Here is a 144,179-nt window from a genome sequence, read left to right as displayed (position 1 = left end):
AGATGATCTAAGCTCATGAGTCATTTATAAGTAATATTATTTTAGAATCAATGGCTATATATCACTACTTTAAAAGTCCATAAAATGAATGTACTATGGCCACTGCAGAATGCCCCTTTAAGACCAATCATACATTTATGGTTCTGTAGAAGTCTTTATGGTTCTCTGAAATGAATGTACTATGGCCACTGCAGAATGCCCCTTTAAGACCAATCATACATTTATGGTTCTGTAGAAGTCTTTATGGTTCTCTGAAATGCATTGTCCCAGAATATTTTAGAGTCTTAGTTTCTTCTCCCTCCTTGGTTTTAGTGGCGCATGCATCCTTGTTGGTTCAGAACATTTCAGTGACGGTGTGTAGCATTGTGCTGATGTTGGTCTTCTTATATAAACAGTGGATTGAGAGCATTTGGGATGGCTGGTTAACTGTGAGTATATTTTTCATTTTCTCTCCCATACTGTCTAAACTCTCATGAGGTGAACCGACAGTATGTTTTGGATTCAGATATGGATTGAAATAGTATTTGTATCCTTTCAAAGACTTTATCTGCACTTGATTGATTTTGCCCGGTGCAATGGAACCAATGGAATAGTCCTAAAATGACAAACCCCACCCATCCAGTGCTCCAGGCATGCTCCATCAAACGCTCAATGTATTTGAAAGAAAATGAATACTATTTAAACCCAGGTCTGTTGAGAATCAGGCTAGATATATTATTGCAAACTGCTGTGACGGTTGCTGTTTCACCTGCACTGTTCTGTGTCCATGTTGTTGTTGCTGCTGCTGTTCTGAGCCTCCTGCTGCTCTGTGCTGTCATGTGTAGTAACGTGTTGCATCACCAAACTTACACAAGGTGGTTTGTTATACGGTGGTGATCGTCCTGGCAGATGTGGCTAACCTAGCAAGCACAGCGCTGACCATCGCCATCCAGAGGGACTGGATTGTGGTTATCACTGGATACAACCGGGGGCACCTCGCCGGTGAGACTGGCAGACCTGCCACACGCTATTACATCACGAGGGATTGTTGTTTCTGTTTCGGCTGCTGGTTAAAGCACTTCAAGGTTATCAGACACTCTATGTATTTAGTTTATCTAGGATGTATCACATGCATTACAATAGAGGCCGTTTGATAATGTAGCCATTAGTAAAGCTGGTAACACAGATACCATATGACCACAACCAAACTAAACCCTGTACCTTTTGGTTGATTCTCATCTGAAGGGATGAATGCTACCATGCGGCGCATCGATCAGGTGACCAACATCCTGGCACCGCTGGCGGTGGGACAGGTCATGACCCTGGCCTCCAATGTGATAGGCTGCGGTTTCATCCTGGGCTGGAACCTGGTGTCCCTCATCGTGGAGTTTATCTTCCTGTCCCGGGTCTACCGCATTGTCCCGGCGCTGTCCGTCAAACCACCTGCGCCCGAGGACGGCCAGGCCTCCCTAGAGAGACCAGCAGAGAGGACGGAGGGACTGGTGGAGAGGAGGGGGTCACAAGGTCAGTGTCCTGTTGTCCTGGTCACTGTGTGACTACTTCAGTAGTTGAGTTGGTAAAGTCAAGAATAGTGGATCTTCCAACCTGTTTCATCCAACTTTACAGTGAAGCATAGCTTTACTTTACAGTAAAATGGAATGAAATCGGCTGTTTCCAGCTACAATTGTCAGTAGAGTATTGTTAGTAGCATGACTGATGCTTGTCCTCTCAGTAGAGTATTGTTAGTAGCATGACTGATGCTTGTCCTCTCCCTCTCAGTAGATCATTGTTAGTAGCTTGACTGATGCTTGTCCTCTCAGTAGATCATTGTTAGTAGCATGACTGATGCTTGTCTTCACCCTCTCAGTAGAGCATTGTTAGTAGCATGACGGATGCTTGTCCTCTCCCTCTCAGTAGATCATTGTTAGTAGCATGACTGATGCTTGTCCTCTCAGTAGATCATTGTTAGTAGCATGACTGATGCTTGTCCTCTCAGTAGATCATTGTTAGTAGCATGACTGATGCTTGTCCTCTCAGTAGATCATTGTTAGTAGCTTGACTGATGCTTGTCCTCTCAGTAGAGCATTGTTAGTATCATGACTGATGCTTGTCCTCTCCCTCTCAGTAGAGCATTGTTAGTAGCATGACTGATGCTTGTCCTCTCAGTAGAGCATTGTTAGTATCATTACTGATGCTTGTCCTCTCCCTCTCAGTAGATCATTGTTAGAAGCTTAACTGATGCTGGTCCTCTCAGTAGATCATTGTTAGTAGCTTGACTGATGCTTGTCCTCTCAGTAGATCATTGTTAGTAGCATGACTGATGCTTGTCCTCTCAGGAGATCATTGTTAGTAGCTTGACTGATGCTTGTCCTCTCAGTAGATCATTGTTAGTAGCTTGACTTATGCTTGTCCTCTCCCTCTCACTAGAGCATAGTGAGGTGGTGACATCAGCCCCGGGCCTCAGTGATGACGACATGAGCCTGAACCTCAAGGAGGTCACCAACCTGCCTCTGTGTTTTGGACGCTTCCGTTGGCTGCTGAGCACCTGTAAGGACGGCTGGAGGGCCTACTACCGCCAGGATGTCTTCCTGGCTGGGATGGGCCTGGCCTTCCTCTACACAACTGTCCTGGGCTTCGACTGCATCACCACGGGCTACGCCTACACCCAGGGCATCAGTGGCTCCCTGCTCAGTCTGCTGATGGGGGTCTCGGCTATAACAGGCCTCATGGGCACCATCATGTTCACCAAGCTGAGGAAGGCCTACGGTTTAGTCAACACAGGCATCATCTCCAGCTGTCTCCATCTTTGCTGTCTGCTGCTGTGTGTGTGTTCTGTGTTCGCCCCCGGCAGCCCCATGGACCTCCGCCTGCTCAGGCCCTTCCTGGACGCCAACGCCAACTCAACGTTGTCGGCGGCCGGGGGGGTGGTGGAGGGCCAGAGGCAGAAACACACCTACCCGATGCGGGGTGGCATTAATCAGCCGCTGCTGCCCGACCGCTCGTCCATCCACTGGACCAACAACACGGTGCTGTTTGAGAATATGCCATCAGGCATGGAGCCAGACTCCTACATCTCTATAATCCTGCTGTTCTTGGGGGTCATCACAGCACGCATCGGTGAGTAAGAGGGACGAGCAGACCCAGGCCCTTCACAATTGGATTGAGTTGCTGATCCACAGCTTAACAATAGCAACTGTATTATGCATGTTTCTAACCTAGGCTGTGGGTATTCAGTTATTTTGAAACTCAACAGTAAATTAGTTCAAATAGTGTTGGAAGATAATCATTTTTGTATTATACCAGAATATTTTTACCAGTTTTGATGACAGAGTGTGGGGGTCTATCTATATAGACTATAGTTTTTATTTATTTATTTTTATTTCACCTTTATTTAACCAGGTAGGCTAGTTGAGAACAAGTTCTCATTTGCAACTGCGACCTGGACAAGATAAAGCAAAGCAGTTCGACACATACAACAACACAGAGTTACACATGGAATAAACAAAACATACAGTCAATAATACAGTAGAACAAAAGAAAACAAAAAGTCTATATACAGTGAGTGTAAATGAGGTAAGATAAGGAAATAAATAGGCCATGGTGGCGAAGTAATTACAATATAGCAATTAAACACTGGAGTGATTGATGTGCAGAAGATGAACGTGCAGGTAGAGATACTGGGGTGCAAAGGAGCAAAATAAATACCAGTATGAGGATGAGGTAGGTAGATAGATAGGCTGTTTACAGATAGGCTAAGTACAGGTGCAGTGATCTGTAAAATGCTCTGACAGCTGGTGCTTAAAGCTAGTGAGGGAGATGTGAGTCTCCAGCTTCAGAGATTGCAATTCGTTCCAGTATAGTATAGTATAGTATAGTGGTCAATCTGTATAGACCATAGTCTAGTAGTCTATCTGTATAGACCAAAGTCTAGTGGTCAATCTGTATAGACCATAGTGTAGTAGTCTATCTGTATAGATCATAGTGTAGTAGTCTATCTGTATAGACCAAAGCAACCACTGACCATTGTCTGTGTATCCTGTGTGTTCCAGGTCTGTGGTCCTTTGACCTGACCGTGACCCAGCTGCTTCAGGAGAACATCTGTGAATCAGAACGTGGTGTGGTCAACGGGGTCCAGAGCTCCATGAACTACTTGATGGACCTTCTCCACTTCATCATGGTCATCTCTGCTCCGCAGCCCCAGCACTTTGGCATCCTGGTCATCATCTCTGTACTGTTCATCACCACAGGACACACAATGTACTTCCTATACGCACGCAAAGCCAAGAGGAAACCTGCTGGATGCCTGGACACGTAGGGAGGCCGTGCGGCTTTCCGCGACAAAGCATGTGCCCAAAGACTCCACTCTGCCTGCGCCTGCCTGTGAAATGAATGTCTCTTCTCTCTTGTTCCCTCTGCGCTCTCATTGCTAGGCAACAATACAATACTGTAACACTCCTTCCCCACCATCCAGCCATTCATTCATTACAGCACAACACAGCAACTGTCTGTCGTGTCCTCCCCAACCTGGTTGCTATCTCCCTGCATGGTCAGGTGTAGTACGGCCAAGTGCTAAGGTACAGTAACAAACTAGAACTCAGGTAAACTAAAGTAAGATCCACCTTTTCCCTTCTGTACATAGGTTGAGGTGGTCGCAACAGATGCGGTGTTGGTCCCCTACCGTGGTAGGTTCTCCCACCTTAGTGTTGCTCCCATACCGTGGTAGGTTCTCCCACCTTAGTGTTGGTCCCCTACCGTGGTAGGTTCTCCCACCTCAGGAAAAGGGCACAGAGGGCAGGCTGAGGCAGCAGCAGCAGAACACGCCTTTCCAGACATTTTGGATTACTGCAAGAGCTTCATTATGGCAGTCTGTTGACCGACTCAGAGTTGGGATGGGAATTGGATGGATGGATTGATGTATTTTTCTAACCCTCACACAGTAAAGAACTGGGCCTGGTGAAGCAGGTGACAGTAACAAAAAGAAGAAGAAACGAGACTTAACAACTTTAACAAGTGGCAAACATGTTACTGCTCCGTCCACTTGGAGATCCAGGAAGTCCAAAAGGAAAACTAAAGGGAAGTTGGTGTCAGGTTGTGAGATACTGAACATTATAAAGGAGACCCCCTTGATGGACAGAAGAGGAAGGCTGTAGTGTCATCTTCTCCTGGTCTGTTTCTCTGTGGATGAATCAGGCAGACATGTGCCTATTGATTAACACATGACATCATTAAAAAAAGATAGAATTTAAACCGGATCGCAGGAACATAGCATAAGAACATAAAGATAGTAAGAAAAAAACAACATGCATTAAAATCAGAGGAAACCAAACGGACCATAATTGCTTGTGTACTTAGATTACTGAAAATAGCTTCCAAATTGTAAATGCTTTCCCTTCACATAGAAATAGAGTGATTTAATGCAGTTTGACAAATTTATAGCAAACAGATTTTGTTTTCCTCTTTTATTTTGTGACCTGTTTTGAGATCAGTGTTTAGTAGATTGATAGGTCTGTATGATTCTGGATTAAGGCAGTGTTGTATTACACTAGAACACCTACGCATCCTGTTTCCTTGTTGTTCTCATGAACTGAAACCTGACCTCAGTACAGTACAAGAAAACAGTGTTTGAAAAACTGACTTGGACATGTCTCTCAGCTATGTACGGCCATCTCCTTTCTGTACAGTGGTAATCCCATCAAAGTTGATCTCGTTGCCATGCAAACAGTACCACATCACAATTTATTTGTTTTTCTATCATATTTTCCTGTGGCGTATTGTTCACTTACATCTATAATTTGTTGTCCTTTTCTGTTTCAGACTGTTATTTATGATGACAATAAACACGGATTAAGATGTCTTTGTATTTTGACTTGAAATGTTTTGTTACCAACATTTCCCTCTATTCACCAAAGCTCATTACGAACTGATTTGGATGTCTAAAAGTTATAGTTATGACGAGTCCAGGGGGTTTCTGGGAGCTTTTCAGTCACGAGTTCCGTAAATTTCCAATAATTCTGAGAGCACATGAATGCAGCATCATAAACGACAGTCAGTATACAGTTCATGTACTGCACTACGTTTCATCCAGGAATAGGCTCCAAAACGCCCCTCACTGCCAAGCACCAAACAGGTCTGCCTCTGACCCTACCCAGTCCCAGTTAATCCCCGCCATAAATAAAGAAGAATAGGCTGCCTCATGACTCTAACAATATTAATAAAGGCACCATTTCAACCTTCCTGAGTTAATGTTCTAGTTGGATCCTTTCCCAGATCATAGGCTACCTCATGACTCTAACAATATCAATACTGCCTGTCCCTTGTGGATCTTGTGCATATTTAATGGTGACATTTCCCAGATCTTGGCTCCCATACTGGCATAAGGCATTAGAGATTCTGCTGACGGGATCTTACTGAGCATTTTGACCGCTGGAGAGAAGACAGGATGTTCAGAAATAGAACCACAGGTGAAGCCCCGTCCCCAATTAATCAGGAAGTAGGAAGTAGGACTAGTGCCACCGCCTAGTGCCATCTCTCGCTCTATATCACAGAGCGAGAGAGAGAGAGAGGGAGAGAGAGAGGAGAGAGAGAGAGAGGAGAGAGAGAGAGAGAGAGAGAGAGAGAGGAGAGAGAGAGAGAGAGAGGAGAGAGAGAGAGAGAGAGGAGAGAGAGAGATGAAGAGCAAAAAGAGAGAGAGATGAAGAGGGAGAGATAGAAAGATAGACAGAGAGAGAGGGGGAGAGAGAGGAAGAGGAAAGAGGAAGAACAGGAGGAGATCAGGCTGTGGCAATTATCTCAACACTTTTCTTTGTAATATAATTGCCTGAGGCAAATTCACCTGCAATGACTCTCATGGCCAGCAGAGGTCAATGTCACTCTGGGATGTCAAGTACAAAAAATCTCAAAGTAAAGCTGTCAATTGGGATTGCTTCAGGCAGTGTGCAATATTACCCAACAATATACCCAATCGAATGCTGGAGTGGATCCTCAAAGGTGCTAAACTCTCAGGGGCTGTCACGAGCTGTCAGAGGTGATTATTCTGGTCAGGGATGGATTTATCTTCGGGACACAGACTAACGAGGCCTTGCATGTGGACTATCCAATAGCCTATGTTCTGTTCAGTTTGAGAAGGAGAGTGTGAAGATCATGAGGAGGACCGGAGGTCAACTTTGATAGCTTGCCATTACTATAAATGATTTTATTAAAAACAATATGTTTCTTACCCATGATGTATTTATCGGAGTTATTGACCTCACAATAAGACAGATTCAAGTAACTCACATCGTGGTGCTGAAACTTGAAGCAGCAGCCGCAGCACAATCAATCAGAAATGGACAGCTCATAGTGCCAGAAAGAAGGCAAATTCAAGCAGTCATAATTCATTTAAACCATCTTCATTTGAATTAGACTTTACTAACAACAAGAGGGCTTTGTGTTGAAGACTATTTCTTCCTATTTAAGAAAAAGGAGGTAGGCCTACCTGTTTGACAAACAAAATTAGGCTTTTGACTGCTATATCCATTAATTTGTAGGTCAATTCCTCCACCAACCATGCACTCTTTAAATAGCCTACCTGTCAGTTGAAGGGCTGTTAAGATAAAACCAAGACACCAATTGAGAGGGTATGAGAGGGTATGAGAGGGTATGAGAGGGTATGAGAAGGTATGAGAGGGTATGAGAGGGTATGAGAAGGTATGAGAGGGTATGAGAGGGTATGAGAGGGTATGAGAGGATATGAGAGGGTATGAGAGGGTATGAGAGGGTATGAGAAGGTATGAGAGGGTATGAGAGGGTTTGAGAGGGTATGAGAGGGTATGAGAGGGTATGAGAATGTATGAGAGGGTATGAGAGGGTATGAGAGGGTTTGAGAGGGTATGAGAGGGTTTGAGAGGGTATGAGAGGGTATGAGAGGGTATGAGAGGGTATGAGAAGGTATGAGAGGGTATGAGAGGGTATGCCATAGGCCTACTTTTTGTTAAAGAAAATGTCAAAAAGCACACGCCTCCCCTTTTTATCTTACGGATACGATTATGTAAAGTGATCTATTTGATCCGTAATGCTTTATGATAGAAATATGTATGTGACTCCAATGCATATGGGGATATCATTGTTTACTTTCTTTGACATTCAGAGGCCGAGCTACAACCTTCTATAACCGAGGAGACAAAAAATTGACTTTGCTTTGGAAGTAATCTAATTCTGTTACAATCAATTTTTTTAGTTATTCACTTTCTGTATGTAAAATAGAAGATGTTCAAACCCAGACAGCTTTTAGAGAAACACTTGGGACCTTCTCTCATTGTGTTAAACCACAGAAGAAGAGTAGCCAGCAGTTAAAGCTTACATTTTTCTGCGTCGGTAGGTTCTACTCTGTCCGGGGTGGAAAGGTAAGCCTAACTTTTGAAAGTACCATGTTCAGATTCCTAATGTCTTCTCAGATGTAATTATTTGCAAACAGGAACAGTTTCATTGCAAACAAGACACACTGATTTGGCATTGGAGAAATATGACAAGATGAACACACTCTGTCCATTCTTGGCCTGTAATTTGGGTAATGTGTGTGGGCAATCTTCTGGCCCGCAGCCTGGGCACAATCAACATTCCTGGGCTGCCATGTAATGCTTCCTGGATGAAGAGCAGTTTGTAAAACTGCATATCTAAGACTGGCCTGTCCAAGAAGTGAGGGTAAATGGTGAACATGTTCTCTGCTATCCACTTTATGCTTGGTTTATTGTTTTGGATACAGACAAGGGCATTTTGTTTCAAGCGTTCGTTCGGGGAGGGTTTAGGTCAAATATATTTTTGCTGAAGGGAGGGCCAATCCACTTTCATTTCAGAGAGATCTGACTTTCTCCATGTAACGCTTATTCTAAATAACTTCCTTGGAGGAGCATGGGGCTGTTTCAAACCCAGAAGAGACACAACTTTATAGCCAAGTGAGCACAGCAGGGTTAGATTACGGTCTTAGACCAATGATGTACTGTAACCAGTGAACACAGCAGGGTTAGATTACAGTCTTAGACCAATGATGTACTGTAACCAGTGAACACAGCAGGGTTAGATTACGGTTTTAGACCAATGATGTACTGTAACCAGAGAACACAGCAGGGTTAGATTACGGTCTTAGACCAATGATGTACTGTAACCAGTGAACACAGCAGGGTTAGATTACGGTCTTAGACCAATGATGTACTGTAACCAGTGAACACAGCAGGGTTAGATTACAGTCTTAGACCAATGATGTATTGTAACCAGTGAACACAGCAGGGTTAGATTACGGTATTAGACCAATGATGTATTGTAACCAGTGAACACAGCAGGGTTAGATTACGGTTTTAGACCAGTGATGTACTGTAACCAGTGAACACAGCATGGTTAGATTACAGTCTTAGACCAGTGATGTACTGTAACCAGAGAACACAGCAGGGTTAGATTATGGTTTTAGACCAATGATGTACTGTAACCAGAGAACACAGCAGGGTTAGATTACGGTTTTAGACCAATGATGTACTGTAACCAGAGAACACAGCAGGGTTAGATTACGGTTTTAGACCAGTGATGTACTGTAACCAGTGAAACACAGCAGGGTTAGATTATGGTTTTAGACCAATGATGTACTGTAACCAGTGAAACACAGCAGGGTTAGATTACGGTTTTAGACCAATGATGTACTGTAACCAGTGAAACACAGCAGGGTTAGATTACAGTTTTAGACCAATGATGTACTGTAACCAGTGAAACACAGCAGGGTTAGATTACGGTTTTAGACCAATGATGTACTGTAACCAGAGAACACAGCAGGGTTAGATTACAGTCTTAGACCAGTGATGTACTGTAACCAGAGAACACAGCAGGGTTAGATTACAGTCTTAGACCAGTGATGTACTGTAACCAGTGAAACACAGCAGGGTTAGATTACAGTCTTAGACCAGTGATGTACTGTAACCAGTGAAACACAGCAGGGTTAGATTACGGTTTTAGACCAGTGATGTACTGTAACCAGAGAACACAGCAGGGTTAGATTACGGTTTTAGACCAATGATGTACTGTAACCAGTGAACACAGCAGGGTTAGATTACAGTCTTAGACCAGTGATGTACTGTAACCAGTGAAACACAGCAGGGTTAGATTACGGTTTTAGACCAGTGATGTACTGTAACCAGTGAAACACATCAGGGTTAGATTACGGTTTTAGACCAGTGATGTACTGTAACCAGAGAACACAGCAGGGTTAGATTATGGTTTTAGACCAGTGATGTACTGTAACCAGAGAACACAGCAGGGTTAGATTATGGTTTTAGACCAGTGATGTACTGTAACCAGAGAACACAGCAGGGTTAGATTACAGTTTTAGACCAGTGATGTACTGTAACCAGAGAACACAGCAGGGTTAGATTATGGTTTTAGACCAGTGATGTACTGTAACCAGTGAAACACAGCAGGGTTAGATTACGGTTTTAGACCAGTGATGTACTGTAACCAGGGAAACACAGCAGGGTTAGATTATGGTTTTAGACCAGTGATGTACTGTAACCAGAGAACACAGCAGGGTTAGATTATGGTTTTAGACCAGTGATGTACTGTAACCAGGGAAACACAGCAGGGTTAGATTATGGTTTTAGACCAGTGATGTACTGTAACCAGGGAACTTGAAACTGCACTTGCACACTAGCACTGTTGTACTTTGTGTAGTTTATTTAATGATCTCGAGGATTATGTGCTGATGGTTTCGGTTTCTCTCTCTCTCTCTCTCTCTCTCCCCTGCCTTAGAAACTGTGTCAGTATCAGTATATGAAGTCAGTGGGGACGTTCCAAATGGCACCCTATTCCTTATATAGTAGTGCACTTTATAGGGAATAGGGTGCCGTTTGGGATGCACAGATTGCTGTCCTTGGTGCTTTGTCTCAGGGAGGAAACCTTCACCAGGAGGGATAAGGAAGGGAAGGTGAAGAGAATGGATAAGGAAGTCAGTTTGGTTTTAGATTCCTTTCCCTCTGAGTGACTTCACCAGTCCTGACTAGCCTGCACCCACGTCACATGATCACCCTGACATGTCTCCACCTGTTCTATGCTTTTCTGTTTTTAAATCATGAATAATAAACGATCATTTTAAATCATAAATTAGTACTTTCTGGAATCTGGTGTTGCCTCAATATTCATGTCAGAGTACAGCAAGTGTCAGGATAAGTTCAAAGTGGTAAGCTACTGAACAGACAGACAGACTGTAATGTATTTCGTTCTCAACCCTCAATTCGTTCCCGACCGCCAGGTTGTAGTTGTGAAGTCTTAAAGAAGCGATGTGCTGCAGAGGGTGAGGACATTCTCTCTCTGTGTCTCAAAATGGCACCCCAGTATAAACACAATACAACGACTAAACACATGGACCTATGGTCAAAACAAGTGCACTACATAGGAAATAGGGTGCCATTAGATATGTAGTGTCTGTCTCTTTAGATTGTGTTTGTCTCCAGACAGGCCTAAGGAGAAGCTCCACAGGGAGGGGGAGTGTGTCCAGGGAGATACTTCACATGAAGGTCCCGGAGAGACTCCATCCACAGTGAAAAGAGGCGTGCTAGGATGTATTGAAAATTACGCCGCACAGCTTCCACAAAATGTCACTTTCAAACTATGAATTTGTGGCTAATTGAGCTTAAAACATTAATTTAGCTCATAAATGATGTATGTATGAGCTACAAATTGACACATCCAGCCCAAAGCGAGAGGTTAAAAAAATACTTTAATCACTGAAATGTAATTATTCACTGGAGGAAAGATACAGTCTCACATTCACTCCAATACTAACTGTTGAGGAATGGCTTGGCGTATCTAGACTCATGCCATTGCAGGGATAAACACTTTATGTTAGAATGCTTGGTATGTCATTTTAGGAACATGTATCCAAGATGGATGTTTTACACCCAAAAATTTTCACACGGAAATCTATTTTAACTCCCTAATCTGATTTTGATTCAATCATCCTCACTGCCATTTTAACACACAGTTATGGTATAGACTGAATATACAAAACATTAGGAACACCTGCTCTTTCCATGACACAGACTGACCAGGTGAATCCAGATGAAAGCTAGGATCCCTTATTGATGTCACTTGTTAAATCCACTTCAGTCAGTGTAGATGAAGGGGAGGAGACGGGTTAAAGAAGGATTTTTAAGCCTTGAGTCATTTGAGATATGGATTGTGTACTGTATGTGTGCCATTCAGAGAGTAAATGGGCAAGACTAAATATATATATTTTTTTTATTTTTTTATTTCACCTTTATTTAACCAGGTAGGCTAGTTGAGAACACCTTTATTTAACCAGGTAGGCTAGTTGAGAACACCTTTATTTAACCAGGTAGGCTAGTTGAGAACACCTTTATTTAACCAGGTAGGCTAGTTGAGAACACCTTTATTTAACCAGGTAGGCTAGTTGAGAACACCTTTATTTAACCAGGTAGGCTAGTTGAGAACACCTTTATTTAACCAGGTAGGCTAGTTGAGAACAAGTTCTCATTTGCAACTGCGACCTGGCCAAGATAAAGCATAGCAGTGTGAGCAGACAACACAGAGTTACACATGGAGTAAACAATTAACAAGTCAATAACACAGTAGAAAACAAAGGGGGAGTCTATATACAATGTGTGCAAAAGGCATGAGGAGGTAGGCGAATAATTACAATTTTGCAGATTAACACTGGAGTGATAAATGATCAGATGGTCATGTACAGGTAGAGATATTGGTGTGCAAAAGAGCAGAAAAGTAAATAAATAAAAACAGTATGGGGATGAGGTAGGTGAAAATGGGTGGGCTATTTACCAATAGACTATGTACAGCTGCAGCGATCGGTTAGCTGCTCAGATAGCTGATGTTTGAAGTTGGTGAGGGAGATAAAAGTCTCCAACTTTTGGTTGGATTTTTGCAATTTGTTCCAGTCACAGGCAGCAGAGTACTGGAACGAAAGGCGTGGCTTGAGGTGTTGGCTTTAGGGATGATCAGTGAGATACACCTGCTGGAGCGCGTGCTACGGATGGGTGTTGCCATCGTGACCAGTGAGCTGAGATAAGGCGGAGCTTTACCTAGCATGGACTTGTAGATGACCTGGAGCCAGTGGGTCTGGCGACGAATATGTAGCGAGGGCCAGCCGACTAGAGCATACAAGTCGCAGTGGTGGGTGGTATAAGGTGCTTTAGTGACAAAACGGATGGCACTGTGATAGACTGCATCCAGTTTGATGAGTAGAGTGTTGGAAGCCATTTTGTAGATGACATCGCCGATATATAAGTGCCTTTGAACAGAGTATGGTAGTACAGTAGGTGCCAGGTGCACTGGCTTGTGTCAAGACCTGCAACACCGCTGGGTTTTTCCACACTCAACAGTTACTTGTGTGTATCAAGAATCGTCCACCACCCAAAGGACATTCAGCCAACTTGACCCAAATGTAGGAAGCAATGGAGTCAACATGGGCCAGCATCCCTGTGGAACGCTTTCGACACCTTGTAGAGTCCATGCCCCGATGAATTGAGGCTGTTCTGAGGACACAACTCAATAATAGGAAGGTGTTCTTAATGTTTTGTACACTAAGTGTACTTATGGTACTTGATTAAGTCAGCACATGGTCTACCACATCTAAGACATACAAGTTAGACTGTGTTAATTAAGAGGGTAGTAATGATATCATTGTGGCTCTATAGTTAGACTGTGTTAATTAAGAGGGTAATTATAATATCCTTGTGGCTCTATAGTTAGACTGTGTTAATTAAGAGGGAAGTAATGATATCCTTGTGGCTCTATAGTTAGAATGTGTTAATTAAGAGGGTAGTAATGATATCATTGTGGCTCTATAGTTAGACTGTGTTAATTAAGAGGGTAGTAATGATATCATTGTGGCTCTATAGTTAGACTGTGTTAATTAAGAGAGTAGTAATGATATCATTGTGGCTCTATAGTTAGACTGTGTCAATACAGAGAGTAGTGGCTCTATAGTTAGACTGTGTTAATTATGGGGGGGGGGGGGGTTGTAATGATATCCTCGTGGCTCTATAGTTAGACTGTGCTAATTATGGGGGGGGGGGGGGGGGGTTGTAATGATATCCTCGTGGCTCTATAGTTAGACTGTGTTAATTATGGGGGGGGGGGGGGGGGGGTTGTAATGATATCCTCGTGGCTCTATAGTTAGACTGTGTTAATTATGGGGGGGGGGGGGGGGGGTTGTAATGATATCCTTGTGGCTCTATAGTTAGACTGTGTTAATTATGGGAGGGGGGGGGGGGGGGTTGTAATGATATCCTCGTGGCTCTATAGTTAGACTGTGCTAATTAAGAGGGTAGTAATGACATCCTTGTGGCTCTATAGTTATACTTGGTAAGGATCCAACCCTTTTTTTCAATCTTCGCCTAAAGTTACATACCCAAATCTAACTGCCTGCCTTCAGGCCCTGAAGCAAGGATATGCATATATCCATATTTAAAAGGAAACACTTTGAAGTTTGTGGAAATGTGAAATTAATGTAGGAGAACATAACACAATAGATCTGGTAAACGATAATACAAAGTTTTTTTGTTGTACCATCATCTTTGAAATGCAAGAGAAAGGCCATAATGTATTATTCCAGCCCAGGTGCAATTTAGAGTTTGGCCACTAGATGGCAGCAGTGTATGTGCAAAGTTTAAGACTGATCCAATGAACCATTGCATATATGTTCAAAATGTTGTATCAAGACTGCCCAAATGTGCCTAACTGGTTAATTAATACATTTTCAAGTTCATCATTATGCACTCTCCTCAAACAATAGTATGGTGTTATTTCACTGTAATAGCTACTGTAAATTGTTAGATTAACAACAACAATTCTTAGATTACTGTAAATTAGATTAACAAGAATTTAAGCTTTCTGCCCATATCAGATATGTCTTTGTTCTGGGATTTTTTTAGTTACTTACAGCTCCATTCTAATCACATTAGCCTACGTTAGCTCAACCGATCCCAGGACACCGATCCCGTAGAGGTTAATTAAGAGGTAGTAATGATATCCTTGTGGCCCTATAGTTAGACTGGTCAAAATGAGTGCACTATGTAGGGAATAGGGTGCCATTTGAGACAAAGGGCTCTGCATTCGCATGAATACCTGGGGGATATGGCATAGTCTTTTCCTCATCCTCCACTGAGTCTGCTCACAGACTACTCCTCCTCTTCCTCCACTGAGTCTGCTCACAGACTACTCCTCCTCTTCCTCCACTGAGTCTGCTAACAGACTACTCCTCCTCTTCCTCCACTGAGTCTGCTAACAGACTACTCCTCCTCTTCCTCCACTGAGTCTGCTCACAGACTACTCCTCCTCTTCCTCCACTGAGTCTGCTCACAGACTACTCCTCCTCATCCTCCACTGAGTCTGCTAACAGACTACTCCTCCTCATCCTCCACTGAGTCTGCTCACAGACTACTCCTCCTCTTCCTCCACTGAGTCTGCTAACAGACTACTCCTCCTCATCCTCCACTGAGTCTGCTCACAGACTACTCCTCCTCTTCCTCCACTGAGTCTGCTAACAGACTACTCCTCCTCTTCCTCCACTGAGTCTGCTAACAGACTACTCCTCCTCTTCCTCCACTGAGTCTGCTAACAGACTACTCCTCCTCTTCCTCCACTGAGTCTGCTCACAGACTACTCCTCCTCTTCCTCCACTGAGTCTGCTCACAGACTACGCCTCCTCATCCTCCACTGAGTCTGCTAACAGACTACTCCTCCTCATCCTCCACTGAGTCTGCTCACAGACTACTCCTCCTCTTCCTCCACTGAGTCTGCTAACAGACTACTCCTCCTCATCCTCCACTGAGTCTGCTCACAGACTACTCCTCCTCTTCCTCCACTGAGTCTGCTAACAGACTACTCCTCCTCATCCTCCACTGAGTCTGCTCACAGACTACTCCTCCTCATCCTCCACTGAGTCTGCTCACAGACTACTCCTCCTCTTCCTCCACTGAGTCTGCTAACAGACTACTCCTCCTCATCCTCCACTGAGTCTGCTAACAGACTACTCCTCCTCATCCTCCACTGAGTCTGCTCACAGACTACCTACAACATTGTAGAACATTGATCTACTGAGGAAACACTTGATGAGCAAAGTGTTTCCTCAGACAAACTATCGGGTGGGTAGTGTTTCCTCAGACAAACTATTGGGTGGGTAGTGTTTCCTCAGACAAACTATCGGGTGGGTAGTGTTTCCTCAGACAAACTATCGGGTGGGTGGTGTTTCCTCAGACAAACTATTGGGTGGGTAGTGTTTCCTCAGACAAACTATTGAGTGGGTAGTGTTTCCTCAGACAAACTATTGGGTGGGTAGTGTTTCCTCAGACAAACTATTGGGTGGGTAGTGTTTCCTCAGACAAACTATCGGGTGGGTAGTGTTTCCTCAGACAAACTATCGGGTGGGTGGTGTTTCCTCAGACAAACTATTGGGTGGGTAGTGTTTCCTCAGACAAACTATTGGGTGGGTAGTGTTTCCTCAGACAAACTATCGGGTGGGTAGTGTTTCCTCAGACAAACTATTGGGTGGGTAGTGTTTCCTCAGACAAACTATTGGGTGGGTAGTGTTTCCTCAGACAAACTATTGGGTGGGTAGTGTTTCCTCAGACAAACTATTGGGTGGGTAGTGTTTCCTCAGACAAACTATTGGGTGGGTAGTGTTTCCTCAGACAAACTATTGGGTGGGTAGTGTTTCCTCAGACAAACTATCGGGTGGGTAGTGTTTCCTCAGACAAACTATCGGGTGGGTAGTGTTTCCTCAGACAAACTATCGGGTGGGTGGTGTTTCCTCAGACAATCTATTGGGTGGGTAGTGTTTCCTCAGACAATCTATTGGGTGGGTAGTGTTTCCTCAGACAAACTATCGGGTGGGTAGTGTTTCCTCAGACAAACTATCGGGTGGGTAGTGTTTCCTCAGACAAACTATTGGGTGGGTAGTGTTTCCTCAGACAAACTATTGGGTGGGTAGTGTTTCCTCAGACAAACTATCGGGTGGGTAGTGTTTCCTCAGACAAACTATCGGGTGGGTAGTGTTTCCTCAGACAAACTATTGGGTGGGTAGTGTTTCCTCAGACAAACTATCGGGTGGGTAGTGTTTCCTCAGACAAACTATCGGGTGGGTAGTGTTTCCTCAGACAAACTATTGGGTGGGTAGTGTTTCCTCAGACAAACTATCGGGTGGGTAGTGTTTCCTCAGACAAACTATCGGGTGGGTAGTGTTTCCTCAGACAAACTATCGGGTGGGTAGTGTTTCCTCAGACAAACTATCGGGTGGGTAGTGTTTCCTCAGACAAACTATTGGGTGGGTAGTGTTTCCCATAGCACTCGATCTTGCCGAGAGACTCAGAGAGCCCTTAACAGTTTAATTCACATAAACCCACTTGTTTATGTCACAAATAATATGAATGACGTAATAACATGATGCCTTGTCAAAACTGTGGTAAACACACATTACTTGACTCATAGTGAGACCAGTACACTTAGCATGCATATGATGTTATCCTCTGCTTTAGTAATGTTGTCATTTTATGGGATTTTAGCAAGTTATCTGCTTATGACAATAGCCATTTGTTACTCTCAGCAACCGGCGATGCAGCCAACCTGACACACATGATCACCTTTGGCATAAAGGGCCACAACAGCAAACCAATACCTATGGGGATATAGGAGTTAATGACAGGTGTCTGCTGCTTGAGGATACCTCAACACCCCCGTTCCCCTTCCATTCCCCTTGGACACTCTGGCGTGACTGAGGTGACAGCGTATCTGACTTCCCATCTGGAGGAAAATGATGTATGGGATGCATTTGTATTCATTGTGCAGCTGACGTTCCTCCTCAGCCCGTAACCGCTGAGGGACAGCCCTTCTAAAGACTAGCTGATCTGTCTGGTTAAGAAGGAGACTTTAAACCAAGGCTCCAGCGATGAAGTCCTTGTTTTGTTCCTCCTGTAAAAAGCAGATAAATGAATGTTTCAAGTTTTTATTTGTCACATGCACCAGTTCAGTGAAATGCTTAACTTACAAGCCCTGCAGTATTCAATATCAAAATAGTATAACTAACAAAACATATACAGTATAAACATTTTAAAAAACACTAGAAATTAGAGAAGAGATGAATGTGCTGTGTAGTCTATCTGTGCGTCCCAAATGGCACCCTACTCCATATACATAGCACTATGAACCCTGATCAAAAGTAGTGCACTATATAGGGAATAGGGTACAATTTGAGACACAGCCTATAAATGTAGTAGAAACGTCCAGTTATGGATTCTCAAAGAGAAGGATGGGAGGACACCTGCCAATTCCTCGTGGCTTTGGAAGAACAAAAAGGAACATATCCTCATGGAACTCAACTGAAGCTCACATGGTGGAGGATGCAGGGAGGATACCCCTTCTGATACTGGAGACCAGAGAAGAGAACAGGGGTATTTCTCATTTAGCTTTTGTGTGCATCAGCAGTTTTCTTCCTGTACAGTTAAAGGGCTTTGCTAAGACCCAGTCAACTATCACAGTACAGTTAAAGGGCTTTGCTAAGACCCAGTCAACTATCACAGTACAGTTGAAGGGCTTTGCTAAGACCCAGTCAACTATCACAGTACAGTTGAAGGGCTTTGCTAAGACCCAGTCAACTATCACAGTACAGTTGAAGGGCTTTGCTAAGACCCAGTCAACTATCACAGTACAGTTGAAGGGCTTTGCTAAGACCCAGTCAACTATCACAGTACAGTTAAAGGGCTTTGCTAAGACCCAGTCAACTATCACAGTACAATTGAAGGGCTTTGCTAAGACCCAGTCAACTATCACAGTACAGTTGAAGGGCTTTGCTAAGACCCAGTCAACTATCACAGTACAGTTGAAGGGCTTTGCTAAGACCCAGTCAACTATCACAGTACAGTTGAAAGGCTTTGCTAAGACCCAGTCAACTATCACAGTACAGTTAAAGGGCTTTGCTAAGACCCAGTCAACTATCACAGTACAGTTGAAGGGCTTTGCTAAGACCCAGTCAACTATCACAGTACAGTTGAAGGGCTTTGCTAAGACCCAGTCAACTATCACAGTACAGTTGAAGGGCTTTGCTAAGACCCAGTCAACTATCACAGTACAGTTGAAGGGCTTTGCTAAGACCCAGTCAACTATCACAGTACAGTTGAAGGGCTTTGCTAAGACCCAGTCAACTATCACAGTACAGTTAAAGGGCTTTGCTAAGACCCAGTCAACTATCACAGTACAGTTGAAGGGCTTTGCTAAGACCCAGTCAACTATCACAGTACAGTTGAAGGGCTTTGCTAAGACCCAGTCAACTATCACAGTACAGTTGAAGGGCTTTGCTAAGACCCAGTCAACTATCACAGTACAGTTGAAGGGCTTTGCGAAGACCCAGTCAACTATCACAGTACAGTTGAAAGGCTTTGCTAAGACCCAGTCAACTATCACAGTACAGTTGAAGGGATTTGCTACGACCCAGTCAACTATCACAGTACAGTTGAAGGGCTTTGCTAAGACCCAGTCAACTATCACAGTACAGTTGAAGGGCTTTGCTAAGACCCAGTCAACTATCACAGTACAGTTGAAAGGCTTTGCTACGACCCAGTCAACTATCACAGTACAGTTGAAGGGCTTTGCTAAGACCCAGTCAACTATCACAGTACAGTTGAAGGGCTTTGCTAAGACCCAGTCAACTATCACAGTACAGTTGAAGGGCTTTGCTAAGACCCAGTCAACTATCACAGTACAGTTGAAGGGCTTTGCTAAGACCCAGTCAACTATCACAGTACAGTTGAAGGGATTTGTTAAGACCCAGTCAACTATCACAGTACAGTTGAAGGGATTTGCTAAGACCCAGTCAACTATCACAGTACAGTTGAAGGGCTTTGCTAAGACTCAGTCAACTATCACAGTACAGTTGAAGGGCTTTGCTAAGACCCAGTCAACTATCACAGTACAGTTGAAGGGATTTGTTAAGACCCAGTCAACTATCACAGTACAGTTGAAGGGCTTTGCTAAGACCCAGTCAACTATCACAGTACAGTTGAAGGGCTTTGCTAAGACTCAGTCTGCTCTGGCACATATCATACTGAGAATGAATGTCCTTGTTTTAGCCTGCTCTGGCACATATCATACTGAGAATGAATGTCCTTGTTTTAGTCTGCTCTGGCACATATCATACTGAGAATGAATGTCCTTGTTTTAGTCTGCTCTAGCACATATCTGTTACGGTGCGTGAATGAGGACCCAAAAGCGAATTAATGTAAACAGAGCCTCTTTAATAACCAAACATAGGTAGGCTCAGATGGACCGGCAGATTCCGACAGGACAGGACAAGGTTGCAGCAAACATGACGATAGTCTGGTTCAGGCATGACTAACACAAACAAGAATCCGACAAAGACAGGAGCAGAAAGAGAGAGAGATATAGAGACCTAATCAGAGGGAAAAAGGGAACAGGTGGGAAAAGGGGTGAACGAGGTAGTCAGAGAAGACAAGGGACAGCTGGGGGAAAGAGGGGGAGAAAAGGTAACCTAACACGACCAGCAGAGGGAGACAGGGTGAAGAGAAAGGACAGAAACAAGACACAACATGACAGTACATGACAGTACCCCCCACTCACCGAGCGCCTCCTGGCGCACTCGAGGAGGAAGCCTGGCGGCAACGGAGGAAATCATCGATCAGCGCACGGTCCAGCACGTCCCGAGAGGGAACCCAACTCCTCTCCTCAGGACCGTACCCCTCCCAATCTACTAGGTACTGATGACCACGGCCCCGAGGACGCATGTCCAAAATCCTACGGACCCTGTAGATGGGTGCGCCCTCGACAAGGATGGGGGGGGGGGGGGGGGGAAGACGAGCGGGGGCGCGAAGAACGGGCTTGACACAGGAGACATGGAAGACCGGGTGGACGCGACGAAGATATCGCGGCAGAAGAAGTCGCACTGCGACAGGGTTAATGATTTGAGAAATACGGAACGGACCAATGAACCGCGGGGTCAACTTGCGAGAAGCGGTCTTAAGGGGAAGGTTCTGAGTGGAGAGCCAAACTCTCTGACCGCGACAATATCTTGGACTCTTAGTTCTACGCTTATTAGCAGCTCTCACAGTCTGCGCCCTATAACGGCAAAGTGCAGACCTGACCCTCTTCCAGGTGCGCTCGCAACGTTGGACAAAAGCCTGAGCGGAGGGGACGCTGGACTCGGCGAACTGAGATGAGAACAGCGGAGGCTGGTACCCGAGGCTACTCTGAAAAGGAGATAGCCCGGTCGCAGACGAAGGAAGCGAGTTGTGGGCGTATTCTGCCCAGGGGAGCTGTTCTGACCAAGACGCAGGGTTGCGAAAAGAAAGACTGCGTAAGATGCGACCAATAGTCTGATTGGCCCGTTCTGCTTGACCGTTAGACTGGGGGTGAAAGCCGGAAGAGAGACTGACGGAAGCCCCAATCAAACGGCAAAACTCCCTCCAAAATTGAGACGTGAATTGCGGACCTCTGTCCGAAACGACGTCTGACGGAAGGCCATGAATTCTGAAAACATTCTCGATGATGATTTGTGCCGTCTCTTTAGCAGAAGGAAGCTTAGCAAGGGGGATAAAATGAGCCGCCTTAGAGAACCTGTCGACAACCGTAAGAATAACAGTCTTCCCCGCTGACGAAGGCAGTCCGGTGACAAAATCTAAGGCGATGTGAGACCACGGTCGAGAGGGAATGGGAAGCGGCCTGAGACGGCCGGCAGGAGGGGAGTTACCGGACTTAGTCTGCGCGCAGACCGAACAAGCAGCCACGAAGCGACGCGTGTCATGCTCCCGGGTGGGCCACCAAAAACGCTGGCGAATGGAAGCAAGCGTACCCCGAACGCCAGGGTGGCCGGCTAACTTGGCAGAGTGAGCCCACTGAAGAACGGCCAGACGAGTAGGAACGGGAACGAAAAGAAGGTTCCTAGGACAGGCGCGCGGCGACGGAGTTTGAGTGAGTGCTTGCTTTACCTGCCTCTCAATTCCCCAGACAGTCAACCCGACAACACGCCCCTCAGGGAGAATCCCCTCGGGGTCAGTGGAGGCTACTGAAGAACTGAAGAGACGAGATAAAGCATCAGGCTTGGTGTTCTTAGAGCCCGGACGATAAGAAATCACGAACTCGAAACGAGCGAAAAACAGCGCCCAGCGCGCCTGACGCGCATTAAGTCGTTTGGCAGAACGGATGTACTCAAGGTTCCTATGGTCAGTCCAAACGACAAAAGGAACGGTCGCCCCCTCCAACCACTGTCGCCATTCGCCTAGGGCTAAGCGGATGGCGAGCAGTTCGCGGTTTCCCACATCATAGTTACGTTCCGACGGCGACAGGCGATGAGAAAAATACGCGTTAGGGTGGACCTTGTCGTCAGAGAGGGAGCGCTGAGAAAGAATGGCTCCCACGCCCACCTCTGACGCGTCAACCTCGACAACGAACTGTCTAGTGACGTCAGGTGTAACAAGGATAGGTGCGGATGTAAAACGATTCTTGAGGAGATCAAAAGCTCCCTGGGCGGAAACGGACCACCTAAAGCACGTCTTGACAGAAGTAAGGGCTGTGAGAGGAGCTGCCACCTGACCGAAATTACGGATGAAACGACGATAGAAGTTCGCGAAGCCGAGAAAGCGCTGCAGCTCGACGCGTGACTTAGGGACGGGCCAATCAATGACAGCTTGGACCTTAGCGGGATCCATCTTAATGCCTTCAGCGGAAATAACAGAACCGAGAAATGTGACGGAGGAGGCATGAAAAGAGCACTTCTCAGCCTTCACAAAAAGACAATTCTCTAAAAGGCGCTGGAGGACACGTCGAACGTGCTGAACATGAATCTGGAGTGACGGTGAAAAAATCAGGATATCGTCAAGGTAAACGAAAACAAAGATGTTCAGCATGTCTCTCAGGACATCATTGACTAATGCCTGAAAGACAGCTGGAGCGTTAGCGAGGCCGAAAGGAAGAACCCGGTATTCAAAGTGCCCTAACGGAGTGTTAAACGCCGTCTTCCACTCGTCCCCCTCCCTGATGCGCACGAGATGGTAAGCGTTACGAAGGTCCAACTTAGTGAAAAACCTGGCTCCCTGCAGGATCTCGAAGGCTGAAGACATAAGAGGAAGCGGATAACGATTCTTCACTGTTATGTCATTCAGCCCTCGATAATCTATGCAGGGGCGCAGGGACCCGTCCTTCTTCTTAACAAAAAAAAACCCCGCTCCGGCGGGAGAGGAGGAGGGGACTATGGTACCGGCGTCAAGAGCTACAGACAAATAATCTTCGAGAGCCTTACGTTCGGGAGCCGACAGAGAGTATAGTCTACCCCGGGGGGGAGTGGTTCCCGGAAGGAGATCAATACTACAATCATACGACCGGTGTGGAGGAAGAGAGGTGGCCCTGGACCGACTGAACACCGTGCGCAGATCGTGATATTCCTCCGGCACCCCTGTCAAATCACCAGGCTCCTCCTGTGAAGAAGAGACAGAGGAAACAGGAGGGATAGCAGACATTAAACATTTCACATGACAAGAGACGTTCCAGGAGAGGATAGAATTACTAGACCAATTAATAGAAGGATTATGACAAACTAGCCAGGGATGGCCCAAAACAACAGGTGTAAAAGGTGAACGAAAAATTAAAAAAGAAATGGTTTCGCTATGATTACCAGAAACAGTGAGGGTTAAAGGTAGCGTCTCACGCTGAATCCTGGGGAGAGGACTACCATCCAGGGCGAACAAGGCCGTGGACTCCCTTAACTGTCTGAGAGGAATGTCATGTTCCCGAGCCCAGGTCTCGTCCATAAAACAGCCCTCCGCCCCAGAGTCTATTAAGGCACTGCAGGAAGCTGACGAACCGGTCCAGCGTAGATGGACCGACAAGGTAGTGCAGGATCTTGAAGGAGAGACAGGAGTAGTAGCGCTCACCAGTAGCCCTCCGCTTACTGATGAGCTCTGGCTTTTACTGGACATGAAGTGACAAAATGACCAGCAGAACCGCAATAGAGACAGAGGCGGTTGGTGATTCTCCGTTCCCTCTCCTTAGTCGAGATGCGGATACCTCCCAGCTGCATAGGCTCAGCACCCGAGCCGGCAGAGGAAGATGGTAGTGATGCGGAGAGGGGGGCAACGGAGAACGCGAGCTCCTTTCCACGAGCTCGGTGACAAAGATCAACCCGTCGCTCAATGCGAATAGCGAGTTCAATCAAGGAATCCACGCTGGAAGGAACCTCCCGGGAGAGAATCTCATCCTTAACCTCTGCGCGGAGACCCTCCAGAAAACGAGCGAGCAAAGCCGGCTCGTTCCAGCCACTGGAGGCAGCAAGAGTGCGAAACTCAATAGAGTAGTCTGTTATGGATCGATTACCTTGACATAGGGAAGACAGGGCCCTGGAAGCCTCCTCCCCAAAAACAGATCGATCAAAAACCCGTATCATCTCCTCCTTAAAGTCCTGATACTGGTTAGTACACTCAGCCCTTGCCTCCCAGATTGCCGTGCCCCACTCACGAGCCCGTCCAGTAAGGAGAGTTATGACGTAGGCGACACGAGCAGTGCTCCTGGAGTAAGTGTTGGGCTGGAGAGAAAACACAATATCACACTGGGTGAGGAACGAGCGGCATTCAGTGGGCTCCCCAGAGTAACACGGCGGGTTATTGATTCTGGGCTCCGGAGATTCGAAAGCCCTGGAAGTGGCCGGTGGATCGAGGCGGAGATGGTGAACCTGTTCTGTGAGGTTGGAGACTTGGGTGGCCAGGGTCTCAACGGCATGTCGAGCAGCAGACAATTCCTGCTCGTGTCTGCCTAGCATCGCTCCCTGGATCTCGACGGCTGAGTGGAGAGGATCCGAAGTCGCTGGGTCCATTCTTGGTCGGATTCTTCTGTTACGGTGCGTGAATGAGGACCCAAAAGCGAATTAATGTAAACAGAGCTTCTTTAATAACCAAACATAGGTAGGCTCAGATGGACCGGCAGATTCCGACAGGACAGGACAAGGTTGCAGCAAACATGACGATAGTCTGGTTCAGGCATGACTAACACAAACAAGAATCCGACAAAGACAGGAGCAGAAAGAGAGAGAGATATAGAGACCTAATCAGAGGGAAAAAGGGAACAGGTGGGAAAAGGGGTGAACGAGGTAGTCAGAGAAGACAAGGGACAGCTGGGGGAAAGAGGGGGAGAAAAGGTAACCTAACACGACCAGCAGAGGGAGACAGGGTGAAGAGAAAGGACAGAAACAAGACACAACATGACAGTACATGACAATATCATACTGAGAATGAATGTCCTTGTTTTAGTCTGCTCTGACACATATCATACTGAGAATGAATGTCCTTGTTTTAGTCTGCTCTGGCACATATCATACTGAGAATGAATGTCCTTGTTTTAGTCTGCTCTGGTACATATCATACTGAGAATGAATGTCCTTGTTTTAGTCTGCTCTAGCACATATCATACTGAGAATGAATGTCCTTGTTTTGGTCTGCTCTAGTACATATTTGCACATCAGTCTATATGTAATTACACAGGGCTCCAGACAAGCTTCATTTGAGCAGTTAAAGTCTGATTTGACACATCCATGAATCTGAGGCTAGGGGGTCTTTTCAATCATAAAGCTGAAGGGTTAAGGATTCCGCAATAGAAAACGTTAAGGTAATTTCCTATTGACTGTTGAATTTCCGTTTAACCTGAATGCAGCCTCCGCTAAAAAGTGTGAGCGTTGCCTTTCAATTTCAATCACGCCGAAAAGCTGAAATTCCGCGACGCGGATTGAATAGAGCCCTATATATTTATATAATGTCTGGTAATAGGAGCAGTAAGCAAAGACATTCAAATGAAGTTTATTAATAAATGTCATGGTCTTTTAAACGGGAAATATGTCCATATATCCTACCACACTCTATCAAGGAGCACATCTTTCTCTGTTCCCGCTACGATCAAATTATAATTTGTCCTGTCACTTTTGTTTTTCAAATGTCCTATGTAGAGTTAATTCAAACATTTCCCAGGACATAGACATACAGTGCCTTGCGAAAGTATTCGGCCCCCTTGAACTTTGCGACCTTTTGCCACATTTCAGGCTTCAAACATAAAGATATAAAACTGTATTTTTTTGTGAAGAATCAACAACAAGTGGGACAAAATCATGAAGTGGAACGACATTTATTGGATATTTCAAACTTTTTTAACAAATCAAAAACAGAAAAATTTGGCGTGCAAAATTATTCAGCCCCCTTAAGTTAATACTTTGTAGCGCCACCTTTTGCTGCGATTACAGCTGTAAGTCGCTTGGGGTATGTCTCTATCAGTTTTGCACATCGAGAGACTGAAATGTTTTCCCATTCCTCCTTGCAAAACAGCTCGAGCTCAATGAGGTTGGATGGAGAGCATTTGTAAACAGCAGTTTTCAGTTCTTTCCACAGATTCTCGATTGGATTCAGGTCTGGACTTTGACTTGGCCATTCTATCACCTGGATATGTTTATTTTTGAACCATTCCATTGTAGATTTTGCTTTATGTTTTGTATCATTGTCTTGTTGGAAGACAAATCTCCGTCCCAATCTCAGGTCTTTTGCAGACTCCATCAGGTTTTCTTCCAGAATGGTCCTGTATTTGGCTCCATCCATCTTCCCATCAATTTTAACCATCTTCCCTGTCCCTGCTAAAGAAAAGCAGGCCCAAACCATGATGCTGCCACCACCATGTTTGACAGTGGGGATGGTGTGTTCAGGGTGATGAGCTGTGTTGCTTTTACGCCAAACATAACGTTTTGCATTGTTGCCAAAAAGTTCAATTGTGGTTTCATCTGACCAGAGCACCTTCTTCCACATGTTTGGTGTGTCTCCCAGGTGGCTTGTGGCAAACTTTAAACAACACTTTTTATGGATATCTTTAAGAAATGGCTTTATTCTTGCCACTCTTCCATAAAGGCCAGATTTGTGCAATATACGACTGATTGTTGTCCTATGGACAGAGTCTACCACCTCAGCTGTAGATCTCTGCAGTTCATCCAGAGTGATCATGGGCCTCTTGGCTGCATCTCTGATCAGTCTTCTCCTTGTATGAGCTGAAAGTTTAGAGGGACGGCCAGGTCTTGGTAGATTTGCAGTGGTCTGATACTCCTTCCATTTCAATATTATCGCTTGCACAGTGCTCCTTGGGATGTTTAAAGCTTGGGAAATCTTTTTGTATCCAAATCCGGCTTTAAACTTCTTCACAATAGTATCTCGGACCTGCCTGGTGTGTTCCTTGTTCTTCATGATGCTCTCTGCGCTTTTAACAGACCTCTGAGACTATCACAGTGCAGGTGCATTTATACGGAGACTTGATTACACACAGGTGGATTGTATTTATCATCATTAGTCATTTAGGTCAACATTGGATCATTCAGAGATCCTCACTGAACTTTTGGAGAGAGTTTGCTGCACTGAAAGTAAAGGGGCTGAATAATTTTGCACGCCCAATTTTTCAGTTTTTGATTTGTTAAAAAAGTTTGAAATATCCAATAAATGTCGTTCCACTTCATGATTGTGTCCCACTTGTTATTGATTCTTCACAAAAAAATACAGTTTTATATCTTTATGTTTGAAGCCTGAAATGTGGCAAAAGGTCGCAAAGTTCAAGGGGGCCGAATACTTTCGCAAGGCACTGTATCTGATATTGGCAGAAAGCTTAAATTCTTGTTAATCTAACTGCAGTGTTCAATTTACATTAGATATTACAGTGAAAGAACACCATGCTATTGTTTGAGGAGAGTGCTTAATTTTGAACAAGAAAAGCTATTCATCAACAAATTAGGCACATTTTAGCAGTCTTGATAAAAAACATTGAACAGAAATGCAATGGTTAATTGGATAAGACTAAAACTTTGCACACACACTGCTGCCATCTAGTGGTCAATATCTAAATTGTACCTGGGCTGGAATAATACATTATGGCCTTTCTCTTGCATTTCAAAGATGATGGTACAACACAATACAAAAGAACGGTTGGCTTTTTCTTTCTATTATTTTTATCAGATCTATTGTGTTATATTCTCCTACATCCCTTTCACATTTCCACACACTTCAAAGGGTTTCCTTTCAAATGATACCATAAATATGCATATCCTTGCTTCAGAGCCTGAGCTACAGGCAGTTAGATTTGGGTGTGTCATTGTAGGCAAAAATTGGAGAAAAAAAAGTTGCGGATCCTTAAGAGATTTTCTACGGCAATTAAATAAATATCAATTTACAAATGAGACCTACTCAGCCATCATCACATGCATCCCGGTGGGGTTCTGTAGGAGCTAGGGTGTGGAAAGGACTTTCAATTTCACTCACACCCAACTCTTCAGTCTGGCCCACATATTCAATAACAGAAAGTACAGAACGGAGCAAGGACAGGACGAGCACAACGGCAGACCAACCTGTGACAGACCAACCTGTGACAGACCACCCTGTGACAGACCAACCTGTGACAGACCACCCTGTGACAGACCAACCTGTGACAGACCACCCTGTGACAGACCACCCTGTGACAGACCAACCTGTGACTGACCACCCTGTGACAGACCACCCTGTGACAGACCACCCTGTGACAGACCAACCTGTGACAGACCACCCTGTGACAGACCACCCTGTGACAGACCAACCTGTGACAGACCAACCTGTGACAGACCACCCTGTACAGACCAACCTGTGACAGACCAACCTGTGACAGACCACCCTGTGACAGACCAACCTGTGACAGACCAACCTGTGACAGACCACCCTGTGACAGACCAACCTGTGACAGACCACCCTGTGACAGACCAACCTGTGACAGACCAACCTGTGACAGACCACCCTGTGACAGACCAACCTGTGACAGACCACCCTGTGACAGACCACCCTGTGACAGACCAACCTGTGACAGACCACCCTGTACAGACCACCCTGTGACAGACCACCCTGTGACAGACCACTCTGTGACAGACCACCCTGTGACAGACCACCCTGTGACAGACCACCCTGTGACAGACCAATCTGTGACAGACCACCCTGTGACAGACCACCCTGTGACAGACCACTCTGTGACAGACCACCCTGTGACAGACCACCCTGTGACAGACCACCCTGTGACAGACCAACCTGTGACAGACCACCCTGTGACAGACCAACCTGTGACAGACCACCCTGTGACAGACCACCCTGTGACAGACCACTCTGTGACAGACCAACCTGTGACAGACCACCCTGTGACAGACCAACCTGTGACAGACCACCCTGTGACAGACCACTCTGTGACAGACCACCCTGTGACAGCAGCACTGAACGTTCTATCAACTAAAATGTCTTGCTCTGTCGGTCATAGTTGGAAAGTGAACCCAGATTCGTCCACTGTGTTTACCTCTGTGTTCTCTCAGGGGGTCCAAAACCCCCCTACCTTCCCCTGTCTACCCCCCCCCCCCCCCCCCAGTGTTCACCCACCCAGGCCCAGTCCATCTCAGACAGCATGGACAGGGGGAGGTAGAGATAGTGGAACTTCCTCTGCAGGGGCTGGTCTTGAGTGGTTTACCAGATGTTTCCTGATCCCCTCTCTCCCTCTCTCTCTCTCGCCCTCCCTCTCTCCATGTCTCTCCCCCTCTCTCTCTCCCTCCCTCCCTCTCTTCCTTCCTTACTTCCCTCCCCTCCCTCTCTTTCCCTCCCTCTCTCCCCTCCCTCCTTCCCCAACAGTGAAAGGGAAGGGAAGGAGGCAGTAGCAGTCAGTATCTCTCTCCCTCTGGATCTAAGCATATAGAACACAGGCACCTGGAGTCCTTGCTGTTTCACAGCCCTCTCTATCTCTCTATTTCTATATATCTGAAAGCCAACCAGAGAGCCAGCCGGAGCTGTTGTTGGTGCTTCTACAGGGATCTGCTTTGGCTCAGTGAGAGGAGGCCGTAACTCACCTGCGCTCACAGACACACACACAGAGACAAACAGCCAGACAGACACACACTCAAGGTTTCCTGGCCCATCCCCCTCACACACACCTTTGGAGTGCACTGTGAGAGAGGAGGAGAGGAGTACACCGTGCTGGTTCTACTCTATAGTAATGTCGTGGGACTGTGGCCTGAAGTACATGTTCTCTGTGTCCCCGGCGCTGAAGCCGGGGGGTGTGTGTGCCCTGCACGACAAGGAAGACCTGTCCCATCTGGAGATGGTCCAGAGACTGGCCAAGGACGGATGTCGCTTCCTCCAGAATCACAACAACAGCAGCAAGGCCGCCCCGGAGAGGACAGCAGAGGTGAGAGACAACGTCACGCTGCATTCACAGAATATTAACACTGTGACAGAGCTAGAGAAATCATCACACTCTCAAACACTGTAACAGAGTTAGTCTAGAGAAATCATCACACTCTCAAACACTGTGACAAAGTTAGTCTAGAGAAATCATCACACTCTCAAACACTGTGACAGAGTTAGTCTAGAGAAATCATCACACTCTCAAACACAGTGACATAGTTAGTCTAGAGAAATCATCACACTCTCAAACACTGTGACAGAGTTAGTCTAGAGAAATCATCACACTCAAACACTGTGACAGAGTTAGTCTAGAGAAATCATCACACAGGGAGTGGTGCTCTATAGGGAGTGGTGCTTATAGAGGGAATGGTGCTCTAGAGAGAGTGGTGCTTATAGAGGGAGTGGTGCTCTAGAGGGAGTGGTGCTTATAGAGGGAGTGGTGCTCTAGAGAGAGTTGTGCTCTAGAGGGAGTGGTGCCCTAGAGGGAGTGGTACTTATAGAAGGAGTGGTGCTTATAGAGGGAGTGGTGCCCTAGAGGGAGTGGTGCTTATAGAGGGAGTGGTGCTCTAGAGGGAGTGGTACTTATAGAGGGAGTGGTGCTTATAGAGAGAGTGGTGCTCTAGAGGGAGTGGTGCTCTAGAGGGAGTGGTGCTTATAGAGGGATTGGTGCTTATAGAGGGAGTGGTGCTTATAGAGGGAGTGGTGCTCTTCCAAGATGGCGTAGCAGTGAAGACGCGTTTTGTTCGTGTCTTGTGTACTTTTGTATTTTTCGTATTTTTTGTATATATATATTTCAATTTTATTTTCCATCTATTTTCGATTTTTAATTCGACTATACCTTCCGGTAACCTGCCTCACCCAATGTGATACGGTATCGCTATTATTTTTTATTTTAGAACACATTCAAGAACCTCCAGAAGCTAACCAGCTAATTAGCTATTCAGTCATTGTTAGCCACTGCTAGCGGCTTTTACCTTCTGCACAGATACCAGCCCTGTTCTTAGCCTGGATAATACTTGCCAGTCTACCAGTATCGTACTGTATCTCCACAACAACGCCGGATTCCTGCCGTAATCCCTGGACCACTACTTCTGATCTTCACAGCTAGCTTGCAGCTAGCTAGCTCACCGTGGCACCCAGTACCGAAGCTATCCCTGAGGCCCACCTCCCGGCCTACTCAGCTGTTCACCCGAACCCCACTCATACACGGCTAGAGCCCAATACTCCACCGGATCCTTGCTGTAAACTCTGGACCTTGGCACCGGATCACCGCTGCTACCGATTGGCTATAGTGACTAACACCACTGCCACGAAGCTAGCACCAGTTAGCCGTGAGCCAGGCACATCTCCCGGCCAGGCAAACTAAATTCTACAATACCTCTTTCGCCATCTGGCTTGGATTCTCTGTCGACACGGCGCCCCGCCGCACCACCACGACTGGTCTGCCGATGAATACTCCATCTATAAGCACCACTCCCTCTATAAGCACCACTCCCTATATAAGCACCACTCCCTCTATAAGCACCACTCCCTCTATAAGCACCACTCTCTCTAGAGTACCACTCCCTCTATAAGCACCACTCCCTCTATAAGCACCACTCTCTCTAGAGCACCACTCCCTTTATAAGCACCACTCCCTCTAGAGCACCACTCCCTCTAGAGCACCACTCTCTCTAGAGCACCACTCTCTCTAGAGCGCCACCATTCATCCAAATGATCTTAACTTGTCATCTGGTATTATTGGATGGTTCATATCCGGTAATGCCTCTGCCCGGAGGATCTCTCCAGGTACAGGGTTGGAGTGAAAACCTCCTGGAGAGTATCTCTCCAGGAACAGGGTTGGAGTGAAAACCTCCCGGAGGGCATCTCCAGGAACAGGGTTGGAGAACCCTGCCCTAGTGAACCAAGCCTATTGCCTGCCCACTCACTTGTTATTCTGAGAACTAGAAGGATCTAGAGGGGAGTATTATTAAGTCCTACGTAACACTCCATTCAGTTACCTTGGAATACACCTACTGTAAGAGCTATATGGCAAATGATTGACAAACGTCTAGCTAGCTACTGTGACTGCCTTATTAACCTGTTAAAAACAAATAGATTCATTTTGTTCCTAACTACCGTTTACTTAGAACCATCATAATGTCAATACCGTTAACTGAATCCAGTGTTATTGGGTGGTTAAGAGCGCTCACTCAATTTTGTGTTAAAATCCAACAGCCTATTAGAACACCTGAGAGGAGGTGGTGTCCTGATTGGCTAGCTCGGTGTAGGGTGAAGTTGCCACTAGATGCTGATCTCAGGAAAATGTAGCATTTTGCCCACTCATGGTTAAGGTCAGGACTGGGGGAGCGAAGCTGATCCTAGGTCTGTACCTAGAACCACCCTGGAGCGCTGAGTCCATGATGGCCTCAGTTCTTCCCTTCCTGCCTGGCCAGCTGTGTTTCTATCAGTGCAGCAGAACGACACAGCAACAATGGCAGGAAGAGCTGACGTAAGTTCCACAGGCCCCTAGCTGGCCCCACCGTGGGCTGGCCACTCAGTCTCCCCACCATGCCAAGACATTGTGTTGGTTTCAGGGTGGATTTCAATGCTGTAGGTCCCTGACCTTTTCTCTAAAACACTGGGGATGAGTCCCAAACTGCACCTTTTCCCCTATATAGTGCACTACGATTGACCAGAGCCCTATGGACCCTGGTCAAAGTACTGTAGGTCACTATATAGGGATCCATTTGGGACACAGCCTGGAGCAGGGTTGGTTACTGTAACCCTGCTTGTCATAATTCACCACAATGAACGTGACTCTACTGTACACCGTAGCATGGCCTTAAATGCCATCTTAGATGTGATAACAACACCTCCTTGTCGTTGTGTCGTTTCAGTAAATGTCACCTTCTTATTCAATAGGACTAACTCTTCTACGTCAAGTGGGTGTCTCAAACCTATTTTTATTCTCAACCTTTTTAATATAGCCCACATCAAAAGAAAGGAGAAAATGTTTTGTTTTGTTGGTGGGATCTGAGTATGACCAAGAGGCAAAGATCTGAGTTGGTTTATGTCATTGAAAATAAGAATTTGTTCTTAACTGACTTGCCTAGTTAAATACATTTTAAAAAGTGATGTGATGCTTCTTGAAAACTTTACAGCTTGACTAATTCTTAAAGGAAAATACCACTCAAAAATATGTTTTTATTACAGGATCTGTCTTGAATGTAGTCTGAATGCTAAAGCAACATGTTCTGAAATGCAGGTAGAAAAACATTTCCTTCATGAAGAATAATAATGTATTCTACACCTCTTCTAGTCTGTTACCGTTGTCGTTCTATGCCTTGCATGTTCATGGGCAGCTGTGTACTTCTCTCTGTGTGTACTCGTATTGCTACCTCTAACGCCGTTGTCGTTCTATGCCTCGCATGTTCAGGGGCAGCTGTGTACTTCTCTCTGTGTGTACTCGTCTTGCTACCTCTAACGCCGTTGTAATCTATAGCATCTACATAGAAAATGCTTTGCTGAGCATTTTTCATTCCTAGCCTACCAGGACAAATCCATTTTGAACACAGAGATAACTCTCCACAGTAAAGTACATACAGTATCTTAGCACTAAAGCCAGTGTCCTACATGTTGTTGTGAATGGGTGATTTTTCATGTCTGCCAGCACAGCATAATGTATGGTACTGATTATGAGACTTGTCATCTTCACTAGGAAGCCTGTGTTGATATGGAAGGTTATTGCTGCCTGGTCGTAAATATTCCACAAGCTTATGTTTCCCTATGTTAGATAGCTCATATGTTTCCCTATGTTAGATAGCTCCTATGTTTCCCTATGTTAGATAGCTCCTATGTTTCCCTATGTTAGATAGCTCCTATGTTTCCCTATGTTAGATAGCTCCTATGTTTCCCTATGTTAGATAGCTCCTATGTTTCCCTATGTTAGATAGCTCCTATGTTTCCCTATGTTAGATAGCTCCTATGTTTCCCTATGTTAGATAGCTCCTATGTTTCCCTATGTTAGATAGCTCCTATGTTTCCCTATGTTAGATAGCTCCTATGTTTCCCTATGTTAGATAGCTCCTATGTTTCCCTATGTTAGATAGCTCCTATGTTTCCCTATGTTAGATAGCTCCTATGTTTCCCTATGTTAGATAGCTCCTATGTTTCCCTATGTTAGATAGCTCCTATGTTTCCCTATGTTAGATAGCTCCTATGCTTCCCTATGTTAGATAGCTCCTATGTTTCCCTATGTTAGATAGCTCCTATGTTTCCCTATGTTAGATAGCTCCTATGTTTCCCTATGTTAGATAGCTCCTATGTTTTCCTATGTTAGATAGCTCCTATGTTTCCCTATGTTAGATAGCTCCTATGTTTCCCTATGTTAGATAGCTCCTATGTTTCCCTATGTTAGATAGCTCCTATGTTTCCCTATGTTAGATAGCTCCTATGTTTCCCTATGTTAGATAGCTCCTACGTTTCCCTATGTTAGATAGCTCCTATGTTTCCCTATGTTAGATAGCTCCTATGTTTCCATATGTTAGATAGCTCCTATGTTTACCTATGTTAGATAGCTCCTATGTTTCCCTATGTTAGATAGCTCCTATGTTTCCCTATGTTAGATAGCTCCTATGTTTCCCTATGTTAGATAGCTCCTATGTTTTCCTAAAGGATCAGTGGATCAATGTTTTGATCATCCAACACAGTCTTCTTTGTTTTCTTGTTCATTGTATTTTTTTTGTCCACTTGCAGAACAGAACAGTTTGAGATAATGTGCAGATGTCATGTTTATCTATGTTCATCACAGAGCCAATTCCTAGAGAAGGACTGGAGGTTAACGGCCTAAGCAGGAATTTGAGTAACTCACTTCTGGATAGTAACCTAGGCAGACTTGTGTCACATCACATCAGTAAAAAACCACTTCTTCTACAGACCTCTGATGTAAACACTTCTCAGTGGGAGAGAGAATTATATGTGTATCTGTGTTCTATCAAGACCCCGGAGGTCCTGCTGCGGACTTCATAGCGAACGTGTTTGAGATGCCTCAGCCGTGGTTACACAGAGAATGCCAACACATCCCTTAAGCCTGCACAGTGCCTCTGAACGGGAGAACAGCGTCTGGAGTGTTTCCATTTAGAAAGCTGTTACTACCCTGACTTAAAATGTTAAGTGCTATCAACTTATCAAACGTACGTTTTATCAGCTCAACTTGATTTCTTCGGATTTGACATAACTTAAGCAGTCATTTTTTACATTTGAAATAACTAAGCAAGCCAACAGAGGGAGCTTCACTGCTTACCCACAGTAGTGGGTTAGGAGTTCAGCCAAACTGGACGTGACCTATCAGGGTCTAAGTGATGGATAGTGTTTCTCCTCCACAGTGTTTATGTTAGGAAACATTCTAGTGGTACTGGAGGTCACCTCCACCACTTCTACAGGAACACTGTGTCCCAGAGAGAGAGAGAGAGAGAGAGAGAGAGAGGAGAGAGAGTTGCACTCTGCCTCATTAAAAGCATCCAGTCTGGAGTGGAGGCCAGTGCCATTGTTTATAAATGGACACTTGTGGTCAGAAAGGCCAGCCCATCCACAGAGTAGCACAGCAGCTGCAAAGATGCGATCAATAACTGTTGGGGGGGAGCACGCCTGGCCTGATGCTGGTTGACTGGTCAGAGGCACTCTCTGATTTCTGATTCTACTCCCGAGTTTGGTTTACTGTTCAAGGTGCCATAGCACGAAATACAGTATCTGTCTTTAAGGTTGTTGTTTTTTTAGAGCAGGGGTTCTCAAACATTTTGGGGCCTTTTGTGATAGCAAATTCTTCAAGAAGCATTGCCTGATGTGAACCATGCCTCGAACAAAAGAGACCTCAGAAGACTGTTGACTTGCATAAAGCTGGAAAGGGTTACAAAAGTATCTCTAAAAGCCTTAACGCTCATCAGTCCATCAGTCCACAGTAACGTGACACGTCATGCACTGCCAAGCTGTTGACTGCTGTGGATCAGTGGATAATCTGATTATGTTAAATACTGGACAACCTGTGGTTGGAAACGTACATGAGGTGACATCCCCATGTAGGTTTCAGATGAAGTGAGCCTTGTCCGAGCCAGAATGCCCCAGGGCACTGGTCTGTCACAGCCACTGTACAGGGCACTAGTCTGTCACAGCCCCTGTACAGGGCACTAGTCTGTCACAGCCCCTGTACAGGGCACTAGTCTGTCACAGCCCCTGTACAGGGCACTAGTCTGTCAAAGCGCCTGTACAGGGCACTAGTCTGTCACAGCCCCTGTACAGGGCACTAGTCTGTCACAGCCCCTGTACAGGGCACTAGTCTGTCAAAGCCCCTGTACAGGGCACTAGTCTGTCACAGCCCCTGTACAGGGCACTAGTCTGTCACAGCCCCTGTACAGGGCACTAGTCTGTCACAGCCCCTGTACAGGGCACTAGTCTGTCAAAGCGCCTGTCACAGGGTTCATAGAAAGCAGCTGTGTTGTTAAGCTTTCATCATGGTGTGAAGCAGGATGCCGAGAAGCACAGCCCTCAGATTCTGGGAAACTGTTATGTTCTGCAAATCCCACCTTGACTCACTGCCTGCATCCCAAATGGCACCATATTCCCTACATAGTGCACTGCTTGTCACCAAAGCCCCATCAAAAGTATTGCACTATGTAGGGAATAGGGTGTCCTTTGGGACACAGTCACTGTACTGTGTAAGGAACTGCCAATAACATTACCATTAATGGTCTTTTTGGATACGCATGTAAAAGTCCCTCCCTGTAAGATCTGCGTCAGAGACGGCACCTTTTCCCTATACAGTGCACTCCCTTTGACGAGGGGAGATGGGCTGCCATTTGGGAGTCCAGATCTGATTGTGTGAATTTTGTACTGCCTGTGTTGGGGAAAGTGCTCTGCTCATTGATGGACAGTTTTTTACTTATGTGCATTAGTTTGTGCATGTGTGTGTGTGTGTGGCCATGCTTTGGGATCAGTTGAAGTGTGTCAGGAAGTGGTGCTGTGCTAAAGGTCCCTGGATGCCTCAGTGCAATAGTCAATTAGAGCAGAAAACTGCAACCACTTCCAGCCTGTCTGCCTGCCTAATGGCATGCAGAGGCTTGTGTGTGTGTGTGTGTGTGTGTGTGTGTGTGTGTGTGTGTGTGCGTGTGTGTGTGTGTGTGTGTGTGTGTGTGTGTGCGTGCGTGCGGCATGCAGTAGACTCCTCATTATGTAATACTAAGTACTCCAGTCCAGACCCAGCAGTGTCAATCACTCAACGGGCACCAATTACTCCAGCTGCAGACATGATTAGAATGTGCATGGCTACTGTACTCTACCATCTATTAATCTACTGTACTCTACCATCTATTAATCTACTGTACTCTACCATCTATTAATCTACTGTACTCTACCATCTATTAATCTACTGTACTCTACCATCTATTAATCTACTGTACTCTACCATCTATTAATCTATTGTACTCTACTATCTATTAATCTACTGTACTCTACTATCTATTAATCTACTGTACTCTACCATCTATTAATCTATTGTACTCTACTATCTATTAATCTACTGTACTCTACTATCTATTAATCTACTGTACTCTACCATCTATTAATCTACTGTACTCTACCATCTATTAATCTACTGTACTCTACCATCTATTAATCTACTGTACTCTACTATCTATTAATCTACTGTACTCTACTATCTATTAATCTACTGTACTCTACCATCTATTAATCTACTGTACTCTACTATCTATTAATCTACTGTACTCTACCATCTATTAATCTACTGTACTCTACCACCTATTAATCTACTGTACTCTACTATCTATTAATCTACTGTACTCTACCATCTATTAATCTACTGTACTCTACCATCTATTAATCTAACATACTCTACCATCTATTAATCTACTGTACTCTACCACCTATTAATCTACTGTACTATACTATCTATTAATCTACTGTACTCTACTATCTATTAATCTACTGTACTATACTATCTATTAATCTACTGTACTCTACCATCTATTAATCTACTGTACTCTACCACCTATTAATCTACTGTACTCTACCACCTATTAATCTACTGTACTCTACTACCTATTAATCTACTGTACTCTACTACCTATTAATCTACTGTACTCTACCACCTATTAATCTACTGTACTCTACCACCTATTAATCTACTGTACTCTACTACCTATTAATCTACTGTACTCTACTACCTATTAATCTACTGTACTCTACTACCTATTAATCTACTGTACTCTACCACCTATTAATCTACTGTACCCTACCATCTAGTAATGTACTGTACTCTACCATCTATTAATCTACTGTACTCTACTATCTATTAATCTACTGTACTCTACCACCTATTAATCTACTGTACTCTACCACCTATTAATCTACTGTACTCTACCACCTATTAATCTACTGTACTATACTATCTATTAATCTACTGTACTCTACTATCTATTAATCTACTGTACTCTACCACCTATTAATCTACTGTACTCTACTATCTATTAATCTACTGTACTCTACCATCTATTAATCTACTGTACTCTACTATCTATTAATCTACTGTACTCTACCATCTATTAATCTACTGTACTCTACCATCTATTAATCTACTGTACTCTACTATCTATTAATCTATTGTACTCTACCATCTATTAATCTACTGTACTCTACCATCTATTAATCTACTGTACTCTACTACCTATTAATCTACTGTACTCTACTATCTATTAATCTATTGTACTCTACTATCTATTAATCTATTGTACTCTACTATCTATTAATCTACTGTACCCTACCATCTAGTAATGTACTGTACTCTACTACCTATTAATCTACTGTACTCTACCATCTATTAATCTACTGTACTCTACTATCTATTAATCTACTGTACTCTACCACCTATTAATCTATTGTACTCTACCATCTATTAATCTATTGTACTCTACCATCTATTAATCTACTGTACTCTACTATCTATTAATCTACTGTACTCTACCATCTATTAATCTACTGTACTCTACCATCTATTAATCTACTGTACTCTACTATCTATTAATCTACTGTACTCTACCACCTATTAATCTACTGTACTCTACCACCTATTAATCTACTGTACTCTACCACCTATTAATCTACTGTACTCTACCATCTATTAATCTACTGTACTCTACTATCTATTAATCTACTGTACTCTACCACCTATTAATCTACTGTACTCTACCATCTATTAATCTACTGTACTCTACCACCTATTAATCTACTGTACCCTACTATTTATTAATCTACTGTACTCTACCACCTATTAATCTATTGTACTCTACCATCTATTAATCTACTGTACTCTACCACCTATTAATCTACTGTACTCTACCACCTATTAATCTACTGTACTCTACCACCTATTAATCTACTGTACTCTACCATCTATTAATCTACTGTACTCTACTATCTATTAATCTACTGTACTCTACCACCTATTAATCTACTGTACTCTACCATCTATTAATCTACTGTACTCTACTATCTATTAATCTACTGTACTCTACCACCTATTAATCTACTGTACTCTACCATCTATTAATCTACTGTACTCTACCATCTATTAATCTACTGTACCCTACCACCTATTAATCTACTGTACTCTACCACCTATTAATCTACTGTACTCTACTATCTATTAATCTACTGTACTCTACCACCTATTAATCTATTGTACTCTACCACCTATTAATCTACTGTACTCTACCACCTATTAATCTACTGTACTCTACTATCTATTAATCTACTGTACTCTACCACCTATTAATCTATTGTACTCTACCACCTATTAATCTACTGTACTCTACCACCTATTAATCTACTGTACTCTACCACCTATTAATCTATTGTACTCTACTACGTATTAATCTACTGTACTCTACCATCTCTTAATATATTGTACTCTACCATCTATTAATCTACTGTACCCTACCATCTAGTAATGTACTGTACTCTACCATCTATTAATCTACTGTACTCTACTATCTATTAATCTACTGTACCCTACCATCTATTAATCTACTGTACTCTACCATCTATTAATCTATTGTACTCTACTATCTATTAATCTACTGTACTCTACCATCTATTAATAATGTGCATCCCAAATGGCACCCTATTCCCATCCCCCCACCCATATGCCTCTGGTCAAAAGTAGTGCACTATACAGGGAATAGGGTACTATTCTGTCTCTGTATCTACTGCCCACATATCACCAACTTTACTGAATGTCAAATGCTTCAACCATTAATTTAATTGGTTTATTATGCAAACTGTATACTTGTCAGAAATCCTCATGCATGGCTGCTTGCAAAGCTGACATGTTCAGACATCCGATGAGAGAAATAATGAGATGGAATGGAAGAGAGATGTAGAATCACTAGTCCTGGTTCAACCAGTCCATTACAATCACCATTACAGGTCCATTACAATCACCATTACAGGTCCATTACAATCACCTTTACAGGTCCATTACAATCACCATTACAGGTCCATTACATTCACCATTACAGGTCCATTACAATCACCTTTACAGGTCCATTGCAAGCACCTTTACAGGTCCATTACAATCACCATTACAGGTCCATTACAATCACCTTTACAGGTCCATTACAATCACCTTTACAGGTCCATTACAATCACCTTTACAGGTCCATCACAATCACCATTACAGGTCCATTACAATCACCATTACAGGTCCATTACAATCACCATTACAGGTCCATTACAATCACCTTTACAGGTCCATTACAATCACCATTACAGGTCCATTACAATCACCATTACAATCACCTTTACAGGTCCATTACAATCACCTTTAAAGGTCCATTACAATCACCATTACAGGTCCATTACAATCACCATTACAATCACCATTACAGGTCCATTACAATCACCATTACAGGTCCATTACAATCACCTTTACAGGTCCATTACAATCACCATTACAGGTCCATTACAATCACCATTACAGGTCCATTACATTCACCATTACAGGTCCATTACAATCACCTTTACAGGTCCATTACAATCACCTTTACAGGTCCATTACAATCACCATTACAATCACCATTACAGGTCCATTACAATCACCATTGCAATCACCTTTACAGGTCCATTACAATCACCTTTAAAGGTCCATTACAATCACCATTACAGGTCCATTACAATCACCATTACAATCACCATTACAGGTCCATTACAATCACCATTACAGGTCCATTACAATCACCTTTACAGGTCCATTACAATCACCATTACAGGTCCATTACAATCACCATTACAGGTCCATTACATTCACCATTACAGGTCCATTACAATCACCTTTACAGGTCCATTACAATCACCTTTACAGGTCCATTACAATCACCATTACAATCACCATTAATGGTCCATTACAATCACCATTGCAATCACCTTTACAGGTCCATTACAATCACCTTTAAAGGTCCATTACAATCACCATTACAGGTCCATTACAATCACTATTACAGGTCCATTACAATCACCTTTAAAGGTCCATTACAATCACCATTACAGGTCCATTACAATCACCATTACAGGTCCATTACAATCACCTTTACAGGTCCATTACAATCACCATTACAGGTCCATTACAATCACTATTACAGGTCCATTACAATCACCATTACAGGTCCATTACAATCACCATTACAGGTCCATTACAATCACCATTACAGGTCCATTACAATCACCTTTACAGGTCCATTACAATCACCATTACAGGTCCATTACAATCACAATTACAGGTCCATTACAATCACCATTACAGGTCCATTACAATCACCATTACAGGTCCATTACAATCACCTTTACAGGTCCATTACAATCACCATTACAGGTCCATTACAATCACAATTACAGGTCCATTACAATCACCATTACAGGTCCATTACAATCACCATTACAGGTCCATTACAATCACCATTACAGGTCCATTACAATCACCATTACAGGTCCATTACAATCACAATTACAGGTCCATTACAATCACCATTACAGGTCCATTACAATCACCATTACAGGTCCATTACAATCACCTTTACAGGTCCATTACAATCACCATTACAGGTCCATTACAATCACAATTACAGGTCCATTACAATCACCATTACAGGTCCATTACAATCACCATTACAGGTCCATTACAATCACCATTACAGGTCCATTACAATCACCATTACAGGTCCATTACAATCACCATTACAGGTCCATTACAATCACCATTACAGGTCCATTACAATCACCATTACAGGTCCATTACAATCACCATTACAGGTCCATTACAATCACCATTACAGGTCCATTACAATCACCATTACAGGTCCATTACAATCACCTTTACAGGCTATGTTGTTGAAGAATAGTATTTTTGTGTGTTTATGTATTCGTTTTCCAGTATTCATCCACTCCCTCTACTAATCCCTAATGCTCTCTGAGGTAACTGAACAGTGATTTCCATCTGGTATTTATGCATCCATGTGTGTTTGTGTTTGTCCAGTTATGACCCAAACAGCTACAAATGTTTGAATGTGACTTCCTTTTCCCAGTTCCCACAACCCCCCACTACACTTCTCTTGCACATATTCCCAACCTCGATTCCTAAAAGGGCCTTCATGTGTCCCTCGGTTTCCACTCCAGCCAATATCCCCCGGCCTAATTGGTTCAATTAGTTACTTCCCCTTCGTCTGCATTGGTGCCGGTGTTAAACCCTCTATGCAGATTATAGTGGTGATGTAACTCTCTTTCTAATTTACACACCCTTCAACACATTATTGTCTTATTGAACCAATGGTATTGATAAAGATAATGTACTCTTGATTAGGACTTAAGGGGAAAAAAACAACACACACACACACACACACACACACACACTTTCATTGCCTCTTAGTCTCTTAGTCTAATCTAGAGCGACACTAGCAATAACCTCGTAATATTATTTAACACCATTATCTGGGACAGTTACTACTACAATATCCCAATTCAACCCATGGGTATTCCCACAGAGTGAGTGGACTGCATAATCTGGCTACTACTGAATATACATGATGTACTGTATAGTAATTGATTTTGCTTCACAACTTATTCTCCTCTACTGCATGTGAGGAACAGTCATAAGTTGTAGTTGTTGTTGTGGTAATTGTCTCAGTGGGTTAAACTGCTATCCTTGACCCATGACTACATGAGACTGGGTGGCCAGAGGACAGGCATTCACAGCAGAGGAGTTTGTTGTTCCTGTGTGGGTGGAAAGAGAAGGGGGGGGGGAGCGAGGGAGAAACAGTGAAGGGGGGATGGAGTGAGAGAGAGAGAGATGACCAGTTAAGTGTTTTCCCTATGTGCCTGAAGGCTGGGAAAGATTGATAACACTCTGGTGATTAAGTGACATTGCCGTTGCGGTGTGTGTGTGTGTTCCTGTGTGTGAACGTGTCTTCTGCACCAGTCCCTATCTCTCTTCCTTATGAAACCCTCACACAGAGCACACAGGGGTGACATTAGAAAACCCAGAGCTGTCTCCTCTGAGGCCAACAGCAAACCCTTTAAAGCCAGTGTTTTTACTCCACACTAAGACCTGCTCCTCACATAAAACACATCCAAAGTGTTACGGAAGACAGATAAATCATGGTCTAAACAGCATTCATATCCTCTAAAGAACAATTGTTCATTAAAATATGCTTTCATTTGATTGTAAATACAATTCCTGACTGGGGTTTACTGATAAAAAAATGAATGAATGATTATTGTAATCTATGGAGAGGGTCTTTCATTCAGAGGACTGGATGTGACAGGGCTATTGTGATGGAAATCAGTGGGATGCGGTGAGAGGAAAAGAAAAGACAGGGAATCTCCTTGGTGATTATGCTCCTCCCTCCCTCCCTCCCTCCCTCCCTCCCTCCCTCCCTCCCTCCCTCCCTCCCTCCCTCCCTCCCTCCCTCCCTCCAGGCCCACAGTGACGAGGCAGTCCGTGTATGTTTGCGGGAGCGGGGCCAGGAGGTGCTGGTGCTCCAGAGAGTGTCGTCACAGCGGCCAGCCCCCTCCGCATCGGCCAGGGGAGGGGGGAGACCCGAGGAGGGGGACAGGAGGTAAGCCTCTGTCTCTCCGCTTTCACCCCTCCCTCTCATTCTCTCTCTTTCCTCCCTCCTTCTAGTCCTTCTCCTCCTCAGTCTCCACACACACACACACACACTTCTAAACACAGGCGGCGTGTGCTTGCATTGCAGCTCACAGCACACAGATGGATGGAGCTAGCGTGTGTGTGAGAGAGAGTGAGTTAGCCGGGAGTGAGCCGTAGCTGGCTGACTGGCTGACTGGCTGTGCAGACACAGGGGAGAGTGTCACCGTCTCAGGCTGGGTGTGGAGAACTCTCTCTGGGGTAGGGAGACCACAGGACCAGGGTTCTCCCAGGGCTCTATAGCAGCTGCAGCAGGTGGACAGCTAGCCGGATGGGCCAATGGGTGGCTGAGGGAAGGCATGCAGCAGTAACCACGGCAACAGTGGTATCGGCTGTAAGGGGCACAGGGACATGCTGAGGATGGGCACTCGGCCACGGCAACCCCCGGACCTGCGGCAACGGGAGAAGGGCAGGCTGCTGGCAGCGGTGGCTCTGGTGGAGCAGGAGGAGGATGAGGAGGAAGACTCAGAGGAAGGCAGCAGTGGAAGCGGGGGCAGTGACAGCGCCAGCCGGGCAGAAGAAGGGGCCAAGGCCACCAAAGTCCCCACCTTCGATGTCCCCTACTTCCGCTACATAGACGAGGAGGAGTCAGAGGGAGAGGGGGATGGAGAGGAGGTGTGGAGCAGCAGTCGCTCTCTGTCCTCCATCGAGGACGACTCGTCCAGTGACAGTGTTGTCTCTGACAGGTACGTGGTGGTGTCAGGGACCCCAGGGAAGATCCTAGAACACCTGCTGTCTGTCTTGAGGCTGGACAACCACCGTGATGACCAGGGGAGCACACAGCAGATCAAGGAGTCAGGTCAGTCACTTACCCCCCCAAATCAATATGTTTGGCCTCTGGCTACTACTTTTAATCTATGTTAAACTATGTTAATCTATGCTAAATTATGTGAATATTTTTAAAGCGGCGTGAGAGAGATAGAGAGACTGTTCATTTTTTATTGTATATTTCACTTTTGTTTATTATCTATTTCACTTGCTTTGGCAATGTAAACATATGTTTCCCATGCCAATAAAGACCCTTAAACTGAAGAGAGAGAGAGAGAGAGAGAGAGAGAGAGAAGAGTGTCTCTTACTAAAGAGGGATCTTTGACTATGTATGGTGATGAGGAAATAGGGTGATAGAGAAAGAGAGAGAGAATAGATTGAGAGAGATAAAGTGAGAGATGCAGGCTGCTCCTGGGAGAGTGATATATAGAGTGGTGGTAAATGGGAGAAGAGAGGTGGGAGGCTGATATATAGAGCAGTGGGAGATGAAAGAAAGGAGATGGGAGAAGGGAAGCTGATATATAGAGCAGTAGGAAATGGGAGAAGGGAGACTGATATATAGAGCAGTGGGAAATGGGAGATGGGAGGCTGATATGTAGAGCAGTGGGAGAAGGGAGGCTGACATATAGAGCAGTGGGAGATGGGAGGCTGATATGTAGAGCAGTGGGAGAAGGGAGGCTGATATATAGAGCAGTGGGAGAAGGGAGACTGATATATAGAGTAGGGAGAGATGGGAGAAGGGAGGCTGATATATAGAGCAGTGGGAGAAGGGAGGCTGATATATAGAGCAGTGGGAGAAGGGAGATGGGAGGCTGATGTATAGAGCAGTGGGAGAAGGGAGGCTGATATATAGAGCAGTGGGAGAAGGGAGGCTGATATATAGATCAGTGGGAGAAGGGAGGCTGATATATAGAGCAGTGGGAGATGGGAGAAGGGAGGCTGATATATAGAGCAGTGGGAGATGGGAGAAGGGAGGCTGATATATAGAGCAGTGGAAGAAGGGAGGCTGATATATAGAGCAGTGGGAGATGGGAGAAGGGAGGCTGATATATAGAGCAGTGGAAGAAGGGAGGCTGATATATAGAGCAGTGGGAGATGGGAGAAGGCAGGCTGATATATAGAGCAGTGGGAGAAGGGAGGCTGATATATAGAGCAGTGGGAGAAGGGAGAAGGGAGGCTGGTATATAGAGCAGTGGGAGATGGGAGAAGGGAGGCTGATATATAGAGCAGTGGGAGAAGGGAGGCTGATATATAGAGCAGTGGGAGAAGGGAGGCTGATATATAGAGCAGTGGGAGAAGGGAGAAGGGAGGCTGATATATAGAGCAGTGGGAGAAGGGAGAAGGGAGGCTGATATATAGAGCAGTGGGAGAAGGGAGGCTGATATATAGAGCAGTGGGAGATGGGAGAAGGGAGGCTGATATATAGAGCAGTGGGAGAAGGGAGGCTGATATATAGAGCAGTGGGAGAAGGGAGGCTGATATATAGAGCAGTGGGAGATGGGAGAAGGGAGGCTGATATATAGAGCAGTGGGAGAAGGGAGGCTGATATATAGAGCAGTGGGAGAAGGGAGATGGGAGGCTGATGTATAGAGCAGTGGGAGAAGGGAGGCTGATATATAGAGCAGTGGGAGAAGGGAGGCTGATATATAGATCAGTGGGAGAAGGGAGAAGGGAGGCTGATATATAGAGCAGTGGGAGATGGGAGATGGGAGGCTGATATATAGAGCAGTGGGAGAAGGGAGGCTGATATATAGAGCAGTGGGAGATGGGAGAAGGGAGGCTGATATATAGAGCAGTGGGAGAAGGGAGGCTGATATATAGAGCAGTGGGAGAAGGGAGAAGGGAGGCTGATATATAGAGCAGTGGGAGATGGGAGATGGGAGGCTGATATATAGAGCAGTGGGAGAAGGGAGGCTGATATATAGAGCAGTGGGAGAAGGGAGGCTGATATATAGAGCAGTGGGAGAAGGGAGGCTGATATGTAGAGCAGTGGGAGAAGGGAGGATGATATATAGAGCAGTGGGAGATGGGAGAAGGGAGGCTGATATATAGAGCAGTGGGAGATGGGAGAAGGGAGGCTGATATATAGAGCAGTGGGAGAAGGGAGAAGGGAGGCTGATATATAGAGCAGTGGGAGAAGGGAGGCTGATATATAGAGCAGTGGGAGATGGGAGAAGGGAGGCTGATATATAGAGCAGTGGGAGAAGGGAGGCTGATATATAGAGCAGTGGGAGAAGGGAGGCTGATATATAGAGCAGTGGGAGATGGGAGAAGGGAGGCTGATATATAGAGCAGTGGGAGAAGGGAGGCTGATATATAGAGCAGTGGGAGAAGGGAGATGGGAGGCTGATGTATAGAGCAGTGGGAGAAGGGAGGCTGATATATAGAGCAGTGGGAGAAGGGAGGCTGATATATAGATCAGTGGGAGAAGGGAGAAGGGAGGCTGATATATAGAGCAGTGGGAGATGGGAGATGGGAGGCTGATATATAGAGCAGTGGGAGAAGGGAGGCTGATATATAGAGCAGTGGGAGATGGGAGAAGGGAGGCTGATATATAGAGCAGTGGGAGAAGGGAGGCTGATATATAGAGCAGTGGGAGAAGGGAGAAGGGAGGCTGATATATAGAGCAGTGGGAGATGGGAGATGGGAGGCTGATATATAGAGCAGTGGGAGAAGGGAGGCTGATATATAGAGCAGTGGGAGAAGGGAGGCTGATATATAGAGCAGTGGGAGAAGGGAGGCTGATATGTAGAGCAGTGGGAGAAGGGAGGATGATATATAGAGCAGTGGGAGATGGGAGAAGGGAGGCTGATATATAGAGCAGTGGGAGATGGGAGAAGGGAGGCTGATATATAGAGCAGTGGGAGAAGGGACAAAGATGCAGCCGGTCCAAGATGAGTTCCCTATCAGGTTACCTGCTCCATACCTTGCTTCTGCCAGACCACATCATTGCTCATTCTGATGAGTAAGTGTGTGTTTGTGGCTTCACTGAACTGATCTGAACACCTAGACCTTTTCCAGAGAGGGTTCTAGAATCACGAGCAAATGCAGGAAGCAGTGTAGAGGACTATCAGGAAATTGTGATTTTTGGGTCAATTTGATGTTCAGATCGGGTTTCTATCAGCAGGGGATAGGGACTCAGCTCTGTATGTCCCAATGAGACACTGATCGCCTGTCAAAGATTCTTCATACAGGAACTCCAGAGTCCATTCAGTCCTGGCTCCTCTAAACTAGTCATCTCTCTCTCCTCTCCCTCCCTGTTTTCACCCCCTCCCCTCGCTCTCTCTCTGTTCAATCTGCAACCCTGCTAATGCTACTGTTGGGGCCCTGGGCGGCTCTCACTGCTCCCTCCAGAAAAACAAGGGGGGGAGATCATACGGGATAATATGGAATCTCAGCTTCACTAAAAACCATGCAACTATAAAATATTGTCTCTATTAAACCTGTCACGAGGAGATGGAGATGGTGGTGTTCTGATGAGAAGTCATTAGCTTCACGCAGGCAGCCGGCCATGAGAAGACTATAATCCTGTGTTCCAAATGGTACCCTGTTCTCTAAGTAGTGCACTACTTGGGGAATAGGGTGCCATTTAGGACATCGTAGTCTATGTGTTGGGGGTTAATGATAAGCAGAGCTAATATAAATCTCCTCATATATAATTGATATCTCAATGAAGTGAAAAGAACAATCTTTACAAATATCATATTCAAGCTGCTGCGGTTAGTTCCCAGATACCCAGGCTAACCGAGACGTTATAAAGATATCTTTCTGCCAGAGAGCACTTCTTTTAAAGAACACTACAGTTATGTTTTAGGAAGATGTGATTTTTAAAATATTTTTATTTAACTAGGCAAGTCAGTTAAGAACAAATTCTTATTTTCAATGATGGCCTAGGAACAGTGGGTTGACTGTCTGTTCAGGGGCAGAAGGCAGATTTGTACCTTGTCAGCTTAGGGATTTGAACTTGCAACCTTCCGGTTATTAGTCCAACACGCTAACCACTAGGCTACCCTGCCACCCCATGAGCTGATAATATAATGTACAGCTCTACACACCATTGTATTCTACTATATACTATATTCCAGTGGTATTCAGAGTCGGGGTAATGACCCCTGTTGGGGTCACGGGGAAACTACTTTGGGGAACAAAGAAATAAGAGTACAGATTACTGTATGGGACAATATACACGTTTTTGAGATAATAATGACACATTTAATTTTATTGAGTAAATGTATCTATTAGTTTCTTTTCATTTTGAAGATAATTTTTTGATGTAAAAACCTAAATGTACCGATTTTAAGGTTGCGTCATTAGATTTGGGGTGGGGTCTCGAAAAGTTATGGGATCCCAGCTGAAACAGGTTGAATACCACTGCTCTTGTCTAATGTAGCACACTATGAAGGGAATAGGGTGCATGTGGGATACACTATGAAGGGAATAGGGTGCCATGTGGGATACACTATAAAGGGAATAGGGTGCATGTGGGATACACTATAAAGGGAATAGGGTGCCATGTGGGATACACTATAAAGGGAATAGGGTGCATGTGGGATACACTATGAAGGGAATAGGGTGCATGTGGGATACACTATAAAGGGAATAGGGTGCCATGTGGGATACACTATAAAGGGAATAGGGTGCATGTGGGATACACTATAAAGGGAATAGGGTGCCATGTGGGATACACTATAAAGGGAATAGGGTACCATGTGGGATACACTATAAAGGGAATAGGGTGCCATGTGGGATACACTATAAAGGGAATAGGGTGCCATGTGGGATACACTATAAAGGGAATAGGGTGCCATGTGGGATACATCCATCGCTCAGTGTTGGGTAGGGTTCGTACTTGCCTTCTCTCCCTGAGCCAAACCTCTGAGTGCTGCTATTGATTCCCCCTCAGCACAGATTCACTCATTACCAGAAAGTACACGTCACAAAACAAACAAACAAACAAAGTCCAACTGGAACATTGTGTTACCATCTACTTAACGAGAGAAGAGATTGTCAACAAAGAAGATTGATGATTTGGTTTGAGGTCTGTCCTGTTCGCTAACGAGCAGACTGATTCTTAACCCGTAAGGCGTTGCAATTCTGCTTCTTTGGAATGTGTCCCAAATGGCATCCTATTACCTATAGTGCACTACCGTTGACCCAAGCTCTCTTTAAAAGTAGTGCACTACAAAGGGAATAGGGGAACATTTGGGACACACTCATAGTAGGCCTACATTATTTTTAATGTGCTATTTTTAATAACCAGACCACTGTGATTGTAAGCCTTCATTATGAATCTATGTAATTGCTCTCTGGTGTATTGTCAGAGATGACTACTGGTATATTGTCAGAGATGACTACTGGTATATTGTCAGAGATGACTACTGGTATATTGTCAGAGATGACTACTGGTACATTGTCAGAGATGACTACTGGTATATTGTCAGAGATGACTACTGGTATATTGTCAGAGATGACTACTGGTATATTGTCAGAGATGACTACTGGTATATTGTCAGAGATGACTACTGGTATATTGTCAGAGATGACTACTGGTATATTGTCAGAGAGGACTACTGGTGTATTGTCAGAGATGACTACTGGTATATTGTCAGAGATGACTACTGGTATATTGTCAGAGATGACTACTGGTATATTGTCAGAGATGACTACTGGTAGATTTTCAGAGATGACTACTGGTATATTGTCAGAGATGACTACTGGTATATTGTCAGAGATGACTACTGGTGTATTGTCAGAGATGACTACTGGTATATTGTCAGAGATGACTACTGGTATGTGGTCAGAGATGACTACTGGTATATTGTCAGAGATGACTACTGGTATGTGGTCAGAGATGACTACTGGTATATTGTCAGAGATGACTACTGGTATATGGTCAGAGATAAATGCTTATTGAAATGCATAGTTGGGATGCTTGTTGTATAATGGGAAAGTAAATCTGGTTTGACCTGAGTGTTTGGATGAAGTCATGGCTATTGTATGATAGATTTGCATGCACATGCTACAGTAATAATAATAATCGTACACTTACAATTTTGCTTACGTATTCATTCCACATTAGCTTTCTCTTCCAAGTAACTTCACTTGTAGGGAGAATATGAATAGATAGCAATGCCCATAGTACATAGAGATATAGATGAATAACATCAACGTACAGTTTCTCATGCAATTTGCATGCAAATCCATTTTTATCTTCTGGAGTGCCTCTTTCTCTCCTTCCCTGATTAAGTGGAAGATGTGGACTGTGTCCTCAACTAATCTCTCCCTGGTCAAGTTCTAGTGGTAGTAACAGGGGCTGTGGGCCTATCTGTGCTGTGTTCAGAGAGGTAAAGGCAGACCAGATTCTGTGTCCCAAATAGCACCATATTCCCTATGTAGCGTACTACTTCTGACCAAAGCCCTATGGACACTGGTCAGAAGTAATGCACTATAAAGGGAATAGGGTGCCATTTGGGACACAGAGAAATTGACTGACCGTTGGTTAATAGAATAGAGTCCATGTCCCCAGGCCATTCACTGATCCTTTAGACTGCCTCAGCATGAAAACAGTAAGGAGGACGACCTGAGCTCTTATTGTAGTGAACTGTGTGTAATATTTATAATGTAAGAGATATTTCCAGCATGGCTAGACTTGCAAAATGATGGTAACTTTCCTAATATTCCCAGGAATTCTGGTTGAAGGATTCTGGACTTCCGGCTTCTGTCCTCCTGAATCCAGAACCTTTCCAACTGGGATTTCAGGAAAACCTGATAATTTTACAAGCCCAAGCATTGCTCAGCCCATAGCCTATTCTTTCCTTTACTGTGGTCTCCTAAAGCTTCTTAGGGCTAGGCCCCTTTTTTCTCCACTTCCTGTCTGAATGACATGCCCAATGTAAACTGCCTGGAGCTCAGGCCCTGAAGCCAGGATATGCATATAATTGGTACCATTGGGAAGAAAACACTTTGATGTTTGTAGAAATGTTAAAATAATGTAGGAGACTATAACACAATAGATATGGTAGGAGAAAATCCAAAGAAGAACCAACCAGAACTTTTTTTTCTGGAGAGACCATCCTCTTAGAAATGCAAGAGTAAGGTCATATTGAAAATTAGCTCCCTGGATGCAATTCCTATGGCTTCCACCGGGTGTCAGCAGTCTATGTTCAAGGTTTCAGGCTTGTAACTTCAAAAACAATTAAGAAATATCAGTTTTAGCAGAAGACACAGTCTTGGAAATTCGTGTTTGCGTGCACTATAAAGGCAATACGCACCTGTTAAAATCAGTTTCCTAAAGAACATACTTCTTTCTGTAATACATATTATAGTTTGATTATATTTTAGGGTATCTGAGGAGTAAATAGAAACCTATTTTGACTTGTTGAAACAGAGTTTAGGGTGTAGATTTTCGGATTCCTTTCTCTGCATGTTGAACGAGTGGATTACTCAAATCGATGGCGCCAACGAAACACTTTTTGGGATATAAAGAAGGACTTTATCTAACAAAACGATACTAGATGTTATAGCTGGGACCATTCGGATGACAAATCAGAGGAAGATTTTCAAAAAGTAAGTGAATATTTAATTGTTATTTGTGAATGTATGAAACCTGTGCCTGTGGAAAAATATTTTAACGTGGGGCGCCGTCCTCAAACAATCGCATGGCATGTTTTCGCTGTAAAAGTTACTGTAAATCGGACAGTGCAGTTAGATTAACTCGTTACCTGTATAAAAGACACCTGTCCACACACTCAATCAAACAGACTCCAACCTCTCCACAATGGACAAGACCAGAGAGCTGTGTAAGGACATCAGGGATAAAATTGTAGACCTGCACAAGGCTGGGATGGGCTACAGGACAATAGGCAAGCAGCTTGGTGAGAAGGCAACAACTGCAATTATTAGAAAATGGAAGAAGTTCAAGATGACGGTCAATCACCCTCGGTCTGGGGCTCCATGCAAGATCTCACCTCGTGGGGCATCAATGATCATGAGGAAGGTGAGGGATCAGCCCAGAACTACACGGCAGGACCTGGTCAATGACCTGAAGAGAGCTGGGACCACAGTCTCAAAGAAAACCATTAGTAACACACTACGCCGTTATGGATTAAAATCCTGCAGTGCACGCAAGGTCCCCCGCTCAAGCCAGCGCATGTCCAGGCCCGTCTGAAGTTTGCCAATGACCATCTGGATGATCCAGAGGAGGAATGGGAGAAGGTCATGTGGTCTGATGAGACAAAAATAGAGCTTTTTGGTCTTAACTCCACTCGCCGTGTTTGGAGGAAGAAGAAGGACGAGTACAACCCCAAGAACACCATCCCAACCGTGAAGCATGGAGGTGTAAACATCATTCTTTGGGGATGCTTTTCTGCAAAGGGGACAGGACGACTTCATCGTATTGAGGGGAGGATGGGTGGGGCCATGTATCGCGAGATCTTGGCCAACAACCTCCTTCCCTCAGTAAGAGCATTGAAGATGGGTCGTGGCTGGGTCTTCCAGAATGACAACGACCCGAAACACACAGCCAGGGCAACTAAGGAGTGGCTCCGTAAGAAGCATCTCAAGGTCCTGGAGTGGCCTAGCCAGTCTCCAGACCTGAACCCAATAGAAAATCTTTGGAGGGAGCTGAAAGTCTGTATTGCCCAGCGACAGCCCCGAAACCTTAAGGATCTGGAGAAGGTCTGTATGGAGGAGTGGGCCAAAATCCCTGCTGCAGTGTGTGCAAACCTGGTCAAGAACTACAGGAAACGTATGATCTCTGTAATTGCAAACAAAGGTTTCTGTACCAAATATTAAGTTCTGCTTTTCTGATGTATCAAATACTTATTTCATGCAATAAAATGCTAATTAATTACCTAAAAATCACACAATGTGATTTTCTGGATTTTGTTTTAGATTCCGTCTCTCACAGTTGAAGTGTACCTATGATAAAAATTACAGTCCTCTACATGCTTTGTAAGTAGGAAAACCTGCAAAATCGACAGTGTTTCAAATACTTGTTCTCCCCACTGTAAATGATTAAAATCCATAACATTTCAGATTATTTATTTGAATTGCGTGCCCTCCAGTTTCACCGCTAGCGGGACTCCTATCTCTGACATTGCAGGATTACAATAGTTATTGCCATTGGACCTCTCCATCCATACGAGTTGGATTTTCTCTTTTTAATGTCATATCTTTGGTACAAGCAGGGAGACTCATTTCAGGATGTCATGGTACTATTGTAGCCATCTTCTCATAGAAGATAACTTGCCCTGTTTAGTGAGTATTAATATTTATTATGGATACTGCTGGCCCATCCTACAGCTCAGTGGGTATTAGTATTTATTATGGATACTGCTGGCCCATCCTACAGCTCAGTGGGTATTAGTGTTTATTATGGATACTGCTGGCCCATCCTACAGCTCAGTGGGTATTAGTGTTTATTATGGATACTGCTGGTCCATCCTACAGCTCAGTTGGTGGTAGTGTTTATTATGGATACTGCTGGCCCATCCTACAGCTCAGTGGGTATTAGTGTTAATTATGGATACTGCTGGCCCATCCTACAGCTCAGTGGGTATTAGTGTTTATTATGGATACTGCTGGCCCATCCTACAGCTCAGTGGGTATTAGTGTTTATTATGGAGACTGCTGGCCCATCCTACAGCTCAGTGGGTATTAGTGTTTATTATGGAGACTGCTGGCCCATCCTACAGCTCAGTGGGTATTAGTGTTTATTATGGATACTGCTGGCCCATCCTACAGCTCAGTGGGTATTAGTGTTTATTATGGATACTGCTGGCCCATCCTACAGCTCAGTGGGTATTAGTGTTTATTATGGATACTGCTGTCCCATCCTACAGCTCAGTGGGTATTAGTGTTTATTATGGAGACTGCTGGCCCATCCTACAGCTCAGTGGGTATTAGTGTTTATTATGGATACTGCTGGCCCATCTTACAGCTCAGTGGGTATTAGTGTTTATTATGGATACTGCTGGCCCATCCTACAGCTCAGTGGGTATTAGTGTTTATTATGGATACTGCTGGCCCATCCTACAGCTCAGTGGGTATTAGTGTTTATTATGGAGACTGCTGACCCATCTTACAGCTCAGTGGGTATTAGTGTCTATTATGGAGACTGCTGGCCCATCCTACAGATCAATGGGTATTAGTGTTTATTATGGAGACTGCTGGCCCATCCTACAGCTCAGTTGGTGGTAGTGTTAATTATGGATACTGCTGGCCCATCCTACAGCTCAGTTGGTAGTAGTGTTTATTATGGATACTGCTGGCCCATCCTACAGCTCAGTGGGTATTAGTGGGCACCCTAGTGGTTCAGCGGTCTAAGCCACTGCATCTCAGTGCTAGAGGTGTCACTACAGACAACCTTGTTCAAATCCAGGCTTTATCACAGCCGGCGGTGATTGGGAGACCCAACGACGGTGCACAATTGGCCAAGCGTCGTCTGGTTTTCACCAGTGTAGGCAGTCATTGTCAATAAGAATTCGTTCTTAACTGACTTTCCCAGTTATAAATAAAGGTTACAAAAAAAATAAAGTGTTTTTCTGGACACTCCTCAGACTGGGGTCAGTTCAGGGTTATCTGGAAAGAACAGACACAAGAGATGTAATGTAGTACCAGCAGCACACGAGGTGTGTGTGTGTGTTTCTCTTTTTAATGTAATATTAATAAGAGACTCATTTCAGGATGTCTTGGTACTATTGAACTAAATGTGCCACTAGAGCAGAGTGCGTCATACTGTAGAGAAGTACATGATGGGAAGCAGAACCTGCTAATGAACTAAGCCTCTTGCTGAGTCTAGCCCCATCCCATAATTAAATATTCATTGGCTGGTTTAGGCATCCTATTCCCTATAGTGCACCGCTTTTGGCCAGGTGCCAATTAAGACGCAGTAGTTTTTTTAACTCATAGAAGATGGCTTGGTCTGCTCAGCGGGTAGTAGTGTTAATTATGGATACAGCTGGCCCATCTTACAGCTCAGTGGGTAGTAGTGTTTATTATGGATACTGCTGGCCCATCCTACAGCTCAGTGGGTATTAGTGTTTATTATGGATACTGCTGGCCCATCTTACAGCTCAGTGGGTAGTAGTGTTAATTATGGATACTGCTGGCCCATCCTACAGCTCAGTGGGTAGTAGTGTTTATTATGGATACTGCTGGCCCATCCTACAGCTCAGTGGGTAGTAGTGTTTGTTATGGATACTGCTGGCCCATCTTACAGATCAGTGGGTATTAGTGTTTATTATGGATACTGCTGGCCCATCTTACAGATCAGTGGGTAGTAGTGTTTATTATGGATACTGCTGGCCCATCCTACAGCTCAGTGGGTATTAGTGTTTATTATGGATACTGCTGGCCCATCTTACAGCTCAGTGGGTAGTAGTGTTAATTATGGATACTGCTGGCCCATCCTACAGCTCAGTGGGTAGTAGTGTTTATTATGGATACTGCTGGCCCATCCTACAGCTCAGTGGGTAGTAGTGTTTATTATGGATACTGCTGGCCCATCCTACAGCTCAGTGGGTATTAGTGTTTATTATGGAGACTGCTGGCCCATCCTACAGCTCAGTGGGTATTAGTGTTTATTATGGATACAGCTGGCCCATCCTACAGCTCAGTGGGTATTAGTGTTTATTATGGATACTGCTGGCCCATCCTACAGCTCAGTGGGTATTAGTGTTCATTATGGATACAGCTGGCCCATCATACAGCTCAGTGGGTATTAGTGTTTATTATGGAGACTGCTGGCCCATCCTACAGCTCAGTGGGTATTAGTGTTTATTATGGAGACTGCTGGCCCATCCTACAGATCAGTGGGTAGTGTGTTTATTATGGATACTGCTGGCCCATCCTACAGCTCAGTGGGTATTAGTGTTTGTTATGGAGACTGCTGGCCCATCCTAAAGCTCAGTGGGTAGTAGTGTTTGTTATGGAGACTGCTGGCCCATCCTACAGCTCAGTGGGTAGTAGTGTTGGTTATGGAGACTGCTGGCCCATCCTACAGCTCAGTGGGTAGTAGTGTTTGTTATGGATACTGCTCAGACTGGGGTCAGGTCAGGGTTATCTGGAAAGAACAGACACAAGAGATTTAATTTTAATGTAATTTTAGTCACATCTGCACAAGAGGTATCTGTGTGTGTGAGTGTGTGTGCATTAGTGTATGCGTGTGTGTGTGTGTTCTTGCACATCATACAAGATGTGTGTCTGGGTCTTGGGAGTTGTCTACTGTAGTAGCCAGTACCAGTATGCAGTGTTTTAGTGTGTGTGTCTTGAACGTAGCTCTGTGTGCATGTTTCTCCTCATAAAGAGCTGAGTGACTGATGTGTCTACAGCTGTATGCTGTGCTGTGGATTAACATAATGACGTGAGGGTGGGAGTAGTGTTCTGTGGAGCTGAACGCAGCACACAAAGCCCTGGGAAGTACGTGTGAAATTAAAGGGGAGAATGTACAATACTGGGCTGTGAGGCACACTTACACAGAGCTGGGGAGGGAAGACATTCTGACTAATAGGATTTGAACAGCTTGTCTTTGCTCTGTGGCCTGGCGGCATGGCATCCATTCTGGAAACACACACGCACGCTCACAGGCATGCACATACACACACACACACACACACACACACACACAGGCATGCACAGACACACACACACACACACACACACACACACACACACACACACACACACACACACACACTCACAGGCATGCACAGACACACACAGACACACACACGCTCACAGGCATGCACAGACACACACACACACACGCTCACACTCACAGGCACGGGCACTCTCCTTCCTTCCTTCCTCAATGACTTGCACAACTTGGACGATCAGTTCTGGCCTTGCACGACACAGAATGTCAACTCGCCCCAAGCTTTTGGACTTCCAAATGTCTTCTTCTCCTGTTTCCTACGTAATAATAGTTTCCAGGACACTCAAGACCTAAATATGTAGTTACAAACAAACAACAAACCTATTACAGTTTTCACAATCACTTTGGCACTAATTTCAGAATCTTGTGGTCATTTTTCAAAACTCTAGACACAAAACTCAAAACGGTCATCACTTGTAACACAGGCTGTCCAATGTTCAAAACATTGCATTGTGCATTCATATCTTTAAAGAAACCTTGCACTTGCAGAATCATTGGTTCAAATAACTAATTTATCATGAAATACCATAGGAACATTCATTTAAATCCCCCACACACAAGATACCAATAGTTTCACTGTGTAGCTGTTCATAAAATCATTAAATATTGTAGTACAAAATATGTGACACGTTTCATTATACTACTACACGTAAATACATCACTGTAAAAGGACTAGTAGAGAGAATACTACAGACACAGTGGAATCATTGAACAAAATCTGAAATGTATTGATGAAATGCAATAAAATCACAACATAGATTTCTTTGAATCAAAAAAATAATAATTAGCTACAAAAATATATAAAAAATACAGTAAAACGTCAACTGCAGTGTTCCTCACCTGGCTTACTGTAAAACATCACTGCATTGTTCCTCACCTGGCTTACTGTAAAACATCACTGCAGTGTTCCTCACCTGGCTTTCTGTAAAACATTACTGCTGTGTTCCTCACCTGGCTTACTGTAAAACATCACTGCAGTGTTCCTCACCTGGCTTACTGTAAAACATCACTGCAGTGTTCCTCACCTGGCTTACTGTAAAACATCACTGCAGTGTTCCTCACCTGGCTTACTGTAAAACATTACTGCTGTGTTCCTCACCTGGCTTACTGTAAAACATCACTGCAGTGTTCCTCACCTGGCTTACTGTAAAACATCACTGCAGTGTTCCTCACCTGGCTTACTGTAACACATCACTGCAGTGTTCCTCACCTGGCTTACTGTAAAACATTACTGCTGTGTTCCTCACCTGGCTTACTGTAAAACATCACTGCAGTGTTCCTCACCTGGCTTACTGTAAAACATCACAGCAGTGTTCCTCACCTGGCTTACTGTAAAACATTACTGCTGTGTTCCTCACCTGGCTTACTGTAAAACATCACTGCAGTGTTCCTCACCTGGCTTACTGTAAAACACCACTGCAGTGTTCCTCACCTGGCTTACTGTAAAACATCACTGCAGTGTTCCTCACCTGGATTACTGTAAAAAGCAAAACAAAGGATGGATTACTGTACTTCTATATTTCCATCAACTCTGTCTTGTGGATTTGGCCACAGGTTCTCATCCACATCACAATGGATGTTTTCATTAGCCAAACATCTTGGGAAGAATCTTCAGGGCATGGTGATGTCATTGCATGTGTCATCCATGGCCTTGAGAAGGGTGGCTTGTTCGTGAGGGCGCCTATCATATACCTTCCACCTCCATGTGGAGAAAAATTCCTCAATCGTGTTAAGGAAAGGAGAGTATGGGGGTAAGTACAGGGTGGTAAATTGTGGTTGGGGTGACCATTTGAGCATGGTGGAACCTGACATTATCCCACATAATGGCATAGGTCATGTCATCAACTCTACAGACCTGATTTAGCTCATCAAGGAAGGTTATATTCGAACAGCGAATCATGTGACTGCCTGCAACTCAATATGTAGATTATTAGATGTTGTTCGACCAAACATTAGAACAGGCAAGATGAGTAATCTAAGCAACTTTGACACACATGGTGATTCCAGCATCTCAGAAACAGCTGCCCTCCTGGGATTTTTACGCACTACATTCTCTAGAGTTGACAGTGAGCGGCATTTCTGTGGGCAAAAACACCTTGTTAATGAGAGAGGTCAGAGGAGAATGTCCAGACTCACTCAAGCTAACAGAAAGGCCACAAATGCTCAAATAACAGCTGTTTAAAACAGTGGTGTACAGAATGGCATCTCTTAATGTACAACACCATGAATAATTCAGGCTAGTACTCAGTACTAGATAGGTGTACCTAATAAAGTGGCCGGTGAGTGTACAGTAATGTCAAATCTGAAAACATGGTCTGGAGAAGTGGTACGTGGGACCATAGAAACAGTGTCTGATAAAGAATGATGATGAAACATTACATCCATAGATAATGTCGTCCAATTGGTTCATGTTCCACGGTAATTGGTGTCAATGGATCTCGTTATCCTGAAACTTTCATGATCTAAACATGGAATGTTGTTAGTCAGTTTCCATAAAACTATGCATAAAGAGTAACGCAACAGTCACTTATCATTTTGACCAGTCGTATCAATTGATAGTGAGATCATTGTAATGAAATGAATAGACAGTCATCTCAGATGTAATGTGTGAATAGACAGTCATCTCAGATGTAATGTGTGAATAGACAGTCATCTCAGATGTAATGTGTGAATAGACAGTCATCTCAGATGTAATGTGTGAATAGACAGTCATCTCAGATGTAATGTGTGAATAGACAGTCATTTCAGATGTAATGTGTGAATAGACAGTCATCTCAGATGTAATGTGTGAATAGACAGTCATCTCAGATGTAATGTGTGAATAGACAGTCATCTCAGATGTAATGTGTGAATAGACAGTCATCTCAGATGTAATGTGTGAATAGACAGTCATCTCAGATGTAATGTGTGAATAGACAGTCATCTCAGATGTAATGTGTGAATAGACAGTCATCTCAGATGTAATGTGTGAATAGACAGTCATCTCAGATGTAATGTGTGAATAGACAGTCATCTCAGATGTAATGTGTGAATAGACAGTCATCTCAGATGTAATGTGTGAATAGACAGTCATCTCAGATGTAATGTGTGAATAGACAGTCATCTCAGATGTAATGTGTGAATAGACAGTCATCTCAGATGTAATGTGTGAATAGACAGTCATCTCAGATGTAATGTGTGAATAGACAGTCATCTCAGATGTAATGTGTGAATAGACAGTCATCTCAGATGTAATGTGTGAATAGACAGTCATCTCAGATGTAATGTGTGAATAGACAGTCATCTCAGATGTAATGTGTGAATAGACAGTCATCTCAGATGTAATGTGTGAATAGACAGTCATCTCAGATGTAATGTGTGAATAGACAGTCATCTCAGATGTAATGTGTGAATAGACAGTCATCTCAGATGTAATGTGTGAATAGACAGTCATCTCAGATGTAATGTGTGAATAGACAGTCATCTCAGATGTAATGTGTGAATAGACAGTCATCTCAGATGTAATGTGTGAATAGACAGTCATCTCAGATGTAATGTGTGAATAGACAGTCATCTCAGATGTAATGTGTGAATAGACAGTCATCTCAGATGTAATGTGTGAATAGACAGTCATCTCAGATGTAATGTGTGAATAGACAGTCATCTCAGATGTAATGTGTGAATAGACAGTCATCTCAGATGTAATGTGTGAATAGACAGTCATCTCAGATGTAATGTGTGAATAGACAGTCATCTCAGATGTAATGTGTGAATAGACAGTCATCTCAGATGTAATGTGTGAATAGACAGTCATCTCAGATGTAATGTGTGAATAGACAGTCATCTCAGATGTAATGTGTGAATAGACAGTCATCTCAGATGTAATGTGTGAATTGCATTTTGAAATGGTAATACTTGGATGTTTAGTTGTGTCATTTTGAACAGGTGATTTTAGTTCAATGAACAAATGATCTTATCTTTATGTGTATTGTATCCAAGCAATTGGAAAAAGTGTTAAGAGTTTGCAGTTTTGATCATTGGTTGTGAGTTTTGTGTCTAGAGTTGTGAAAAATGACACCAAGGTCCCGAAATTAGTGCCAAAGTGATTGTAAAAAACTGTAATTCCACTGACAAACACAGCAAATAGTCATTGACTAGTTCTCTGATGAGATCCCTTGAAATTCCTCTCAAATTGAACAGTTTATTTTCACAATGGTGCACTTTCACCAAAGAAACACACAACAAATGATTAAAACCCCACCATGAATTGATTTTCTAGCTGGGTTGGTATATTCACATTGACCAATCTGTTCATCAGATCACGTTCAGAGACATTGTTTATAATAAAATCAAAGCATATATCTAGGAATGACGTCCTGTAATCTGGAGATGTCTGCACACAAGGACTCAGCAACGTCAATGTTGCTTGTGAACACATTAAAGCAGTGGGTTAAGACTGAGCACATATCAGATTGCCACAACAGCATTGGAAATATAATTTGATTTAGAGCATCGACTGCACCGGCAGTTAGAGAGTCAAGCAGCAGGTTGACAATGTATTGCCTTATCTTCCCCGGTACTTCCTGTAGCAGACAGAGAACAGCCCAGTATACAATAACGTGAGGCTACGGGGGAAGGAGAAAGTCATTGGGCATAGCTTCAGTATCCAGGGAGCAAATGAAAATGCAACAATCATCATTGGAAAGCGTGTGACTCATTACCTGAGTAATGACTAGGAGGTCAGGACCAGTAGAAAGATCAACTCACACACATTGAGATCCTCTCTCAATCTCTCTCTCTCTCTGTCAACCTGTGTTCCAATCCTGTGTTCATTCATTCCCTAGATGGGCCCTGGTCAACAGTAGAACACTAGGGAATAGGTTGCCATTTGATATGTGTTCTAGAGTCATTTTCACATTGCACAAGGATCTTTCACTGATAGTTAGGAGTCATTACTTTCACTGGGTGAGACCTGTCACCCTTATCTAATTAAAAATCCTTTTGCCTTAATGATTTCTTTAAGCCAGTGTGCTTTTGCATATTGATATCACAACACTGAGACATTGTGTAGGGGATATATATATATTCATAAATTCTCTGCATGGGGGATGCTTTTCTCAATGATTAGATTCATATATTCAAATGTTACTTTTTTCCCCACAATGCATTGGGGTTGCCAGATTGGTTCTTATTTTGTGGCCATCCACATGTTTGCTAATATGTTTTACACATTTCTCACTGAAGACATTCATTTCAATAGACAATGTAGTGATTGAAAACCTCTGTGGTGTTCTTCCAGGTCAGTACTAAATGAGCTGGACACAGTGTGAACACAGAGAGGCTGTAGGTGGAGCAGAGAGCTGGACACAGTGTGAACACAGAGAGGCTTTAGGTGGAGCAGAGAGCTGGACACAGTGTGAACACAGAGAGGCTGTAGGTGGAGCAGAGAGCTGGACACAGTGTGAACACAGAGAGGCTGTAGGTGGAGCAGAGAGCTGGACACAGTGTGAACACAGAGAGGCTGTAGGTGGAGCAGAGAGCTGGACACAGTGGGAACACAGAGAGGCTGTAGGTGGAGCAGAGAGCTGGACACAGTGTGAACACAGAGAGGCTGTAGGTGGAGCAAAGAGCTGGACACAGTGTGAACACAGAGAGGCTGTAGGTGGAGCAGAGAGCTGGACACAGTGTGAACACAGAGAGGCTGTAGGTGGAGCAGAGAGCTGGACACAGTGTGAACACAGAGAGGCTGTAGGTGGAGCAGAGAGCTGGACACAGTGGGAACACAGAGAGGCTGTAGGTGGAGCAGAGAGCTGGACACAGTGTGAACACAGAGAGGCTGTAGGTGGAGCAGAGAGCTGGACACAGTGGGAACACAGAGAGGTTGTAGGTGAAGCAGAGAGCTGGACACAGTGGGAACACAGAGAGGCTGTAGGTGGAGCAGAGAGCTGGACACAGTGTGAACACAGAGAGGCTGTAGGTGGAGCAGAGAGCTGGACACAGTGGGAACACAGAGAGGCTGTAGGTGGAGCAGAGAGCTGGACACAGTGTGAACACAGAGAGGCTTTAGGTGGAGCAGAGAGCTGGACACAGTGTGAACACAGAGAAGCTGTAGGTGGAGCAGAGAGCTGGACACAGTGGGCACACAGAGAGGCTGTAGGTGGAGCAGAGAGCTGGACACAGTGGGCACACAGAGAGGCTGTAGGTGGAGCAGAGAGCTGGACACAGTGTGAACACAGAGAGGCTGTAGGTGGAGCAGAGAGCTGGACACAGTGGGAACACAGAGAGGCTGTAGGTGGAGCAGAGAGCTGGACACAGTGTGAACACAGAGAGGCTGTAGGTGGAGCAGAGAGCTGGACACAGTGTGAACACAGAGAAGCTGTAGGTGGAGCAGAGAGCTGGATACAGTGTGAACACAGAGAGGCTGTAGGTGGAGCAGAGAGCTGGACACAGTGTGAACACAGAGAGGCTGTAGGTGGAGCAGAGAGCTGGACACAGTGGGAACACAGAGAGGCTGTAGGTGGAGCAGAGAGCTGGACACAGTGTGAACACAGAGAGGCTGTAGGTGGAGCAAAGAGCTGGACACAGTGTGAACACAGAGAGGCTGTAGGTGGAGCAGAGAGCTGGACACAGTGGGAACACAGAGAGGCTGTAGGTGGAGCAGAGAGCTGGACACAGTGTAAACACAGAGAGGCTGTAGGTGGAGCAGAGAGCTGGACACAGTGGGAACACAGAGAGGCTGTAGGTGGAGCAGAGAGCTGGACACAGTGTGAACACAGAGAGGCTGTAGGTGGAGCAGAGAGCTGGACACAGTGGGAACACAGAGAGGTTGTAGGTGAAGCAGAGAGCTGGACACAGTGGGAACACAGAGAGGCTGTAGGTGGAGCAGAGAGCTGGACACAGTGTGAACACAGAGAGGCTGTAGGTGGAGCAGAGAGCTGGACACAGTGGGAACACAGAGAGGCTGTAGGTGGAGCAGAGAGCTGGACACAGTGTGAACACAGAGAGGCTTTAGGTGGAGCAGAGAGCTGGACACAGTGTGAACACAGAGAAGCTGTAGGTGGAGCAGAGAGCTGGACTCAGTGTGAACACAGAGAGGCTGTAGGTGGAGCAGAGAGCTGAACACAGTGGGCACACAGAGAGGCTGTAGGTGGAGCAGAGAGCTGGACACAGTGTGAACACAGAGAGGCTGTAGGTGGAGCAGAGAGCTGGACACAGTGGGAACACAGAGAGGCTGTAGGTGGAGCAGAGAGCTGGACACAGTGTGAACACAGAGAGGCTGTAGGTGGAGCAGAGAGCTGGACACAGTGTGAACACAGAGAAGCTGTAGGTGGAGCAGAGAGCTGGATACAGTGTGAACACAGAAAGGCTGTAGGTGGAGCAGAGAGCTGGACACAGTGTGAACACAGAGAGGCTGTAGGTGGAGCAGAGAGCTGGACACAGTGGGAACACAGAGAGGCTGTAGGTGGAGCAGAGAGCTGGACACAGTGTGAACACAGAGAAGCTGTAGGTGGAGCAGAGAGCTGGATACAGTGTGAACACAGAAAGGCTGTAGGTGGAACAGAGAGCTGGACACAGTGTGAACACAGAGAGGCTGTAGGTGGAGCAGAGAGCTGGACACAGTGGGAACACAGAGAGGCTGTAGGTGGAGCAGAGAGCTGGACACAGTGTGAACACAGAGAGGCTGTAGGTGGAGCAGAGAGCTGGACACAGTGTGAACACAGAGAGGCTGTAGGTGGAGCAGAGAGCTGGACACAGTGTAAACACAGAGAGGCTGTAGGTGGAGCAGAGAGCTGGACACAGTGTGAACACAGGAAGGCTGTAGGTAGAGCAGAGAGCTGGACACAGTGTGAACACAGAGAGGCTGTAGGTGGAGCAGAGAGCTGGACACAGTGGGAACACAGAGAGGTTGTAGGTGAAGCAGAGAGCTGGACACAGTGGGAACACAGAGAGGCTGTAGGTGGAGCAGAGAGCTGGACACAGTGTGAACACAGAGAGGCTGTAGGTGGAGCAGAGAGCTGGACACAGTGGGAACACAGAGAGGCTGTAGGTGGAGCAGAGAGCTGGACACAGTGTGAACACAGAGAGGCTTTAGGTGGAGCAGAGAGCTGGACACAGTGTGAACACAGAGAAGCTGTAGGTGGAGCAGAGAGCTGGACTCAGTGTGAACACAGAGAGGCTGTAGGTGGAGCAGAGAGCTGAACACAGTGGGCACACAGAGAGGCTGTAGGTGGAGCAGAGAGCTGGACGGCGTTGGAGCCAACCGTAACAGGCGGTGGGAGGAGTTTAGAGAAACACGTTACAAAAGATGTCAGAGGGTGGAATTCACTTTTCACTTTACATTTTTTAAATTTATGAGCACATTTTTGTATGGTCTGCATCTTTGAAGTAGACTACTGACACTTGAAGGTAGCTTTAATGATTATACAATCTTGGTTTGGTCATTCATAATTTAAAATGTTTAATAAATGTATTCAATTTATTAATACATTAATTAATGAATAAATTAAATTCTATCCAATTACATTGGATTTGAATCAGTTTTAGCAGTGGTGTAGTACTTATTAAAAATACTTTAAAGTGCTACTTTAGTAAGTTCGGTTTTTTGAAGTATCTGTAATTGACTTTACTATTGTCACGTTCGTTGAATGGAGGAGACCAAGGCGCAGCGTGATATGAATACATGTTACTTTTAATAAAGACGGACACTAAACAAACTATACAAAATAACACAATAAAATAACACAACCGTGACGCTGTAATATAAATGTACAGTCAACTAGACATAGACAATAACCCACAAATTACACAAACAATATGGCTGCCTAAATATGGTTCCTAATCAGAGACAACGATAAACAGCTGCCTCTGATTGAGAACCACTCCAGACAGCCATAGAGATACATAACACCTAGACTAGTAAACACCCATAGACATGCAAAACCCCTAGACAGGGCCAAAACACATACATCACCCATGTCACACCCTGACCTAACCAAAATAATAAAGAAAACAAAGAATACTAAGGTCAGGGCGTGACAACTATTTATAATTTTGGCAACTTTTACTACACTACATTCATAAACAAAATAATGTACTTTTTACTCCATACATTTCCCTGATACACAAAGTACTTGTTACATTTTGACAGGAAAATGGTCCAATTCACACACTTATCAAGAGAATATCCTTGGTCATCCCTACTGCCTCTGATCTGGCGGACTCACTAAACACACATGCTTTGTTTGTAAATTATGTCTTGGAGTGTTGAAGTGTTGGAGTGTTGGAGTGTTGAAGTGTTGGAGTGTTGGAGTGTTGAAGTGTTGGAGTGTTGGAGTGTTGGAGTGTTGAAGTGTTGGAGTGTTGGAGTGTTGAAGTGTTGGAGTGTTGAAGTGTTGGAGTGTTGAAGTGTTGGAGTGTTGGAGTGTTGAAGTGTTGGAGTGTTGGAGTGTTGAAGTGTTGGAGTGTTGGAGTGTTGGAGTGTTGAAGTGTTGGAGTGTTGGAGTGTTGAAGTGTTGGAGTGTTGAAGTGTTGGAGTGTTGGAGTGTTGAAGTGTTGGAGTGTTGAAGTGTTGGAGTGTTGAAGTGTTGGAGTGTTGGAGTGTTGGAGTGTTGGAGTGTTGGAGTGTTGAAGTGTTGGAGTGTTGAAGTGTTGGAGTGTTGGAGTGTTGGAGTGTTGAAGTGTTGGAGTGTTGAAGTGTTGAAGTGTTGGAGTGTTGAAGTGTTGGAGTGTTGGAGTGTTGAAGTGTTGGAGTGTTGAAGTGTTGGAGTGTTGGAGTGTTGGAGTGTGCCCCTGTCTATCCGGCAGTACAATAAAAAAAACAATACATTTTTCTGTCTGCTTAATATAATGAATTTGAAATTATTTATACTTTTACTTTTGATACTTAAGTATATTTAAAACCACATATTTTTAGACTTTTACTCAAGTAGTATTTTACTGGGCGACTTTCACTTTTACTTGAGTCATTTTCTATGAAGTTATCTTTACTTTTACTACAGTATTACTATTGAGTACTTTTTCCACCACTGAGTTTTAGCCAGTTCTATTGGATGCTGTTGTAAATGATGTGTTTCCTGTTTTACAGAGCCTCTCCTGGATGACTTCCTGCTGACATACCTGGTGTTCATGTCAACCAGTGATCTGTGTCAGGCTCTCCTGGGACAATATCCTTTTACTTCAGGCTGTGGTGGTCACCTGTAGAATATAGTACACCACCCTAAACTCTAGACTACAGTACACACCCCTTACCTCTAGACTACAGAACCTTACCTCTAGACTACAGAACCTTACCTCCAGACTACAGTATACAACCCTTACCTCTAGACTACAGAACCTTACCTCTAAATTACAGTACACCACCCTTACCTCTAAGACTACAGAACCTTACCTCTAGACTACAGAACCTTACCTCTAAACTACAGTACCTTACCTCTAAACTACAGTACCTTACCTCCAGACTACAGTATACAACCCTTACCTCTAGACTACAGAACCTTACCTCTAAACTACAGTACCTTACCTCTAGACTACAGTACACAACCCTTACCTCCAGACTACAGTACACAGCCCTTACCTCTAGACTACAGTACCTTACCCCTAGACTACAGTACATCACCCTTACCTCTAGACTACAGAACCTTACCTCCAGACTACAGTACACAACCCTTACCTCTAGACTACAGTACCTTACCTCTAGACTACAGTACATCACCCTTACCTCTAGACTACAGAACCTTACCTCTAGACTACAGAACCTTACCTCTAAATTACAGTACACCACCCTTACCTCTAGACAACAGTACCTTACCTCCAGACTACAGTACCTTACCTCCAGACTACAGTACACCACCCTTACCTCTAGACTACAGTACCTTACCTCCAGACTACAGTACACAGCCCTTACCTCTAGACTACAGTACCTTACCTCTGGACTACAGTACCTTACCTCTAGACTACAGTACCTTACCTCCAGACTACATTACACAGCCCTTACCTCTAGACTACAGTATACCACCCTTACCTCTAGACTACAGTACCTTACCTCTGGACTACAGTACCTTACCTCTAGACTACAGTACCTTACCTCTAGACTACAGTACCTTACCTCTAGACTACAGTACCTTACCTCTAGACTACAGTACCTTACCTCTAGACTACAGTACCTTACCTCTAGACTACAGTACCTTACCTCCAGACTACAGTACCTTACCTCCAGACTACAGTACCTTACCTCTAGACTACAGTACCTTACCTCTAAACTACAGTACCTTACCTCTAGACTACAGTACACCACCCTTACCTCTAAACTACAGTACCTTACCTCTAGACTACAGTACCTTACCTCCAGACTACAGTACCTTACCTCTAGACTACAGTACACCACCCACCTCTAAAGTTACTGACTGTACTACACACACACACACACACACACACACACACACACACACACACACACCCCTCACCTTTAAACCCACTACACACATACACCTCCAACTTGGAAAAATTAAAAATAGTGGTGTTGATCCTGTTGGCCAAGCTAATGTCAATACACACAAAGCCTACTGAGAGTCCTCTCTCCTGCTGTGCTGATGCCTTAACTCACGAAGCCCACCTATTGTTCTAAGAGACACCACCGGGGGAAAGAGGAAGGGAAGGAGGTTCTGGACAGGAAACGTCAGGTCCTGCACCTGGTGACACAGTGGACAACACTGTACAGGGACTTCCTACGAGAAGACGAGCATGTTAAACTCTTCATGAAGGTATGCTGGAGCGAGGGAGGAGAAGAAGAAGGGATATCATAGCCTGTTTCCAGATCTGTTGTGCTTTCTTTCAAACTCTAGTCATTTATAAGGAGTTGGCAAGACAAATGTGGGGCCAGGCTAAGGATATGGGACAGTGAGATGACCCTAAAGTAAGTGATATCATGATGATACGGGAGGGTGAAAACAGACATTAGATGTCTTTGTGTTTCAGACATTGTATCGTTTCCTCCTGGATGACCTGTATGAGTATCCAACTCTAGAGAAGGAGCAGAAGGACCTGCAGAAACTCCTGCGGCTGCATCGCAGACAGTGAGTGGCCATAGAAATTGAATAATAGAATAATATGATGAATTAGTTACACTACATGACCAAAAGTATGTGGACACCTGCTCGTCGAACATCTCATTACAGAATCATGGGCATTAAAATGGAGTTGCCCCAGGCTTTCCACTAGATGTCGGAACATAGCTGCGGGGACTTGCTTCCATTCAGCCACACAATCATTAGTGAGGTCGGGCACTGATGCTGAGCGATTAGGCCTGGCTTACAGTCGGCGTTCCAATTCTTCTGAAAGGTGTTCGATGGGTTGAAGTCAGGGCTCTGTGCAGGCCAGTCAAGTTCTTCCACACCGATCTCGACAAACCATTTCTGTTTGGACCTCGCTTCGTGCATTGGGGCATTATCATGTTGAAACAGGAAAGGGCCATCCCCAAATCGTTGCCACAAAGTTGGAAGCACAGTATCGTCTAGAATGTCATTCTATAATGTAGCGTTAAGATTATCCTTCATTGGAACTAAGTGGCCTAGCCTGAACCATGCAAAACAGCCCCAGACCATTATTCGTCCTCCACCAAACTTTACAGTTGACACTATGCATTGGGGCAGGTAGCGTTCTCCTGGAATCCGCCAAATCCAGATTAGTCTGTCGGACTGCCAGATGGTAAAGCTTGATTCATCGCTCCAGAGAACGTGTTTCCACTTCTCCAGAGTCCAATGGCGGCGAGCTTTTCAACACTCCAGCCGATGCTTGGCATTACACATGGTGATGTTAGGCTTGTGTGCAGCTGCTTGGCCATGATAACCCATTTCATGAAGCTCCCGACGACCAGCTCTTGTGCTGCCATTGCTTCCAGAGGCAGTTCGGAACTCAGTGGTGAGTGTTGCATTCGAGGACAGACAATTTTTAAGAGCGACTGTCACTGCCATCGAAAGAAGTGGACCAAAGTGCAGCGTGGTGAGCGTTCATTTTCCTTTCATTTAAAATGTCACCAACAAACGAAGACACAACCGTGAAGCTTACAGGGCTATAGTGCCACTAACAAAAGTAAACTTCCCACAATGACAGAAGGGAAAAAGGCTGCCTAAGTATGATTCCAAATCAGAGACAACGATAGACAGCTGTCCCTGATTGAGAACCATACCCGGCCAAAACATAAATACAAAAACATAGAAAACTGAACATAGAATGCCCACCCAAATCACACCCTGACCAAACCAATTAGAGACATAAAAAGGCTCTCTAAGGTCAGGGCGTGACAGCTACGCGTTCTGTGAGGTTGTGTGGCCTACCACTTCGCGGCTGAGCCATTGTTGCTCCTAGATGTTTCCACTTCACAATAACAGCAAGTTATTGCAAGCAAGTCATCAGCAGTTGACCAGGGCAGCTCTAGCAGGGCATACATTTTAACTAACTGACTTGTTAGAATGGTGGCATCCTATGACGGCCCCATGTTGAGCTCTTCAGTAAGGTATTTCTACTGCCAATGTTTGTCTATGGAAATGGCTGTGTGCTCAATTTTATACACTTGTCAGCAACAGGTGTGGCTGAAATAGCTGAATGCACTAATTTGAAGGGGTGTCCACATACTTTTGTATATATAGTGTATTTATGTGTAATGTATTTGTGGATTATTTCTCCTAAGTGTGTATTCCAAACATGTAGCTGATAAACAGGAAATGTGACTTTGTGTGCATATCAAATGGCACCATTTTCCCTGTATAGTGCACTAATTCTGACCAAAGCCCTATAGGCCTATCACCCTACTCCCTATTGGCCTGTAAAGGGGTTGTGTTGTTGTACTGTTTGGGGCTGCGTTGTTGTACTGTTTCGGGCTATGTTGTTGTACTGTTTGGGGCTGTGTTGTTGTGCTGTTTGGGGCTGTGTTGTTGTGCTGTTTGGGGCTGTGTTGTTGTGCTGTTTGGGGCTGTGTTGTTGTGCTGTTTGGGGCTGTGTTGTTGTGCTGTTTGGGGCTGTGTTGTTATCCTGTTTGGGGCTTTGTTGTTATCCTGTTTGGGGCTGTGTTGTTGTCATGTTTGGGGATGTGTTGTTGTCCAATTTGGGGATGTGTTGTTGTGCTGTTTGGGGCTGTGTTATTGTGTTGTTTGGGGCTGTGTTGTTGTGCTGTTTGATGCTGTGTTGTTGTCCCTGTTCGGGGCTGTGTTGTTGTACTGTTTGGGGCTATGTTGTTATACTGTTTGGGGCTGTGTTGTTGTACTGTTTGGGGCTGTGTTGTTGTGCTGTTTGGGGCTGTGTTGTTGTCCCTGTTTGGGGATGTGTTGTTGTCCCTGTTTGGGGCTGCGTCGTTGTACTGTTTGGGGCTGCGTCGTTGTACTGTTTGGGGCTGCGTCGTTGTACTGTTTGGGGCTATGTTGTACTGTTTGGGGCTGTGTTGTTGTACTGTTTGGGGCTGTGTTGTTGTGCTGTTTGGCGCTGTGTTGTTTTCCTGTTTGGGGCTGTGTTGTTTTCCTGTTTGGGGCTCTGTTGTTGTCCCGTTTGGGGCTATGTTGTTGTCCAATTTGGGGCTGTGTTATTGTGTTGTCTGGGGCTGTTTGGTTGTGCTGTTTGGGGCTGTGTTTTTGTGCTGTTTGGAGCTGTGTTGTTGTCCCTGTTTGGGGCTGCGTTGTTGTCCCTGCTTGGGGCTGTTGTTGTTGTCCCTGTTTTGGGCTGTGTTGTTGTCCTGTTTGGAGCTGTGTTGTTGTCCCTGTTTGGAGCTGTGTTGTTGTCCCTGTTTTGGGCTGTGTTGTTGTCCTGTTTTGGGCTGTGTTGTTGTCCTGTTTTGGGCTGTGTTGTTGTCCTGTTTGGAGCTGTGTTGTTGTCCTGTTTGGAGCTGTGTTGTTGTCCCTGTTTGGGGCTGTGTTGTTGTCCCTGCTTGGGGCTGTGTTGTTGTCCCTGCTTGGGGCTGTGTTGTTGTCCCTGTTTTGGGCTGTGTTGTTGTCCTGTTTGGGGCTGTGTCGTTGTCCCGTTGGGGTATGTGTTGTTGTGCTGTTGGGGTCTCAGACCCCTGAGACAGAGGGAGAGGAACTCAGAGACACGTAGGAAGAATATCTGGGAAAGCACAAGTTGTGACAGAGAGGCCTGTTGTTCCATTTCTACTGTTGGTTCTCTTATTGCCAATAGCGTTGAGGATTCCTTGCTTGTTGACAAACGCACACATCCAAGAACACCCAGAATATAGAACATGGTGTCCATCGAGTGGGACACATCCCATGTCAACCCTCCTCCCTCCTCCCTTCCTTCTCCTCACCTACTCCCTCCCAACCAAATTCACATAGAAATGTGAGTTATAGATCTGTTATTATAATTGAAAGCAAGTCTAAGTCTAAGTCTAATCATTTCTATGCTTCCCGTTCATGAGATTAGTTTCCGCGTCTTCCTTTGGGTTTTGTACAGCAGCTTCAAACAGCTGAAAATACCATCTTTTTGGTTGTTGAAATATATTCACAGCGGTTTAGATGGTACAATGATTCTCTACACTATACATCGCTTGTTTTGTCACATAGACTGAAATTAGGGAAACTCTTTGAATGTTAGCAACCAGGAAATGGTGGACCGATTTCTACATATTGCACCTTTAATCAGGACCAAGACTCATGTCACCTAACCTTGACTAATCTAGTTGATTGATGTAAAATCACAGTACTACCAGGTTACTAGTTGATTGAAATGGTTCATGTCTCATGGTCTAATTGTTTGATTTTGTTTCTCTCTCCAGTACAGCGGAGGAGTATTCACCCCACAGAAAGGTAAGAGGCCAAACTACATGAGATGAGTATTCACCCTACAGAAAGGTAAGAGGCCAAACTGCATGAGAGGTAATGGAGCTATTATATGACTCACAGGAGGCTGCTGAGGGGAGGACAGTGAATGGAATAGCATCAAACACATGGAAACCATGGAAACCATGTGTTGGATGTTTTTATTTTTTATTTTATTTCACCTTTATTTAACCAGGTAGGCTAGTTGAGAACACCTTTATTTAACTAGGTAGGCTAGTTGAGAACAAGTTCTCATTTACAACTGCGACCTGGCCAAGATAAAGAAAACTGTGCGACACAAACAGAGTTACACATGGAATAAACAAGCGTACAGTCAATAACACAATAGAAAAAAACAAGTCTATATACAGTGTGTGCAAATGGCGTGAGGAGGTAAGGCAATAAATAGGCCATATTAGTGAAATAATTACAATTTATGTAACGGTTTTCTAGGTGTGAAGGAGAGTCGGACCAAAATGCGGCGTGTAGATTACGATTCATGTTTAATGACAAACACACTAAACACAAACAATAAACGTAACGAAACCCGAAACAGCCTATACTTGTGTAAACTAACACAGAACAAGGACATCAGGACACTAAGGACAATCACCCACGAAACACCCAAAGAATATGGCTGCCTAAATATGGTTCCCAATCAGAGACAACGATAAACACCTGCCTCTGATTGAGAACAACTTCAGACAGCCATAGACCTCCCTAGAACACCCCACTAAGCTACAAACCCAACACACCACATACAAAAACCCATGCCACACCCTGGCCTGACCAAATAAATGAAAATAAACACAAAATACTTCGACCAGGGCGTGACAATTTAGCAGATTAACACTGTACTTGATACCATTCCACTTATTCCACTCCAGCCATTACCACGAGCCCATCATTGTTGGACAGGGTTTCCCAGCTGGTGGCCCACAGGCCATTTTATTTGGCCCCCAAGTTTTCTGACTTAAAACTCCAGCAAATCAGCTGGTTTTTCATTTTGTAAACCTGTTAGAAAGTGCTTCCATGCATAATAGAGATAAATACATTCATGTGATTGAATACAAATGAAAACCAGGTTTGAAATGATGTTTTAGTAAAATATTATATCTGTTTGGGGCTTCTTGCGGTCAATTTGCAGTCTACAAATGATCATCCCGTCAATAAAAAAATGGGCTCGTGGCTGAATCTAGTTGAGGATCCCTGCTGTGTTTACATTTGAATAGCCAGGTTTCCTTAAAGCCTGTTTACAACAGTTTGGGTCATTAAATACTATTGTCCTCTTGTTTCCTGTAGAAACCACAAGAGTCCAAAAGAGTTAGAATGTTTTCTCACACAGTATGAATGTGTTCTGAATTCTCTGTATGTCCCTGCATTTAGAGCAAAGCTCTTTCCCATCAGCTGAGCCTGAAAGAGAACGTGCTCCCGACCAGAGGAACACAAAGGGAGACCAGGGAAGGTGAGTCGATCCTCAAATCTGTCTGCTTCCCAAATGGCACCCTATTCCCTATATAGTGCACCACTTTTGAGCAGGGCTCTATGGCCATTTGGGATGCAGCCCCTGTCTTTGTATTTCTTCTTCCTACATTCCTCCCAGCATGCATTGTTTCCACAGTTTGTGTCGGCTGATGACGTTCTGTATAGAGCATCTCAGAGCCATTCTTTTTAAGTTAGCAAGCACTGTGAGGAGACAGAGTAACAATGGGAATCCTTGAGGCTGGGCAGAATGAGACTTTTCTGAACAATGATATTCCCAATGCTTTCATGTTCAATGATGTCAGTACATGAGGTGATGCATGTGAATTATGACATCATTGAACATGAAAGCATTGGGAATTTCATTGTTCAGAAAAGTCTCAGTCTGTCCAGCCTCTTCACACACATCACCTCATGTATCACTCTATGTATCAGGTTAGCCATTTGAGAACACCCATGAGTTGACCATTCAAATTGCTATGGTCAGTAGTTCCAACTCCATTCTATTCATTCTACTTCTATGGATAAACAGTGTTCTCTTTCTCTCTGTCTCTGGTTCCTTCCTTCCTCTCCCTCTCTCCTCAGTGTTGTGTCATGTGTACGTGAGCATGGACTCATATCTGAGTGTGAGGAGCCTGGCCAGTGTTGTGGCCCAGGGGCTGCTGCAGGAGGTGGCTGAGAGACTGGATGTCCCCCTGGAGGAGCTCATCCTGCTGGCTGTCACCTACCCTGGAGGTATCTAATCTAACCCTAAGCTAACCATACCTAATACAACACAACACACTGGGGGAGCTGGTCCTGCTGACTGTCACCTACCCTGGAGGTATCTAATCTAACCTAACCATACCTAATACAACACAACACACTGGGGGAGCTAGTCCTACTGACTGTCACCTACCCTGGAGGGATCTAATCTAACCCTAAGCTAACCATACCTAATACAACACAACACACTGGGGGAGCTGGTCCTGCTGACTGTCACCTTCCCTGGAGGGATCTAATCTAACCCTAACCTAACCATACACAACACACTGGAGGAAATGGTCCTGCTGACTGTCACCTTCCCTGGAGGGATCTAATCTAACCCTAACCTAACCATACACAACACACTGGAGGAAATGGTCCTGCTGACTGTCACCTACCCTGGAGGTATCTAATCTAATCTAACCCTAACCTAATCATACACAACACACTGGAGGAAATTGTCCTGCTGACTGTTACCTACCATGGAGGTATCTAATCTAACCCTAACCTAACCATACACAAGACACTGGGGGAGCTGGTCCTGCTGGTTTTCACCTACCGTGGATGTAACTAACCACAATTTAACACACATGGATTCACCAGAGTTTCAATGGTTTGTCTGTCTGACCGCCTGCTTGTCGAAATCATATCAAATCAAACGTTTTTTGGTCACATACACAGATTTGCAGATGTTACCACAAGTGCAGTGAAATGCTTGTGTTTCTAGCTCCAACTGTGCAGTAATACTTGCAAAACAAAACATACTATAAATAAAAACACAATACACAGAATACAAAAAAATACAGAGAACTTAAGAAATATCAGAACAAGCAATGTTATATTTGAGATTCTTCAAAGTAACCACCCTTTGCCTTGATGACAGCTTTGCACACTCTTAGCAACCAGGTTCATGAGGTAGTCACCTGGAATGCATTCCAATTAACAGGTGTGTCTTGTTAAAAGCTAATTTGTGGAATTTCTTTCCTTCTTAATGTGTTTGAGCCAATCAGTTATGTTGTGACAAGGTAGGGGTGGTATACAGAAGATAGTCCTATTTAGTAAAAGACCAAGTCCATATTATGGCAAGAACATCTCAAATAAGCAAAGAGAAATTACAGCCATCCTCACTTTAAGACATTTAGGTCAGTCAATGCGGAACATTTCAAGAACTTCAAGAAAGCTTCTTCAAGTGCAGTTGCAAAACCATCAAGCGCTATGAAGAAACTGGCTCTCATGAGGACCGTCACAGGAAAGGAAGACTCAGAGTCTGCTGCAGAGGATAAGTTCATTAGAGTTAACTGCACCTCAGATTGCAGCCCAAATAAGTACTTCACAGAGTTCAAGTAACAGACATCTCAACATCAACTGTTCAGAGGAGATAGAGGAGTGAAGGAAACCACTACTAAAATACACCAATAAGAAGAAGAGACTTGCGTGGGCCAAGAAACACGGGCAATGGACATTAGACCAGAGATTGTTCATGTAGAACAGAACCAACCCTACACTGACTGACTCATGTAGAACAGAACCAACTCTACACTGACTGACTCATGTAGAACAGAACCAAACCTACACTGACTCACTACAGTAGAACAGAACCAACCCTACACTGACTGACTACTGTAGAACAGAACCAACCCTACACTGACTGACTCATGTAGAACAGAACCAACTCTACACTGACTGACTCATGTAGAACAGAACCAACTCTACACTGACTGACTCATGTAGAACAGAACCAACTCTACACTGACTGACTCATGTAGAACAGAACCAACTCTACACTGACTGACTCATGTAGAACAGAACCAACTCTACACTGACTGACTCATGTAGAACAGAACCAACTCTACACTGACTGACTCATGTAGAACAGAACCAACCCTACACTGACTGACTCATGTAGAACAGAACCAACCCTACACTGACTGACTCATGTAGAACAGAACCAACCCTACACTGACTGACTACAGTAGAACAGAACCAACCCTACACTGATTGACTACAGTAGAACAGAACCAACCCTACACTGACTGACTCATATAGAACAGAACCAACCCTACACTGACTGACTCATGTGTAACATAACCAACTCTACACTGACTGACTCATGTAGAACAGAACCAACCCTACACTGACTGACTCATATAGAACAGAACCAACCCTACACTGACTGACTCATGTGTAACATAACCAACTCTACACTGACTGACTCATGTAGAACAGAACCAAACCTACACTGACTGACTACAGTAGAACAGAACCAACCCTACACTGATTGACTACAGTAGAACAGAACCAACCCTACACTGACTGACTCATATAGAACAGAACCAACCCTACACTGACTGACTCATGTGTAACATAACCAACTCTACACTGACTGACTCATGTAGAACAGAACCAACCCTACACTGACTGACTCCTGTAGAACAGAACCAACCCTACACTGACTGTCTCGTGTAGAACAGAACCAACCCTACACTGATTGACTACAGTAGATCAGAACCAACCCTACACTGACTGACTCATGTAGAACAGAACCAACCCTACACTGACTGACTACTGTAGAACAGAACCAAACCTACACTGACTGACTACAGTAGAACAGAACCAACCCTACACTGATTGACTACAGTAGAACAGAACCAACCCTACACTGACTGACTCATGTGTAACAGAACCAACTCTACACTGACTGACTCATGTAGAACAGAACCAACCCTACACTGACTGACTCCTGTAGAACAGAACCAACCCTACACTGACTGTCTCGTGTAGAACAGAACCAACCCTACACTGACTGACTCGTGTAGAACAGAACCAACCCTACACTGACTGACTACTGTAGAACAGAACCAACCCTACACTGACTGACTACTGTAGAACAGAACCAACCCTACACTGACTGTCTCGTGTAGAACAGAACCAACCCTACACTGACTCACTACAGTAGAACAGAACCAACCCTACACTGACTGACTACTGTAGAACAGAACCAACTCTACACTGACTGTCTCGTGTAGAACAGAACCAACCCTACACTGACTGACTCGTGTAGAACAGAACCAACCCTACACTGACTGACTACTGTAGAACAGAACCAACCCTACACTGACTGTCTCGTGTAGAACAGAACCAACCCTACACTGACTCACTACAGTAGAACAGAACCAACCCTACACTGACTGACTACTGTAGAACAGAACCAACCCTACACTGACTGTCTCGTGTAGAACAGAACCAACCCTACACTGACTGACTCGTGTAGAACAGAACCAACCCTACACTGACTGACTACAGTAGAACAGAACCAACCCGGCACTGGGACATTTATCTACCCCAGATAGCAGGTGTCACGCTGGCTGACATATTTATAATGGCTGTGCTGTGTGTGATGCTTCCTCTCTCCAGAGAAACTCCTCCTGAAGCCTCAGGACAGGCTCTACTCTGATTCGCTGACAGCAGTGGGGAGGCTGCACGTGTGCAGAAAGGACCTGAGTGAAGTCATGGTAGGAATCACAATGAGTCCACTTCAATGCAGTTCCTCAGCAGGCTACAATGTGAATGAATCGAGCAGAGGTGACAGTCCTCAGGCCTCCTATCAAGCTACTTCTGCATTTGGTTTATCACATTATATTCCTGATTCCTACTGCATATGCTTCCAGCCTATATCCCACAGGGTCATATCACACCAGAAAATAACATGTTCTTACATGCCCCAACAGAACATAACATATTCCTTTCTCCTCTCAGAGCCCGTTCACAGACAACGCAGAGCTACAACAGAGGTCAGCTCGCATGCTGAGTATGAACACATGGGACGTGGCTGTCACCCTTACAAACTTTGACTGGAGTGTCTTCAACTCAATACATGAGGTCCGTGACATCATCTTTAGTCCATCACCAACACTATGCATGCGTCGCAGTTGGCACCCGATTCACTATAGTGCACCTTTTTACCAGGGCCCATAGAGCTCTGGTCAAAAGTAGTGCGCTATAAAGGGAATAGGGTGCCATTTAGGATACAGTTAAAGATATTAGTGATTCAAAGCTTTCTACAAGCTCACCCGTGTCCTGTCCTGTCTCTCTCCACTACAGCAAGAGCTGGTGTACTTCACGTTCAGCCGTCATGCCAGCAGCGGCCACACGGTGGCGCTGGAGCTGCTGCTGCAGCGCTGCAATGAGGTACAGCTGTGGGTGATGACAGAAGTCCTGATGTGTCCTACGCTCTGCAACAGAGTCCAGCTCATCAAGAAGTTCATCAAAATCGCTGCCCAGTGAGCTCTCTTCTCTTCTCTTCTCTTCTCTGACACAACATAGTGGGCTCCAGCATTTAGAGCAGAGTTGTTACATCCTCAAAATGTAATGTCTTCTTCTACAAAAGTAGAGCAGTATGATTGGTCCATTTCACTAAGGGCCCAATACTTCAACGACAGAACTCTGCATAACACTCTATTATAGTGAGGTCTGCATGGAAAGGATGCCCCCTCCTGTGGTTTAGTGAGGAATTACAGTTTGTATTTCTGTATCATCACTGTATGAAGCTGGTGTTAACAGTGTGTCACTCTTTATTTCCTCAGCTGTAAAGCCCAGAGGAACCTCAACTCTTTCTTTGCCATCGTTATGGGTCTGAACACCGCAGCAGTTAGCCGCCTCAGTCAGACCTGGGAGGTCAGTGTTTGTCTGCTTCTGTATGTGTGACTATGATGTCTTTTAAGCTTTTCAGATAAACTGGTCTTGATTGTCTTTTGCCAAGGGACAGTTTGAAATGTACTGTTTAGATCAAAATAGGAGAGAGTTGTCAAACTTTTTGTTGTTGCTTTGAGGATTATTTTATTTGAGATTTCTTTGGCACAGGGGAGGGTAGTGTGTTTTTATTGGGCAGAGGGGAGGGTAGTGTGTTTTTATTGGGCAGAGGGGAGGGTAGTGTGTTTTTATTGGGCAGAGGGGAGGGTAGTGTGTTTTTATTGGGCAGAGGGGAGGGTAGTGTGTTTTTATTGGGCAGAGGGGAGGGTAGGGTGTTTTTATTGGGCACAGAGGAGGGTAGTGTGTTTTTATTGGGCAGAGGGGAGGGTAGTGTGTTTTTATTGGGCAGAGGGGAGGGTAGTGTGTTTTTATTGACCACAGAGCAGGGTAGTGTGTTTTTATTGGGCAGAGGGGAGGGTAGTGTGTTTTTATTGACCACAGAGCAGGGTAGTGTGTTTTTAGTGGGCAGAGGGGAGGGTAGTGTGTTTTTATTGGGCAGAGGGGAGGGTAGTGTGTTTTTATTGGGCAGAGGGGAGGGTAGAGTGTTTTTATTGACCACAGAGCAGGGTATTGTGTTTTTATTGGGCAGAGGGGAGGGTAGGGTGTTTTTATTGGGCACAGAGGAGGGTAGTGTGTTTTTATTGACCACAGAGCAGGGTAGTGTGTTTTTAGTGGGCAGAGGGGAGGGTAGTGTGTTTTTATTGGGCAGAGGGGAGGGTAGTGTGTTTTTATTGGGCACAGAGGAGGGTAGTGTGTTTTTATTGGGCAGAGGGGAGGGTAGTGTGTTTTTATTGGGCAGAGGGGAGGGTAGTGTGTTTTTATTGGGGGGAGGGTAGTGTGTTTTTATTGGGCACAGAGGAGAGTAGTGTGTTTTTATTGGGCACAAAGGAGGGTAGTGTGTTTTTATTGGGCAGAAGGGAGGGTAGTGTGTTTTTATTGGGCAGAGGGGAGGGTAGTGTGTTTTTATTGGGCAGAGGGGAGGGTAGTGTGTTTTTATTGGGCAGAGGGGAGGGTAGTGTGTTTTTATTGGGCAGAGGAGAGGGTAGTGTGTTTTTATTGGGCAGAGGGGAGGGTAGTGTGTTTTTATTGGGCAGAGGGGAGGGTAGTGTGTTTTTATTGGGCACAGAGGAGGGTAGTGTGTTTTTATTGGGCAGAGGGGAGGGTAGTGTGTTTTTATTGGCCACAGAGCAGGGTATTGTGTTTTTATTGGGCAGAGGGGAGGGTAGAGTGTTTTCATTGGCCACAGAGGAGGGTAGTGTGTTTTTATTGGCCACAGAGGAGAGTAGTGAGTTTTTTCCCTGATTTACATTCACCATTTTGTAGGTTTTACTATATAATGTCTTCCATATAGCCATGTTTCCTCATCTGCTTGCATGCACCTCTCCTATATCAAGGTGTTTTGGTACTTCCCTTATGCACTATGCCTTTCTACACTCTTACTAAACCATAGGTCAATGTCGTCTAACAGTCAACTGTCTAACCTGCCCTCTATTCATAGTGACTATAGTAGTAGATGAATCATATATAGTCTACCACTCAGCTGTCTAACCTGCCCTCTATTCATAGTGACTACAGTAGTAGATGAATCATATATAGTCTACCACTCAGCTGTCTAACCTGCCCTCTATTCATAGTGACTATAGTAGTAGATGAATCATATATAGTCTACCACTCAGCTGTCTAACCTGCCCTCTATTCATAGTGACTATAGTAGTAGATGAATCATATATAGTCTACCACTCAGCTGTCTAACCTGCCCTCTATTCATAGTGACTATAGTAGTAGATGAATCATATATAGTCTACCACTCAGCTGTCTAACCTGCCCTCTATTCATAGTGACTACAGTAGTAGATGAATCATATATAGTCTACCACTCAGCTGTCTAACCTGCCCTCTATTCATAGTGACTATAGTAGTAGATGAATCATGTTCAATATAAATCCACTCGATAGAAGAGTAGCTGAGAGGCATCATTACTTCATGAAAGAACAGTGAAGACATGAAAGATGCAGCTCAAAAAGCTCCCCTATTGATCTTGTTAAGGGACAATACGGTTATCCTACCTAGATTACTGGACCCTACTACACCATAATACAATGAAAAGTTGCATCACTGTTTTCAATTGAGTACAGTTCTACTCTAGGCTGTAAACTGCAGTGAAAATGCCATTTGAATAATGCCGCAAAAGCTGTGTTATTTGAATGTTTCATTCCATGGATCAGTTATGGGTCTACTCTGGACAGATTCTAGAAAAGGCACAGTAGCAGGCCAGTCTGGCTGGATTTTTACTTCTGATGCTGATCATCATTCTCCTAAGTCTTCTTCACGTAGGCCTGTGCTCCCAGCAGGCCCAGTTATTCAGGGAAACTGAACACGCGTTCGGCCTCCTTTCTCATCTATTTCTAGACCTAGAAGCTAACGCCTAAATATAGTGGCAATGTTTCCGTCTGAAAACGCTACTTCAAAAGTCTCCTGTAGGCTACCTGCTCACATCCATCCACTCCACTATACACCCAGTGTACAAAACATTAGGAACACCTTCCTAGTATTGGGTTGCACCCAAGTTTGCCCTCAGAACAGACTCAATTCGTAGGGGAATGGACTCTACAAGGTGTCCAAAGCGTTCGACAGGGATGCTGACCCATGTTGACTCCAATGCTTCCCGCAGTTGTGTCAAGTTGGCTGGATGTCCTTTGGATGGTCGACCATTCTTGATACACACAGGAAACCGTTGATTGTGAAAACCCAGAAGCATTGCAGTTCTTGACACACAAACTGGTGCGCCTGGCACCTACTACCATACCCTATTCAAAGGCACTTAAATATATTTTGTCTTGCCCATTGACCCTCTGAATGGAACACATACACAATCCATGTCTCAATTGTCTCATGGCTTAAAACTCCTTCTTTAACCTGTCTCCTCCCCTTCATCTACTCTGATTGAAGTGGATTTAACAAGTGACATCAATAAGGGATCATAGCTTTCACCTGGATTCACCTGGTCAGTCTATATCATGGGAAGGGCAGTTCCTATTGTTTTGTACACTCAGTGTAGTTCCAGCATCTTAACTGTGCAACGGCCATTCATCAATGGAAAGAGACATCTGTTACAAAACAGCATAAAGTTGAATGACATTCGTAGATTGCGAGGCCAAGCCTTCGATACTGAGTAAGTCTACAAGGTAGCGGGGATGTATTCTCTGTCAGATAGACATTCTCTACTTGATTGTGGAGTTGAAAACACAATCCATGATGATAAACGCTCAGTCAGTAAGCAGTATGCATTTATGCATTTCATATTGGTTGTGTGTGGTGCATTGGCACAGAAACCTGTTGGTGGAAAACACAGGAGGTTGGTGGCACCTTAATTGTGGAGGATGGGCTTACGGTAATGGCTGGAGCAGAATTAGTGGGATGGTATCAAATGCATGATTTCCATGTGTTTGACAACATTCCATGTTCTCCGTTCCTGGCTATTGTTATGAGCCGTCCTCCCCTCAGCAGCCTCCACTGGTAGAAAATTCATTGCAAATATTTAATACAATTATAAGTATAGCATCAAACTGTTAGAAATCTGATTTCCCCTTAGCTGATCATTGTCTGCTGCCAGCTCTGATTGTAGCGTAATGAGACAAGCAGGGAGAGTGAGCTCGTCCTTGGTGGTCGACGAACCTTCAACCTTCTGGCCCATATCCCTGCGTGGCATCAACTGTACCACGAAACCCTAAACCTTCTGGCCCGTATCCCTGCGTGGCATCAACTGTACCACGAACCCTAAACCTTCTGGCCCGTATCCCTGCGTGGCATCAACTGTACCACGAACCCTAAACCTTCTGGCCCATATCCCTGCGTGGCATCAACTGTACCACAAACCCTAAACCTTCTGGCCCATAGCCCTGCGTGGCATCAACTGTACCACGAACCCTAAACCTTCTGGCCCGTATCCCTGCGTGGCATCAACTGTACCACGAAACCATGCTGAAGTAGCAAAGTGGATATCCACGGTTATAAACACAGGGTCGCTACAGGGATTGTTAATTCTGGTGGTAATAATATTGTATGAGGGAGGAGGGTGTGCACACTGTTTCACAGGACAAGGAGGAGGTCTGAGTCGACCCAGTAAATGTTGTGGCAACTAAACCTGTTTTTCTTTCCATCAGAAAGTTCCAGGAAAATTCAAAAAACTGTTTTTGGAACTGGAGATGTTGACAGTAAGTTCATTATGTTTTATTGTGTAGAGATCCTGTAATAATGAATGGGATTATACATGGAATTATGTGTTGTACGTTTAGTACTAGGAACATATTGGGTCATCTGGTCATTAAATAGGCTACATGTTTTCACTGTTGAGTTAATAAAAGCAGGAGGCTTTATTAATTAGCACTAGTTCTGGTCATCTTGGGACATAGTAACAGATGTTAAGGGGTTGTGAGGGCTTCTGTAGTGCACATGTTCGAGTCCCAAAAGGCACCCTATGCCTTACATAGTGCACTCCTTTTGACCTGATCCCTATGGGCCCTGGTCATAAGTATTCACTATATAGGGAAGATGTTGGCATTTGGGACGCAACAGACCACATTTCTCCCCAAAGACAAGCATCACACATCACATCTGTCTCAACATGTCTTCACAGGACCCCTCTCTCAACCACAAAGCCTACAGGGACGCTTTCAAGAAGACCAAGACGCCCAAGATCCCTTTCCTTCCTCTGCTACTGAAAGGTGCCTAGACTCAGAAAACACTGCATGTTACTGTCATCACTGCCTCCTGAACCCTGCAGTGATCTGTAATGTTACTGTCATCACTGCCTCCTGAACCCTGCAGTGGTCTGTAATCTTACTGTCATCACTGCCTCCTGAACCCTGCAGTGGTCTGTAATGTTACTGTCATCACTGCCTCCTGAACCCTGCAGTGGTCTGTAATGTTACTGTCATCACTGCCTCCTGAACCCTGCAGTGGTCTGTAATGTTACTGTCATCACTGCCTCCTGAACCCTGCAGTGGTCTGTAATGTTACTGTCATCACTGCCTCCTGAACCCTGCAGTGGTCTGTAATCTTACTGTCATCACTGCCTCCTGAACCCTGCAGTGGTCTGTAATGCAGACAGAAATATTGTGAGCTGAACTTAAATCAGGATCGACGAACTAGCACTCCATATTTGAACTCTGCTACATTGTTCCCTTTCTCTTAGACATCACTTTCATTCACGAGGGCAACAAAACATTTCTCGATAACCTGGTGAATTTTGAGAAGCTGGTAAGTCGCTCCAGTATGACGGAAGGGGTTGAACATGTCAGTGCACCCAGTGTTTCTTCAACTGTAGACAGTCTATAACGCAGAAACCAGGTCATCTAAAATATGTGATGGATGTGTATTTGATGTGTATGGTGTCCATCTCCTCTTGCAGCACATGATAGCCGACACGGTGCGTCTCATCAGACACTGTCAGGAGGATCACATGGGTGGGTGAAGTGTGTGTGTGTGTGTGTGTGTGGTCTTACTCTCACACAGTCTTAGATCAGCAATGACCATCAACTTTGATGAGCTATCCTTGAACCTCCATACTCATGTCATTACTGACACACAGTAGACAGGTCACAGTGTTGACTTTCTACAGTCAGCCACTATAACACAGTAAACAGGTCACAGTGTTGACTTTCTACAGTCATACACTATAACACAGTAGACAGGTCACAGTGTTGACTTTCTACAGTCAGCCACTATAACACAGTAGACAGGTCACAGTGTTGACTTTCTACAGTCAGCCACTATAACACAGTAAACAGGTCACAGTGTTGACTTTCTACAGTCATACACTATAACACAGTAGACAGGTCACAGTGTTGACTTTCTACAGTCAGCCACTATAACACAGTAGACAGGTCACAGTGTTGACTTTGTACAGTCATCCACTATAACACAGTAGACAGGTCACAGTGTTGACTTTCTACAGTCAGCCACTATAACACAGTAGACAGGTCACAGTGTTGACTTTCTACAGTCAGCCACTATAACACAGTAGACAGGTCACAGTGTTGATTTTTTCTACAGTCAGCCACTATAACACAGTAGACAGGTCACAGTGTTGACTTTCTACAGTCATCCACTATAACACAGTAGACAGGTCACAGTGTTGACTTTCTACAGTCATCCACTATAACACAGTAGACAGGTCACAGTGCTGACTTTCTACAGTCAGCCACTATAACACAGTAGACAGGTCACAGTGTTGACTTTCTACAGTCAGCCACTATAACACAGTAGACAGGTCACAGTGTTGACTTTCTACAGTCATCCACTATAACACAGTAGACAGGTCACAGTGTTGACTTTCTACAGTTGTTGTACAGTAAAGATGACTCAACTACAGCAGTCAGCAGAATAACAGTATCCAATTAGATCATCAGTTCATCAATAACAACATTATATGTTACTATAGTAAATTGATTGAGTCATTAATGCTGAGAACCCCCTACGCTACACAGCCACTCACAGTAATGAAGACTGTGTACCAACAACTATCTTCTGTCATGGATAATTCTCTGTGTGTGTGTGTGTGTGTGTGTGTGTGTATTTACTGTGTGGTTTACCTCCTAGGGAACGGGATGCCCCAGAAGAGCAGTCCGGAGGTGCAGGCCTATGTCGACTACCTTCACGTCATTGACAATCAGCAGACTCTGTTTGAACTGTCCCACAGACTGGAACCCCGTGTGTAGATAGACCACATACACTCTCTGAGCCTGCCTCCCTCCACCCCTCGAAGTCAGACCACCAAGGAGAAGGGTACCAACTAGTCTCTGGAAACACCTCTCAGGACTCATAGAGAGACATGGGTTGGCCAACTCTACAGAGCCCAGCTCTAACACACACACACACACACACACACACACACACACACACACACACACACACACACACACACACACACACACACACACACACACACACAGGATTCTATTAATCAGCTGCTCACACAGCAGGACTTGATGAGTTGAATTAGGTGGGTTAATGCAGGACTGGAACAAAAGCCAGAGGGATAGGGTTGGCCAGAGCCAACAGAGAGATGACTGTGTGGCGCTGGCCAACCACTAGATGGCGCCAAAAGGCATACTGGAATACTGAGCAACGATGGAGCAGAGGTAACCAAAGAGCTTCTCAGTTTAACAAATAGATCTGGACCCGTATTGATGAAAGGATCCCAGAGTAGGAGTGCTGATCTAGGATTTGTTTAGCCTTTTGGTTCATAATGAATGGACAGGGACCTAGATCAGCACTCCTACTCAGTGATGTCCTGGTAGATAAATAGGTGGATAAACTTGGATTGCTGGTCGCAGTGAAAAAAGTAATGCTTCCTATTCTTTCAATGCATTTTTCTGCAAAATGTGGGTACATTGTTGGGGCCCTCCCCCCAAAAAGGTGGGTACATTGTTGGGGCTCTCCCCCCAAAAAGGTGGTTACATTGTTGGGTCCCTCCCCCAAAAAGGTGGTTACATTGCTGGGGCCCTCCCCCCAAAAAGGCAGTTACATTGTTGGGTCCCTCCCCCAAAAAGGTGGGTACATTGCTGGGGCCCTCCCCCAAAAATGTGGGTACATTGCGTTTACCCTCCACTACACCAGTGATCCTACTCTGAGACTCTTCATGAATATGGACCCTGCTTCAGTCACTCTGTATTGATAGCTTCAGGTTGTTGTTATCTGCTTCCAAACAGGTGACCACTCCCTGATTATCTATCTACACACAATGAATGAAAGCATCAACCTTCTGGGGACTTGAACACCAGGACACTACACTTGACAGACCTCCAGTGCATGACCACCACACACTAGACTGCTGTTAAGCTAAATGGATTTAAACAACAATATTGAAAAGTGTGGTGTGTGTGTGTGTGTGTGTGTGTGTGTGTGTGTGTGTGTGTGTGTGTGTGTGTGTGTGTGTGTGTGTGTGTGTGTGTGTGTGTGTGTGTGTGTGTGTGTGTGTGTGTGTGTGTGTTGCATAAATGTCACTTCCAAATACTGAAAAAAAGATCATTCAAAATATTTCAGAGTAAAGTGTGAGGTAATAAACCATCCTCGACAGCAGAAGGGTGCTGTTACAGTTATAGATAATGTAATAAACCATCCTCAACAGTAGAAGGGTTATGTTACAGGTATAGATAATGTAATAAACCATTCTCAACAGCATAAGGGTTATCTTACAGTTATAGATCATGTAATAAACCATCCTCAACAGTAGAAGGGTTATGTTACAGCTATAGATAATGTAATAAACCATCCTCGACAGCAGAAGGGTTTTGTTACAGCTATAGATAATGTAATAAACCATCCTCAACAGTAGAAGGGTTATGTTACAGCTATAGATAATGTAATAAACCATCCTCAACAGTAGAAGGGTTATGTTATAGTTATAGATAATGTAATAAACCATCCTCAACAGTAGAAGGGTTTTGTTACAGTTATAGATCATGTAATAAACCATCCTCAACAGTAGAAGGGTTATGTTACAGTTATAGATAATGTAGTAAACCATTCTCAACAGTAGAAGGGTTTTGTTGCAGTTATAGATAATGTAATAACCCTTCTACTGTTGAGAATGGTTTACTACATTATCTATAACTGTAACATAACCCTTCTACTGTTGAGGATGGTTTATTACATTATCTATAACTGTAACAAAACCCTTCTACTGTTGAGAATGGTTTATGTTACAGCTATAGATAATGTAATAAACCATCCTCAACAGTAGTAGAATGGTTATGTCACAGTTACAGATCATGTAATAAACCATCCTCAACAGTAGAAGGGTTCAATTACAGTTACAGATCATGTAATAAACCATCCTCAACAGTAGTAGAAGGGTTATGGTCACAGTTATGGACTTAGCTGGTGGACTTAGATGTTTGGTCTTAGCTGTGGACACTCAGAGACGTATCTTGAGGCATCAGATCCTTTGCCTGTCATGTCTCTGTATCTGCACTATGAAGAAACAGCAATACACCAAGTCGACACTTTTGCCTTTGAACATTCTTGTCCAGTTAAAACGCCTTTGCCTTCTTCTTTCAGTGGCAGTATTAGTTAATCTTATAGAAACGGCTAATAAACTGTACATGTCTATGAGCCATCCACCTGCAGGATGTTGTGTCCTGTTCTAGAGAATCCTCTTGGTGAATGTTTCAGTGGTTTAGAAAAGAGATCAGACCCTGATATAGAGGTTCTTCAGTAGCACCACCAGTTCTCCTGTTGTGGATTCCCCTGATGTGTAATGTGTGTATCACAGAGATGAAACACTTCTATATCTATGGTGTGTATAGTGTTTTGAGGCAGGTCATGTACTATAGATTCCATCTATATACTGTAGTATGTTGTGCGTTCCCTGGTTGGACATGGAGATTTGGAGAAGTATTTATTATTATGATAATAGACTTATTTATTTGCTCGTTGTGCACTACTTTTGACCAGGTAGTGTACTATGTAGGGAATAGGGTATCATTTGTGTCCTTTTTACCTGCCGTGGGGTTCCAATAGGTCAGGACCTGGTCTGCATGACGTGGTAAAGCCATGGATCGACCACCAAGTATAATATGCATGGAACAAAAAGCATTTCCTTGTGAAGTAGTGCTTTTCTACATGTCGCTACAACGCCCAAATCAGCATGTACTAACAAATATTATTTCAGAAAGGGAAACAAAAGCAATACCAAGTCACTGCTCTTCTCTCTCATCACTCTTTATGCTTTTCGTTTTTTACAGTCATTTTGAAATGTTAAATAATAAATGAAATGTTTTGTTGTATGAATACAGTGTGTTGAGTTTCTTTGGAAAGACGTGCGGATACAGAGGTAAACTCAGAGGAATGCAGAGGCACCGCAGAACTGAGACGAGTGAGATGTAAGACGTCGTTCTCACCGTCGTACAGCGTCTGCGCATGTGCAAAGGGTTCCTTCACGCCGAGTCATAATCTGAAACTACTATCTCATGGTCAAGCCATGAACACAGACGTTGACGTCAACACTTAACTCAACATTTTTTTAAAACAACTTTTTTTTGTTTCATGTTTCGTAACTAAAATACAACATGCTCTCTCAGAAATAATGCCTTAAAATTTCAGTCCTCATCCTCAAGGTTGCTCTTTCACCAAACAAAAATCTATCAAATATCACTATCTGCTCACTTTGCATGGAGCCTAGTACAACAACAAACAAGACCAGCTTTACTCCAGTTCCCTAAAAGCATCTGTGCCCCAGCCCGATGCCCTCATTGGCCTTAACCAGGTGCCCTGTGTGGCCTTTAACATGCCTCTCTATGACATTCCCCCTGCTGGGCCAGGCTGTACACCCTGCCATTTCCTCCCCAACATCCTGGGCACCCCCTCATTTTCCCGTCACATAATCACTGCCTAGCTGCCGCCGCCGCACGCTAATGGGGGGAAGAGAGGAGGCAGATGAAGACCTAGGCTGTGTCCCAAACGGCACCCTATTCTCTATATAGTGCACTACTTTTGGATTACTTCGGGTCCAAAGTAGTGCACTATGTAGGGAGGGAATAGGTTGCCAATTTGGGACACAGCCCTAGAGCGCGGAGGGAAGGCTTCACATCCCCGTGGAGGATACAACAAACCCACAGAATCAATCTTCCATCTGCTGGCTGTTCTGTTGTTGTAGCCTGACAGTGTAGAAGCCACTTTGGCTCCCAGGAAGGAATTAAGTGCAAGACAACAGCTATTTGCGTCGGAGTGCGTTGGGTGCTGGGTGAGAAGACAGAATCCTTCTATGTGGGACTCCAACTAAAGATTACCGTGGTGACGTTAATTGGTGAATGTGCTCATAGAAGTGTGTAATTTAATGAGTTTAACAACACAAAATGTGCGTCAGTCATATCCGTTTCACACAGGTGTCTGGTTTTAAAGGCCCAGTGCAGTCAATAACTAGATTTTACTTGTGATTTTGTATATATTTCCACACTGTGAGGTTGGAATAATACTGTGAAATTGGGAGAATTATGATAATTAACTTTTAGTGAAAGAGCTGTTTGAAAAGACCTCCTGAAATGTCAGCTTGTGTGGCTGGGTGGGTTTTTTGGACCACCTGGTGACATCACCATGCTGTATAAGTTAATAGACCAATAACAAAGAGTTTGTCCTCCTCTCTGCCAATAACAGGACATTTTCAGGTTACACATCCCTCCCATTAGGCTCCTCCAATTATGACCCTCTCTCAGACCACTCCCAGACAGTCCTAGCAAAATGATTGCTTGAGAAATTGCATTTTGCTAAGACAGTAAGAAGCAATTTTTGTTTATTTTTGACCATTTAAATAAGGTACATAAATGTTACCCAGAAATGATTTTGATATTGAGATACAAATGGCTGCAGTGGAGTACTAAGGAACAAGGCCAACAGACGCCGTAGTCTTTATCTGCAGCAGGCAACTGTCATCTCATCAGCTTGAGGCGTCTTTGTGATTTTACCACCACCTCCCACCTTCCCGAGCCACAACACCCCGTATACATCAGCAATGTCAAACAATAATATTGATCATCTTTAAACTGAACATTATGAAATGGTTAGTTATACAGGTATGTAGTTGATTATCATTATTGCATGGGCTACTAGTTTAATCTCTGTGGAGCTGCATGCTCTTTTCTATGTGAAGATAAAAAAATAAAAAATCCTCTCTGGGTGAGAATACGATCAGAACCTTGACTGTGAACCCTGGGTGATATTTCATCATAACACATACAGTAGAGCTCCAGAGAGATCCATCACCAACAGTGACATTATGCCTCCCGCCTGGGGGCTTTGGTGAACCTCAAAGGGCACACTATTCTCTATATAAGCCCCATATGGGCCCTGATCAAAATGAGTGCACTATATAGGGAATAGGGTGCCATTTGGGACACTGTCTATGACTCAATGACAGTACAATCAAACTACTGACCCCACGTTTAGAATATTTGGGTTATGGGTTGTTGTTGTTTGTTCATCTAGTTAATCTAGCTCATCATGAACGTCAACTTCACTTGCTACATTTCCCCTCCTCTCTGGATCACATGATCTTGTTGTTGTCTGCTCATTCTGTGTGTGGTTTAATTCAGTCCAGAGAGCTTGATAACCAGACTCTATAACACAGAGCACAGAGAAATCAAGGAGGGCTGGTCTAATCTGTAGCTGCTCTTCATAGAGAGGTATCAGTGGGATCTCTGTGAATAAGTTCCTCTACATCGCCGTGCCCTGAATGAATTACACCAGTCTGTTAGTATTCTGTCTCTGGTGTACTAAAAGGTCAATGTCAAACGCAGCTCATTTAGAAGTCAATAGGCGCCGTGCACACATCTCCTGGGAATGCCAGGCCTGGGACTCTGCTCCAGACGCTATTGTGTATCATTCAGTTAGCTGACCTTCCAATGAAATATGCTCTCCATACTGAATTACATGGTCCAAGTAGAGGCATAAGTTCCCGACAAATCCTGCTCCCTATTGGGTAGTAATTCAAACATATTCATGTACACCAACAAGTAAATATTGTCTTAAATTCCTCATTGTTCATATTGACATTTTCATTTACATTGGTGTAATACTGAAAGTGATTAAAAAATACATACAGAGAAAAGTATGTCAGTTATTACTTATATAACATATACATAAGTACTTTTTAAAATCCTAGCTTGTTATCACCAACATCACCAACAAACTATCAGGGTCCGAACACACCAAGAAAGTCGTGAAGAGGGCACGACAACGCGTTTTACCCCAGATGGCTCGTACCCCAACTAAACAAGGGCCAAGCTTCCTGCCATCCAGGATCTATATGCCAGGCAGTATCAGAGGAAGGCCCCAAAAAAATTCAAAGACTCCAAGCACCCATTTCATAGACTGCTCTCTCTGCTCCCGCACACCAAGCAGTACCGGAATGCCAAGTCTAGTTCCAAAAGACTCCTTAACAGTTTCTACCCCCAAGCTATAAGACTGCTGAACAATTCATCAAATGGCCACCCAGACTATTTGCATTGAGCCCCCCCACCCCCACCCCTTGATTTTACACTGCTTCTACTCACTGTTTATTATCTATGCATAGTCACTTTACCTTCACCTATATGTACAAATTACCTTCACTAACCTGTACATTGACTCGGTACCGGTATCCCCTGTATATAACCTCATAGTTATTTTATTGTCTTACTTTTTTTTATTACTTTAGTTGTTTAGTAAATATTTTCTTAACTCTATTTTCTTAAAACTGCATTGTTGGTTAAGGGCTTGTAAGTAAGCATTTCACGGTAAGGTCTACAGTTGTTGTATTCAGCATTTCACGGTAAGGTCTACAGTTGTTGTATTCAGCATTTCACGGTAAGGTCTACAGTTGTTGTATTCAGCATTTCACGGTAAGGTCTACAGTTGTTGTATTCAGCATTTGACGGTAAGGTCTACAGTTGTTGTATTCAGCATTTCACGGTAAGGTCTACAGTTGTTGTATTCAGCATTTCACGGTAAGGTCTACAGTTGTTGTATTCAGCATTTCACGGTAAGGTCTACAGTTGTTGTATTCAGCATTTCACGGTAAGGTCTACAGTTGTTGTATTCAGCATTTCACGGTAAGGTCTACAGTTGTTGTATTCAGCATTTCACGGTAAGGTCTACAGTTGTTGTATTCAGCATTTCACGGTAAGGTCTACAGTTGTTGTATTCAGCATTTCACGGTAAGGTCTACAGTTGTTGTATTCAGCATTTGACAGTAAGGTCTACAGCTGTTGTATTCAGCATTTCACGGTAAGGTCTACAGTTGTTGTATTCAGCATTTCACGGTAAGGTCTACAGTTGTTGTATTCAGCATTTCACGGTAAGGTCTACAGCTGTTGTATTCAGTGCATGTGACACATACAATTTGTTTGATTTGTAGGTTATAAAAGCTACAAAAATAGAAATAGTTTCTTGTTCTACTAGGTATGATTCAAGAGACACACCATAATACCTCCCTACATGACACAGCATGGAACACTATGCTGCTCTATCAATCAATCACTTGTCCTTGTGCTGTGTCAGTGGTTAGATCAGTGTTTCCCCTAGATTATTTTCCACATGGCGCGAACCTCAACTAAACAATGGCAGGGGAAGTATATGACATACTTTATCAACAGCAGACTTGCAGGATGCCTGATAAATTGAAATAAGTTTGCCGTTATGGAGTTACTGCTGTCTGTTTAGAAAGAAATGTAATAATTCAGAATAGCCAACTACAGTGGGGCAAAAAAGTATTTAGTCAGCCACCAATTGTGCAAGTTCTCCCACTTAAAAAGATGAGAGAGACCTGTAATTTTCATCATAGGTACACTTCAACTATGAGAGACAAAATGAGAATAAAAATCCAGAAAATCACATTGTAGGATTTTTTATGAATTTATTTGCAAATTATGGTGGAAAATAAGTATTTGGTCACCTACAAACAAGCAAGATTTCTGGCTCTCACAGACCTGTAACGTCTTCTTTAAGAGGCTCCTCTGTCCTCCACTCGTTACCTGTATTAATGGCACCTGTTTGAACTTGTTATCAGTATAAAAGACACCTGTCCACAACCTCAAACAGTAACACTCCAAACTCCACTATGGCCAAGACCAAAGGACACCAGAAACAAAATTGTAGACCTGCACCAGGCTGGGAAGACTGAATCTGCAATAGGTAAACAGTTTTTAATCCTAGTAGAACGTCCCTGTCTTAGGTCAGCTGGGATCACCACCTTATTTTAAGAATGTGAAATATCAGAATAATAGTAGAGAGAATTATTTATTTCAGCTTTTATTTCTTTCATCACATTCACAATGGGTCAGAAGTTTACATACACTCAATTAGTATTTGGTAGCATTGCCTTTAAATTGTTTAACTTGGGTCAAACGTTTCGGGTAGCCTTCCACAAGCTTCCCACAATAAGTTGGGTGAATTTTGGCCCATTCCTCTTGACAGAGCTGGTGTAACTGAGTCAGGTTTGTAGGCCTCCTTGCTCGCACACACTTTTTCAGTTCTGCCAACATGTTTTTTTTAACCCCCTTTTCTCCCCAATTGCGTGGTATCCAATTGTTAGTAGTTACTATCTTGTCTCATCGCTACAACTCCCGTACGGGCTCGGGAGAGACGAAGGTCGAGAGACATGCGTCCTCCGAAACACAACCCAACCAAGCCGCACTGCTTCTTAACACAGCGCGCATCCAACCCGGAAGCCAGCCGCACCAGTGTGTCGGAGGAAACACTGTGCACCTGGCGACCTGGTTAGCGTGCACTGCCTACGGCCCGCAACAGGAGCCGCTAGTGCGCGATGAGACAAGGATATCCCTACCGGCCAAACCCTCCCTAACCCGGACGATGCTAGGCCAATTGTGCGTCGCCCCCACGGACCTCCCGGTCGTGGCCGGCTGCGACAGAGTCTGGGCGCGAACCCAGAGTCTCTGGTGGCACAGCTAGCACTGCGATGCAGTGCTGCCAACAAATTTCCGATGGGATTGAGGTCAGGGCTTTGTGATGACCACTCCAATACCTTGACTTTGTTGTCCTGAAGCCATTTTGCCACAACTTTGGAAGTATGTTTGTGGTCATTGTCCATTTGGAAGACCCATTTGTGACCAACTTCTTGACTGATGTCTTGAGATGTTGCTTCAAAATATCCACATAATTTTTCTACCTCATGATGCCATGTAATTTGTGAAGTGCACCAGTCCCTCCTGCAGCAAAGCACCCCCACAACATGATGCTGCCACCTCCGTGCTTCATGGTTGGGATGGTGTTCTTCGACTTGCAAGCCTCCCCCTTTTTCCTCCAAACATAACAATGGTCAGTTCTATTTTTGTTTCATCAGACCAGAGGACATTTCTCCAAAAAGTATGATCTTTGTCCCCATGTTGCAAACCGTAGTCTGGCTTTTTTTATTGCGGTTTTGAAGCAGTGGCTTCTTCCTTGCTGAGCGGCCTTTCAGGTTATGTCAATATAGGACTCGTTTTACTGTGGATATAGATACTTTTGTACCTGTTTCCTACAGCATCTTCACAAGGTCCTTTGCTGTTGCTCTGGATTGATTTGAACTTTTTGCACCAAAGTACGTTCATCTCTAAGAGACAGAATGCATCTCCTTCCTGAGCGGTATGATGGCTGCGTGGTCCCATGGTGTTTATACCTGCGTACTATTGTTTGTACAGATGAGAGTGGTACCTTCAGGCATTTGGAAATTTCTCCCAAGGATGAACCAGACCTGTGGAGGTCTACAAATTCTTTTTTTCTGAGGTCTTGACTGATTTCTTTAGATTTTCCAATGATGTCAAGCAAAGAGGCACTGAGTTTGAAGGTAGGCCTTGAAATACATCCACAGGTACACCTCCAATTGACTCAAATGATGTCAATTCGCCTATCAGAAGCTTCTAAAGCCATGACATAATTTTCTGGAATTTTCCAAGCTGTTTAAAGGAACAGTCAACTTACTGTATGTAAACTTCCGACTTCCATTATCTTTGTACACACTTTCTATTTGGTTTTTCATCATTTCGTCAATTTACACTGAAAGTGTTTATTTCATACCGAAAATGTGTGAAAAAAATAAATCCTCCCGTGACCAACTTGGACTCCCGACTCTTAGTTTGGGAACCACTGTATTATAAAACGGGTAGTATAATAAACTCACTGTAAAAGTGTTTTCACAAAAATTATGTGTCATTAAAGATGAAGATGATTTGCTTCAATTTTTTTTACATCTTTTACACACACCAAAAAATGTATAAGGTTGAAAATAAGCAAACTGAATTTTTTCCAAACAGAGCAGAATTGAGTCAACTAACTTTTTTCTGGAGGTATTCAGAAGTACTATCAATGAGGTAACCTCAGTTGTCTTGGAGGCAGGATCATGGAACATCCTTTTCAGGAAGTGTTTTTCAAGACAATAGAGTTTAGCATGTTTTGTGTTCATCCACAGCTGTAGGGTCATTTATATCCTGGAGTCTCCGTCAGGACGAAGGCCTGCACAGAACCTCAAGGTCAACACACACACACACACACGAGGAAGGCCTACACCACACAGAACCTCAAGGTCAACACACACACACACACACACACACACACATACACGAGGAAGGCCTACACCACACAGAACCTCAAGGTAAACACACACACACCCCGAGGAAGGACTACACCACATAGAACCTCAAGGTAAACCTACACACACACCCGAGGAAGGCCTACACCACACAGAACCTCAAGGTAAACACACACACACCCCGAGGAAGGACTACACCACACAGAACCTCAAGGTAAACACAGAAGGTCTTCTTGGTATGAGAGGTCATCATGATTAACACAGTCATTAATAATGGATGTAAAGCCTGACAGAATTTATCGTAGATTATTTAGGCTTGATAAGTTATTGCAATGAATATGTGAATAGATATCACGCGGCAGAGCAGGATTTCAACACCAAGAGACATATATCTGTCAATAGAAAAACTTCCTGTAGTATAATAAATATCTTTATCCCAGCCAATCACAGTCCGCCATATTGTGCGGTGAACCGCACCACAGGAGAATAATAATGCAAAACGTCTGTGATTCATTAAGAGAGATCAATGTTTCTTTTAGACACAGTTCTCTAGGATCAATACCCCTCTGGCTGCTAGCAGTTGTATTGATCTCATCTAGTCCTGTTCTCTCTCTCTCTCTCTCTCTCTCCTCCCACAGGAATCATTGTCAGATGCTATTAAGGAGCCCTGTAAAATATTTAAATATCTCATTGGTGAGGCCTTATCCCTTTAATCATCTGTTTAAAGATCACATCTGCCTGTCAAACGGCTCCCTAATTCACTATGTAGTGCACTACTTTTGACCAGGACCTATAGCGCACTACATAGCAAATAGGTTGCAATTTGGGACCCAAAACAGAGTCCTCTCTCTCTCTCTCTTTCTGCAGCGTCATGGTGATGAGCCACTTCATTGATCTTGGACACCTCCAAATTCTTCAATGAGCACCATCGTGTTGAATGTGTATTTTCAGATTACACCTCAACTTTCACTGCTTGAAGATAGTTAGAGAATCAGCTTCCAAGAAAGTGTTTCCACTGTCTATCTGGGTTGTGTTTATTGTGGCACACGAGGGAACACCTCTTTCCCTTTCATTACGCCTTTTTTTCTGTTGGCTTCCTGGTGAACACACTCCTAGGCTCTACAGTGTAGGTGGACTTGGCTGAGGACTGGAGTAAAAAAAACAGAACAACCAGCTCTGCTTACTGTGTTCTGTTTCAACTGACACTGACTGTTACTGTGTTCTCTACTGACCCTGACTGTTACTGTGTTCTCTACTGACCCTGACTGTTACTGTGTTCTCTACTGACCCTGAATGTTACTGTGTTCTCTACTGACACTGACTGTTACTGTGTTCTCTACTGACCCTGACTCTTACTGTGTTCTGTTTCAACTGACACTGACTGTTACTGTGTTCTCTACTGACCCTGACTGTTACTGTGTTCTCTACTGACACTGACTCTTACTGTGTTCTGTTTCAACTGACCCTGACTGTTACTGTGTTCTCTACTGACCCTGACTGTTACTGTGTTCTCTACTGACCCTGACTGTTACTGTGTTCTGTTTCAACTGACCCTGACTGTTACTGTGTTCTCTACTGACCCTGAATGTTACTGTGTTCTCTACTGACCCTGACTCTTACTGTGTTCTGTTTCAACTGACACTGACTGTTACTGTGTTCTCTACTGACCCTGACTGTTACTGTGTTCTCTACTGACCCTGACTGTTACTGTGTTCTCTACTGAACCTGAATGTTACTGTGTTCTCTACTGACACTGACTGTTACTGTGTTCTCTACTGACCCTGATATTTACTGTGTTCTCTACTGACCCTGACTGTTACTGTGTTCTCTACTGACCCTGACTGCTACTGTGTTCTCTACTGACCCTGACTGTTACTGTGTTCTCTACTGACCCTGACTGTTACTGTGTTCTCTACTGACCCTGAATGTTACTGTGTTCTCTACTGACACTGACTGTTACTGTGTTCTCTACTGACCCTGATATTTACTGTGTTCTCTACTGACCCTGACTGTTACTGTGTTCTCTACTGACCCTGACTGCTACTGTGTTCTCTACTGACCCTGACTGCTACTGTGTTCTCTACTGACCCTGACTGTTACTGTGTTCTCTACTGACCCTGACTGTTACTGTGTTCTCTACTGACACTGGCTTTTACTGTGTTCTCTACTGACACTGGCTGTTACTGTGTTCTCTACTGACCCTGATATTTACTGTGTTCTCTACTGACCCTGACTGTTACTGTGTTCTCTACTGACCCTGATATTTACTGTGTTCTCTACTGACACTGGCTGTTACTGTGTTCTCTACTGACCCTGATATTTACTGTGTTCTCTACTGACCCTGACTGTTACTGTGTTCTCTACTGACCCTGACTGTTACTGTGTTCTCTACTGACCCTGACTGTTACTGTGTTCTCTACTGACCCTGACTGTTACTGTGTTCTCTACTGACCCTGACTGTTACTGTGTTCTCTACTGACACTGGCTTTTACTGTGTTCTCTACTGACACTGGCTGTTACTGTGTTCTCTACTGACCCTGACTGTTACTGTGTTCTCTACTGACCCTGACTGTTACTGTGTTCTCTACTGACCCTGCAAGTAACTGGGAATTACAGTTATCAATCAATCCCTCCCTCTCCTGTCTCGTTGGTGGTGTTGACTGTGAGTCTGTTTCCCCAGGTGAGGTCTCTGACCTGTTCAGTGTGAAGGAGGTGGATGGTATTGTAGCAGGGGGAGGACCGAGGTCCAGGGGCTGGGCCTGCTGGACACCAGAGACGACTGCTGGAGGTTTTTCATCGACCAAGTCCGACTCAAACTCAAGGTCCAGTTCAGTAAGACACTTGACTCTTTCTAACCTGTAGGTAGTCTGCTTCCTGTAAATTCCCCTCAGAATCTAGAGGGAGACAGTCAGTTAAGACACGGCTCCTTGAATTGTACCCTGTTGAATGGTTGTTATGGTTAGATGCCTTGCCAGAGCGACAGAGACACAGGGGGCTAAAGGAGAGGAAAGAAAGAGTCAGACAGTGCACGTGTTCCAGGTCCAGCTAATCCATCCATGGACCCCGACAGGCCTCTACTGGGGTGTCCTGTCTGTTAGATCCAAACTCAGGTTGTGGCTCACTGCACATGTCAGACATGCCCCACAACGGACTGAAAGAGAAGGAGAGAGCGAGAGATGGAAAGAGAGGGAGGGGGGGAGAGAAAGAGAGGAAGGATGGAAGGAAGGAATGTGAGTGAGAGGGAAAGAGAGAGGGAGGTAGAATGGACAGGCTGCCAGTTTGTCTCACTCTATTAAAAGAGGATGTTTCCTATTTGGTTGCATCTGCCATGTCAGTGGTCTATGACTGCGTGTGTGTTGTCATACAGTATGTGCATTTGGGCATACATCCTTTTATGTCTGTGTTGGGCAATGTGCACATATGTGTCTGTGTGTTTACCATGTCTGCCAAAAGTGTCTGGTGGTTAGCCACCCAGAGCCCCGTCTCTCCCAGGGCCTGTATGTTCATGGCTTTGTGGAGTACAGGGTGCTGTTTGGGACGCAACCGCAATGAACATAGTAGGACCATATGGGCCTCCCTATGGGGCCTGGTCAAAAGTAGTGCACTAAATAGGGAATAGGGTGCCTGCCATGTGTCCATGTCTGTCTGAACCTCACTTCCTTCTTCCTGCCATGCGGATGGTGTCTCTCTCTAGCTGGTTCTGTGTCTGTCTCCTGTGGGCAGTGCCCTGTGTCTCAGGGCCCGTCTCTTCCCTGCCCTGGTCCACTGCACCACCATGGACTGGTTCCACCGCTGGCCCCCTGAGGCCCTGCAGTCTGTCAGCCTCAGGTTCATCCAGGAGACTGAGGACATTGAGGTGAGGCCTGGTAGCTACTAGACAGCTTCATTAAATGTACCGGACACTTTCAACAAGGTACTGTAGTCTTCTTTACCAGGCCTGAGCTCAGTCTGTAGTCTTCTTTACCAGGCCTGGGTTCAGCCTGTAGTCTTCTTTACCAGGCCTGAGCTCAGTCTGTAGTCTTCTTTACCAGGCCTGAGCTCAGTCTGTAGTCTTCTTTACCAGGCCTGAGCTCAGTCTGTAGTCTTCTTTACCAGGCCTGGGTTCAGTCTGTAGTCTTCTTTACCAGGCCTGAGCTCAGTCTGTAGTCTTCTTTACCAGGCCTGAGCTCAGTCTGTAGTCTTCTTTACCAGGCCTGGGTTCAGTCTGTAGTCTTCTTTACCAGGCCTGAGCTCAGTCTGTAGTCTTCTTTACCAGGCCTGAGCTCAGTCTGTAGTCTTCTTTACCAGGCCTGGGTTCAGTCTGTAGTCTTCTTTACCAGGCCTGGGTTCAGCCTGTAGTCTTCTTTACCTGGCCTGGGTTCAGCCTGTTTTCCATTTCTTTCAAATAATTTGAAACGGGTACAAAATTCATCATTCATTTTGAGTGATTTTCGAAACTATGTGAAATGTGTTTTACACAGCTCAGATCTGTTCCAGTAGATGAATGACACCACAAGGCCGTGTAGTTGTACTGATGTGATGGTGTTTTACACAGCTCAGGTCTGTTCCAGTAGATGAATGACACCACAAGGCCGTGTAGTTGTACTGATGTGATGGTGTTTTACACAGCTCAGGTCTGTTCCAGTAGATGAATGACACCACAAGGCCGTGTAGTTGTACTGATGTGATGGTGTTTTACACAGCTCAGGTCTGTTCCAGTAGATGAATGACACCACAAGGCCGTGTAGTTGTACTGATGTGATGGTGTTTTACACAGCTCAGGTCTGTTCCAGTAGATGAATGACACCACAAGGCCGTGTAGTTGTACTGATGTGATGGTGTATTACACAGCTCAGATCTGTTCCAGTAGATGAATGACACCACAAGGCCGTGTAGTTGTACTGATGTGATGGTGTTTTACACAGCTCAGGTCTGTTCCAGTAGATGAATGACACCACAAGGCCGTGTAGTTGTACTGATGTGATGGTGTATTACACAGCTCAGATCTGTTCCAGTAGATGAATGACACCACAAGGCTGTGTAGTTGTGCTGATGTGATGGTGTATTACACAGCTCAGGTCTGTTCCAGGAGATGAATGACACCACAAGGCCATGTAGTTGTACTGATGTGATGGTGTTTTACACAGCTCAGGTCTGTTCCAGTAGATGAATGACACCACAAGGCCGTGTAGTTGTACTGATGTGATGGTGTTTTACACAGCTCAGATCTGTTCCAGTAGATGAATGACACCACAAGGCTGTGTAGTTGTACTGATGTGATGGTGTTTTACACAGCTCAGGTCTGTTCCAGTAGATGAATGACACCACAAGGCCGTGTAGTTGTACTGATGTGATGGTGTTTTACACAGCTCAGGTCTGTTCCAGTAGATGAATGACACCACAAGGCCGTGTAGTTGTACTGATGTGATGGTGTATTACACAGCTCAGATCTGTTCCAGTAGATGAATGACACCACAAGGCTGTGTAGTTGTGCTGATGTGATGGTGTATTACACAGCTCAGGTCTGTTCCAGGAGATGAATGACACCACAAGGCCATGTAGTTGTACTGATGTGATGGTGTTTTACACAGCTCAGGTCTGTTCCAGTAGATGAATGACACCACAAGGCCGTGTAGTTGTACTGATGTGATGGTGTTTTACACAGCTCAGGTCTGTTCCAGTAGATGAATGACACCACAAGGCCGTGTAGTTGTACTGATGTGATGGTGTTTTACACAGCTCAGGTCTGTTCCAGTAGATGAATGACACCACAAGGCCGTGTAGTTGTACTGATGTGATGGTGTTTTACACAGCTCAGATCTTTTCCAGTAGATGAATGACACCACAAGGCCATGTAGTTGTACTGATGTGATGGTGTTTTACACAGCTCAGATCTGTTCCAGTAGATGAATGACACCACAAGGCCGTGTAGTTGTACTGATGTGATGGTGTTTTACACAGCTCAGATCTGTTCCAGTAGATGAATGACACCACAAGGCCGTGTAGTTGTACTGATGTGATGGTGTTTTACACAGCTCAGGTCTGTTCCAGTAGATGAATGACACCACAAGGCCGTGTAGTTGTACTGATGTGATGGTGTTTTACACAGCTCAGATCTGTTCCAGTAGATGAATGACACCACAAGGCCGTGTAGTTGTACTGATGTGATGGTGTTTTACACAGCTCAGGTCTGTTCCAGTAGATGAATGACACCACAAGGCCGTGTAGTTGTACTGATGTGATGGTGTTTTACACAGCTCAGATCTGTTCCAGTAGATGAATGACACCACAAGGCCGTGTAGTTGTACTGATGTGATGGTGTTTTACACAGCTCAGATCTGTTCCAGTAGATGAATGACACCACAAGGCCGTGTAGTTGTACTGATGTGATGGTGTTTTACACAGCTCAGGTCTGTTCCAGTAGATGAATGACACCACAAGGCCGTGTAGTTGTACTGATGTGATGGTGTTTTACACAGCTCAGATCTGTTCCAGTAGATGAATGACACCACAAGGCCGTGTAGTTGTACTGATGTGATGGTGTTTTACACAGCTCAGATCTGTTCCAGTAGATGAATGACACCACAAGGCCGTGTAGTTGTACTGATGTGATGGTGTTTTACACAGCTCAGGTCTGTTCCAGTAGATGAATGACACCACAAGGCCGTGTAGTTGTACTGATGTGATGGTGTTTTACACAGCTCAGGTCTGTTCCAGTAGATGAATGACACCACAAGGCCGTGTAGTTGTACTGATGTAATGGTGTATTACACAGCTCAGGTCTGTTCCAGTAGATGAATGACACCACAAGGCCGTGTAGTTGTACTGATGTGATGGTGTTTTTGATCTGGATTTTTTCTCTGTGGTCTATGTTCAAATCAAATCAAATCAAATGACATTTTCTCACATGCGTGGAATACAACTGGTGTAAACTTTACCGTGAACTGCTTTCTTACGAGCCCATCCCAACGACGCAGAATATTAAAATAGTAAGGAGATTAATGAAATAAAATACACAAGGAAGGAGCTACATACAGTAGAGTCAGGTTGACAACAGCATTCTGCTATACAGTACAGTCAGGTTGACAACAGCATTCTGCTATACAGGTTAGACGTAGTTGTTGTAATTACTGTCCTAGATTAGAACAACAGTTTACACTGTGCTGTAGTGTGTTTTGGCCATGTCCTTCCTAATGACACTCGTAAAGGGTTTAAGACTTAGTCAGTTAGACTTTTAATGAACATCTTGTAATTACAGCAGTGCAGCTGTATTAACTTTACCATAGATCCCTCATCATTACTTCTCCACTGAGACTCACTGAGCTACTGACAAATGGCTGCTCGCATGGCAGATGACTGCTGTGTGTGTGTGTGTGTGTGTGTGTGTGTGTGTGTGCAAAGTAGACGTATCATTGTTTTCCCTCATGGCAGTGGAACGATCATTACCCAGGATCATTTATGTTAATGAGAGCAGAGTGATTAATACGGTAACGACGACCCTCTCAGGAGGCACAGCTGTCACCGCACTAACAAGAAGGGCCTTCACATGCTGATGCTGTGGGGAGCTGTGGGAGAAGACTATAGGAGTGTATGTATGTGTGAATGTGTCTCTCTGTGTGTGTGTGTGTGTGTGTGTGTGTGTGTGTGTGTGTGTGTGTGTGTGTGTGTGTGTGTGTGTGTGTGTGTGTGTCTCTCTGTGTGTGTGTGTGTGTGTGTGTGTGTGTGTGTGTGTGTGTGTGTGTGTGTGTGTGTGTGTGTGTGTGTGTGTGTGTGTGTGTCTCTCTGTGTGTGTGTGTGTGCACGTGGCAATGGTACTGACCCTTTTCTCCAGTACAATGTGTTACTCCAAAGCTGTATGATCAGAATGACCCACTTCCAACAGTTGAACACAGGGTCACTGGCCTCAACTCCAAGCACTTGAGTCTGGCAGCGCTGAAAACATCCATCAAAGGAAAATATGGAAATATGTCTGCCTTGTATGAGAAGTTGAAACCTGAAATCAAATAATTATTTGTGAGAAATTACATATAAAGTGATAAATATTTAAACATGTTTGTCTTGTTAAAGAAGTAGCAAAACACAATTAAATAAATGTTAAATTATATGGAGTTTAAAAAATGCACAAGCCACAGTTAATGGATGAACTAGGAAATCAATGAGAACTTTGTTGCTCCGCGTCTCAACTGAACATGCAACACTTTGTCAAAAGGCATTATGTCAGATCTTAATTACTAATGATTTTCCCCACTGGTTCCTGGATCATGTACAACGGCCTTTTGTGAGTGATGTTCAGGTTTTAGCCCTGTTCAATGTGCCACTTTGTTTTTGCATTAATTGATCACTAATGGCATGTGATTAATTGTGACATGGTGGTGCATTGAGCAGCACTATGATAAATACCCAGTCAGTAGGGCTGTGCTGTAGCTTCTACACTGTGTGCAGTAGAGTACTGTGTGAAAGAAAGTTGAAGGACATGAGGGATAATGTAAACAGAGCCTCTGCGTTATGCACTGCATGTCACAGGCCTTAAACACATTATTTTCCCAGTGGTTTCAAAGCCTAATCAGTCCTGCTAGCTGCCCCTAAATTTGAGATTGAGTAAGTCGAGGCTGGCCAAGTAAAATGGCAAAACTTGTAGATGAATTCAGAATTTATGAAGATAATATTTCAGGGCCCATCAGCTTGGGGACGTTAAACTCCACTCAATCCAGAGCGCCCCAGATATGCTCCCCCCCCCCCCCCTCCCTACCTCTGCTTATTTTTACAGCCAGCAGTCCAGAAATCCATTAGTCTTTTCATGGCCTATGTTCACACCAGTGTCAACCAGGCAAGTGAAAAATACCCGGCGCGATGAGAAGAGGTACAATTACAACACTCCAAAAGAGCTTTCTCCAGCAGATCATCCTGTAGAGTAAGTTCCTGGGGAAGAGCCGGGCTCAGATCCGTGGGAAGATGAAGCGGCTCGTCAGCGGCCTTCAGAAGCTCCAGACTACCGCCGCTCAGGTAGGAGTCTGAGTGCGTCCCAAATGGCACCCTATTTTCTACGGTGCACTACTTTCAACCAGGCCCTCTGCACTATATAGGGAATAAGGTGCCATTTGGAATGTATGGAATAGGGTGCCATTTGGAATGTAGGGAATAGGGTGCCATTTGGAATGTAGGGAATAGGGTGCCATTTGGAATGTAGGGAATAGGGTGCCATTTGGAATGTATGGAATAGGGTGCCATTTGGAATGTAGGGAATAGGGTGCCATTTGGAATGTAGGGAATAGGGTGCCATTTGAGAGGCAGCCTTTAACGTTATGTTAATATCAGAACCTCAAGGCTGTGGGACGAGATCAGAGGAGGTTTGAGTAACACATTTGTATAATGCCTTTTGCCTTTCCACTGATTGAATGCTGCTGATAAACCTTGAAATGAATGTAAATCACATTTTATAGCTATTGCCGCAAAGAGTACAACATTGGATTTCCATTTATTTAATCAGTTTTTATTGCAAAAAAAATGCCATCAGAAGATGTATTATAATATCATTAACACAGACGTGACATGAATCAGATTCTTTATCCAAAGTATGATGATATTCATGTATTGCTCAAATGGTACCCTATTCTCTAAATACTGTACGGTGCCTTCAGAAAGCACTCAGACCCCTTGACTTTTCCCACATTTTATTACGTTACAGCCTTATTCTAAAATGGATTAAATAGAAAACATGTCTTCATCAATCTACACGCTATACCCCATAATGACAAAGCGAAAACAGATATTTTTGACATTTTTGCTAATTTATTACAATTTTTAAAAAGATACCTTATTTACATAAGTATTCAGACCCTTTGCTATGAGACTCGAAATTGAGTTCAGGTGCATCCTGTTACCATTGATCATCCTTGAGATGTTTCTACAACTTGATTAGAGTCCACCTGTGTTAAATTCAACTAATTGGACATGATTTGGAAAGGCACACACCTGTCTATATAAGGTGCCATAGTTGACAGTGCACGTCAAAGCAAAAACCAAGCCATGAAGTCGAAGGAATTGTCCATAGAGCTCCAAGACGGGATTGTGTCGAGGCACAGGTCTGGGGAAGGATACCAAAACATGTCTGCAGCATTGAAAGTCCCCAAGAACAGTGGCCTCCATCATTCTTAAATGGAAGAAGTTTAGAACCATCAAGACTCTTCCTAGAGCTGGCTGCCCTGCCAAATTGAGCAATTTGGGGGAGAAGGGCCTTGGTCAGGGAGGTGACCAAGAACCAGATGGTCACTCTGACAGAGCTCCAGAGTTCCTCTGTGGAGATGGCAGAACCTTCCAGAAAGACAACCATCTCTGCAGCACTCCATCAATCAGGCCTTTATGGTAGAATGGCCAGATAGAAGCCTCTCCTCAGTAAAAGGCACATGACAGCCCGCTTGGAGTTTGCCAAAAGGCACCTAAAGGACTATCAGACCATGAGAAACAAGATTCTCTGGTCTGATGAAACCAAGATTGAACTCTTTGGCCTAAATGCCAAGTGAGTCTGGAGTCTGGAGGAAGTCTGGAGGAAACCTGGCACCATCCCTACAGTGAAGCATGGTGGTGGCAGCATCATGCTGTGGGGATGTTTTTCAGTTGCAGGGACTGGGAAACTAGTCAGGATCAAGGGAAAGATGAACGGAGAAAATTCTAGAGAGATCCAGAGCGCTCAGGACCTCAGACTGGGGGGAAGGTTCACCTTCGAATAGGACAACGACCCTAAGCACACAGCCAAGACAATGTAGGAGTGGCTTCGGAACAAGTCTCTGAATGACCTTGAGTGGCCCAGCCAGAGCCCGGACTTGATCCCAATCAAACATCTCTGGAGAAACCTGAAAATAGCTGTGCAGCGACTTTCCCCATCCAACCTGGCAGAGCTTGAGAGGATCCGCAGAGAAGAATGGGAGAAACTCCCCAGATAAAGGTGTGCCAAGCTTGTAGCGTCATACCCAAGAAGACTCGAGGTTGTAATCACTGCCAAAGGTGCATCAATAAAGTACTGAGTAAAGAGTCTGAATACTTATGTAAATGTGATATTTCAGTTTTACATTTTTAATAAATGTGCAAAAATGTCTAAAAAACTGTTTTTAATTTGTCATTATGGGGTATTGTGATGTTATTATGGGTTATTGTGTGTAGATTGATTGTGTGTAGATTTTTCTTTAGAGTAAGGCTGTAATGTAACACAATGTGGAAAAAGTCAAGGGTTCTGAATACTTTCCTAATGGTCTGTAGTGCTCTGGTCCAAAGTAGTGCACTAGATAGGGAATAGGGTGCAGTCTGAGATGCATCCTCTTATGGGACTGTGTGGTTTACTGTAGGTTAAGGAGCTAAAAGCCAAACCGGCGTCCCAAGAAGAGGATCTGACCCTGAAGTATGCTGATGCAGAATCTCTCGTCCGTTAGATTGGACAGCAGACTGAGATGTAGCTACCAGAGAGAGGCTGCAGATGTAGCAGGTCATCTTGTTAAATACCCAATCAGACATGGCTTAATTAAATATCAAATATCTTTATTACTAGACGGCATTTTTAATACTTAAGTGGCGCTTGATCTACCCGGTGTAATGGACAATAGAATAGTCCCAAAAGTGCAAACCCCAATCTCAATCAAGCACACCTCAAATATCAAGACAATTACTTGACATTTATGTTTTTGACCCAGGTCTATTATTTCACTTATTTCACTATTTCACAAAAAAAGATCAAGCCCTCTTAGTTGAAGGAGTGACTTAGCTGACAGTGTCTGTGTCCTCTGTTCAGCTGTTTGTCATCCAGACAGAGGTTTCACTGAAGCATAGGGACTGTCAGACTGACCTGGCCAAGGCAGAGCCCATTCTGCAAGCTGTTACTGCAGTGCTGGACACTCTTAACAAGGTACAATACTCAAATCATGTCATAGATTACAGAGTAATTGTAGCTAAGCCACATATCTAATAAGGGAACCAGTCAACCTGTAAATGAACCAGTTATTTACAGTACTAAATCACTCATCAAGTTAATGATCCTTTTGGTTTGTTGTATATGGTTCTTGATTGATTTATTCAACTGTCATAAAGCCAGGTAAGTCATTGATAAATAAATAATATTCTACAATAACTAGTGAATCTGACTGAGCTGAAATCGTTCGGCAATCCCTCCGGCGGCGGTGATCAACGTGGAGGTGATGGTGCTGCTGGCTCTGTGTGGCTTCGTTCCCAAGCAGAGGAGCTGGAAGGCAGCCCGGGCCTTTAAGGGCAAGGTAACAAAGGTTACCACCTGTCACTGTGTCACTTTGTGGGCTATACTCGGCCTTCTCTCAGGTTGGTACGTTGGTGGTTGAAGATATTCCTCTAGTGGTGTGGGGGCTGTGCTTTGGCAAAGTGGGTGGGGTTATATCCTGCCTGTTTGGCCCTGTCCGGGGTTATCATTGGATGGGGCCACAGTGTCTCCTGACCCCTCCTGTCTCAGCCTCCAGTATTTATGCTGCAGTAGTTTGTGTCGGGGGGCGAGGGTCAGTCTGTTATATCTGGAGTATTTCTCCTGTCTTATCTGGTGTCCTGTGTGAATTTAAGTATACTCTCTCTAATTCTCTCTTTCTCTCTCTCGGAGGACCTGAGCCCTAGGACCATGCCTCAGGACTACCTGGCATGATGACTCCTTGTTGTCCCCAGTCCACCTGGCCCGTGCTGCTGCTCCAGTTTCAACTGTTCTGCCTGCGGCTATGGAACCCTGACCTGTTCACTGTGATTATTATTATTTGACCATGCTGGTCATTTATGAACATTTGAATATCTTGGCCATGTTCTGTTATAATCTCCACCCGGCACAGCCAGAAGAGGACTGGCCACCCCTCATAGCCTGGTTCCTCTCTAGGTTTCTTCCTAGGTTTTGGCCTTTCTAGGGAGATTTTCCTAGCCACCATGGTTCTACACCTGCATTGCTTGCTGTTTGGGGTTTAGGCTGGGTTTCTGTACAGCACTTTGATATATCAGCTGATGTAAGAAGGGCTATATAAATACATTTGATTTGAATTGTGTCAATCACATCATCGTCTGTCTGAGGGATACCAGTGTAATCTGGGTCTGGACTTGACCCTGTATGTACCCTGCATGTCTCATCCTGACAATTCAGCTGGATGATGGCTCTTTGAATATAGTTCTGAATGGAGCCAGCGCCACTGCACTGTACGATCCTCTGGGCTTGAAGATTAATGTTCTTTGATTGTCTTTATTATGTTGGCTCAGCAAGTCCATCAACCAATCCGACAATAGTCTGCCTTGTGACATCATCAACATGTGCAAGACGTGTTTTACAGTCAAAAGCGGTGTGTTCCACTTGACTGACAACAATACATCACCCTTTCTACATTAATTTGTATTATATCTTGATGCAAACATGTCTCCCTGTGGCTTCCAGGTGATGACCTCCTGCAGGCGCTGGTATCGTATTACAAGGACCACATCGCTGAGTCATGTCTGGTGGTGAAGGCCAGCATCCCGGAGTCGTCTCTTCACTGCTGATGTTGAGACTGGTGTTTTGCTGGTACTATTTAATGAAGCTGCCAGTTGAGTACTTGTGAGGCTGTAATCGAACCCACAAATGCTGATGTTCCAGATACTCAACTAGTCTAAAGAAGGCCAGTTGTATTGCTTCTTTAATCAGAACAACAGTTTTCACCTGATGAAACTGGAGGTAAGAAGTGTTGTATTATAACACGCTGGGTTGAAATCGCCAGCTCTCACAACGACCATATGCCACTCAGCCTTGTCTTGTCATGAAGCCTATCTAATCTGTGATTCTGTGGTGGTTCTAACAGGGGTTGGATATCAACCTACAGAGCCTCACAGTCCAGTTTGAGAAGGCTGCTGATGACAAGGTCCAGTGCCAGGAGGAAGTGACCCACACCAACCAGACTATCGAGCAGGCCAACCAGCTGGTCAAGGGCCTGGAGGTACAGAGAGGAGGGGCTGGGGTGGGGGTCAGTCCTGTCATGCCTGATACACAGTATAGAGCCAAACCCAGCTGCTCTGGGCCGGGTAGTGGTTACACATCCACCATAGTTTCTGGAACCATGCTGCAAAGGACAATGGGAAAAGAAAATACCTGAGCCAGCAACGCACTGTTCGGCCATATAGTGTGTATCAGGGATCAGTGTGTCTCACCTGGCATAGAAGAGACTGGTGACAGAGCCCGAGGCACGCTGTCTACCAGGAGGTGGGGTTGACAGAAGTGTATCAGGGATCAGTGTGTCTCCTCTGGCATAGAAGAGACGGGTGACAGAGCCCGAGGCACGCTGTCTACCAGGAGGTGGGGTTGACAGAAGTGTATCAGTAATCTGGATGAGGACTTGTTATAATGTCCCTGTGATGTGGCTGTGTCTGGCTGGAGTGTGGTGGAGGGGATGGAGCTTCAGGTCTGGCTAGCCACCCTGTTGGGGATCAGGGAGGATGGAGAGGGAAAGAGGGATGGACCACAGCAAACGCACCATTAAACTGGGCAACTGTCTCTGTCTGGCCCACAGCCCAGTGGAGAAGAGAGATGGCAGGAAGGCTGCATGGACCGTACACTCAAGCTGGGCAGCAGACTGGCCTGAAGAGGTGTGTGTGTGTGTGTGTGTGTATTCGGTACACGTATAGATGTGTATACATTGTAATTGATGCTGCTCTTTAGATAATTCCTATTTTGGCTACAGTGTCTTCTATTCTACTCACATCAAGTCCAGGTGTTGCATGTTAAAACAAAGTGGTCCAGTGGGGATCCAAAATGTTTACGTCGGTCAGTTAATGTGAAATCCAATAGGAGCCATGTTTTTCTGCCGTGGCCACATTCACACGTTCTACTTTCTTATTCAACAAAACAAATGTGGCCAGCATGGGACAGCTTGGCTTTTCCACATATCAAGATAAATGATATGTCTTTGTGGCATTGATCTGGAAGCCACAGTGTTTAGACTAATACATCAGACTATATTTAATCATTAACTTACCTCACAGGCTCAACAGCTGTTGGAAATTAAAAACGCTTCACCCCAAGACTGAGTGATATTACAGACAACCCATAATGCATTAGGGTAAAATGATAGTGATTTTTAACTGTCTGGGAATTTACTATGCCACATATTCTGTCCCCATGGGCCCTTGTGAAGAAAGGCCAGGCGTGATTTACCGTGTTCAGGCTGTCACAGCTGGTCATACTATGGAAGGATTCATTGGACGCTAAATAGATGCTGAGTGAATTTGCAGGAAAACTTTCAAAGCCAGTTTGGTGGAATGAGTGTTGTATACTTTATTGCTTTAGGTTTTTCTAGTCTGGCTGATAGACTGAGGGGAAACACATTTCAGCCTAGATTAACCTTTCATCCCAGAGTTTGAAATATTTGAGGTGCTTTGAAGTTAAATGCATATAACAAGTTTCCAGTTGATTCTAAAAGTGATTTATACATACTGTGGACTAGGTTTCATAGTGCTTTTGGTGGTGTCTATTGTCATGAAGAAGCCTGGTTTATGTGTGTGTCCCAGTCAGAAAAGGAGTGGTGGCCCCAGGCAGAAGACTCTGAGTGGTGATGTTCTCCTCACCTCAGCTTCTGTCTCCTACGTGGGTCACTTCACCAGGCCCTACCGACACCAACTGCTCTACGAAGCCTGGATACCCTTCATACAGTCACAACAGGGAAGATCCCAAATGGCACCCTATTCCCTATGTAGCGCACTACTTTTGACCAGCGGGGCATTATCAAGCTGCTCCTTTATCCTTTATCGTGTAGATATGTCCTAAACTGTTTTTATTTGTGGTCTTTAATTGATTTAATTTGAATAATTTGATTTTGGATGTAAATTTAGGGATAACCCGCCTGGAAATGAATCTTGGTGAAACACTGTTGCCTCTCTCGCTATCGGCCTGCATGGTTGTACAGTCGGTACCCCACACACAGCCAACCGAGTCACATCACCGCCTCACTGCTGTCAGTTCCAAATGCCACCCTATGTATTATTTAGTGCACTATATAGTGAACAGGGTTCCATCTGTCTGTCTCTCTGTGTGTTCCAGGTCTCCATCCACCAGACAGACGACCTGGACCCTGTCCTCATGCTTCCAGACGATGCCACCATGGCTGCCTGGCACAACCAGGGCCTGCCAAACGATAGGATGTCTACAGAGAGCTCTGCCATCCTGACCACCGGCGAGTGCTGGACTCTTATGATGGACCCCCAGCAGCAGGGCATAAAGTGGATCTGCAGGCGCTGTGGGCCAGAGCTCAGGGTGGAGCTGCTCCACCAGATGGAGTGAGAGAGGGAGGGCGTTGTTTTGACGCATTTCATTAATGATAGTAGAGATTTCAGAGGGGGGTGAAGAAGGAAGGGAAACAAGTTGGACTTGGAACATTGATGGTCACAAGGGTTTGTTTTGTATCACTGGACAGTGTCTATCCAAGTGGTCCAGTCTGTTTGTACTTTAGCCAAACATATACAGTAGGGTATGATAACCATATAAGATGTGGTGCCTGGACAGTAGATACAGGATGGGACCAGGCTAATCACTGGTCACTACTAATTATCAGCTACAGTTTGAAAAGTATTCAGACCCTTTGACATTTTCCACATTTTGTAACGTTACAGCCTTATTCTAAAATTGATTAAATTATACATTTTCTCATCAATCTAAACACTATACCCCCTAATGACAAAATAAAAACAGATTTTTAGATTTTTGCAGAATTATTACAATTTAAATACAGAAATATCTTATTTACATTAGTATTCAGACATTTTGCTATGAGACTTGAAATTGAGCTCAGGAGCCTCCTGTTTCCAATTATCATCTTTGAGATGTTTCTACAACTTGATTGGAGTACACCTGTGTGGTAAATTCAACTAATTGGACATGATTTGGAAAGGCACACACCGGTCTATATAAGGTCCCATAGTTGACAGTGCATGTCAGATCAAAAACCAAGCCATAAGGTCGAAGGAATTGTCTGTAGGGCTCAGAGACAGGATCGTGTCGAGGCACAGATCTGCTGGAAAGGTACCAATCATTCTTAAATAGAAGAAGTTAAGAACCATCAAGACTCTTCCTAGAGCTGGCCGCCCAGTCAAACTGAGCAAGCAATCGAGGGAGAAGAGCCTTGGTCAGGGAGATGACCAAGAACCAGATGGTCACTATGACAGAGCTCCAGAGATCCTCTGTGGAGATGGCAGAACCTTCCAGAGACAACCATCTCTGCAGCACTCCATCAATCAGGTCTTTATGGTAGAATGGCCAGACGGGAGCCACTCTTCAGTAAAAGGCACATGACAGCCCGACTGGAGTTTGCCAAAAGGTACCTAAAGGACTCTCAGACCATGAGAAACAAGATTCTCTGGTGTGATGAAACCAAGATTGAACTATTTGGCCTGAATGCCAAGCATCACATCTGGAGGAAACCTGGCACCATCCCTACGGTGAAGCATGGTGGTGGAAGCATCATGCTGTGAGTGTCACGTTCTGACCTTAGTTCTGTTATTATATCTTTGTTTTAGTATGATCAGGGCATGAGTTGGGTGGGTTGTCTATGTTCGTTTTTCTATAATTTGGGATTTCTGTGTTCGGCCTAGTATGGTTCTCAATCAGAGGCAGCTGTCAATCGTTGTCCCTGATTGAGAATCATACTTAGGTAGCCTGGTTTCACTTTTGAGTTGTGGGTGTTTATTTTCCGTGCCAGTGTTTGTGCCACACAGGACTGTTTCGTTTGTGTCGTTTAGTCATGTTTATTGTTTTGTATTTCAGTGTTCATTTTTGATTAAACATTGTGGACACTTACCATGATGCGCATTGGTCCTCTGATCCTTCTCGCTACTCCTCCTCAGAAGAGGAGGACGAGATCAATTACAGTGAGGATGTTTTTCAGTGTCAGGGACTGGGAGGCTTGTCAGGATCGAGGGGAAAATGAACGGAACAAAGTACAGAGAGATCCTTGATGAAAACCTGCTCCAGAGCGCTCAGGAACTCAGACTGGGGAGAAGGTTCACCTTTCAACGGGACATTGACATTAAGCATGCAGCCAAAACAACACAGGAGTGGCTTCAGGACAAGTCTCTGAATGTCTTTGAGTGGCCCAGCCAGAGCCAGGACTTGAACCTGATCTCTGAAGAGACCTGAAAATAGCTGTGCAGCAATGCTCCCTATCTAACCTGACAGAGCTTGAGAGGATCTGCAGAGAAGAATGGGAGAAACTCCCCAAATACAGGTGTGCCAAGCTTGTAGCTTCATACCTAAGAAGGCTGTAATCGCTGCCAAAGGTGCTTCAACAAAGTTAAGGGTCTAAATACTTATGTAAATGTCATATTTCATTTTTTTATGTATATATTTTTTCCAGAACCTGTTTTTGCGTTGTCATTATGGGGTATTGTGTGTAGATTGATGAGGGGGGGAAAGTATTTCATCCATTTTAGAATAAGGCTGGAACATAACAAAATGTGGAAAAAGTCAAGGGGTTTGAATACTTTCCGAGTGCACTGCATGTTTTTTTCAAATTGATTGATGAGAAAAGTATCATCCAATCCATGGGTTCTCTCACTGCACCCTCATATGCCATGTCTTGAAATATACAGACAGGCGTATTAAAATAAATGTACATTGTTATTCTTCTGACAGACAACATTCTAACTCCGCCCATCCATGTGTCATTGGGCTTGCCGGTTACCAAATGTAAAAAAGTATTCAAGTTACCTATTCCAGTGAATCATTCGGGTTACACTTTAAATGAAATACCTACTGTACGATTAATGCTTTATAACATCCTTTATAATGCCTTATAATACAATTGTAAGTGTATTATAAGTTATTATACAGGATGCTATAAAGTATAATTCTCTCTAAAGTGTTACCATCATCATTCTCTACAGGTATTTGGATGTGTTAGAGCGAGTCCTTGCCTATGGAGAGACTGTTCTGATGGAGAAACTACAGGAGAGAGTTGACCCAGTCCGGGAGCCACTACTGGGAGATAAACACAAGAGACTGTTCTGATTGAGAACCTACAGGAGAGAGTTGACCCAGTCCGGGAGCCACTACTGGGGAGATAAACACAAGAGACTGTTCTGATTGAGAACCTACAGAAGAGAGTTGACCCAGTCCGGGAGCCACTACTGGGGAGATAAACACAAGAGACTGTTCTGATTGAGAACCTACAGGAGAGAGTTGACCCAGTCCGGGAGCCACTACTGGGGAGATAAACACAAGATACTATTCTGATTGAGAACCTACAGGAGAGAGTTGACCCAGTCCGGGAGCCACTACTGGGGAGATAAACACAAGATACTGTTCTGATTGAGAACCTATAGAAGAGAGTTGACCCAGTCCGGGAGCCACTACTGGGGAGATAAACACAAGAGACTGTTCTGATTGAGAACCTACAGGAGAGAGTTGACCCAGTCCGGGAGCCACTACTGGGGAGATAAACACAAGAGACTGTTCTGATTGAGAACCTACAGAAGAGAGTTGACCCAGTCCGGGAGCCACTACTGGGGAGATAAACACAAGAGACTGTTCTGATTGAGAACCTACAGGAGAGAGTTGACCCAGTCCGGGAGCCACTACTGGGGAGATTAACACAAGAGACTGTTCTGATTGAGAACCTACAGGAGAGAGTTGAGCCAGTCCTAGTGCCACTACTGGGGAGAAACACCATCAAGGAAGGAAGTCAAGCAGTGACAATGGTCCTTGGTTTGACCTGTCCCTATACAGATCTACTGGCTCAGGAATCCACCAATGAAATCTCTAGGTGGGGCAGCTTCCCAGACACAGATTAACTCTTGTCCTGGACTAAAAAGCACTTTCAACTGAGAATGTCCATTGAAAGTACTTTTTACTCTAGGATTAGCCTTAATCTGTGTCCAGGAAACCAGCCCTGGAGGAGACAAACAGTGAGATTTTTGTCATTAAGACAGAGTAGCCCTATACAATTACCATACTGTGCACTGTGCTTTCTCTGCAAAAGCTATTTATTCTATAGTTGTGCCTATAGCCTGTAACCAGTCTTGTCTACACATTACTAATCGATCCATGGTTTTATATCCCTTTTGATATACAAGTCAATACTTTCCCAACGTGTCTAAATATGGGCCTGAGGGACAGTATTAGACCATATCTGCCATACCGAATGGCTGCGAACCCTATTCCCTATATAGTGCACAACCCTATGGGCCCTGGTCAAAATTAGTGCACTGCATAGGGACTAGGGTGCCATCTGGGACACAGACAATGCCAGAGGATTTGCCTGACTGACGCTAGAGTCTCACTGAGCGGTGGACAGCTCCAGGGACATGACTGACTGGGATATGATTGCTCCTTGCTCTTTAGATTATAGATGAATTTGTATTGCGTGTTCTGAATCCCTGAGGCAGACGTATGGATCGCCCCTCTGACGCCTGGTGATAGATGTTCATTGGCCTGCTCATAGTCTTTATGTGGTGAATACTGAGCAGTTATTCTTCAGTGGTTAGCCCTGAATAGTGGGCGGCCAGCCTCTCTTGTGGGTAAGGGACTTGTGCCTTTCCCTCTCTGAAAACGAATGGGAACAACACAGCACCACCACACTCAACAGTGGTCAGGAGTGTATCCAGGACAATCTCCAATACAGATCATTAGGCTACATAGGCTTATTATTAGGCTACATAGGCTTATTATTAGGCTACATAGGCTTATTATTAGGCTACATAGGTCTATCACTAGGCAACGTGAGCCTATAGTTTGTAGTTGATTTGGTCATTTGCCGTAGCGTAGGTTATGGAAAGAATGATCAATTCACTATGATGTGAAATGGTTGTGGATGTATTTCAATCTATTACACTGAGTCCCTTTGAACCAATGGAGCAACTAATCCAATCCCCAAGCATATTAATTCACCTCCACACCACCGTTGTTATGATTATCTGAGTTCAATCCTCTAAATGAACAACATATCACAATGTAACAGGAAGTATCTACGGTGCAAACGGAAAAATAAAAATACTATAAATCCGCCTCCTCTTCTCAACCATCAACACACATCTTTCTTGTTCCTTCCTTTCCCTGTGAAACCAACGTGTGTGTGAATGTTATTGAACATCTGAGACGGGACATGTATTGAACTCCTAACAGACACAGTGCTGCTGTTGTCTGTCGACCCATGACAATTCATCCCTGTGGTAAATCTGATTATAAATTCATCCGCTGTAGATGACCTGCGCTTGTTTCTGCTTGTGATTAATACAACCTGCTGTGATGGCCATGATGGATACGGTGGGGCTCCACAGCTGAAGTTCATTAATAATTGGAATGTTGTAGAGTGTGAAGTAATGAATACTAATTATTTCCTTTCATGGCTGACGGAGGACTACAAGCCAATCCATCAGCCCAGGACTTTCATTTGGTGGAGTAATGGTTCTATCAATAGTACATTCATTTTTGCTTGTGAAGATATAGAGTGTAACAGGATCCGGGCCATGGGAAACCTGGGCCCTAAAAAATGGGGTCCGTTGCCTGACATGGGAAGGGTAATTAGTGAAAAATGGGGTCCGTTGCCTGACATGGGAAGGGTAATTAGTGAAAAATGGGGTCCGTTGCCTGACTTGGGAAGGGTAATTAGTGAAAAATGGGGTCCGTTGCCTGACATGGGAAGGTTAATTAGTGAAAAATGGGGTCCGTTGCCTGACATGGGAAGGGTAATTAGTGAAAAATGGGGTCCGTTGCCTGACATGGGAAGGGTAATTAGTGAAAAATGAAAAGCCACCGGGTCGGGTTTGTCGAGCCTCTGCTAATTGAATTGAAATGGAGGAACAGATAAATACTGTATTGGTTACTTTGGGAGACGATAGATTATCTCCTGGATACATTTAAGATTATTTCCTTGTGGTTAACATTTTAAACCTTTCAAAGTTTGGAGAAGCATGAGGATTTCTGACCAGAGGGCTTCTGGTTTAAAGGGATACTTTGGGATTGTGTCTACTTCCCCAGTCAGATAAACTCATTGATACCATGTTTATGTCTCTGTGTCCAGTATGAAGGAAGTTAGAAGTAGTTTTGCGAGCCAATGCTAACATAGCGTTAGCGCAATGACTGGAAGTCTATGGGTATCTATTGGCATACAGCGTACCCCCACAATTTATTTTGCCGTACCGGACCGGATGCCGAGCCAGACCGCACCGGCTAACTTTCACCCCTGTGTGTGTGTGTGTGTGTGTACATCGGAGGTGTTGGGGGAAAAGCAGAAGACATACAGTATTTCCATCCCATGTGGACTAATCTTAGTGTATAATTATGTTCATGATAACCAGGTTAAATGAATCATACTGTAGTTTAGTATCACTGGTGTTAGAACAACAAGGGAAACATGTACTGTTCAGCCTCTCTGATGTACAGTAGTATCTGGGAGTTTAGTATCACTGGTGTTAGAACAACAAGGGAAACATGTACTGTTCAGCCTCTCTGATGTACAGTAGTATCTGGGAGTTTAGTATCACTGGTGTTAGAACAACAAGGGAAACATGTACTGTTCAGCCTCTCTGATGTACAGTAGTATCTGGGAGTTAAGTAGGTCTGGTTTAGGATGTGTACTAGCATCAAGACTTAAATTCCATGTGTTATTATATAGGCCTACTGTTTTATAGTCTAGTTAGTAGAGCAATGCGCGCTCCATTTCACCGTGTTAGCTGCAAATGAAATGTACTTATGGCTACGCTGAAATGGGGAGGAATCTGGAGCATGACTGAGGCCCTAGTTCATAGCTCATTGTGTTAACTGACACATACACACACACAGGTGGTGGAGGCCAGAGAGATCAAGACAAAGATCAACGAGGCCAGAGAGCTCTACCGCCTTGCTGCCCAGAGAACCTCTCTGTTCATCATCTACAACCTGCACAGAATCAACCCCATCTCTGTACCTGTCTCTCTGTACCCGTCTCCCTGTGTTCAGCTCCCTGTACCTGTCTCCCTGTACCTGTCTCTCTGTACCCGTCTCCCTGTACCTGTCTCCCTGTACATGTCTCTCTGTACCTGTCTCCCTGTACCTGTCTCTCTGCACCTGTCTCTCTGTACCTGTCTCCCTGTACCCGTCTCCCTGTACCCGTCTCCCTGTACCCGTCTCTCTATACATGTCTCCCTGTACATGTCTTTCTGTACCTGTCTTTCTGTACCTGTCTCTCTGTACCTGTCTCCCTGTACCTGTCTCCCTGTACCTGTCTCCCTGTACCTGTCTCTCTGTACCTGTCTCTCTGTACCTGCCTCCCTGTCTCCCTGTACCTGTCTCTCTGTTCCTGTCTTTCTGTACCTGTCTCCCTGAACCTTTCTCCCTGTACCTGTCTCCCTGTACCTGTCTCCCTGTACCTGTCTCCCTGAACCTTTCTCCCTGTACCTGTCTCCCTGTACCTGTCTCCCTGTACCTGTCTCCCTGTACCTGTCTCCCTGTACCTGTCTCCCTGTACCTGTCTTCCTGTACCTGTCTCTCTGTTCCTGTCTTTCTATACCTGTCTCCCTGTATCTGTCTCCCTGTACCTGTCTTCCTGCACCTGTCTCTCTGTTCCTGTCTTTCTATACCTGTCTCCCTGTACCTGTCTCCCTGTACCTGTCTTCCTGTACCTGTCTCCCTGTATCTGTCTCCCTGAACCTTTCTCCCTGTACCTGTACCTGTGCTCCAGACCTTCAACACAGTCTTCCACAAAGCGATAGAGCGAGCGGAGTGGGACGAGGACGTGAGGGCCAGAGTGCTCTCCTTGACCGAGGCCGTCACCTACTCAGCATTCCTCTACACCAGCCGGAGCCTCTTCCAGAGAGACAAGTCAACCTTCCTGTCACACAACGCCTTCCAGGTAAGTGGCCCGGGGCCGCCCCAAAAGGTTGGCCCCCCCTGTCATTCTCATAAATCTAAGCACTTATTCTGGCCCCACATTAGCTTCAATTAGAGGCCGTCAGTGGGACAGAAGGACCATACGCTGCTTTTGATTAGCTCTCCCACCTGGCCTGGCCAAAGCTGTTCAGACTGTTACCTCTGACAGGGGGTGTGGCCTGACGGCAGAATGCTAATAGCTGTCATGGCCACCTGCCTGTCGCCAACTGTTCTCAACTCCACTGTGAGAAAGTGTCTACAGTAAGGCTGTCATTCGCCTGGTCTTGGCTTCACAAGTCTCTGTTTCAGATTAATGTTTCTGGTAGCCCGAGGCCATATTCTAGTTTGATCAAAAACTTTATTGATAGGATAGAAGTTCTGACCTGAATCTAATCTATACCTGTTGTTATATCTCTGTTGTCTCTCCTCTACAGATTCTGCTGACCCGTGGGCAGATTGAGGCCCAGGAGTTGGACTTCCTGTTGTATTTCCCAGTGGAGCCCAGCGTAGCCAGCCCTGTCCCGTTCCTGTCCCCACAAGCCTGGGGAATCGTCAGGGTAACACACATCTCCAAGGCTGCACCTTTAAATCACACCCTATTCCCCATAGACTGCACTAATCACACCATTTTCCCCATTGAGTGCACTAATCACACCCTATTCCCCATTGAGTGCACTAATCACACCCTATTCCCCATTGAGTGCACTAATCACACCCTATTCCCCATTGAGTGCACTAATCACACCCTATTCCCCATTGAGTGCACTAATCACACCATATTCCCCATTGAGTGCACTAATCACACCCTATTCCCCATTGAGTGCACTAATCACACCATATTCCCCATTGAGTGCACTAATCACACCCTATTCCCCATAGACTGCACTAATCACACCCTATTCCCCATAGAGTGCACTAATCACACCCTATTCCCCATTGAGTGCACTAATCACACCATATTCCCCATTGAGTGCACTAATCACACCCTATTCCCCATAGACTGCACTAATCACACCATTTTCCCCATTGAGTGCACTAATCACACCATTTTCCCCATTGAGTGCACTAATCACACCCTATTCCCCATTGAGTGCACTAATCACACCATATTCCCCATTGAGTGCACTAATCACACCATATTCCCCATAGACTGCACTAATCACACCCTATTCCCCATAGAGTGCACTAATCACACCCTATTCCCCATAGAGTGCACTAATCACACCATATTCCCCATAGAGTGCACTAATCACACCCTATTCCCCATTGAGTGCACTAATCACACCCTATTCCCCATAGACTGCACTAATCACACCCTATTCCCCATAGACTGCACTAATCACACCATTTTCCCCATTGAGTGCACTAATCACACCATATTCCCCATAGACTGCACTAATCACACCCTATTCCCCATTGACTGCACTAATCACACCATATTCCCCATTGAGTGCACTAATCACACCCTATTCCCCATAGACTGCACTAATCACACCATTTTCCCCATTGAGTGCACTAATCACACCATATTCCCCATAGAGTGCACTAATCACACCCTATTCCCCATTGAGTGCACTAATCACACCCTATTCCCCATAGACTGCACTAATCACACCCTATTCCCCATAGACTGCACTAATCACACCCTATTCCCCATTGAGTGCACTAATCACACCATATTCCCCATAGACTGCACTAATCACACCCTATTCCCCATAGAGTGCACTAATCACACCCTATTCCCCATAGACTGCACTAATCACACCATTTTCCCCATTGAGTGCACTAATCACACCCTATTCCCCATAGAGTGCACTAAAATGAGTGCACTAAGAAGTACAGTAGCACATTGTGTTTGCGATCCAACTGGCACCTTATTCCCTATGTAGTACACTATTGACCAGGGCCCATAGGGAATAGGGAGCCTGCAATGGGACATTGGCAGCTTATGGTGGTGTGATGATGATGATCTCCTCAGACCCTGTCTACCCTGGATGAGTTCCGGGGGGTTGGACCGGGACATTGAGGGCTCAGCCAAGCGCTGGAGGAAGATGGTAGACTCAGAGTGTCCTGAGAGAGTGGGGTTTCCTCAGGACTGGAAGAATAAAAGCTCCCTACAGAAACTCATTATGCTGAGAGCCATACGCCCTGACAGAATGACCTACGCCCTCAGGTGAGACATCGGTTATGTCCCAAATGGCCCCCTATTATTCCCTATATAGTGCACTACTTTTGACCAGGGCCCAAGGGTTCCATTTGGGACTGAGACATCAGCACTACATATTCTACAGTATTCTTTCATTTCTGGTGAGGAAGTGTGGCCTCTGCACTTGTTTGTAAACGGACTTGGACTTGGTGAATGTAAATGCAACAGTTTTATGCACTTCAAGCTTTGCCAGTAAGGAAATGATAGTAACATACTGTATTTCACCTCTATCAGTCCCATAGTGAGTAAGTAACTAAATCTGTGACAGGAGCTTTGTGGAGGAGAGCTTGGGAGCGAGAAATGTGGACGCTGCCAAGCTGGAGAGTAGCCCCTCCAGCCCTGTGTTCTGCATCCTCTCTCCTGGAGTGGACCCACTCAACAATGTGGAGAACCTGGCTACACAACACACTAACACCGGGCTGCCAACCCTCCTCCTAGAGAGCTACTGGGTTGAGCAGCAGACTCCAGTCCTGTTCTCACATTAACCACCTGATTCAGATACATCCTGATGATAAGAAGCACGTGGGGACTGTGGAGAGATATTCTGAGTGTCTTGTGTCCTGTGTTGTGGGATTGAGGCTGGGTTTCTCCATAGAGCTGGGGACACTACACAATGTGTCTCTGGGTCAGGAGGTGGTGGCTGACAGGGGCCCTGCAGAAGGCCTCTCAACACAGACACTGGGTCATCCTGCAGGTAGGGAACAGCAGACACTGGGTCATCCTGCAGGTGGGGAACAGCCGACACGGGGTCATCCTGCAGGTAGGGAACAGCAGACACTGGGTCATCCTGCAGGTAGGGAACAGCCGACACTGGGTCCTCCTGCAGGTAGGGAACAGCAGACACTGGGTCATCCTGCAGGTAGGGAACAGCAGACACTGGGTCATCCTGCAGGTAGGGAACAGCCGACACTGGGTCATCCTGCAGGTAGGGAACAGCAGACACTGGGTCATCCTGCAGGTAGGGAACAGCAGACACTGGGTCATCCTGCAGGTAGGGAACAGCAGACACTGGGTCATCCTGCAGGTAGGGAACAGCAGACACTGGGTCCTCCTGCAGGTAGGGAACAGCAGACACTGGGTCATCCTGCAGGTAGGGAACAGCAGACACTGGGTCCTCCTGCAGGTAGGGAACAGCAGACACTGGGTCATCCTGCAGGTAGGGAACAGCAGACACTGGGTCATCCTGCAGGTAGGGAACAGCAGACACTGGGTCATCCTGCAGGTAGGGAACAGCTGACACTGGGTCATCCTGCAGGTAGGGAACAGCAGACACTGGGTCATCCTGCAGGTAGGGAACAGCAGACACTGGGTCATCCTGCAGGTAGGGAACAGCAGACACTGGGTCATCCTGCAGGTAGGGAACAGCAGACACTGGGTCATCCTGCAGGTAGGGAACAGCAGACACTGGGTCCTCCTGCAGGTAGGGAACAGCAGACACTGGGTCATCCTGCAGGTAGGGAACAGCTGACACTGGGTCATCCTGCAGGTAGGGAACAGCAGACACTGGGTCATCCTGCAGGTAGGGAACAGCATTTGTCAGTATGGAAGTATTTGATTGAGGTTGCATGGCTCAGTGGAACAAATGGAACAGTCCACAAAGTGCAGACAGTACCCTGGGCTTCTGGCACTCAGACATTCAAACTACTTTCTGAAAACGGTATTACGGTGTACAGCAGGGCTGCCATATTCCTGTCCTGGAGGGCCCAAACATCATTCATTCTACCTGGTAGTTAATTACACTCACCTGGTGTCCCAGGTCTGAATTAGTCCATGCCGCATTGGGCCAGTAACCGAAAGGTTACTGGATCGAATCCCGAGCTGACAAGGTTAAAATATGTTGTTCTGCCTCTGAGCCCTGGGCACCGAAGACGTGGATGTGGAATAAGGCAGCCCCTGGCACCTCTCTGATTCAGAGGGGTTGGGTTAGATACAGAAGACACATTTCAGTTGAAGGCATTAGGTTGTACAACTGACTAGGTCTTTCCTTTTCCCTTTGATTAGAAGGAGAGAATGAAAACCAGAAGTGTTTCGGCCCTCCAGTACAGCCTGCTGGACACGGTAATACAGTAGGTAAGTCTATACTAGTGGTAGTCTGGAGGGTCATAGTGACTGTATGATGTTGTTCCAGTAGCCAGACTAGACTAGTGGTAGTCTGGAGGGTCATAGTGACTGTATGATGTTGTTCCAGTAGCCAGACTAGACTAGTGGTAGTCTGGAGGGTCATAGTGACTGTATGATGTTGTTCCAGTCTGCCAGACTATACTAGTGGTAGTCTGGAGGGTCATAGTGACTGTATGATGTTGTTCCAGTAGCCAGACTAGACTAGTGGTAGTCTGGAGGGTCATAGTGACTGTATGATGTTGTTCCAGTCAGCAGCCAGACTAGACTAGTGGTAGTCTGGAGGGTCATAGTGACTGTATGATGTTGTTCCAGTAGCCAGACTAGACTAGTGGTAGTCTGGAGGGTCATAGTGACTGTATGATGTTGTTCCAGCAGCCAGACTAGACTAGTGGTAGTCTGGAGGGTCATAGTGACTGTATGATGTTGTTCCAGTAGCCAGACTAGACTAGTGGTAGTCTGGAGGGTCATAGTGACTGTATGATGTTGTTCCAGTAGCCAGACTAGACTAGTGGTAGTCTGGAGGGTCATAGTGACTGTATGATGTTGTTCCAGTCTGCCAGACTATACTAGTGGTAGTCTGGAGGGTCATAGTGACTGTATGATGTTGTTCCAGTAGCCAGACTAGACTAGTGGTAGTCTGGAGGGTCATAGTGACTGTATGATGTTGTTCCAGCAGCCAGACTAGACTAGTGGTAGTCTGGAGGGTCATAGTGACTGTATGATGTTGTTCCAGTAGCCAGACTAGACTAGTGGTAGTCTGGAGGGTCATAGTGACTGTATGATGTTGTTCCAGCAGCCAGACTAGACTAGTGGTAGTCTGGAGGGTCATAGTGACTGTATGATGTTGTTCCAGTAGCCAGACTAGACTAGTGGTAGTCTGGAGGGTCATAGTGACTGTATGATGTTGTTCCAGTAGCCAGACTAGACTAGTGGTAGTCTGGAGGGTCATAGTGACTGTATGATGTTGTTCCAGTCTGCCAGACTATACTAGTGGTAGTCTGGAGGGTCATAGTGACTGTATGATGTTGTTCCAGTAGCCAGACTAGACTAGTGGTAGTCTGGAGGGTCATAGTGACTGTATGATGTTGTTCCAGCAGCCAGACTAGACTAGTGGTAGTCTGGAGGGTCATAGTGACTGTATGATGTTGTTCCAGCAGCCAGACTAGACTAGTGGTAGTCTGGAGGGTCATAGTGACTGTATGATGTTGTTCCAGCAGCCAGACTAGACTAGTGGTAGTCTGGAGGGTCATAGTGACTGTATGATGTTGTTCTAGTCAGCAGACAGACTAGACTAGTGGTAGTCTGGAGGGTCATAGTGACTGTATGATGTTGTTCCAGCAGCCAGACTAGACTAGTGGTAGTCTGGAGGGTCATAGTGACTGTATGATGTTGTTCCAGTAGCCAGACTAGACTAGTGGTAGTCTGGAGGGTCATAGTGACTGTATGATGTTGTTCCAGTCAGCAGCCAGACTAGACTAGTGGTAGTCTGGAGGGTCATAGTGACTGTATGATGTTGGTCCAGCAACCAGACAGCAACAATAGAATAGAGCACCTGATTCAACATGATTATCTGCCTTCTTGATCTGAGCCAGGGAACCTAATTGATTCAATTTGGTTCAATTTGGTTCTATCAATTTGGTTCAATCAGTTTGGTTCAATCTAAAGCGTGATTAGATTAGATCAGCTAAATCCGCTGCTTCGGTACTTGGCTGGAACAAAAGTGTTTAGGTCTTGTTTCTAGAAACATTTCCCCTCATTGAGAAACACTAATGAACACATAAAATACAATAAATACAGTTGTGTGTGTGTGTTGTTTCGGTCAGAAAGTGCACCTGTTGACGCATTGGTTGCCCACTCTGGAAGCCCTCCTGGAGAGTACCGGGGTGGACACCATGACTACCGGGTGTTCATCAGCAGGGAGCCAGCGCCCAGCCCTGACCAGCACGTCATCCCCAGAGGCATCCTGGAGGACGCCATCAAGATCCCCAACGAGCCACCCACCGGCATGGCATGCACGCCAGTCTGCACGCTGCCCTCCACAGCTTCAACCAGGTCAGAGGCAAACATATGGCTGATTTAAAAAAGTTGTTTTGTACATATAGAATTTAACTCTTAATGTTCAAGTGATGCCTTGTGAAATGAGCAGGGTTCAGAGTTGTTCCTGGTCAAGGTCATGCAGTGAAGGAAAACTCAGTGCCCTACAGTAGTTAATAATTACAGCAGCTGCCTTTCAACTGTAGTGAAGCTCTATTACTGCAGATGCCTTTCACCTGTGGTGAAGCTCACTTACAGCAACTGCCTTTAAGCTGTAGAGAAGCTCTCTTACAGCAGCTGCCTTTCACCTGTAGTGAAGCCCACTTACAGCAGCTGCCTTCCACCTGTAGAGAAGCTCTCTTACAGCAGCTGCCTTTCACCTGTAGTGAAGCCCTCTTACAGCAGCTGCCTTTCACCTGTAGAGAAGCTCTCTTACAGCAGCTGCCATTCACCTGTAGAGAAGCTCACTTACAGCAGCTGCCTTTCACTTGTATTGAAGCTCTCTTACAGCAGCTGCCTTTCACCTGTAGAGAAGCTTTCATACAGCAGCTGCCTTTCACCTGTAGAGAAGCTATTACAGCAGCTGCCTTTCACCTGTATGTATGTAGATTTAGTTCTTCATTTATTTATTTATTTTCAAATCAGGACTACCTGGCATGATGACTCCTTGCTGTCCCCAGTCCACCTGGCCGTGCTGCTGCTCCAGTTTCAACTGTTCTGCCTGCGGTTATGGAACCCTGACCTGTTCACCGGACGTGCTACCTGTCCCAGACCTGCTGTTTTCAATGCTCTAGAGTCAACAGGAGAGGTAGAGATACTCTGAATGATCGGCCAACTGACATTTACTCCTGAGGTGCTGACTTGTTGCACCCTCGACAACTACTGTGATTATTATTATTGGACCATGCTGGTCATTTATGAACATTTGAACATCTTGCCCATGTTCTGGTATAATCTCCACCCGGCACGGCCAGAAGAGGACTGGCCACCCCTCATAGCCTGGTTCCTCTCTAGGTTTCTTCCTAGGTTTTGGCCTTTCTAGGGAGTTTTTCCTAGCCACCGTGCTTCTACACCTGCATTGCTTGCTGTTTTAGGCTGGGTTTCTGTACAGCATTTTGAGATATCAGCTGATGTAAGAAGGGCTATATATAAATACATTTGATTTGATTTTTCATTTGATTTTCTAATGATCTGTCGCTCAGGAAACATGCCTGGGCGAGAATAAATAAAAATAGCAAGCAAGCATGGGCTTAGATCACGACAGAACAACAGACGTCTCGTCAGCAATGGAATATTTATAGGAACAGACAAAGCAGTAACCTTCTAAACAGTGCTAAGTAGACAAACAACCATATGCCCTCAGAAAAGTCTACAGACAATAACTAGATTGATAGCTAGAACAACAATGACTAGTCACGGATTATGATTCACACACACAATGTTTTGAGAAGGGGGGACTTGTGCCCCTCACTGAGCGATTAAGAGCCGCACGTGTTTCTGTCGGGGGAAATGAGAGCGGCATTTTCTAATCCAATTCAATCGTTGCACCAGCCTCAACCAATACCCCACCTGTTTCTTTAAAGATAGACAAGCTAATAGTTGTTTAGAGCACACAGCGCTTCACACTGTTTGAGTGAAAGAGAGATGCGGTCCTGGCTGACCAAGGATAATACAAAAAAAAGACTTGTCATAATCGTATTCGCAAAATTCTCCATATCCGTTACGATACTCGTTTTTTTCCAAGTACTCGGCACACCCCTACTACTAACCACTTTTCGGACTAACTACTGCTCTCAAATCATATCCTGATGTCAACAGTAGATGAGAGTTATATTCATAACATTGCTAACTAAGTTAGCCAACATACATTTAGAAAAAACAAGTTATATTAACTGGCTAGCTAGCCAGCTTTAGCAATGTTGGGTGGTCAATGTAATTTATACCGGGAGCTACAGTAGATAACCAGCTGAGCTAGCAAACAATGTAGCATTCGAAAAATACTCCTACAGGCTCTGTAGCAAGTACTCCTGATGCACTGTTATTAGCCATTTAAACTATTTGTTTATGCTCTGTCTTTACAATGGCCGCCATGCGTTTAAAATGTGAGCTTGTCTGACGTGCGCTGCGATTGGTTGCCCCAAATTCTGGGGTGGGGCTTAATTAGTGTCAATTGGAAACTCATCCAAGATATGAGATTTGTGTTAAGACAATATATTTTGATCCATTACATACATTTGTGTTTTTTAAATAGTAATATAAGTTATTTAGATAAGAAAAACAAGTACAGTTGGTAAATTCATATGCAGTGAAATAGTCCACACTTAAAAAAGGAGATAATTTCCATTCCTATCATACACTGTATATACAAAAGGATGTGGACACCGCTTCAAATGAGTAGATTCTGGTGGTAGGCTACACAAGCTCACAGAACGGGACCACCGAGTACATTGTACGCGCAGCACATAAAACTGAAACGCGCAGCACATAAAAATCGACTGTCCTCGGTTGCAACACTTACTACCGAGTTTCAAACTGCCTCTGCAAGCAATGTCAGCACAAGAACTGCTCGTCAGGAGCTTCATGAAATTGGTTTCCATGGCCAAGTAGCCGCATGCAAGCCTAAGATCACCATGCGCAATGCCAAGCGTCAGCTTGCTGCCATTGGACTCTGGAGCAGTGGAAATGAGCAGTGAAAATGCATTCTCTGTATTGATGAATCACGCTTCACCATCTGGCAGATGAAACTGGGTTTGGCGGACACCGGGAGAAGGCTACCTGCCCAAATGTATAATGCCAAGTGTAAAGTTTGGTGGAGGTAATTAATGGTCTGGGGCTGTTTTTCATGGTTTGGGCTAGGCCCCTTAATTCCTGTGAAGGATAATCTTAACCCTATAGTATACAATGACATTGTAGACAATTCTGTGCTTCCAACTTTGAGGCAACAGTTTAGAGAAGGCCCTTTCCTGTTTCAGCATGACAATTCCCCCGTGCACAAAGCGAGGTCCATACAGAAATGGTTTGTCGATATCTGTGTGGAAGAACTTGACTGTCATTATTATACTGTTGTGCCCCTCATTCACACTAACAACACATAATGTGTTTTTCTCTTCCTATTACTCCGGTCACAACCAATTATCTCCTCAGATTCTGCCCCCCCAAAAACGAATGTCCTTCATTATGTTAACCAAACACTAACCTGTATGTGCTTACACAGAGAATTCATTAGGGGGGCAATGAAGCGTTGTTCTCGGTGTAATTACACGCAGGCCGACGTGACAGTTCGCCACACCGCATAAGTGATCGCTGCAATTAGTGCTGAGGAAGGAAGTCATTTGCTAAACAATACAGGTACAAATGGTTGTGATCTCCATTTTTTGTCATTTGTTATTATAAATCACGTTTCTTATCTTTCCTCCTTCACCCTCACGGATCATCATCAGTCGTTCTGCCCCTGAACAAGGCAGTTAACCCACTGTTCCTAGGCCGTCATTGAAAATAAGAATTTGTTCTTAACTGACTTGCCTAGTTAAATAAAGGTAAAATAAAAAAATACAAAATCTTCTCAGAGATGGCCTATACGCCAAAGGGCACCCTATTCCCAATGTAGTGCACTGCTTTTGACAAGGACCCGTAGGACTCTGGTTAAAAGTAGTGAACTCTGTGGGGAATAGTGCACCATTTGGCATTAAGAGAGTGTGAATGTTTGTTCGTTTCAGATAAAAGTTGATCTGCAATTGCTATGATCCATTTTGACACCTGTTATGTCGTCTGAGAAAACGTGGCCTTCAAAACAAATCTGCTGCCTGCTAGTGTAGCAGACATGAGTCGGTCGCGGATGCTCATTGTGATGGGTAGCCTCGCCGGCGACTTCAAAATCAGTGTTGGCCCTAGGGCCAATAGGGTATTTCCTCTTGGTCTAATGGTCGTTGGTTTCTCCAGCATTAAGCCTGGGTTCATCCCTCAGGTTACACTAGCCCAGTTATCCAATTTGTTGTTAATTCAGTATCAGCTTTGATACTGTGGCACCTTGGATATATTGTGCCATGGCTTATGGCTTTTAGTAGCAGATAACGGCAACATTCAGTGTGTTGTGTTTCAGACAAACATTTTAGACTGATCCAATGAACCATTTATTTATGTTCAAAATGTTGTATCAAGACTGCCCAAATGTACCTAATTGGTTCATTAATAACTTTTCAAGTTCATAACTGTGCACTCCTCAAACAATAGCATGGTATTATTTCACTGTAATAGCTACTGTAAATTGGACAGTGCAGTTAGATTAACAAGAATTTAAGCTTTCTGCCAATATCAGATATGTCTATGTCCGGTGAAATCTTCTTCTTACTTACAACCTCATGCTAATCGCATTAGCCTCAACCGTCCCGCAGGGGATCCACCGATCCTGTAGAGGTTTTTTTTAAAGTTCATATGCAGCTATGATAGCTTTCACTTGTAAGCTAGCTGATAGCAGATTTTATTAATGAAATTGAACATTTGATCCTATTTAGAAATTGATTTCTGTTACAAAAGCAAGCATTTCATAATCCCCCCCCCCCCCCCCCCCCCAAAAAAAAAATCTCAATTAAAATGACCTAGAGCAGTTTCCCAGTTTGACAGTAACAGGATGTCCCAGTTTGACAGTAACGGGATGTCCCAGTTTGACAGTAACGGGATGTCCCAGTTTGACAGTAACGGGATGTCCCAGTTTGACAGTAACGGGATGTCCCAGTTTGACAGTAACGGGATGTCCCAGTTTCACAGTAACGGGATGTCCCAGTTTCACAGTAACAGGATGTCCCAGTTTCACAGTAACAGGATGTCCCAGTTTCACAGTAACAGGAAGTCCCAATTTCACAGTAGGCCATTGGCCTACTGGGACACTGTCAAAATGTCAACATTCAAAATTAGGTGAGATTAGTAAGAAAACCATTTACAGTCATGTTGATTCACAATTACATACAAAATGTGTTGTAATGAGACACTGAATATCCTTTCTTAGTTTTTTATAACCTTCACATTATTTACTTCCGATGCTATGTCATTTGACTTACTGTTATGCCTCTGGAGACGCAGGTCATTACACGGGGTGCCACGCCCACAATGATGACGTCGTACCCATTGAACCAATGGTTTATCATCACATACTTTCTTACTAACACACAGGCATCAAGAGCATCTGTATGTATCCTAAGATCTTATTTTATTACAACACAAAATTAATTCCACACAGAAAAGGATACATTTTAGGTGTTGCACTCAAATGAATCCTTTTCGATTACATTGCTTAGCTACCAAAAGCCGATCATCCCAAATTGGTCCAGCTCAAGCTGTTCTGGAAACTTTGCTTTGAAACAGATGTATTTAGGTGGTAATCAATAGGTGGGACAGCAGCGTTAGTCGGAGATGGATGTTGCTGCGCTATATAGCCAAACACATTGACAGATGACTGCTAGTCCTGGGCCCTAATAGCACCTTGGTCAGGAGGAACAGTGGTGGGGTGAATACATACCTGACTGCTTTAAGGTATATCTGATTGTGTAGAGCTGTAATCAGAGCCGGTTGACATTTATTGTCATGAGTCTTGTCCTGGAGGCAGAACTGAGCGATTTCCCCTTAGATAGGCCAGCTGCAAAGTCAGAATTGTCTATTTAAAAAAATCATGAAAGCAAAAATGAGCTTTTTGGTCTCAATTTAAAGTTCGGTTAGCAGTGTTGTTAAAACCCTTTCCTGCAGTCAAATGACCAAATAACCCTCTAGTGGTCTTATGGGTGGAATGTTATTCATATTTTTCATAATTATGAAAATAAAACATAAAAAAATCAACCACAAAAAAATCCATTGTTTTTATGTCAAATGGTTTTGTTATATTTCAGCCTTCCGTGATGTATATAAAGTGTAATATTGGGATGCAAACTCAAAATGTAAGACATTTCACCTCTATAACTGACATGGTACAGGTGTCTTTTTTTATTTAAAGCCCATACAGTATGTGAGGTGTATACTTTTGTTTCAAAGTAGATTTGTTGAAGACTGCCAAGAAACACCTGATTTAGGCCACTGCAGTAACATGTTAAATCTAACCCTAACCTTAAATCAATGTTAAATCACACAGCTAACTGTGTGGTGGTATACATGCATTACCTAGCATTACCTAGCTAACGTTAGCTTGCTTGTCCAGTAGTCTCTGTAGCTAGCTAACACCTGTCAGCTGAAAGCTAGCTAGCTAAGGAACAGGCAAACAAAGGTAGCTAGCTATTAGGCCTTCCCAGTCAGTACCTGGAGTCTAGGCATTCCTACTCAGTACCTGGAGTCTAGTATTCCTAGTCAGTACCTGGAGTCTAGCATTCCTAGTCACTACCTGGAGTCTAGCATTCTTACTCAGTACCTGGAGTCTAGCATTCTTACTCAGTACCTGGAGTCTAGCATTCCTAGTCAGTACCTGGAGTCTAGCATTCCTAGTCAGTACCTGGAGTCTAGCATTCCTAGTCAGTACCTGGAGTCTAGCATTCCTAGTAAGTACCTGGAGTCCAGCATTCCTAGTCAGTACCTGGAGTCTAGCATTCTTACTCAGTACCTGGAGACTACAATTCCTATTCAGTACCTGGAGTCTAGGCATTCCTAGTCAGTCTAGGCATTCCTACTCAGTACCTGGAGTCTAGCATTCCTAGTTAGTACCTGGAGTCTAGGCATTCCTAGTCAGTACCTAGAGTCTAAGTTGGAATATACCAGTGGAGTTGAGCTAGTCCTGGTCAGTACCTGTAGTCCAGGGTTGATGGTGAAGCTCCCAGAAGTAGGTTTCATACAGGCAACATACTGACAGTGGTGGATTTAGGGTTATCTTCTGCCTGTCGTACCTGCAGTAGGTAAAGAGAGGGGCAACAGCTTGATTATACAAAACTAACACAACACAAATCACACTTCTGATAAAATGGAAGTGCAACATTTCATTCTGATCTTACAATCAAAGAGGGTATAAGAGGCATTACAGTGTGCAGGGCTTCTCGACTGTGTGATCAGAGGGAGGGAGGGAGACGGGAGAATTAGAGAGAGCATACAGTGGGGCAAAAAAGTATTTAGTCAGCCACCAATTGTGCAAGTTCTCCCACTTAAAAAGATGAGAGAGGCCTGTAATTTTCATCATAGGTACACTTCAACTATGACAGACAAAATGAGGGGGAAAAAATCCAGAAAACCACATTGTAGGATTTTTAATGAATTTATTTGCAAATTATGGTGGAAAATAAGTATTTGGTCACCTACAAACAAGCAAGATTTCTGGCTCTCACAGACCTGTCACATCAGACATCACAGTTACCAAAACACCCTGGTCACATCAGTTACCAGAACTCCCTAGTTACATCAGTTACCAGAACTCCCTAGTCACATCAGACATCACAGTTACCAAAACACCCTGGTCACATCGGTTACCAGAACTCCCTAGTCCCATCAGACATCACAGTTACCAAAACACCCTGCTCATATCAGACATCACAGTTACTAAAACACCCCAAGTCACTGATAAACTATATTTTGATAAGTACTGTTAGATCACCAACAACCAAAGTGTTTCCTGTTGGCCCTTTTAGAAGATAAACAAGTGGAATTGTTAAATGATCAAACTAGTACTGGCCTATACCCCTCAAACTCAACTCTGGACCTCGAAGCCAATTCCACTGCAGTTTTTCATTGTTCCTCTCTCATCAGGGACTGATTTAGACCTGGGACACCAGGTGAGTGCAATTAATTATCAGGTAGAACAGAAAACCCGCAGGCTCTGGATCTCGTAGGGTAAGCGGTGAATACCCCTGGCCTTAAATGGCAGTGTTCCCCAACCCTGGTCCTCAGGTACCCCCAACAGTACATGTTTTTATTGTCATTCTGGACAAGCACCCCTGATTCAACTTGTCAACTAATCATTAAGCCCTCAATGAGTTGAATGAGGTGCGTTTGTCAAGGGCTACAACAAAACTGTGTAGTGTTGGAGTTACTGGATGACCAGGGTTGGGAAACACTGCTGGACGGTACAGATAACTTTTCTTTGTCACCTCACCATCTCTACTCGTTCTCCTCGTAACACCAGCAGATGGTGCTGCTGTTCTGTTCTGATTGGAGATCTGGATCTTACAACTGCATATCTTAGACGTGAAGCATTTTTTCATCACAGCCTGTTGCCTTAAAGCACAGCTTCAACACTGGAAGCACAGCTTCAACACTGGAAGAACAGCTTCAACACTGGAAGAACAGCTTCAACACTGGAAGAACAGCTTCAACACTGGAAGAACAGCTTCAACACTGGAAGAACAGCTTCAACACTGGAAGAACAGCTTCAACACTGGAAGAAGAGCTTCAACACTGGAAGAAGAGCTTCAACACTGGAAGAAGAGCTTCAACACTGGAAGAAGAGCTTCAACACTGGAAGAACAGCTTCAACACTGGAAGAACAGCTTCAACACTGGAAGAACAGCTTCAACACTGGAAGCACAGCTTCAACACTGGAAGGACAGCTTCAACACTGGAAGGACAGCTTCAACACTGGAAGGACAGCTTCAACACTGGAAGAACAGCTTCAACACTGGAAGAAGAGCTTCAACACAGGAAGAACTTGACCAGAACTGAGTGAGATGGAGGACATTCGTCAATGGCCTATGCTCCTAATAGGAGCCAAGGGCTTAAGTCAAACAATAACCCAATGTTGTGTCACTCACTCTGCAGCATGAGGGAGGTGCAGTAGTAGTTGAGGGGTACTTCAGTGGTCATGTCGATATTTGTCAGGTGGTCTACCTGATTCCCGACCAGAGAAGTATTCTCCACGCCTGCATTCCCCACCAGCATCAGGGGTTGGCCCCTCTCCAGCAACAGATCCATAAAGTACCTCAGATGCGCCGTTTCAGCCGTGTGCACCAGAGCAGCCTACAGTACAGCAGCCGTAGAAAACAACTGAGAAAAGAGTGAAGTGTGAACACAGAAATGGTTACAGCACGGTTATATCACTCACTTTGAAAGCCATGTATTGACCGACACCAAGTCAGTGAGTTGTTCATAATTGATAATGTCTTATGTCTCCCGTGTACACCGCCACTGTTCGGGGATAATAGCGTCGTTAGGTGGGAACAAAACCCTGCTAATTACAGCTCAGCCAGAGGCGGCAGGCAGCAGGCAGGCAGCTGTGGGCAGGAGGACTGGGAGGAGGCAATAGAGCGTGGGTTGAGAGTCTAGAGTCTGTGCTTTTACACCCACACCCTCTGCTATGCGGTGTGCCAGATGGTAATCAGACACAGTGGCAGGGCTTTGTTCCGTCCTAGCTAGGGACCCCCACTATGACCTCATGATGTGTGGCTTTACCCTCTCATGCTCGCTGATGCGTTCAGACATTTTTAATACGGCCGCATTGTTCATTTCTTGTCATTGTTTTTCAAAGAATGGTGTCTTTCTCGCTGAAACGTGTATTCCGATGTTCTTTGAAAAGTTGTAACAGGAAGGTAAAGTTGCAACAGGAAGGTAAAGTTGCAACAGAAAGGTAAAGCTGCAACAGGAAGGTAAAGTTGCAACAGGAAGGTAAAGTTGCAACAGGAAGGTAAAGTTGCAACAGGAAGGTAATGTTGCAACAGGAAGGTAAAGTTGCAACAGGAAGGTAAAGTTGCAACAGGAAGGTAAAGTTGCAACAGGAAGGTAAAGCTGCAACAGGAAGGTAAAGATGCAACAGGAAGGTAAAGCTGCAACAGGAAGGTAAAGCTGCAACAGGAAGGTAAAGATGCAACAGAAAGATATTATTCCCATGTAGGCTACAATAAAAACATCAACTGTAACCGGGAGGTTTTCCAGAACTCTGGCTGTGCTGCTAGTTAATTACATGATACAGAGAGACAACAGAGAGACAATAGAGAGGCTACAGAGAGACAATAGAGAGACAACAGAGAGACAACAGAGAGGCTACAGAGAGACAACAGAGAGACAATAGAGAGGCTACAGAGAGACAACGGAGAGAGGCTACAGAGAATCTACAGAGGCTACAGAGAGACAGAGAGAGACTACAGAGAAAGACTAGTGGATTGGTGTGTTGTAATAGTGGATTGGTGTGTTGTAATAGTGGATTGGTGTGTTGTAATAGTGGATTGGTGTATTGTAATAGTGGATTGGTGTATTGTAATAGTGGATTGGTGTATTGTAGTGGTGGATTGGTGTGTTGTAATAGTGGATTGGTGTATTGTAGTGGTGGATTGGTGTGTTGCAGTAGTGGATTGGTGTGCTGTAATAGTGGATTGGTGTGCTGTAATAGTGGATTGGTGTGTTGTAGTGGTGGATTGGTGTGTTGCAGTAGTGGATTGGTGTGTTGCAGTAGTGGATTGGTGTGTTGTAATAGTGGATTGGTGTGCTGTAATAGTGGATTGGTGTGTTGTAATAGTGGATTGGAGTGTTGTAATAGTGGATTGGTGTGTTGTAATAGTGGATTGGTGTGTTGTAATAGTGGATTGGTGTGTTGTAGTGGTGGATTGGTGTGTTGTAATAGTGGATTGGTGTGTTGTAGTGGTGGATTGGTGTGTTGTAATAGTGGATTGGTGTGTTGTAGTGGTGGATTGGAGTGTTGTAATAGTGGATTGGAGTGTTGTAATAGTGGATTGGTGTGTTGTAATAGTGGATTGGTGTGTTGTAATAGTGGATTGGTGTGTTGTAATAGTGGATTGGAGTGTTGTAATAGTGGATTGGTGTGTTGTAATAGTGGATTGGTGTGTTGTAATAGTGGATTGGTGTGTTGTAATAGTGGATTGGAGTGTTGTAATAGTGGATTGGAGTGTTGTAATAGTGGATTGGAGTGTTGTAATAGTGGATTGGAGTGTTGTAATAGTGGATTGGAGTGTTGTAATAGTGGATTGGAGTGTTGTAATAGTGGATTGGAGTGTTGTAATAGTGGATTGGAGTGTTGTAATAGTGGATTGGAGTGTTGTAATAGTGGATTGGTGTGTTGTAGTAGTGGATTGGAGTGTTGTAATAGTGGATTGGAGTGTTGTAATAGTGGATTGGAGTGTTGTAATAGTGGATTGGAGTGTTGTAATAGTGGATTGGAGTGTTGTAATAGTGGATTGGAGTGTTGTAATAGTGGATTGGAGTGTTGTAATAGTGGATTGGAGTGTTGTAATAGTGGATTGGAGTGTTGTAATAGTGGATTGGAGTTTTGTAATAGTGGATTGGAGTGTTGTAATAGTGGATTGGTGTGTTGTAGTGGTCCTTGGTGGTCCCACTCTTAGTCAGGTGGAGAGACTGGGTCAGAGTGATGTAGCACCTACACATGACCAAAACAACAACAACAACAACAACATCACACACTGAGAACAACAAAGTGGTCATTAATCACAGCTCTCTATTCCTGACTACTGAATAATTATATTCTTTAGGACACAAAATAAAAGTACAATGAGATAATATTTGGTATTCTAATCAGCATTGATAGCAACACTGTTGTAAACATGAAATAAACCTAATGACAAGATGAGCAAAATAAGCTGAGAGATGACAGTACAGCTTTAGGGGAGAGTTATGGACCAGTCTGTGAGGGGACTGATGACTTGACTGGGTTAGATTTAGGGGGAGAGTTATGGACCAGTCTGTGAGGGGACTGATGACTTGACTGGGTTAGATTTAGGGGGAGAGTTATGGACCAGTCTGTGAGGGGACTGATGACTTGACTGGGTTAGATTTAGGGGGAGAGTTATGGACCAGTCTGTGAGGGGACTGATGACTTGACTGGGTTAGATTTAGGGTTGAGGATTAGGGCTGTGGTTGAGGCTAGGGTTGAACTGGACATGAACATAGGGTTAGGTTGAGGTACTGACCGGTCAATGAGGGGGTGATGACCAGCCGAGAGGTGTTCCTACCAGGTATTGGTAGGAGTAGAAGAACTGAACATCACAGATGTTAGCCAGGCAGTGTCTCTGCTGCTCGTCCCAGCGATGCCTCAGCTGAGACAGCCAGTAGAAAGCCTGCCCGTTGGTCACCTGTAAAAACACATTCAATTTGATTTGGAACGGAAAAGCCAGACAAAATGAAACAGGCCTATTTATATAATGATTATGAGTTCGGAGGGCAGATGTGATGATTCAATATTAAAGCATTAGACCTCTCACTAAAGGCTTCAGTCATACAAAAGTTATACTTAAATCCAAACGGGTTCTCTAGCAGATTAGTAAGAATGTCTCACCCCATGTTCAAGAATGGCCTTTTCCCCTTTATTCAGATTACAACCGCTTACTTTCGGTTATTTGAAAATGAAACAATCTCCAGAATATCGGTGTTTTAAAAACAAGAAATAGAGAGTTGGTTGCAATTTCACTTTAATCCACCAATAAGACAGAACATAAATTACAACAAATATTATGGTTAAACTCAAATATACTCATTGATTTTTTTTTTTTTACGGTATAATCTTTGTAAATTATATCATAAATAGGACTGGTGGATTTATGTCACACATGCAGCTAAAATATATGGAAATGTCTACTTTATTCAAAATGACATCTAATTGCAGCATTACCACAAAAATGGAAGAGGTAAGTGGAAGGGGGAGAAAGTAAGTAACTTGTCTGTTGGCCCTGCATTAAAGACCAAAATTGTCTAAAGAAAATTGTGATGAATAAAAACATATACCCATTTCATTTAAGGACCAAAAATGTACAGCTGTGCCATATAGACTGCAAAATAGTTGAGGAGATTTTTGATGTACCAATTCAATGGCACATGGTTTATGAACTGATACACAAAACAAAGCTGGTGTAACGGCATTCCTCCTCCTCTTCTGAAGAGGAGAAGCGAGAAGGATCGGAGGACCAATGCGCAGCGTGGTAAGTGTCCATAATGTTTATTTAAAGACAAACTGAACACTACAAAACAATAAACGTGAACGAAACAGTACCGTGTGGCAACAAACACTCACACGGAAACAAAACACCCACAACTCAAAAGTGAAACCCAGGCTACCTAAGTATGATTCTCAATCAGAGAAAACTAACGACACCTGCCTCTGATTGAGAACCATACTCGGCTGAACTCAAAACCCCAACATAGAAAAACACACAGACTGCCCACCCCAACTCACGCCCTGACCATTCTAAATAAAGACAAAACAAAGGAAATAAAGGTCAGAACGTGACAGCTGGATTCAAATCTTTGAGTTTTTCAATGTAAATGCAATGCAAAAGACAAAACTGGATGCTGGATGGTCTTCAGAGAGAGATGGGAGGGGTTGAGTGTAGCTAAAAACACACCAAAGAGAACTACTGGAAAATACACCGTGTCTGTAAAATGTATACAGTATGTATAACCTGGAAGTAGAAGCCTAATTGTTGTCCATTAGTTTACTCCAGTTAGGGGAGGGGTGGTAGAGGAAAATAATTAAGAAAAATATATCTACAAAATAAATGGATAAACTAATGGATGGATAGATGTTTAAATTGACATTTTCATCAGGCAGTAAGTACACCGCTTTCACAAAGGAAGGTCATTTCACCTCTGGAGTAGAATACCAGTAAAATAAGAACACACCTCATTCATCAGAGTGTTTGACTTGAAGGGTGAGGGAGTCTGTCTCTGTGTGTGTGTGTGTGTGTGTGTGTGTGTGTGTGTGTGTGTACTATACTTATGGGGAACCAGAAGTCTCCACAAGTAAAGTAAACAAACAAAAATTGGACCAACTGGTGTAAAACACCAAGGGACAGCAGCTTGCATTCATCACCAGTCTAGTATGTCAGGAGATCTAATCAGCAGTGGGTCTGTAGGTTGAAGAGGAGCAGGGGCTGCTTCTCAAATGGCACACTATCCCCTATAGTGATCTACTTTAGACCAGAGCCTTATGGAAGCCCTGGTAAAAAGTAATGCACTATACAGGAAATAGGTTGCCATTTGGGATGCAGAAGGGGGAGATTATTCAAACAGCCCATCACGGCCAAGGACGTGCTAACCTTAACCACATACTGCTGACAACAGTGACAACACTGATATAGGCTATGTGTGTGTCTGTAGAGCCTCCCTCAGCCTCCCAACACGACTCTACAGACACACTCTACAGTCCCAAACCACACCCGATTCCCTATGTACACTAGTGCACTACTACCCAAGCCATATGAGGCCCTATAGCCATAGTGAACAGAGTGGTATTTAGGGCTCAGACTTGGTCAGTTCAGCAGCTCTCTATGAAAGGAGATAACAGAGCAGGTGTCCATGTTTCTGACTGACAGCTACATTCAACACCTCCACCTGTCCCTGTCCCCACCCCCACTACAGGTGCATAGACTGATGGAGAATATAATACCTCTGGGAGGTAATAATGGGATGGAAAGGTATGATAACTACTGGGTCTGTGTCTTCTAGCAGAGGAAGATTGAGGCCTGCAACTTCCATCATTTCAAATTTGACAGCCATTAAAAATGGTTAATGCACCTGTACATTCTTTGTTGAGCTCTAACAAAAAATGTTTTGTGTTTACAATATTGGATCTTAACCAGACCTGAGAGCCAGCGAGAGCTACCTGGCCTGAGTAGTCTAACAACCACTGTATCCTGGGGGCGGTCCTCGTAGACGGATAAAGGCTACGAAAAACATTTATATCTTCAAAGTGATTGACCATGTGAACCTTTTCTGAAGATCTTCTAGTTTCTCAAACAAAATGGGGATTTATTGTTTTGGCGCTGTCCAACATCAACTCCTGCAGAGACAGAAATACACTGAGTACTGTTTACTGTAGGGTACTGTAGTTTATTAAATACACAGAGTATTGTATACCATAGGGTACTGTAGTTGATTAAATATACAGAGTATTATATACTGTTAGGTACGGTAGTTTATTAAATACACAGAGTATTGTATACCATAGGGTACTGTAGTTTATTCAATACACAGAGTATTGTATACCGTGGGGTACTGTAGTTGATTAAATAGACAGAGTATTGTATACTGTAGGGTACTGTGGTTGATTAAATAGACAGAGTATTGTAACTTTAGGGTACTGTAGTTTATTAAATACACAGAGTATTGTATACCATAGGGTACTGTAGTTGATTAAATAGACAGAGTATTGTATACTGTAGGGTACAGTGGTTGATTAAATAGACAGAGTATTGTAACTTTAGGGTACTGTAGTTTATTAAATACACAGAGTATTGTATACTGTAGGGTACTGTGGTTGATTAAATAGACAGTATTGTAACTTTAGGGTACTGTAGTTTATTAAATACACAGAGTATTATATACTGTAGGGTACTGTAGTTTATTAAATACACAGAGTATTGTATACCATAGGGTACTGTAGTTGATTAAATATACAGAGTATTGTATACTGTAGGGTACTGTAGTTTATAAAAAATAAACAGAGTATTGTATACCATAGGGTACTGTGGTTGATTAAATAGACAGAGTATTGTAATTTTAGGGTACTGTAGTTGATTAAATAGACAGAGTATTGTATACCATAGGGTACTGTAGTTGATTAAATACACAGAGTATTGCAGGGTTGTCGCTAGGCCTAAAATATTCATTAGCCCCCCCCTAAATAAATACATATATCCGTCAATATATTTTCTCTGTGATATCTTTTGTTTTCATTTAAGAGCGGGCACTAGGACCTGGGGGAGGCTGCTGCTGCAGAGGCTACTGCACGCGCTAGTGATATACGGGCACACGGGCATGATACACTAGCACAGGTTGCCACGCGGTAAAACACCGCTTCTCATTCATTTCAATGGAAGGAAAGCGGTTAGAAGCGGAGAGAGCGTGGGATCTTTTGGCAAAAAACAGCCCCAAAGCATTTCCACCCCCATGCTTCACAGTAGGTATGGTGTTCTTTGGATGCAACTCAGCATTCTTTGTCCTCCAAACACGACGAGTCGAGTTTTTACCAAAAAGTTATATTTTGGTTTCATCTGACCATATGACATTCTCCCAATCTTCTTCTGGATCATCCAAATGCTCTCTAGCAAACTTCAGACGGGCCTGGACGTGTACTGGCTTAAGCAGGGGGACATGTCTGGCACTGCAGGATTTGAGTCCCTGGCGGCGTAGTGTGTTACTGATGGTAGGCTTTCTTACTTTGGTCCCAGCTCTCTGCAGGTCATTCACTAGGTCCCCCAGTGTGGTTCTGGGATTTTTGCTCACCGTTCTTGTGATCATTTTGACCCCACGGGGTGAGATCTTTCGTGGAGCCCCAGATCGAGGGAGATTATCAGTGGTCTTGTATGTCTTCCATTTCCTAATAATTGCTCCCACAGTTGATTTCTTCAAACCAAGTCTACAATTTACTTTCTGGTGTCT

General features: G+C 44.4%; 2 protein-coding genes and 1 long non-coding RNA gene across 4 annotated transcripts in view; 2 read left to right on the top strand and 1 right to left on the bottom strand.

The window, feature by feature from the left end:
• LOC118964348 (solute carrier family 40 member 1-like) overlaps positions 1–5,368 on the top strand; it is a 7,139-nt gene extending 1,771 nt beyond the window's left edge. The window contains exons 4-8 of the mRNA XM_036975424.1: positions 313–428; positions 855–981; positions 1,225–1,529; positions 2,403–3,096; positions 4,029–5,368. Of these exons, the coding sequence (XP_036831319.1) occupies positions 313–428; positions 855–981; positions 1,225–1,529; positions 2,403–3,096; positions 4,029–4,294 (1,508 nt within the window). The 3' untranslated portion in view covers positions 4,295–5,368. The remainder of the gene's footprint in view (positions 1–312; positions 429–854; positions 982–1,224; positions 1,530–2,402; positions 3,097–4,028) is intronic.
• Positions 5,369–29,691: 24,323 nt separating this feature from the next.
• LOC118944776 (rap guanine nucleotide exchange factor 5-like) lies at positions 29,692–90,439 on the top strand. 2 transcript variants are annotated; one of them, XM_036965688.1, is made up of 18 exons: positions 29,692–30,222; positions 44,238–44,377; positions 45,153–45,265; positions 67,953–68,031; positions 69,480–69,627; positions 69,842–69,939; positions 73,623–73,653; positions 75,052–75,130; positions 75,733–75,882; positions 79,306–79,403; positions 79,648–79,770; positions 79,993–80,171; positions 80,475–80,565; positions 84,803–84,853; positions 85,276–85,363; positions 85,834–85,898; positions 86,050–86,104; positions 87,240–90,439. In XM_036965688.1, exons 1-18 carry the CDS (start codon positions 30,031–30,033, stop codon positions 87,356–87,358), a joined length of 1,899 nt encoding a protein of 632 aa, XP_036821583.1. In that variant the 5' UTR covers positions 29,692–30,030; the 3' UTR covers positions 87,359–90,439. The 2 variants fall into 2 exon arrangements, with proteins under 2 accessions (XP_036821583.1, XP_036821578.1); XM_036965683.1 differs by lacking the exons at positions 29,692–30,222; positions 44,238–44,377 and having other exon boundaries at positions 44,443–45,265.
• Positions 90,440–132,469: 42,030 nt separating this feature from the next.
• On the bottom strand, positions 132,470–137,131 carry LOC118944474. Its single transcript, XR_005039814.1, has 3 exons — positions 136,592–137,131; positions 134,643–134,740; positions 132,470–133,512 (listed from the first exon to the last, which is right to left on the bottom strand). It is a non-coding gene; the product is annotated as an uncharacterized LOC118944474 (long non-coding RNA).
• Between the last annotated feature and the right edge of the window lie 7,048 nt (positions 137,132–144,179).

This window comes from Oncorhynchus mykiss, chromosome 3 (assembly GCF_013265735.2).
Source record: "Oncorhynchus mykiss isolate Arlee chromosome 3, USDA_OmykA_1.1, whole genome shotgun sequence".
NCBI lineage: Eukaryota > Metazoa > Chordata > Actinopteri > Salmoniformes > Salmonidae > Oncorhynchus > Oncorhynchus mykiss.
This window is presented reverse-complemented; position numbering and strand designations above follow the sequence as displayed.

Excerpts from the sequence above, each read along its gene's own strand:
- LOC118944776 (XM_036965683.1), top strand. The coding sequence starts at position 44,818 with ATGCTGAGGATGGGCACTCGGCCACGGCAACCCCCGGACCTGCGGCAA. Across the intron at positions 68,032-69,479 it reads TGTCAGGCTCTCCTGGGACA|CTATTGTTCTAAGAGACACC; the intron begins ATATCCTTTTAC and ends CACGAAGCCCAC. Across the intron at positions 80,172-80,474 it reads TTCATCAAAATCGCTGCCCA|CTGTAAAGCCCAGAGGAACC; the intron begins GTGAGCTCTCTT and ends TTATTTCCTCAG.